General features: G+C 43.0%; 4 protein-coding genes and 2 pseudogenes across 15 annotated transcripts; 3 read left to right on the forward strand and 3 right to left on the reverse strand.

Annotated features, from left to right (window-relative positions):
• Positions 1-9153: 9153 nt before the first annotated feature.
• Positions 9154-62008, reverse strand: usp45 (ubiquitin specific peptidase 45). Of its 9 annotated transcripts, none has more exons than XM_088997949.1 (18): positions 61565-62005; positions 57937-58047; positions 47655-47827; positions 41154-41254; positions 40776-40876; positions 30823-30974; positions 27930-28025; positions 25959-26023; positions 19511-19598; positions 17727-17808; positions 17332-17423; positions 17025-17081; positions 16803-16922; positions 16072-16705; positions 14704-14801; positions 13735-13821; positions 13385-13529; positions 9154-11006 (listed from the first exon to the last, which is right to left on the reverse strand). In XM_088997949.1, the coding sequence occupies exons 2-18, from the start codon at positions 58037-58039 to the stop codon at positions 10876-10878; spliced, it is 2325 nt and encodes a 774-aa protein (XP_088854075.1). In that variant the 5' UTR covers positions 58040-58047; positions 61565-62005; the 3' UTR covers positions 9154-10875. The 9 variants fall into 9 exon arrangements, 7 of the variants coding, with proteins under 7 accessions (XP_088854075.1, XP_088854073.1, XP_088854074.1 ...); XM_088997947.1 differs by having other exon boundaries at positions 13385-13526; positions 25959-26089; XM_088997948.1 differs by having other exon boundaries at positions 13385-13526; positions 25959-26089; positions 47655-47824; positions 61565-62003.
• Positions 42073-44657, reverse strand: LOC148896188 (uncharacterized; annotated as a pseudogene).
• Positions 54268-55468, forward strand: LOC148896189 (uncharacterized). Its single transcript, XM_088998361.1, is given in 3 exon segments — positions 54268-54551; positions 54553-55238; positions 55407-55468. Coding segments are annotated over 3 exon segments (1008 nt in total). The 5' UTR covers positions 54268-54291.
• Positions 62009-62232: 224 nt separating the features above from the next.
• Positions 62233-74658, forward strand: tstd3 (thiosulfate sulfurtransferase like domain containing 3). Of its 4 annotated transcripts, XM_088997955.1 has the most exons (5): positions 62236-62469; positions 65991-66164; positions 68401-68560; positions 70258-70348; positions 70449-74658. In XM_088997955.1, the coding sequence occupies exons 1-4, from the start codon at positions 62331-62333 to the stop codon at positions 70328-70330; spliced, it is 546 nt and encodes a 181-aa protein (XP_088854081.1). In that variant the 5' UTR covers positions 62236-62330; the 3' UTR covers positions 70331-70348; positions 70449-74658. The 4 variants fall into 4 exon arrangements, with proteins under 4 accessions (XP_088854082.1, XP_088854081.1, XP_088854080.1 ...); XM_088997956.1 differs by having other exon boundaries at positions 62233-62457; positions 70258-74658; XM_088997954.1 differs by having other exon boundaries at positions 70258-74658.
• Positions 74659-85539: 10881 nt separating this feature from the next.
• Positions 85540-92264, forward strand: prdm13 (PR domain containing 13). The gene is made up of 4 exons (XM_088998748.1): positions 85540-86063; positions 87495-87626; positions 87735-87855; positions 89872-92264. Exons 1-4 carry the CDS (start codon positions 85896-85898, stop codon positions 91353-91355), a joined length of 1905 nt encoding a protein of 634 aa, XP_088854874.1. The 5' UTR covers positions 85540-85895; the 3' UTR covers positions 91356-92264.
• Positions 92265-95010: 2746 nt separating this feature from the next.
• LOC148896192 (uncharacterized) lies at positions 95011-104510 on the reverse strand (annotated as a pseudogene).
• Between the last annotated feature and the right edge of the window lie 35590 nt (positions 104511-140100).

Consider the following 140100-nt stretch of genomic DNA (forward strand, 5'->3'; position numbering starts at 1 on the left):
GAACTCAACCGCCTTTTCAATCGGTTTGACAAGACGCCAGCCGCCCCCGGCCCACCGTCAACTTCACCTGTAGCTGCACCTGCACCAACTCTCACTGTGGCCTTACCCTCCCTGCCCCCTCTCACGACCAGCTTTCCGCAACCAACAACTGCCCTCCCAACCGTTGCCACACCCTCAGCCGCCTCTCTGCCTCCTGGTTCCTGCCTGTCTGTCACAACTGCGCAGGTGAGGAACCAACTGAGGAGGATGCAGGTGAGGAAGGCAGCAGGTCCGGATGACATCAGTTCCCGACTCCTCAAGACCTGCTCCGATCAGCTGTGTGACATTGTCCAGCACTTGTTCAACCTGAGCCTGAAGCTGGGCAGAGTTCCACAGCTGTGGAAAACGTCATGCCTGGTCCCAGTGCCCAAGATTGCCAACCCAAAGGAGCTCAACAGCTACAGACCGGTGGCGCTGACGTCTCACCTGATGAAGTCGCTGGAGAGACTCGTCCTCGCCCACCTGCGACCGCTGGCAAGCTCATCACTGGACCCGCTACAGTTTGCCTACCAGCCCAGCATCGGTGTGGAGGATGCCATCATCTACCTCCTCCATAAGGCATTGCTGCACCTGGAGAATGCTGGGAGCACGGTGAGGATCACGTTCTTCGATTTCTCCAGTGCCTTCAACACCATCCAGCCAAATCTACTGGGGGACAAGCTGCGGCATGCTGGAGTCGACCATCACCTCACATCCTGGATTACAGATTACCTCACAAACAGGCCACAGTACGTGAGGGTAAAGAACTGTGAGTCGGACAGGCTTCTCTGCAGCACCGGAGCGCCGCAGGGAACAGTCCTGGCTCCATTCCTCTTCACCCTCTACACCTCGGACTTCAACTACAACACCCCAACCTGCCACCTTCAGAAGTACTCTGACGACTCAGCTATTGTCGGCCTCATTACAGAGGGAGACGATAGGGAGTACAGGGGACTGACAAAGGACTTTGTGGACTGGTGCCAGCAGAATCACCTCCAGATCAACACCGGGAAAACCAAGGAGCTGGTGGTGGACTTCTGCAGGAAACAATCCTCACCTGCACCATTGAACATCCAGGGTTCGGACATTGAGAGGGTGACCTCCTACAAGGACCTGGGTGTTACTCTCAACAATAAACTGGACTGGACAACAAACACGGATGCCCTAATCAAAAAGGGACAGAGTCGCCTCTTCCTACTCAGGAAACTGAGGTCTTTTGGAGTTCAGGGGTCACTCCTAAAGACTTTCTATGACTCTGTGGTGGCATCAGCCATCCACTATGGCATTGTCTGCTGGTCAGGCAGCATCACCACCCGGGACAGAAAAAGACTGGAGCGCCTTGTCAAGCGGGCCAGTTCTGTCGTGGGCTGCTCGCTGGACTCTCTGGAGGAGGTGGGCAACAGACGGACGCTAGCTAAACTAAAAGCTATGCCCCTCCCACCCCCTCCTGCCCACCCTGACAGCACTGGGTAGCTCCTTTAGCCAGAGACTATTACACCCGCGCTGCAAGAAGGAGAGGTACCGCCGCTCGTTCCTACCGACTGCTGTCAGGCACTGGACACTTGTAAATATGGGTTGTTGCAATATATCAAATGCATTTCTTGATTCTGCACTATGTACAGTTTTTTTTCTCTTATGGAACGGTTTTGCACATTTACATTTGCACAGTATACAGTTGACATTTTTATTTTGTTATGCTTAGAATATCTTGTTTTCTATCCTTTCACCCCACCCCAACCCCATCCCTTTTCAATTGCTGCTGTGGACTGCAAATTTCCCCATTGTGGGACGAATAAAGGTATTCTGATTCTGATCATCAAAAGAGCCATATATGGCTTGCGAGCCATAGGTTCCCGACCCCTGGCCTAAGGAGATGTCAAGTGGACCGGACCATTAAAATTATACCATACTATGCTAAAAAATAGCAAAAATATCATGTATTTCCTTTGTTTTGGTGTAAAGAAGCACAAGAACATTAGGAAAATATTGACATTTAATGAACTATCCTTTTACAAAACATTTCATGAAACACCTCATATTTCCTTAGACAAATGTGCAATTTACTTTTATCATTCACAAATATGCATTGCAACTGATCCCACTGATTGTACAAAGGCACAAAACTTTAATTGGTACTGAATAAATATAGTAATGAACTTTAAGATTAAATGAGACTTTTAAAGAAAGGGAATTTTTAAACCACTTACACATACGCATATAAAATCTAAATGTAATCCCTGCGTACACTTTACAAACTAAGGAGGGGGATTTTAAATGTGTAATGAAGAAAGTGTTCACCTGTCCTGTAAATCTGTAAACTTCGTACATGAAACATACATACACATACAATACATACTGAAAATTAATGGAGTTGTATGAACAGTAGAATTCCATCACAGAACTTTTGTTTTGAAGCTGCTGACTAACATTAAAGTGTGGTATGGCAGGCTGTGGGTAATGTTGCTGTCGCTGAGAAGTTTGTCAAACTGACGATGGTTCAGACCTCTGGAAATTTACAGTTCGAACAACCACATCCATGACGTGGTCCATTTTCAGCGACTTGCAACACAATGCCTCCTGTTGCAAAATACAGTGAAATGTCCAGAAACGATCTCCTCCATTAAGGGCTTGTACTTTGTCTTTGAACTTTGTCGCGACACCTGCTTTCTTTCCGACCATGGATGACGCGCCGTCTGTAGCCAGGCTGACAGCGCGGGACCGGTCCACTCCAACTCTGTCCAATACAGTAACGACAGAGCCAAAAATGTCCTCGGCTGTTGTGGTGTCCATCATTGGCACCAACTCAAGAAACTCTTCAGTAACAGTCAATGTCTCATCAATTCCTCGAATAAATATGGCCAGTTGGGCCACGTCTGTGATGTCAGTGCTCTCGTCAATTGCCACGGAAACTGCAATAAATTCTCTCTGCTATAGTATTCCTCGTCAGGCTAATATTGGCAAAAGCTTGTCGCTTCTCGGAAAATATAAGTTCAGCCGCCTTCATCATGCATCGTTTAACAAAGTCACAGTCGAAATACGGCTTCGATGCTAATGCTATTTCGCTAGCAATTAGGTAGCTGGCTTTTACCGCTGCTTCACTGACTTCTCGGCTCCGGATGAAAGTTGACTGCTGTTTCCTCAGACCCGCCAGCAATTCGTTAATCTTTTCTCTTCTCAGTTGTCCTTGCAACCCGTCATATTTTTACCTGTGATGAGTCTCGTAGCGGCGTCATATATTAAATTCCTTCAATACCGAAACTTGTTGCAAACACACCAAGCACAAACGATTTCCGTGCATCTCTGTAAATAAATAGGACGTGGTCCATTTTTCTTTGAAAATTCTACACTCCTTATCTACTTTTCTCCGTTTGGATAACGACATTTTGGCTAATGAGGGTGTAGCGGAGAGGTAGAGACCAAGGTATTAACAACGTTGCAACAAGCAGCAGATGGCGCATTGACACCGTCTGCTGTTTTCAGTCTGTCTCAGTGATGCAGCGTGTCTTCTACTCTGATGGAACGAGTGCGCCCCTTAGAGGATAATCCATGAATTGCAGCGAATTAAAAATATCAATTCCATGTCTTTTATGCATTTTTCCACTTTCAAATTATCCTGCGGGCCTGATCGAACCTCCTTGGGGGCCGGTTCCGGCCCGCAGGCCGTATGTTTGACACCCCTGACTTAAAGTGTCCAAAATCTGCAAAAAATTGAGCTGCGAATTGGGCATTTTCAGAAAGTCCCGCCCCCAGTTCGTGACGTCACGCCGAGAGGTCTTGCATTGCTTGTGAATCAAAACAATGGCTTCAGATTCGGAGAATATGCTTTCTTGTTACACATCCAGTTATGAATATGATTCAAATAGTTCTGAAGAGGAAAGCATACATGTTTGCAATCGATTAAAGAATTTATTTTTGCCATTATGAGGCAACATTGAGGGGAGATGTCTCAACGAAAAAAGAGGCACAAAATGGCGACCTCCTGTGGCCACCTCCGTTTCCACAGGCTGATAAATTCCTTATATGGAGCTTGGACGCCCTCTTCTGGCCTCCTGGCGGCTTTTGGGTGCAACACGAGGTCCCCAGACCAAACAAGTACAGCAAAATACATTGACGTGATGGAAGGACCGCTACAATGCGTCTTTTTTACGCTCAAGGGCGGTCCTTTAGTGACGTCACGTACGGACTCGTCACCAACTCAAAAACAAGACTTCCTGAATATTCAGCGTGAGTCTTAAAACGTAAAATATAGCTATATGCAGTGGAATCTTTGTAAAATAGACTCAGTAGAAGTCATTTGAAGCCATTTTACAAATTATGGACACAACTTGTCTGGTGACGTCGGTTGTCCTTTAATCTTGGTTTTCTTTTGATACTTTGTATTTTTTCTGTTCAGATGATTTTGATGTTTTAGATTTCGTTCGTGCAGACTTTATTTTAATACAATTTGTCAAACACAACCTCCTGCTCCCTCCTGCCTGCTTTTTGGGATCCGCAACCTCCATCACCACCTTGCAAACCGTGACAGAACCAGACAAAATGAAAAACCTGTTTAGATTGTTGTCACACATTATAAACAGCCTTGACTTGCCAAGGGAAGTTAAAATCCTGGTCATGTCATTGTTGTGCCGTATGATCTTGGCCCCTTGCTGATTGTCTTCACTGGGTTTCATGTCTGCTCTCAGCAGCACATGGCTTGTGCTGTGATATGTGACTTATAGGCTGAGAGTACAGGGGCGGCCCGGAAGTCGAGTGGTTAGCACGCCGGCTTCACAGTGCAGAGGTTGCCGGTTCACGTCACGCTCCGGCCTCTTTGTGTGGAGTTTGCATTTTCTTCCCGGGCCCGCGTGGGGTTTCTCCGGTTTCCTCCCACATTCCAAAAACATTCATGGCAGGCAGATTGAACACTCCAAATTGTCCCCAGGTGTGAGTGTGAGAGTGACTGTTGTATGTCTGTGTGCCCTGCAATTGGCTGGCAACCAATTCAAGGTGTCCCCTGACTTGTGCCCGAAGACAGCTGGGATAGGCTCCAGCAATCCCCACGACCCTAATGAGGAATAACTGGTACTGAAAATGGATGAATGGATTTCGAGTACTGCTTAATTTGTGTTGGGGGTTAATAATGAGTTATGCGAAAAGGTGGCAGGTTCTTTTTTCGTTTTGCATGTGAATTGTAGATGTAATGGTTGCTAATGGGGAGAGAAAATGTCTACATTTAATCTTTTTCACGAAAGGAAATTTTGAACATAGTTAGGTGAGCAGACCTTTTAAGCTGATTTCTCACTTTTTATTGTAAATGATCGTATGTGACTAACCTGGTAATTACTACAAAGTTTAATTGGCACACCTACAGAATATTTCAGTACTGTACATAGATGTATATTTAGTTATTTCCTCAATTTCATGCAACATCTAAGTTGGCGTGATTATGCTTTGTGAGAACAGCCAAAGGCAGCATTTAGAGCTTTACACGAAAAGATGTGTTTATGTTATTAATTTGGACATGTGAGCTGGGGCGTCAAACCGGGCCAGGCTAGCAGTGATGATGGCGTGTCTGGTGAGAGAAGCAAAATTTAACCTGCACTGCTGGTCGACAGTGATGAGCCTACAGCACCAACCCATTTGTTTCTTTCAACTGTCTCAAAGGGAGAGATCGGGGAGGGGGTGTATTTTTCTTAACTGAGATTAACTCATGTCTAATGCATCAGCAGCATGTCTCTGAGCCAAAGGCCATGCCAGCCAACCCCGTATTATAAAAATAGCCAAACACATTTCAGAAAATATTTACTTGTTCATTGGTGGCAGCTTGACAACCTGTCTTACGTTGCAGCGGCGTGACTTATGTGTCACAGCTTGTAGTAACAACAGGATGCACATGGCAATGTTTGTGGACGTTGCCCTTTCTCTGATTCCACACCCACCTCCTCATCACCAGCTCTCGACATGTTGTGGAGCAGTCCTGCTTTGCGCCTGTCAGGGCGTATCAGCAGCCGAGATGGCTCAAATGTGGCACCTTGTGACACAGAGCAACAGTCAGAGCGTTTGTCGCCACAATTTTAGAGAACAGCAAGGGGAAAAAAACAGGATGACATAAACTCCAAGTGCCAAGACAAAACATAATTTTCATCATGCCCTACATTTTATTCAAGCTGTTGTGGCTAAACAACAGGGTTCTGAAGAAAATTTTGTAAATAATGTACATTTGATTGATTACATTTTTAATATTATCTGTTCATAGTTTCAATGTATAAAACAAGTCCATTGTTTAAAGAAGAAATGTGCTACAAAAATACAAAAACAAACAAGAAATTGCCTCAAGGAAAAACCCTGCATACCTCGACATATTGCACAAGTGTATTAGACGATTACAAACTTAAATGGAAATTAATGTCACATACAGTAGCAATTCGGGCATTTAATTCTGAATGTGTTCCTTTCCCCCATGCACGTTTCATAATAAGCACAGTCACTGAATCTGTGGAATCTATTTATATATATATATATATAAATATATATATATATATATATATATATATATATATATATATATATATATATATATATATATATATATATATATTATACAGTAAAGTCTCGTTATATCGATATCGGATATATCGATAGTCCCGGTTATATCGATATTTTTTCGGACTCCCTTGAATATCGATATAACGAGACTTTACTGTATATATATATATATATATATATATATATATATATATATATATATATATATATATATATATATATATACCGTATTTTCACGACCAAAGGGCGCACCGTGTGAAAAGGCGCAGTCTCATTTATGTGTGCCATTTCTGTATTTAATATACACATTGAAGGGCGGCCCGGTAGCCGAGTGGTTAGCACACCAGGTTCACAGTGCAGAGGTCGCCGGTTCGCGTCCCGGTCCGGCCTCCCTGTGTGGAGTTTGCATGTTCTCCCCGGACCCGCGTGGGTTTCCTCCGGTTTCCTCCCACACTCCACAAACATGCATAGCAGCAGATTGACCACTCCAAATTGTCCCTAGGTGTGAGAGTGACTGTTGTATGTCTTTGTGTGCCCTTCGATTGGCTGGCAGACAGCTGAGATAGGCTCCAGCAACCCCCGCGTCCCTAATGAGGAATAAGCGGTACGGAAAATGAGATGAGATGAGATATACACATTGAGCGCACCGGCTGATAGGGCGCAAATTTTATATACCGGTACATATCCTCTACTACTGCCATACGTACGTCCGCCCCACAACAACACACTGGCCGACAAGTGTGTGTATTTTAAAAAACAGATCTGGAGCAAAACTAAGTTTGGTAGTGCTTTATTTATTAATTACAAAGTAATTACATTTTGTAATCATCACTCAATAGGCGTCAGCATTGTAAAAAAAGAGCACATTACCGGTACCGACTTTTCCCCAAAGCTCGAACCACCGTGCTAGCAGACACGTTAGCCCAAGCAACCACAATCCATTGGCAAACTGTGGCGTAACATCCAGCCCTTTTCGTTTGCCTTAAGAATAACGCCTGCTGGAAATGTCTCTTTAGGCAAAGTCTTTCTTTAAAAAAATCACAATCGGCAGGAGTTTCTCTCCGTTAGCATGGCAGGTAAGCACAACAGGAAACGAAGCCTTTTCGCCAGCTTTTCGCCGGCCGTTGCTGCGCTACAGTAGTCCTAGTCCGGATGGAGAAATGGCACAGTTTCATAAAACGCCAGCACCAAGTCGGACCTCCTTGGAAATGTTCAATTTTCATTTCCTCCGATAGCGTTACTGCTCTGAGTGGGATGGTGACAGTCGAAAAGCTCCTTCCGCTCGCTCTTAACTCGCCGATCCATTGCTCGAATCTTTCCTCCAACTCCGCACCTTGCCTTATGTCCGCGTATTATGTCACGGCCGCTCCATTGCCATGCTCCTCGGCGTAGCTGATAGCCTTCAGTTTAAACTGAGCTTCATAACCATGTCTCTTTGCCATTTTCAGGGTTGTTAAAACAGCAATGTTCTACATCAGGGGTGTCAAAGTCATTTTTTTGCCGCGGGCCACATTGTAGTTATGGTTTCCTCTCGAGGGCCGTTATGAATTTGGGGAACCCATTAGAATGTTTAAATCCCTTCAAATATTACATATAGAGCACACAGCAAATTAATGAATAACTCGTTTACAAATCTGAAGTCAAGAATAATGACTTTTATTGTGGTTGACATCCAAAAATGTGAAATTTTGGCTCAGATTTGAGCAATTATCATGGAATTTAACAAGTTTGATTTGCTTTCGCAACCTGTGTTCTACATAAAGCACATACCTGTTCGTTTATACACAAACCAGGCCCACCCCCCCACCCCTCGTTTTCTCTACCACGTCCTCCTCATGGTGGTCTCTGATACGTCCGCACTATAGGGCGCACCGCACATTTTGAAAAAAATCTGAGACGTTTATATGCGCCTATGGTCGTGAAAATACGGTATATATATATATATATATATATATTATGTGATATCATGAGAGGCTAGCTCTCAGCGGGACAGGACAAGAAGTGCAATGGACGACAGGTTTGGATACAAACAAAGGTTTTAATCAAGGGTTTCAGGGGGAATTCACAAGCAAATCGAATAGTGTCTCTTCCAATACTTGTCAAAATAAAGTCTCTTCTGATACTTAAATCCAAATAAAGTCTCTTCTGCTACTTAAATCCAAATAATGTCTCTTCTGAGGGAAAACTGAAGACGGAGTTCTTTACAAGAGTCACTAGGCCTCACCACTCTTGACGTCCTCATCATGTAGCCTAGCCACCTTAGCTAGGTTCAAATCCAGTGTCCAGTCGTGTGGTCCCAACTGGCGATGAGTTCCACGCAGCAATCGAGCTTGTCTTTCCCCAAGCTCCACACTCAGAGGCTCTCTGCCTTAAGAGCCTTGCCTGCCAATCAAGCCCTGATCAGCTGCAGGTGTGTGGTTTTAATTGCTGCCTTCCACCAGATGGGGCCAAGACTCTCTCTGGGTGGAGCCATCTTAGGGGGATGTATTTGCCCTCCAGGACACAGCCTCTCGTGACATCACAATATATATATATATATATATATATATATATATATATATATATATATATATATATATATATATATATATATATGTGTGTGTGTGTGTGTGTGTGTGTGTGTGTGTGTGTGTGTGTGTGTGTGTGTGTGTAAGAACACGCATATTTTGCATATTATACACAGATGTTTTTTCAGTGAGGCGTGAAGTTTCAGCGTTTCATTCCTATGATTTGGTAAAACCTTAGCAATAGTAGCTGGGTAGGCATTTTATGTCTGGATGTTAGCTACAACAACAGAGGCCAAATACTGTGCAAGTAATGCAATGAGATTTACATGATCAACAGTATTCAGTATTTTCCATGCGCCACAAACGATTGCCTTAAATAAACCCCCAAAAATACAGAAAAACACTTTTGATTGTTTTGATTTGTATTTGACTTAATCTTTGGCAAATGTGATGTGCTGAAATATTTTGACGTAAAAGGGAAGAAATGGATTGCGCAACCTTTTACTTTGCTCTGTGTAGCAAGTCAAACAGTATAATGTGAATTTTGACTCATATCATAGTAGGTTATGTGAATAAATGCCTCAAAGTTTCATTTCAAATGATAATATCTGGTCGCCATGCTGACTAAATAAACCTCTGACACCTTGTTGTATTAACAGGGTTGGACTCATCCAACCAGTAAGTACAACACCAGTAAAAAGCAAACGCCATTTGCAGCGTAACCCCATATTCAAATGTTCATCCAGATAATTGTATGATATTGAATGTATGACAGAAAAGAATAGTAAATGTAATTGAAGAAAAGCAGTTCCCATTTTCCAATCCTTAAAGGACAACCGGCACATTTTTTTTTGTTTCCTAACTGACATTAGAAAAACGTTTTATAGCATCTAAAATACCCAAAACACACAGGCTGATATTTTTAGTCAAATGCAAAACACCAATAAAAATGACTTAATTAAAGTGTGCTAAAACTGCAAAAAAATTGAGCTGAAAATTGGGGATTTTCAGAAAGTCCCGCCCCTAGTTGGTGACGTTATGCCAAGACGTCTTGCCTTGCTCAACAATCAAAACAATGGCTTCAGATTCGGAGAATATGCTTTCTTGTTACACATCCAGTTATGAATATGATTCAAATAGTTCTGAAGAGGAAAGCATGAATGTTTGGATTGGATTGGATTTGCCTTTATTAGTCTCGCAGTGGAGACATTTACATTTCACAGCAGCAAAGTTATGAAAGAAATGAAAGTAGAAAAGCAAAACACAGGTAATCGATTAAAAAAGTCCTTCCGGGTCATTTTGAAGCGTCAGGACTGATGTGTAGCGTAGCGTCCCAGAAAATGCAGAAGATGGCACCCAAGCTCCGTTTGAAATGGGCTGATTTGTCTGCTGGGAATTTGTGTCAGCGAATGTCAAGTAGTCTTGGTGCAACACACAACGATTCACCATCGCGTTATTTATGTGTTTTCCCGGGATTTTTCTGTAAAGCACATGTAAAGGGTTATTTGGTTGTGTGCGGCTGTCTGGAAAAAAAAATTAAGCTCCCCTACGATCGTCACACTTTTTCTGTTACAGACTGACACCGGCCCCCCATCACAGAAGAGAAAAGTTATGTGGCCCTCACAGGAAAAAGTTTGGGGACCCCTGCTTTAAGTCATTTTTATTGGTGTTTTGCATTTGACTAAAAATATCATACTGCGTGTTTTGGGTATTTTAGATGCTATAAAACATTTTTCTGATGTCAGTTAGGAAACAAAACAGTGATGTCGGTTGTCCTTTAAGAGATGAAAACACAACACGAGTCGGTTGTATGAAATTTGTCAGATCAGATCATTTCCTCATAGAAGAGCAGATAGGCCTGAGAGAGAAGAACTCTGGACTCTGGTACCATTTGGACTGTAGTATCACTGATGTAGAACCACTGGCCCTGGGAACTGCTGCTATAGTCCTTTGCAACTGAAACACAAACACATTATGTGTACAACAACGAACGGTTTAATGTGATGGAGGCAGTAGTTTACGATACTGACAAACTGTTTAGCTGCTAAATCACAAGAAACATTATTTGCAGCTATGCTACAGTGGAATTTTCTTCGTTTGGCTTGTTTGTACCAGCGTTATTCACAACCTGAGCCACATCATCCCTAAAATGGATTGAAATACAGCAATCCCTCTCTAAAACACAGTGCCCCTTTGATGGATTTTCCCCCAGTCATTTTATTATTTTAAGTGCACACTGTGTGTCACTCGCCTCCTGCCCAAAGACTGCAGGAATAGGCCCCAGCGATGCTTGTGCGGATATGCGGATCAGAAAACGAATGAATGAAAGAATGGTTTTGCATTCATTTGCGTGGACCCGTTACAAACTACAGTAAAGTCTTGTTATATGGATATTCTCGGGAGTCTGAAAAAATATCGCTATAACCGGACTATCGATATATCCAATCCTGCGGCATGTAAATTTTCTCCTTGCATTCATAGAAATAGTATCGTAATAAGCAGTACTATCGATATAACCGATATCGATATAACGAGACTTTACTATATTAGTTGAAATCTTACAAGTTACTGACTGAGGCGACAATGAGTATATGACAACAACAAAGAAAGTTAGACTTTTGCACAAGACTGTACAATTTTTTTTATTCAATTGAAGCTATGCATTAGTATATATTCTGTCATCCCATTCTCAGTCATGATTTCTTAATTGGATCAAAAATATTTAAATTCCAATTACAAGTGGGGTGGCCAACGAGTCAGATGCAGCTCATGGACTGGTTCATTTCGGCTTTCGGGCTTTCACATGACAAGCAGCAAGACTCGTGGAGCAGCACCACTTGCTCCACAGTGGTGCTGATTTTCAAATAACGCTTCCATGGACAGTATGGACAGATAAGTTATGATGTCAGGCTATCATTAAAACTGTTACTTGATTGACGTACAGGGCAGCCAGTCAGATGACGACTGACTGGCTGCATGCGCAAATAAGGGTGGTAAGCACTAAGATTGTCAGCAAATTACCTCAGATTTTAAGGCGGGGGGGCCCAATGCATCTGTCGTGATTGACCACGCCTGAATTAGAAGCACAGTGATACCTCAGCATACGAACGCTTCAGCTCCCAAACGAAAAGCCTGACAAACATTAAATTCGTAAGCATATAGTCTTGGCTGACGAACTAGTTTTCGGCGGACGAACAAAACCGAACAGCGCCACGGTGGCTGGCGGACTGGTTTTTGGCGGTCGAACACCAAACCACACGGTCGAACAGCGCCACAGCTCCCCCTTTCTTTGAGTGCGGATGCGTTTTGCTATCAAGGATACTTTCGCTATTATGGGACCAAAAAAGACCCCACCACAGGCTAGTGTTAAGCCAAAGAGGACACAAAAGGAAAGTTACGGTCGAGCTGAAGAAGGAGATCATCCAAAAACATGAACGAGGTGTGCGTTTGTGTGACATAGCGTCCCAGTACCGGGAGGCTAAGTCGACCAAGGAAGCTATTAAGCGTGCATGTGTCGCTAAGGGTGTTTCTCTGTTGTCTAAGCAACAGTCTCAGGCAATAGAAGAGGCTGAAAAACCTCTGTTAATTTGGATTAACAAAAACCAGCTAGCAAGGGACAGTGTGAGTGAGGGTATTATTGCCAAGAAAGCACGGCAACTTCACTCGGATATCATCAAGAGGCAACTACATCAACGACCATCACAAAGGTAAATAAAAAGACTTATGTACAGTACCGTTTATTTCTTTAATTACAATAAAATAGCACTTTCGTTTTACATAAAATAAGGTATATTTTGTGTAGTTTTAAGGCTTATTTAGTAGAAAATTATGTTTTCTGGGGACCTGGGAATGGATTATTTTCTTTTTAATGGTTTCTTATTGGAAATAAATGTTTGGAAGACAAACTTTTCGCCTTCCAAACAAGCCTTTCTGGGAACCAATTAAGTTCATAAGATGAGGTATCACTGGATCGTATTTTTCAGACTACATCACACTAAACAAAAAAATCCCTCATGAATTAGAAGAAAATTCACTCAAGCGTATGAATCTATTTTGGAGGGGAATTTTACAAATATGTTTCAGCGAAAAGGGATTTGATGCAGACGTGATTGCCAAATATATATCAAATAAAGAAAGGCAAAAAAAATGAATTTAACAAATGAGTATGCCACTGTCGCATTATGCAACTCATTAGCACATCAGTAACAAGCAAAGCTGTCTGTCTCAGCTCGACACAATTCCATGGAACATTTGCTTCATTGAGGACAAGACTTTGAAAATGGGCATTATAACAATTCGAAAGGAGTTAGTAATAGAGACTGCTGAGCCCTGACCTGACAAGTTCCTGTGATGCTCTGTTTTCCTTTGGGGAGCACGGACCTTTACATATGCAGTGTAGTGACCACCACGCATTGAGCCACTATGCTCTACAATCCCATACAGGCTGTAAAGGACGCGGTCGCCATGCAGCAGGTTCTGCTGAAGTTGTACAAATACAAATAGCACAAAGGAAAATAAGAAAAACGGTAATAGTAATCATAATAATACGTTTATTTTTAACGTAACTATTCACCAACTACACTAAAGCCAAAGAACATTCATTAAAAAATAAAGCTAATGTGAAATAGAAAAACAATTTGGCACAGATAATGCGGTTGTACCTATGAGTGAAATACATTTCTACCTTGCATGACGCTGAACAAAATGGGGCCAGATCTAAGATCAACGGAAAGTCGACATGGCGGTTCACCTTTCGTAGATTCACACCTGCCTTTGAAGACAAAACGGCAGCGGTCAGATGTCTGACTCTCAGACATACATTCAGAAATACACATACAGTGATACCTCAGCTCACGAACTTAATTGGCTCCCAGAAAGTGTGTGTAAGGCGAAAAGTTCGTCTTCCGAACATTTATTTCCCATAAGAAACCATTAAAATGAGAATAATGCGTTCCCAGGTTGCCATTAAACATAATTTTCTGCTAAATAAGCCTGAAAACTACACAAAATATACCTTATTTTATGTATAATAAATGTGCTATTGTATTGTAATTAATACCCTCACTCACACTGTCCCCTGTTAGCTGCTTTTCATTAATCCAAATCAACAGAAGTTTTTCAACCTCTTCTATTGCCTGAGACCGTTGCTTCGACAACACAGAAACACACTTAGCCACACACGCATTCTTAATAGCTTCCTTGTTCTTAAGGTTGGTAGCAATGGTCGACTTAGCATACTGGTACTGGGACGCTATGTCACACAAACGCACACCTCGTTCGTGTTTTTTGATGATCTCCTTCTTCTGCTCAACCGTAATTTTCTTTTGTGTCTTCTTCGGCTTGTGGTGGGATCTTTTTGGTCCCATAATAGCAAAAGTATAAACTCAATAACAAACCACGTCCGGACTCAAAGAAAGGGGGTGACGAAAACTACTCGACCGCTGTTCGACCGTGTGGTTTGGTGTTTATCCGCCGAAAACTAGTCCGCCAGCCACCATGGTGCTGTGCGGTTTGGTTCGTCCGCCGAAAACTAGTTCGTCAGCCGAGACTATATGCTCGCAAATGTAATGTTCGTGAGGCGAAAGGTTCGTGAGCTGAAGCATTCATATGCACACAAAAAAAGTCAATTGATTTTTAAAAAAAGATGACAAACCTGGTGGAAGCGTTTCAGATGCAACGTGATCACAGGAGGAAGTGAAGAAATGAGCATTTGTTTCCTTGCACTGGTGTAAATCTTCTCTACCCTTTTCTCTACAAGAGAAATGCAAAATACAAGTGAGAATTCTGAAATACCAGAGGCATTTGCCCATTTGTTTGAATGGAGAGCTGTTGCAAATACATCATTTTAAAACCCTATGCGGGTTAAACATGGACATGAAAGACTAATGTTAAGCAGATTCCTTACTTACAGACAGTGTATTGTCGGTGTTCAAATACCTGACATGTTTCGGCGACTACTTCCGCCTTCGTCAGAGTGTCACGGATGTTGCTGTGACGCGCCATTTTCAGCTGGTGTTGCTATGAGGGCGTGACCTACCTGTCAGAACTGACAGGCAAGCCACGCCCCCCGCTGTCCGCTCGTCCCTCCAGGATGCTGCTCCAGGTAGTAGAGAGCATGTAAGCTCCCTCATCCCTGTTGATGGTCCTTGGTCCTCGCTTTCGGATTTCAATGGCCTCCCTGATCCAGCGCTGATGTTTTTTGTCTTCGGTGCGGATGACTCTGGCCTTCTCCCAGTCCATGATGTGGTTCTCTCTTTTGCAGTGGTCCGTGATGGCTGATTTATGGTGCTCCTGTTGTGCTTGTTCTTTTATTGCTCTTGTTTGGATTGTTGCCGTCTCCTTCTCGCACTCGTTCTTGTGCTCTTTCTTTCTTGTATTGAAACTCCTTCCTGTCTCCCCGATGTATGATTTATTGCATGACTATTGCAATAAATCATACATCGGGGAGACAGGAAGGAGTTTCAATACAAGAAAGAAAGAGCACAAGAACGAGTGCGAGAAGGAGACGGCAACAATCCAAACAAGAGCAATAAAAGAACAAGCACAACAGGAGCACCATAAATCAGCCATCACGGACCACTGCAAAAGAGAGAACCACATCATGGACTGGGAGAAGGCCAGAGTCATCCGCACCGAAGACAAAAAACATCAGCGCTGGATCAGGGAGGCCATTGAAATCCGAAAGCGAGGACCAAGGACCATCAACAGGGATGAGGGAGCTTACATGCTCTCTACTACCTGGAGCAGCATCCTGGAGGGACGAGCGGACAGCGGGGGGCGTGGCTTGCCTGTCAGTTCTGACAGGTAGGTCACGCCCTCATAGCAACACCAGCTGAAAATGGCGCGTCACAGCAACATCCGTGACACTCTGACGAAGGCGGAAGTAGTCGCCGAAACATGTCAGGTATTTGAACACCGACAATACACTGTCTGTAAGTAAGGAATCTGCTTAACATTAGTTATCAAGTAGACAGGATGAATTTAGTACAACGAATGGACATGAAAGGTTTTTTTTGCCCACCAGCTGAGCTGGCCTTGCGCATCTTTTTTTGTCTGCGTTCAGTGCAGCTCTCACAAAGCAATTTGTTGTTGCCCATCAGAAGTTCCAATGAGGTAAACTGGTGTAGGCAGGACTGGATGGAGCACTCCTTGGAGCCAGGATTATAACTTTGGGAGAGTGCCTGGAACGCCCCCAGCTGGTAATGATGATGGAGATTCTCTCTGGATTTTGTTTCCTCTGTTTCTTCAGGAGAACATCGCAAAGAGGAAGTCATGTCCACCGAATTACAGCCAAGGCTGACTTTTGATTGCAAGCGGCTTGCAAGCGGCTCAACAGTATCAACTTGCTTGGAAGAGGAGGATGATGAGGTAGAAAGTGATAGAGTGGATGAATTGACAGTGAGTGTCGGGTGAGATTGGACATGACTGGAGCAGGAAGAGTGAGAGGGCCAATCGCTTTCTGAAGCCTCGCTGTCGGCATCATTACTGCTGTCTTGAGGACCAGAGCCTCTCTCGCTTGCATCTGAGAGGCTTCCACAAGTGCCCATTTCGTGGGCTGATCCACCTGCAATTCCCAATTCTTGAGGTTGTTCCATACTGCAGCCAGCCCCCTTTCCGTCCACAGAACTGGAAGACCTCCTGCCGTGGCTGTGTTTCTGAAGAACAAAAAATAAAAACCATGACAACATTTCGCCATCATAGACATTTGAATGCTGATGTGTAAAATAGCGTCGAATAGGAGCAGTGACCCACCTGTCCACTCGGCTTCCTAGTGTTTTTGGTGGCTGAGTTCGTAGTGGAAAGGACCGCTGTGTTGCTTTCCTGCTCCTGATTTCTCTTCACTGACCTGACACTATAAGATGGTTTTGATATCTGTAGCAAGTAAACAACACCATCAGCACAAAGTAAAAAAAAAGTTCATTTTAAGCAAAATTAAGAATCCATCATTCATAAAACCGTTGTTCAGCGTCTTACACGTTCCTCTATAATGGGTAAAGAGATGTCTATGAAAGCTTCCTTAACTGTCGAGATCTGAAAGAGAAATCAGTGAAGAGAAGTTAAATGTATTTATTGTATACAGCTGTGAATCGCAAAACATCTGAAAGTGCTTCACAACATTCCCTGATCTTAATCTTTTGTGTGTATGTGTTGTAATAAGATGCATCTCAAGAAAGATTCACTCTCAATGCTACTGATTTATTTTGATTGATTCATACATCATGTTTACTTTCTCCATTGTGAGACAAATAAAGGATTTCTCATTTTACCCACCCACACTTACATGTTCACACTCTTCACACATAATGGTGTTGGTCAGCTCTCCAACAAAGATGCGGTCAACGAAGTTCATCTTTACACCTTCCTTCCCATATGCTGGTGGGATGAGACATTGTGAATTTGTTTTAAAAATGTATAAGAATATAACTGTAAGTGACTATTTGGTGAAAATGCCACATTCACCAAGACAATACAGTTCAGTACTCTTAGGGCTATAAACTCGCGCCCCAATTTGAAACCTGAAATGACGAGGCTGTCTTTCATATTATCTGCCTTAGCAGCTCTCAGGTTTTGATTTGTAAATATTGTACAGTATCTTGTTTAGATGTTAGATAATAGCCTTTCATTGAAGGGCCAGTAGATGGCAGTATGGTTCTTAGTCCGTTCAGCATTACAAACCTTTGACTTGACGCCTGGTTTCCTCATTTGCCGTCTTCTCGGTGGGATTATTGAAAGCCCTGAGGATTGCTGCCTTGATCCTCTGGAAAACAAATAAAAGGAAACAACTGTGACTTCACGTGAAATTCCTTGGCGAACTTAAACGTGAACATTGCAATCTATGGTAAATTCCCTTTCTGTTTCTTTGTAGTTGTTTAATTACATCCATGACAAAAATATCAACTTCCCTGCAAATGCTCTGCTTGACAGTTGTATTTATTACAAGCATCATTAGTAAAATAATGATTGTCCTTGTCTGAAACTGTTAAGATGAGCTTCATTTGTGTCTGTGTGTGTGCGCGCGTGTGTATGTGCGTGTGCGCGCGTGTAAACTCTTTAGAGAGAGCATTCCTCTGATTAAAGGTGACACGGTCAGTGAGTTGTTGGTGAGAGAGCTGTGAAGAGGCACAGCCACAGTAAAGCACCAATCAATATATAATTGCCTGTGGTCTGTGTCTGTATTTGAGACCAGTCACCCCCATTGTCACAGGACCCACGCATTGGACTGGCTATTTAGGTCAAAAAACCTTGTTAATCCCAGTCCAGCCAATCTTTCAGACCACTCAGTCAACACAGCACATGGAGATGAGGCTGATGCTCTCCTAATTAATTACCAGTAACCCCCACCCCTTCTCTCAAAAGTAACAGCATGCACACTCCCACATGGGTAAGGAGTGGGCGTGGGCAGGATTGCTGGTAAAAGGGTGTAGGAGTGGAACCAAAAAAGAAGATGAGGTGAAGAAGGACAGTCCATGCCCTGAGAGAGTAATAACTACCGTCTCAGTTAATTGCTGATAATTGACTGGGGCCACATTAGCATATTTAGCTCCCTGATACTAATAGCCAATGAACACAAACATTTAGGGCCTCTGGAAGAGGATAGTCAGCGGCCATCACCTCCTCATGCTCAGCTACACATACAGCAGCATGGATTAACACTCTCCTGCAATGTATGAATAAAACACTCAAAATGTTACAGGAGATGAACAATGAGCACAAACAAATGAAAGATTACTAATTTGGGACAGAAGTGTTTTTAGGGTCTTTTTGGGGTACATTTTTCCCCAGTAAAAATGTACCCCAAAAATGTCAGATTGTTTCCCTTTAACACAGAAGATTAGCTATTATGGTAGTGTATTTTGTGAACACGCCTGGTTGATCAAAAGCATTTGATTACATGAAGACTGAAACTCCTCCTCTACGCGCCCCTGATTAAATTGGATGATGTGTCTGTGTGTGTGTGTGTGTGTGTGTGTGTGTGTGTGTCAGGGAGGGGCTGATGGGTGACCCCCAAGCACAATGGGGCAGCCCGGGAGTTCATTCAGCAGCTGTGGGTTTCCCAAGATCGCACAATGATGCTGGCTATACCACTTGCAAGTCCCTGAAGTGGCACAACTGCATATGTTCACAAGTTTGAATAGGATCTGAGACAGTGGAGCCTGGGGCTGACCACTAAACACACCCGCTAATGTCCCTTGCTAGGTTCACATAGCCACTGGTGGGGCAACTGGGAACATCTCAGCCTTCCAAAAAACGGCTTTGGGCCTGCTAATTACTCTGTGAAGAGTTTGGGGGTGGCAATGCATCGCAGCCTCGCAGCCATACACGTGCACACGGTCACAGGAGTGTATGCGTGTTATGAAACATCAGATCAAAACTCTGATTTGCAAAATTATAACAGGTATAGAAAAAAAATATATCAAACGGGCCGTTCTGTGTTCCCTAAAGAAATGGATATTACTCACTTTAGTTTCTTCTACTCGTATGGAATCCAGCAAATAGTGAAGTAGCTCCTGGCTGTCTTGTTGTTGATACCCCTTAAAGCGTGAAGCCCTAGATTGGGGAAGGAAGAAAAATAAACATGAATAAAATACATGTACATAAAATGCAAATCAAAATTAGCCGCTGCAAATCATTTTATAGATATTCAATATTAACTGACCAAACAGCTCTCCAATATTTAAATATACGGTATCGGATGTAAATTACAGAATCTGTTACACAAACAACTTGTGCATATTGGGTTAGTGTTTCTGCTTCATGACGGTCTGCCTTGTTACCTTGTACATCAATGGAACATGTATCATTTGAAGAGACACACAAATAATCACCAATCCCGTCGACAGTATCAATACAGTCGTCACTTAGAATATACAAGTATTCTCCGTGCTAATCATGTAGGTGGCCCGATGGCGTATTTTGTTATCTATGTGCGAAAAGGAAAGGCTCTTTTTGTATCCGACCCCCGGCTGTCCACAATTAACAGATGTGAGGACAGATGTCAGGGGCATATGGGCAGCAAAGGACAGAGCCACATCAACCTGTTGGACCCAAATAGCCACATAACCACAGGACAGGCTGGTCTCATATGCCTGACACAAAGTGAGAAGCACAACACTTCTGGCGTTGAGAGACCAACAGTCCGAGAGTTGGGCTTGTGTGTTAAAAATGTGTAGCAAACTAGTGACTTTATCACAAAGTCTTTGTGGTATGATACATTATTTGTTGGCAAACAATCTGTGCTTGGCAGGAGGTCTAGTTTTGTCCAAAGTCAACTGCTCCCACTCTAAATACAGTAAAGTCTCGTTATATCGATATCGGATATATCGATAGTCCCGGTTATAGCGATATTATTTCTATGCACGCACGGAGAAAATTACATGCAAACAGGGTCGGATATATCGATAGTCCCGGCCGGTTATATCGATATTTTTTCGGACTCCCTTGAATATCGATATAACGAGACTTTACTGTATTGACATTAAATTGATCAGTATCCGCGCATTCAAAAGAGAAAGGTGGATGCGGGGTGAAATTGTGGAGGGGACATATGCTATTTATTTACCAGGCCTAAAAAGTAACTGCATGCAATGAATTGTCCACTTGTTGTTTCATCATTCTTGATAATGTCGTCAGACCACAGTAAATGAAGAATACAAGAGTCAGGCAGAAGCAAAAAGGGGGTTGGAAGAAGAAACAATTTAAAAAATGAAAAGTTAAAAATTGGTTTGAATTAAGTGGCAAAAATGAGGTCTGGAAGCTCGTCCCTGTGGAGGGAAGCAGAAGGACCCTGTAGCGTTGTTCTCAATCTGCTCAATGCAAACAGCTGCGGTGCTAACACAATTAATAGCCGGATGAGTTAGTACCAGACACAAGGCCACACAAGCTCATACCCTGAACCCACGTAAGAGCAACATGCACCCGTAAACAAAGAAAATCACGAATTATTCCTCCACTTAATCACATGCGGACATAAACATTCAATCACTTACAGTATGGTCACCGAAATATGCAAAAAAGAAAATACAGGGAGAGATATTGAGATATGTTGTAGACAAAATACAGTTACATATATCATATATGCTTTATACTTTGCACTATGTACAGTTCTTTCTATTACAAATGTTTGTGCAGTTGTACTACTACTACTACTACTACTACTGTACTACTACTCTTCTGTATTTTTTTGTACATGCAATACTTTGTTTTTTTTCCTTTCGACCCCTTTTCCCACCCCCAGCAAATTTGCTGCTGTAGATTGCAAGTTTCCACACTGTAGGACTATTAAAGGCTTTCTGTTTCTGATATTAAATAGTGTAAATATATCGGAAATAAAAGCCTTTTTATTTTGCATACAGAGTCAGCAAAAATATTGGATACAAACATAGGTAAAAAGAAAAAAAATGCATACATATTTTTTTTTACCAAATTTATTCTGAACATAATCCACGTAAACCGGATAAACAAGGATGTGGTCATTTGCAGAAATAGAATCAAGGGATTAATAAAAGTAATTGGATAATTGAGTTGAAGAGAGTTTGAGGAGGATTACTTCACGGGTAAATGTAGGACTACGCTGGAAATTTTTTTTTAATGAACTTTGGCTCTGAATGGACAGGTTTTGGCTGGGCGGCAGATTTTCGCTCATAGCTTGTGCATTTGCTTCACAGTCCAGAGACTGTGAATCTTTGCTCAGACCCAACTCTGGCCCCACTCGTCCATTCAAAAAATGCAAAGGTTTGAAAAGATTCTATTTTGCTACAGTGTATTGTGCATTATCATACTGTATGTGCATTTGCAGGTTTTCCTTTTGTTGAAACACAACTGTTTTTTCCAGAAGCGAGAACTCAATTAAAAAATTCTGACCAAGACTCTAAATTTAACAGCAACAAAAAAGGCAAGCCTATATTATTTCAAACAACTGTGAATATCTTTCTGATCAAAGCTGAAAGACGTCTTGCCTACCGTGCAGACAAACATGTCCATCCAGCCTGATGCTGTTTGTAGTGCATGCCCATGTTTTTGTGTACATGTCACAGCAAGAGATAGAATTCATTGTCATCCTTGGCTGTTTCCATCGAGCAAGTAAGTCTTCTCATAAAGGGTTCTAAACAATATTTTTCAAAGATGTGAGTAAGTTGACATTTAGAAGACAAAAATACACACAAAGGAAATAAAATGAAATCTATTTTTTTTTCTCTCCTCCCAACCGGATTACGCTCACATTGGCCATCCTAAAATTTTAATCAGCCCAAGAAAGAAATAAGTGGAGACAATTTTTCTTGGTAACATTTTATTGTCCATACAAGTGGTAAGATAGTCAAACTCACTTCAACAATAATTAGCGACATCTCAAACAAAAGAAAAGTTTTTCTTTTTCATCAGGTGCATTGGAAGAGATATCTGGCACTTGACTCTTTGAACACTTCAAAATTTCCCACAGATGAATTTATCTTTGAAAGAGGCTATGCCTTCAAATTAATTGGCTGATCCTACAGCATTAACTACATCATAGGGTGCAACTGTACTCTTCAGCAACATACAGTATTGTGAAGTTCAGCGATTCGAGTTATAGGACCTGACTGGAGTCAGACGAGAGTTGATGGTTTTAGGACTTGACCTACATGACTTCCCAAGTCATATTGTTTATACCAGTGGTCGGGAACCTAAGGCTCGCGAGCCATATAGGGCTTTTTTGATGATTGCATCTGGCTTGCAGATAAAACGAAATACAGTAAAGTCTCTTTATATCGATATCGTTTATATTGATAATACTGCTTATTACGACACTATTTTCATTTCTAGTCTTTTTATGTATAATTAGTTCCGTTTAGTACGATTCGTGGTTTTTACGATAATCCGGTGCTCTTTTTCATCTCCCGCCAGCCATTTTGCTATGTTTATATCGATACAAAAGATATTTAAGATGAATCGATATTTGCTTAGGGGTTTCTATACAGTACCACCATTACCGAAATCTGTATCGGTCGCTGTATCGGTCGCGTCATTGGTCGACTTGGTCACGTGACTTGGTCACGTGAGTTTGTTACGTGACAAGCTCCCGTGTAGCAGAGCCATTTTCTTTTTCAGACGTCAGCTCGTGTGTAGCAGACGAGATTGAAGTGTTTGTGTTACAAGGTAAAAATGGGAAGCAGAAGAAGATTGATGACTTTTTTAAATTGCATACATAATACAGTAAGATGTAAGCGTTGCAGTTTCCCTGTTTTGTTATATACATGCCCACTGTACTGTATAAGACGTTTCTTGTTTTGTCTGCTGAAGCGTGATGATTTTGAAAATTACTGTACATTCCATACTGTGTATTAAAGGACAACCGATGTCATTTTTTATTCAAATGCAAAACACCAATAAAAATGACTTCACGCCAAGACGTCTTGCATTGCTTGTGAATCCAAACAATGGCTTCAGATTCGGATAATATGCTTTCTTGTTACACATCCAGTTATGAATATGATTCTAATACACTGTAGTTCTGAAGAGGAAAGCATACATGTTTGCAATCGATTAAAGAATTATATGTGCCATTTTGAGGCAACATTGGGGGAACATCTCTCACCCCCCCCAAAAAAAAACAGGCACAAAATGGCGAGCTCATATGGCCAGCTTCGTTTCTTATATGGCGCTTGGATGCCCTCTTTTGGCGGCTTTTGTTAATGCAGTTCGGCGCAGGACGGATATATCGACAGTACGGTTATATCGACATTTTTTCTAACTCCCGAGAATATCGATATAACGAGACTTTACTGTATAGTACATGTTCTTGCTTTTTCGCTGTTCATTTCCTGTTTGGGCTGCAGTTGGCTGAAGATGGAATTTTGATTGGCTGATACTGACCTAGCGGTTGGCAAAAAGCACAATTTTGATTGGATCATACTGACCTAGGTGTCGGTCAGTCGAAACAGGTAAACGCCCCCTTTTGAATCAGCCCGATGAGTAAAAAAAAGATGACGAGTATTGCACACCAGGTTGAATGGACCGAAGCATTCGCCTTTGCAATGAAACAATATCATTGACGAAACAGTCGAATGTCAGAGGCACTTTGACATGCCCCATTCTACGTTAGCATTAGCATCAATTTACTTCTGCGAGAGAAAGCATAAATCAAGTGTGCAAGCTTATGAGCAGTATGCAGGCTAGCTAGCAGTAACTTCACGTATGGACCCGGCAAGTTGACTTTATTTCAGATAGTTTGGCTGGATTTTTACCAATCACAAGGAACAGAAAACCATCCATATTCATGGTGAGTATTATCACAGTTATTTTGAATAATACATTCTGACATTTTTTTTAAATCACACGCACACACATAAATGTGTGCGCGCGTGTAAATATTTTGCTTTTACGGCTTTTTGAGTCAAAAAGTTTCCCAACCCCTGGTTTATACTGTAGGTTGAAATCAGCATTTGAACACAGTTTGTATTTTTAGGAAGGAAACCAAGCAATAAAAAGGGGGTTTTCTTCACACTGCGCTGGCAACTTAATGTGTGAAGTGGTACCCTGAACAACAACAGCTATGGAACAACTCAGAGGATCATTAATTTGAATGAATTGATGATTTTGTCAAATGGGGATGAGAATCGACAGCTATGACAATGTCTGCATCATTGATCATGAATACTAACAAAAATATAAGTAATATTGCAGGTGAGCTAGCGATACGAACAATGGTTCATGACCAATGAATAATATTTGATGCACAGGCTCAAAAATAGCCCCAGTGAAAAAAGGCTGCATCTCTGATAAATAAAAATAAAATAAGTTTTTTTTGGGTGTGTCAGAAATGAGTATTGAGGCTGAACACAATCACTTTCATTTCAAATGCACGAGAGCGGAATGAATGAGCCCAATGTAAAATTAGTTACATTTGATTGCATACAGGTGGTTGAAATGCTTACTGTCTGAATGCACACAGGCCGCACGAGTGCTGTGGGCTGAAATGGTACCAGGTGAGGTTGCAGCACGCACGCACGCACACACACACACACACACACACACACACACGCACACACACACACACAAGAATAAATGCACACGCCTGGTCGCTGAAAGTTAGGTACCAGAATGAATGTCAAAGCCGCACCAGGGATGTACCAAGTCACCCAGCATCAAACATTCTGGTCACCCACCTGCACAATAGTGCAATACCAAACTCCTGCAATGTACCATGTTTAAATAAGAACCCAGCCCAAAGAATATGACCACAATATCTAAATCTCTTTAAGACAAACAAAACCCTTTGCTTAAGATACCAAATCAATCACATGACCCTTTAACATAACCAAACGTTAAAAGCCTTCTTTTCTGTTTAACATTTCTATACTGGTAGATGTGAATACCAGAAACAATATACTTATGTACATTCACAGCCGCCAGCATAAAAAAATAATAATATGCACCATACCATAAACATGAATGTCCTTATTTTTCGATACAATCACACACAGAACTTTACTGCAACAACAGTCTCTTTTCATTTGTTTTAGGAAGTTACACTTTGCAGTCTCCTCTTTCGAATAGCATAAATTCCAGTGTTGTATAACCTATCACATGGCTATCGAGCAATTCAGGCGGAAAATAGTACAGTACTGGTTAGTATAATTTCAGATTTACATCCAAATGATTGTCAAACTCAAAATAAATAAACCAATACATTGTGACATTTTTAGGGCAGGGAGAAATTTAAATTGTCTTGAAAGTAAATGAAAACATGTTGAAATATAAAAGATATTTCAGACCGCACAGCAACCTTTTCTAAATATTCTATCATTTGTGGTGCATCCACATTGTGGGTGATTTATATTGTGATGGTTACATTTTAGAATGAGTTCCAAGGAAGGGAGTACACGAATAATAGGTTGAAAACGAAGAGGAAATATAAGAAGAGTGCCTTACTTCTGGCAGAGCTGATTAAAGAGGATCTTGGGATTAACTGGACCTTTTCCTGGTTCCTTCATGCACTGTAGGAAGAGAAGCATGGCTGCAGTCAGGGGCTCAGGACTCGGCAGCATTGCGACCAATGGTGCCTGTAAATAAATAAACAAACAAACAAACATGTACATACACAATGCACATGTACATACACAATGCACATGTAACATACACAATGCATACACACACACACAAACGCACGCACACACACGCACGCACGCACACGCAGACACACACACACACACACACACACACACACACACACACACTTGAATAATTAAAAGCTATGACACCTTGCATTAAAATAATTATACATTGGTTTTTACTCAGCTCGGTTATTAGGGTGTGCATCAGTCCAATAAAAGATGATTTGATACACACGTCGATCCATCCAGTCAATAAGTTTATTCATCAAGAGGAACGATTCAATTTGGTTAAATTCGGTGAGACTATGATTTAATTCACTATGGTACTGCTCGTTTTGAGTTTGTTGTCATCATTCTATATACAGCGAGACCTCAGTTTACGAAGCCCTTGGCTTACGAACTTTTCAGTTTACGAACGTTAGATCTATGAAAATTTTACCTTGGCAGACGAACTATTTTTCGGGATACACACGGAGCTGCCACAATGAGTGATGTGTCGTTCGCGAATGAGCCCGTTCTCCTAACAAGGAAATGGTGGCCACTGTATGTTTTTCCTCTATTCCCTGCCGCCAGTCTTCGGTTAAAGCCATGTGATTGGTCAAGAACCCAGCAGTGGGGGGAGGGGGGGTTAAACATTAAAGAGACAGGCAGACAGAGAGAGTGAGAAAACACACACACACACACACACACACACACACACACACACACACACACACACACACACACACACACACACACACACACACACACACACGAAAGGGAGATGACAGAGCTTGAAACAAAAAAAAACAGTTAAAATATCTGATATATTTTAACTGTTTTCCATCCATTTTCTCACTATTCTCACACTCTCACACTTTTGTTCAGGCTCCACAAATAACCCGCACAAGTCATCTGTACACTTGATGCAAAAAGCTATCAACCAAGCTAAACAGATCACAATTGATGAAGAACTAGATATAATTATCACAGTGAAAGCACCTACAAGGGATCATTCCTCAAAATGGTGAAAGAAGCCCATGTTCCTCATCAAGTGTTTAATGCTGAGGAAACCGGACAGTCCATTCCATCAAGCCATTAACGACCATCCCAAAGGTAAATAAAATGACTTTATTGTACAGTACAGTTTATTTCTTTAATCATAATAATAAAGAACATTTATTATACATAAAACAATGTATATTTTGTGTCGTTTTAAGGCTTAGAAAATTAGAAAGTAGAAAATTATGTTTTATGGGGACCTGGGAACGGAGTATTCTCATTTTAATGGTTTCCTATGGGAAATTAATTTTCGGGATACACACTTTTCGCCTTACACTCTGGAAACCAATTAAGTTCGTAAGGCAAGGTCCCACTGACATCTGTGTGTCCCTTGCCTGCCTCAGCACAATGGGGGACAGGGCTTTCAGCCGCTCTGCCCCCAAACTCTGGAACTCTCTTCCTCCCAACATCCATAATATTGATTCTCAAAACCCACCTATTTAAAATCAAATTCTCTGGATAGTTTTATCTCTTGTTATTTTTATAATTTTATCTGTGATTATATTTATGTCCTTGTTTTGTGATTGTAAATTGTCATTGAGGGTTTTGAAAGGCACTTATCAATAAAATGTATTATTATTATCTAAATCAACACATTTATCTCAATATCTGCTACACGCTCCTGCAAGCTGTTGTGCAGTAGAAACATCTCCAGTTGCTGCCTGTAATAAATACTGACCCAGTAATTCAACAATTAGTATTTAAAAAGAGAATTCCAGAAATCAAGAAGAGGACATTAGAACTGTACCAGATTGCTCTCAACTGGGGGGCATATCCTTAGTTTATACCCTTTCTCCTTCACTTCCTGGATGAGGTCAATGAGCAAGTGAGTTTGGGACAAATTCTGCAAGAAAAAACAATCTTATCATTTACATTTAAATCATGTGATGATACACAAGACTGGACATTCGCTCAACCATTCATAGGTTGTTGCAATTCCATGTGATAATTTAAAGTACCCTTGTGAAATGGTGTACTGATTTAGAAGACTGATAGTCATTTTCTCATGTGTTGCTTTAAAATGAAGGAAGAGTCTTGGTTAGGAGTAGTGAGTGTCCCATAAGAGAGAGAAGTATATTTTCCGTTGCTATCAAGAGATTTGTTTGGTCACATATTGGCAATGAAGACAGTTGCTATGGAAAAGGCACAATGGAGCAGGCATTGTGAATGCAGACATGGCTCATCCTCTAACAATTACATGTTTTCACCAAAAAGATTGCAGTTTTCAAGGAGAGAATACAACAAGAGAAAGAGTGAGCGAGAGAGGGAATAGCATTCACACTCACTCGAATTTCTGGGGGGGGGGGGGGGGGGGGGGGGGGGGGGGGGGGGGGGGGGGGGGGGGGGGGGGGGGGGGGGGGGGGGGGGGGGGGGGGGGGGGGGGGGGGGGGGGGGGGGGGGGGGGGGGGGGGGGGGGGGGGGGGGGGGGGGGGGGGGGGGGGGGGGGGGGGGGGGGGGGGGGGGGGGGGGGGGGGGGGGGGGGGGGGGGGGGGGGGGGGGGGGGGGGGGGGGGGGGGGGGGGGGGGGGGGGGGGGGGGGGGGGGGGGGGGGGGGGGGGGGGGGGGGGGGGGGGGGGGGGGGGGGGGGGGGGGGGGGGGGGGGGGGGGGGGGGGGGGGGGGGGGGGGGGGGGGGGGGGGGGGGGGGGGGGGGGGGGGGGGGGGGGGGGGGGGGGGGGGGGGGGGGGGGGGGGGGGGGGGGGGGGGGGGGGGGGGGGGGGGGGGGGGGGGGGGGGGGGGGGGGGGGGGGGGGGGGGGGGGGGGGGGGGGGGGGGGGGGGGGGGGGGGGGGGGGGGGGGGGGGGGGGGGGGGGGGGGGGGGGGGGGGGGGGGTGGGGGGGGGGGGGGGGGGGGGGGGGGGGGGGGGGGGGGGGGGGGGGGGGGGGGGGGGGGGGGGGGGGGGGGGGGGGGGGGGGGGGGGGGGGGGGGGGGGGGGGGGGGGGGGGGGGGGGGGGGGGGGGGGGGGGGGGGGGGGGGGGGGGGGGGGGGGGGGGGGGGGGGGGGGGGGGGGGGGGGGGGGGGTGGGGGGGGGGGGGGGTGGGGGGGGGGGGGGGGGGGGGGGGGGGGGGGGGGGGGGGGGGGGGGGGGGGGGGGGGGGGGGGGGGGGGGGGGGGGGGGGGGGGGGGGGGGGGGGGGGGGGGGGGGGGGGGGGGGGGGGGGGGGGGGGGGGGGGGGGGGGGGGGGGGGGGGGGGGGGGGGGGGGGGGGGGGGGGGGGGGGGGGGGGGGGGGGGGGGGGGGGGGGGGGGGGGGGGGGGGGGGGGGGGGGGGGGGGGGGGGGGGGGGGGGGGGGGGGGGGGGGATCAAAGAGGAAGGTCCTAGGGGTGATTAACAAAATGGCAGAAAAAAAAGAGGTTCATTGTTAAAGAGGCATGTCAGTTTGCAGTGACCATGACACAACCAGAGAGAGACGGGGTAGGCTTTATGGTTGGATTGCATTGTGATCGTGCTCTGCACCAACCGAAAGCCACTCATGTGTGGGCAGGTAAACATGTCCAAGTTTGCACTGCTTTTCTCACTGTTTTGAAAATGTATCACAGTGACCGCAAAAGCTGCCCTGTTTACATGTTAAGTCATTGTAAAGAGTTTGTGAGTGTTTCCACATACTGTGCGAACGCAAGAAAAAAAAACAGTTAAGCCGACACAGGATCAAACAAGCATTCATCAAGCAGTGTCTCGATATGACTACAACTAACAAATTCCATCATTCACCTCACTTGATAGTCAAATTAAATTCAATGATGGCTTCATCAAAGTACTGATGGGAACCACTGGGTTGGTCATGTCTAAGACAAGTCACATATACTGTCTGTAAACAGTGCCAGATGACTTTTGTGCTGACCTTTGCAAAGTATGGTCCGTGAGCTCAACCGACCAGACGGATATCCTGCCGGCCTTCACAGTGACATGAAGATAAAAGGAAAACAATACATGCTGTGATTTTTTTTGGTTGTTGCCAATGCACCAAAACAGCAGCTCTGACGACCCAACCTTTTTGTAATCCTTGAAAGGGGAGATGGAGAGCGGTCCCACTCGGGACTCCCTCGTTCTGCTGCGAGACTTCAATGTTCACATAGACAAATACAGTAACAACTGGCAGGGTGTGATTGAGAGGAATGGCCACCCTTTCCTCTGATCAGAACACGTGTTTTTTTTTCCGTTATTAGACTTGTGTGACTTGTTTTAGCAGCTAAAACATAAGAGTGGAAGATTTTAAGTCACTCGGGGTCAAGTTCACGAGTGAGGACAAGAGGGAGCAGGAGATCAACAGGCGGATCACTGCAGCGTCTGCTGTGATGCAGATTTTGTATCGGTCTGTCAGGGTGAAGAATGTGTTGAGTCAAAAGGTAAAGCTTCCAATTTACCAGATCAAAGATCAATCAATGTTCCTACCCTTACCCCATGGTCATGAGCTATGTGTTGAGATCACTGATACAAGCGGCCAAAATAAGTTTTGGCCGCAGGGTGTCAGGGTACTTCTGGAGATATAAGATGAGAAGGCCAGCCATCCGGGAGGAGCCTCTCAAATTAAACCATTCTCAACCCTTTCTACCATTTAAACCATTCTCATCCCGGATTCTAAATTGAGGACATCAAATTATAGAGGACATATATATTTTGCATAAGGAGTTTAGAAATATACCAACCTGCATAACAGCATTAAAGAAGCAGGTGTTGCCAAGGTTATTGATGCCTTTAACAGGAATGGAGGCATTGTTGATGAGTGAGCTTTTGCCTCTCGAGGGCTCAACACAATCAGAAGGTTCCTCCTTCAATTTTGGGATCTTGATGGATGTTGCTAGAACATGAGAAGACATACTAAATGACATGATTCCAGGAAATTGTGCTGTATTGATTCGTTTATCATGTGAATTCCAAACTTCTCACTCTCAGATAACCAAAATGTGTTTATTTTCAACCCAGACGCTGAGTTATCACAGACGCCTCCAAACAGTAATGAACTTGTTCCAGCACAATGGGTTGGTTAATTTAACCTAAAAATGTTTGAAATATTTCACCTACAATTTTGATTATGTCTGTCACTCTGTAATATTTTTGTAATCTATTATTCAATTTGGGCAGCCCAGTAATTAGTGTGTCAACCTCACGATGCAGAGATCTTCAGTTCAATCAGTTGTATGGAGTTTGCATGTTCTCCCCGGGTTTGCGTGGGTTTTCCCCCAGTCCCTCAACTTCCTCCCACATTCCAAAAAAACATGCATATTAGGCTGAGAGAACACTCCAAAGGCGTGTGTGCACGGATGGTTGTTGGTCTGTATGCCCTACTATTGGTTAGCAACCGGTTCAGGGTGTCCCCCACCTACTAACCGAAGACAGCTGAGATAGACTCTAACCCCCCCCCCCCCCCCCCCCCCCCCCCCGCGGTTCAGAAGATCAGAAGATGAATGAATCAATAATATTCTCTTGACAAATTGCAAAAAAAAAGTATGTTGTAAGAAACTACATTGCATTTTCTAATTAGCATGAAAAATATGTGTTCTCTAGAAATTACATGAGCCTCATACATGACTTTGTCTGGAAACAGGTTCCAGAACATTTTAACCAATAACCACTTCATCGCTCCTTAGAACAATACAGGTTACAGTCAGGTTCTTCCTCAAATCCAATTTTTGGTGCTGACTTTGCTCATGTTATTGATCCATTTGATCGGCTACTGTTGCAACGACATTGGAAAAAAGCCATCGTGCAGTGTTCAACACGAGTGGCGTTAGGTGGTGTCGGGAGATGGGTGACAACTGCACCACGTGCAACCATTGAATAATTTTGGTCCCAATACAACCTTCATTGGCATAACGGGTCTTGCATCATATTGATGACGTCATTGATAGTCAAATCAGTATGTTTGGAGCTGTTCAGACTGAGACACATCCTGTCCACAGGGGAGGTTAAATGACCTGCCGGAATTTGGTTTCAATCCACCCTGAAAAAAATCTGATTTCACATGCTTTATTTGTGACTGCTCAGCCTAACAAAACTAAACTCAATCCACCATGTCTGCTCAAAAAATTAACAAATTAACAAAAAAAATAAACAAATAAATAAATAAACACAAATTTTAAACAAATGTGGTGTTTCCATGCGCTTTTTAACTAAGAGAATAGCAGAACTTTCTCCCAGTATTGTGCCTCAATGTGACCTGAAATTGAATATTTGTCAGCACTGACAAGAAAAAAACTCATTTGAGGCCCAACAGATATTTTTTGGATTCTAAAGGTTCAGCTTGTTGAGATGTCAGTCTGTTGCCGCACTCTGTTAAATACTGCTAATTACATCTGCCTCCCTATGCTGGCAACATCTGGAGTTTCCAGCAATTCCACTGAGCCATAAGGGAACTCCCATATGTCAGAACAGACAATGTGGAAGAGGGGAAGTAGATATACATAAAGTGCCTTCTCACAACTGACATTGAAAATATGTAAAAGGTTTCAATGCAAGTGAAAATTGAACAAGAGATAAGAATCAGAACCTATTGTCCCTTCATGGTAAATTAAAGTTCCAATAGGAGCACGTTGAGGACTATTTTAAAAAATACAACCCAAACTATAACCACCACCTCCCCCCACACCAAATAAAATAATAAAAACATCATAAGAAGAAGATTACTCTATCTAAGGTGTGTGTTTGTGAATGAGGGTCATAGAGACAACAGCCCTAATACAGCTTGAGTCAAAGTGATGCGACTGGCACTAGCTGAGAGGAAGGAGAGGGACGAGGAAACTAACTGGGCGGAATGGGGATGCCTATGGACACACTGCATCTGTCACCCAAGGTAAACAATGTTCACGGAGCCATCTGGTTGAGACTGGGTGGGGGATCTGTGGGTCGAGGGTGGGGAGAGCAGTGGAGGACAGTGGAGGGGTGTAGTGGGTGGAGGGAAGGGTTGCAATGAGTACAAGCATATGGAAAAGCAGATTTTTCCTCTCCCTGCAGCAATCAACGATGGCAAATGTCAGCATGCTCAACGTGCACGCTTGACTGTGCTGCACTAAGCACAACCACCTGGCTCTTCTTGCACAGCCAACGAGTACGGGCAACAGTAGCAGTTTGAGTAGAGCCTTTCCCCAGGGTGGAGAAAAGCAGCACGATACTCGCACTCATCCACACGCACGCATGTACATCAACACCTCTTGCACTCCCTTGCTCGTCCTTAAACAGGAGATAACCAAAGAAGCACATGGGGTGTTTACACTTTGAGAATAATACATTGGATTTCTTTATTTTTTTTAAGAAAAGGGGGAACATTCTCCTTTGAGCACTCTAATATAATTCCAGTAAAAAAGGACTCAATTCTCAAAGATATCCTCCAACATTTTTAAGAGTCTTAACAGAGGAGTAAATACAATTTACAGTAAAGTCTCGTTATATCGATATCGGATATATCGATAGTCCCGGTTATATCGATATTTTTTCGGACTCCCTTGAATATCGATATAACGAGACTTTACTGTATTTGCAATGGGAGAGCAACAATATTTTCTTCCATTTTACTCCCACCAAGTTCAGTGATCAAGTGGTCAAACAAAGAGTATGTATGAACAGCACATTTCACAATCACTGCAAACAACAATCAAACTAAGAGCAAAATGGGGGAAAAATTGATATGATTCTTCCTATCTCATCCTTTGGCCAGTCAGATTTATACTTCCACGTTTGCTTACAGTGCAGTAGAGCAAAGCCAGCTTCTTTCATGCAGAGAAAGCAGTCATGAGGAAGGACGAGCAACACCAAATGTCTTATTAATTCACTAATTTGTTGTGACTACAGGGCATAAAAAGCTTGCTTCCTTGCCATCTGAGGCCAGACGAGCTCAGTGACGTTTTTCTTTACATACACATACCAATATATTAAGGGCATCTTGGTGAAATTAATACTCAGTAATGTGATTTTGCTGACACTTGTTCATTCAAAAAGAATTCCCATTAAATTTTGCATGAATATATTTCACTGTCGATTTTTATTCATTGTATATGAAACGACATGGGAGTAATCATATTGACAAACAAAAAAAAAAAAAAGTGCAGACACTGGCCTACTTTCATGTGCATTGGTGGGAATTAAGACATGGTCACCCTTGATTACCTCCATGACACACCACCAGGGAACAAGCGTTTTGTTAGCCAACGACTCGTCTGGACACATTAAGTAAGGACAGTCACCCGTCTGACAGTCAATGCTAACGAACATCTCACCCCTTGGCACACAAATCCAAAATAGAAACATGAAGGACACTACTCGCCACTGAGTCAAATGCGGGAAAAGCAGCAATCATTCCAATGAAATAACAATATATTTTTTTAAATCCACGAGAAGTAGATTTTTTTAACTCAATGAAAAACTCATTGTGTACAAGTCCTGAAGAGTACAATTGACTAAGGGTGGGAAAATAAACAAAGCAAATATAACTATAAAGCACTCTATGAAAATATTTATAATACAGGACATCATTTGGAAGTGAGTGTTTTCAAATCCATAACAGATGTTTCCATAATTAAGACCGACCCAAGTAGACTGTAATTCATAAAGCAACATACACAAAGTTGAGAGGAGAATAATTATTCACAACTATAAATACCCGGAAACAAGACGGAATTAAAGGATTACTGTGGGAAATGTTTTATATCTACTGAGAACCCATTCATTTATTTCACAAAGACAACCCCGGTGCATTGTAGGACAGAGTTGAGTTCCCGGAGGTAAACCGTCCTTTTTGTGGCATTTTGGTGCTTGAGCCAAAGACCTTGAAGGTGAGGGAGCATAGTTAATCGACTTTTAGTCTTCAATGAGCTGTTGGAACAAATCATTGTGGATTCTGAAAAACATCCATGCTAGGGCTCCTTTGTGTTTTGGGGAGCATGGAAGAAGCACAACAACATCTCTGTCTAAAAAATCTGGCCTTCAGACTCAAATGCAATTTTACAAGCTCCTTAACGGACAACAGCAGTCTATTTTGTACAATAATGGCTGGCTCTTTCTATAGCCATTTGGCCAACGGGTGTGGGACAATTGGGTGATAGGAAGGGTTACAGGTAATTGATCGAGTCAAAACCGTTGGTAGGCAAATCCACCTCAGTTAAAACCTATAATTGGGTAAATGCAGAGCCTCTAAAATACCAGTCCACCAAGGTCCTTGAATTTAAGTGCAAGTTCTTTCTAAACGTTGCAATGATACTGTTGTCCAAGAAAAAAAACATCAAATAAATAGGAGAATTAATTTTTAGATGTTTCATGCTATTTTATTCATATTTAGGCTGTATTGAGGCGTTTGTTCTGTCGCCTCAAGGGGACATAAGCCAGTGTCTTTTTGTGCCGGTCCCAAGCCCGGATAAATACAGAGGGTTGTGTCAGGAAGGGCATCCGACGTAAAAGCCAAAACAAAAATCCGAATAAAACCTCAGAAGATGGAGGACATTGATTTGCTCTGGCGACCCCTTGAAGGGAAAAGCCGAAAGGAAAGGAGGCTGTTTCGTTGACAAAATGAAATTAGCCCAATTGCCAAAAAACATCAAAAGAACTTGAAGTGCTTCTTGTCTCCAGTGTCTTGTTCGTCATTTGTTGTGAGTTCCTTGACACCTTAGAAGGAACAGCATACAATATACACGCTTTAATGAAATAATGCACAATATATCATGTTAGTCATGTACATGGCATTTTTTAATCTGTATTTTCAGAAACTACATTGTATTCAGTTCGTGAGTGATTTTTTTTAGTTCAGTTCGGAATGTAAATCAACTGTGTGATGTTGTTCACAATTAGTTAATGGAAAAAAAATCTCCTTGGTAAAATTTAAGTACACAAAAGAGTGTGTGCACTCCAGCTGTGGAGAATGATCCATGCAGTTTCTCTAAGTTGAACAGGACTGTGAATAGTGCTAGTGCTGCACACAGGCCCAGAGGTGGCAGGACGGAAAACAGGACAAGCGATGGGAGTGGGAAAGACAATGGATAACAGAGCGGAGGCCGAAGCCCTCACAGCTGCTCACGTTCTTCAGGGAACCCAGCCGGGAAGGATCACTCAAGCGCTTAATTCCACTAACGTGTGCAGTCATGTGACAAGTAGAGAGATAACGGGAGGCAGTTTTAGCATCAAACCTGCAACTCTTCTGCTATGGTTGAGAGACTGACTCAAGACCAGCCCCAATGTGCATGGCTGCCTAGGCTACGGACACTGGTTAATGGGCACCGTCGTATTTGCATGACAAACTGCAGGCATCGAAAACCACAGAACAGAGGTATTCAAATACAAATCTTAGGGCTGATGCACACTTCGAGATACAGTAAAGTCTCGTTATATCGATATTCAAGGGAGTCCGAAAAAATATCGATATAACCGGGACTATCGGTATATCCGACCCTGTTTGCATGTAATTTTCTCTGTGCGTGCATAGAAATGGTATTGATATAACCGGGACTATCGATATATCCGATATCGATATAACGAGACTTTACTGTACTTCAAACTCGACTTGGGGCGGACCACCAAAAAGGGAAAAAAAATGTTCGCTACTCATGCCATTAACTTGGCTGATTTGATATATGGATGGACTGGATGATATTCAAAATGAACCGTGCAAGCCTGCACGGTTCAGTCATAAAAAATAACACACACACTCAGGCCCTCTGTAAAAAAAGCAATTTCCCCAGTTTGCGAGAAGTGGTGATGAGTCCTTCACATCACACTGGAGGAATTTTATACACAAACAAATGTGTGTGTGTGTGTGTGTGTGTGTATATATATATATGTGTGTGTAGAGACACACAGGCGTGCGCACACTCTTTCAATTGAAGACTACTGACAATTTTAACCACAAGGGGGGGGCAGCTATACAGTCTTATGAGGCTGACTGAATACATTTGTCAAATTTAAACCTTTGTAAAAAATCCTTTAAATAAAGTGATGTATGTGCTAAACAATGCAGCAAATCAAAATATGGCATCAGCAATATTAATTATTGTTTATCTACTCTGGAAATCAGTTCTGCTTCTTGACACTATGCAGTGTCATTTTTATAGAATCAGGGGAAAAAAACCATTTGACAGGGCGGCCCGGTAGTCGGGTGGTTAGCAAACCTGTTTCACAGTGCAGAGGTCGTGAGTTCAAGCTCCGGTCCCATCTCCCTGTGTGGAGTTTTCATGTTCTCTCCAGGCCAGCATGGGTTTTCTCCGGGTCCTCCGGTTTCCTCCCACATTCCAATATCATGCATGCACTTCAAATTGTCCCTTGGTGTGAGTGTGAGAGTGACTGTTGCATGTCTTTGTGTGCCCTGTGATTGGCTGGCAACCAATTCAGGGTGTCCCCCGCCTCGTGCCCAAAGAGCTCGCTTATAATTGGCTGCGTAGAGAATGTTAGCGCGGAGGAAATCCCTCTTCCCAGTTGACGCTTTAGGACAGACATGGGCAAACTACGGCCCGCGGGCCACATACGGCCCGTTAGGCTTTTTAATCCGGCCTGCCGAATTTGTTCAAATTATAGGAAAAACAGTGTCTGAAACTCATGACAAAAAGATAGCGGACAACAGGGCAGACAACTCTGAAAAGTTTCCTGCCCCATTTTTCACAACTTGAAACACAATAAAACGACTAATCACATTAAAAAAAAACATTGTCACAAAGTATAAAGTTTTTTTAATTAAGGATATACCTATCACAAATGCTACCTTGCTTAATTTACGGTAAATGTCCATGGCCGTAGATTTTGCTGCAGTAGTCATTTGTCATCATGGTGCACAATGCAATGTTTGCATTGCTTGCTACAAGCTACTAAGCCCCTTTCATAACTCTCAAGTACACTTTACAGTCACGGTTTAATGTAAATTTACGTTTGTAGCGTCACATATGTTGTTAGCTTCTTTTGAATCTTTCTTCTGGGCTCAGGTTCTGTGCATCTATTTTGGAAAATGATATGCAAATGCACGACCTTAGAACGCTTACGAAAGTCCGGAAGAAAGAAGCAGGCTTCTGATTGGCTGCCGTGCAGAGTATGCAAATTTCAACTGCAGGTAGCCTATGTCTGTGTGCTTGGCGACGGTACACGTGTACTGTTTGCGCGTCAAGGCCAGGGCGTCCGTGGCGAGTTTGTAGAGCGCGCGGTCAGGACAATCCATCCATTATTTTGTGGAATTTAAGTAGGTATTATTGAGCTTGAATATTTCGTTGTGTAATAATATGTTTTCAATGTTGAAAGTGATTTCATTTTTCAATAAATAAAATTTCTTTAACTTTGCACCTTCGATTGAAACTTATTAAAAATACAGTCAAGTCTCGTTATATCGATATCGGATATATCGATAGTCCCGGTTATATCGATACTATTTCTATGCACGCGCGAAGAAAATTACATGCAAACAGGGTCGGATATATCGATAGTCCCGGTTATATCGATATTTTTTCCGACTCCCTTGAATATCGATATAACGAGACTTTACTGCAGATGCAATCTTGATAAATCTTCTTTTCCTTTCGGCTTTTCCCTTGAAGGGGTCGCCACAGCGAATCAGTGTCCTCCATGTTCAGAGGTTTGATTCGCATGTTTGTTTTGGCCAAGTTTTACGTCGGATGCCCTTCCTGACATAACCCTCTGTATTTATCCGGGCTCACAGTGCATATCTACAGTAAAGTCTCATTATATCGATATCGGTTATATCAATAGTACTGCTTATTACGGTACTATTCCTATGGACGCAAGGAGAAAATTTACATGCCGCAGGATCGGATATATCGATAGTCCGGTTATATCGATATTTTTTCCGACTCCCGAGAATATCGATATAACGAGACTTTACTGTATTTCCATTTCCTCCTCCGAGTATCTGCGAAATAGTATGTAAACGCCATATCTTACATATTCCTTGAGACAAATTTATTAACTGATAAGGGATATTTTTCACATTTGAAAGACAGTTAATAAATTGGGTTGTAGTGTTCTTACTGTGCTATGAGGTTTGTACACACTACTTTTAAAGGACAACCGGCACCATTTTTTTGTTTCCTACTGTCCAATGAAAAACACCAATAAAAATGACTTCAAAATGAATCCAGAAATGGCCAGTTTCAGAAGGTCCCGCCCCCTTGTTCTGACGTCACGCCAAGACGTCTGGCCTTGCTTGAGAATCAAACCAATGGCTTCAGATTCGGAGAAGATGCTTTCTTGTTACTCATCCAGTTATGAATATGATTCAAATAGTTCTGAAGAGGAAAACATAAATGTTTGCAATTGATTAAAGGAGTCCTCCCATATTAATTCGAGCCGTCAATGACAGCAATGTAGCACCCAGAAAATGCAGAAGATGACGCCCAAGCTCCGTTGGAAATGGGCTGATTTGTCAGCTAGGAATTTGTGTCAGCGAATATCAAATAGTTGTCTTGTTGCAATACACAACGATTCACCATCGCGTTATTTATGTGTTTTCCTTCTAGTTTCGCCATCAACACGGATCAACACGAAGTTTGCAGACCAAACAAAGTACCACAAAATGCATTGTGTCCTCTCTCAGTCAGGGCGTTCCTGACGTGACATCACGTCAGGAATCGTCACCAACTCGAAAACAAGACTTCATGAATATTCAGTGGGAGTCTTAAAACGTAAAGTATAGCTATATGCTGTGGAATCTTTGTAAAGTATGCTCAGTCGAAGTCATTTGAAGTGATTTTACAAATTATGGACATAACTTGTCCGGGGGCGTTGGTTGTCCTTTAATGCTTTAGGTTTCGTATTTCCGGCCCAAACACTCACTCCAAATGCTCCTGTCAAATTTTAGAACCCATTGTGGCCCGCGAGTCAAAAAGTTTGCCCACCCCTGCTTTAGGAGGACGTGATGCAGAACAAAAAGTAATGGCTTCTGGCAACTAATTCAGTCATGACGTGCCAGAAGCTTCAGTAATGGCTGACTGAAGACCCAAGGATATACGTATGTCGTCATACTACCGTAGGTGTGAACTTATTTTCTGACGGTTAGAGCGTCCGTGTTTTCTACTTCCCCGTTCAGTCATTGACTCAAACATGCATTCCATACAAAATATAGCACTGAAGCTACTTGCAAACAAATTCACCTGACAAACGACCGCTCGGACCGTATCTCGTTCGTAAGGTGGGGAGCGTCTGTATAAAACTGTGGTGAGACCGGCCATGATGTTTGGACTGTGCCACTGAAGAAAAGACAGGAAGCAGAACTGGAGATAGCAGTGATGAAGATGTTGAGGTTTTCTTTGGGAGTGACCAGGTTGGATAGGATCAGGAATGAGTATACCAGAGGGACAACTCATATTAAGGTTTTGGAGAGAAAGTCATAGAGGCCAGACTCAGATGGTTTGGACATGTCCAGTGGAGAGAGGGTGAATATATTGGGAGAAGGATGTTGAACTGCCTGGCAGGAGACCGAAGAGAGGCCTCAGAGGAGGTTTATGATGTTGTCAAAGAGGACATAAAGGTAGCTGGTGTGAGAGAAGAGGATGCACAAAACAGGGTTAGATGGAGGACACTGATTCGCTGTGACGACCCCTTGAATGGAAAAGCCGAAAGGGAAAGAAGAAGATTGGGACTAGTTTAGCATTGTTTGTAATTATGTGCGGTTGTAATGCCTTACTTGATGTCACCTTGACAGAGTGCTTCTGTAGAAAATCCAGAGTCTGGGCCAAGACCTTTTTGTTACAGTGTGTGGTGAGCTCCTCATTACATTCGAAACACCTGTTAAAGGGACAGACAGAAAACCTCTTACTGAGCTAATTCAATATTAAATAACCTCACACATCAGTTTTTTTTTCTAAACCACTGACAAAGAACTACTAAACTAAACCCGGTTGACACAAACCAAAACAATAAATGCAGAGAATTTTCCAAAGAAACTACAAAAACTAAATATGTCATTTTCAAAATCACATTTTGGACAATTGGACATGAAGGTTGAAAAGAAATCATTTGAATTTTGTGTGAGCATTTTGCCGGAATTTGGAAGGTTTCTTACCAGACTTTCCACGTGGTCAAGCTTATGGTGATGCAATGAGACTCAGGATGGAATGCTTGGTGGTGCTTGACAGCATGCTCAGTCCCCGAGTGGCTACAGCTCTGTAAAAATGATAATAATAATAATAATACATTTTATTTTTATGAGCCTTTTAAAGCTCTCAAGGACACTCTACAGTCACAGACAAACAGAAAAAAAACAGATACAATAATAAATAAAATACAATTATAAATAGAAACAAGAGATAAATAAAGCTACACTGAAACTACAACCGGAGAAATAGACGCATTATGTTCCCTCTGTAATTCGTGTATTAGCTGTCATTGCATTTATGCATTATAGCACAAAAACACACAGCCACAACTTTGATATCTTGGCTGTGTGCAGATGGTCACTCTAGTCTTGTCTCTATGAACTGCCAAATTCCTGACTTGGATGAACATGCCAGTGGTGAGCCGTCAGGGCCTGCAAGGCCTTCTCTGCTGGCCTAAAAATATCTGAATCACAGATTAATGTTAATTATATTTTGTTCATGATTTTTTATTTAAAAATTCCAAATTGTCTTTCAGCTTCCTTTCATTGCTTTTCATTTGTTACCAGGGTCAGAAATCTACCTGGACCCCGTCACAATCAGTTCTGCGGGCCCTGGTGCATTACATGCGGTGTCGATAACTCTGTTGCTTTAACCAATCAGAGTTCGAGTTGGAAATCCAATGCCTGCTGGAAGGGGGCTGGAAACGGCAGAGTGTTCATAAATTATGATTGGCTAGTCACATAATTGGCTAGTCACTAGCCAATTATAGTATCACTAGCCGCGATTGATAAGCTCATACTGGCCAGAGCTAGCACACTGCATCTGTAGCGAGCAGCATAAGCAAATCACTTCTTGTTCTTCTACTTTTCCTTTTGGCTTTTCCATTCAGGGGTCGCCACAGCGAATCAGTGTCCTCCATCTAACCCGGTTTTGTGCATCCTCTTCTCGCACACCAGCTACCTTCTTTGACAACATCCATAAACCTCCTCTTCGGTCTTCCTCTGGCAGTTCAAGGCTCAGCATCCTTCTCCTGATACAGTCAGTCTCTGTCCTCTGGACAACGTCTGTGGTGTATTAACCACAAAAGTTATATATAGGTTGTTTGGATGCACAGACTTGCCAGACCTTGCATTTGTCATCTGCTGCACATCTGTGTAAATGCTCCACTCTTCCCCATGTCGGCTGATGCAAAGAAGTCACGGTCAAATATATACTAAGGATAACGCGTGTGTCTATCTCGTCACACAAAACACCACAATGTCCAAACCATCTCAGTCTGGCCTCTCTGACATTCTCTCCAAAGCCTCTAATATGAGTTGTCCCTCTGATATACTCATTCCTGATCATATCCAACCTGGTCACTCCCAAAGAAAACCTCAACATCTTCAGCTCTGTTACCTCTAGCTCTGCTTCCTGTCTTTTCTTCAGTGGCACTGTCTCCAGTCCAAACATCATGGCTGGTCTCACCACCGTTTTTTATACACTTTTCCTTTCATCCTACCTGAACCCCACTCTCCATTGCTCTGGACAGTTGACCCCAAGTACTTAAAATCCTCAACCTTTAATTCTTCTCCCTGTAGCATCACTCTTGCACTTGGATTCCTCTCATTCACACACATATATTCCATCTTGCCGCGACTGATCGTCATTCCTCTCCTTTGCAGGGCATACCTCCACAACTCTAGTTTCTCCGCCACCTTTTCCCTGTTCTCACTACAGATCACAATGTCATCTGCAAACATTATGGTCCAAGGAGATTCTTGTCAAACATCGTCTGTCAGCCTGTCCATCACCATGGCGAATTAGAAGTGTCACGGTTTGCAAGGTAGTGATGGTGGTTGTGCATCCCAACAAGCAGGCAGGAGGGAGCAGCAGGTTGTATTTGAGAAATTGTATTAAAATACAGTCAACAGGAACAAAATCTAAAACATAAACATCATCTGAACAGAAAAATACAAAGTATCAAAGAAAAAGTGTGCCAAGATGAAACAAACACATGAACAGCATACAATGCATACACAATGCACAATGCAATGGCCCGACACCGGATGGTCGTGCCGGGAGTCCTTTTGACTGCCACTGATTGGAACGACCAACACCTGCGCGGCTGCAGGCAGGGCCGACAGCGCTACCCGGTGGTCGTCAATCAGAACGTGGCAGTCTGGCACTGATCGGGATGACCAGCACCTGTGCAGGTGCAGGCGGGGCCGACAGCGCCACCCGTTGGTCGCCAACCAGATCATGACAAGAAGAGGCTCAGAGCTGACCCCTGGTGGAGTCCCACCTCCACGACACCGACAGCACACCTCACAACTGTCTTACAGTCATGGTACATGTCTTGCACCGCTATTACATACTTTTCTGTCACTCCAGACTTCCTCATGCAATATCAAAGCTCTTCTCTGGGCACCGTGTCATTGGCATTCTCCAGATCTACAAAGACACAATGCAATTCCTTCTGGCCTTCTCTGTACTTCTCTGTCAGCATTCTGCAAGCAAACACTGCATATGTCATACTCTTTTTTGGCATGAAGCCATATTGCTGCTCACAAATGTTCACTTCTGCTCTTAGTCTGGCTTTAACTACTCTTTCCCATAGTTTCATTGTATGGCTCATCAACTTTATTCCTCTGTCGTTACGTCGCACGAGTACACTTCGTCTCCATTCTTCAGGCATCTGTTCACCAACTAAGATCTTGTTGAATAACCCAGTCAGAAACACCACTGCCACCTCTCCTAGGCACTTCCATACTTTGATTGATAAACCATCAGGCCTGAGTGCCTTTCCTCCCTTCATCCTCTTCAGCGCCTTCCTCACTTCATCCTTGCTAATGTTTTCTATGTCTTGGTCCACAAAAGTTACATATTCTACTCTTTGTTCATTCTCATTTTCCTCATTCATCAATTCTTTAAAGTACTTTTTCCATCTTGCCATCACACTACTGGCACCAGTTAATACATTGCCATATCTATCATTAATGACCCTAACCTGCTGCAAGTCCTTACCGTCTTTGTCTCTCTGTCTCGCCAGCCTGTATGGATCAGTCTCACCTTCCTTGCTGTCCAGCCGAGCATACAAGTCATCATAGGCCTCTTGTTTGGCCTTTGCCATCTTTACTTTCACCGTGCGTTGCATCTCCTTGTACTGCTGTCTACTCTCATCCGTCCTCTCAGTGTCCCACTTCTTCTTTGCTAACCTCTTTCTCTGTATACACTCTTGCACCTCCCCATTCCACCACCAAGTCTCCTTATCTGCCTTTCTTCCACTCGGTACACCAAGTACTTTCAGACCTGTCTCTCTGATTATATTCGCTGTAGTTTGCCAGTCATTTGGAAGGACCGCTTACCCCACTCAGTGCTTGTATTAACACCTTCCTAAAAGTCATGCAACACTCTTCCTTTTTCAACTTCCACCATTTTGTTCGCACTTCAGCCTTTGGTTTCTTCATCTTCCTCAATACCAGCGTCATCCTACACACCACCAAATTATGCTGTCTGGCTACACTCTCACCAACCACTACTTTACAGTCACTCATTTTCTTCAGATGGTGCCGTTGACACAAAATGTAGTCTACCCATGTACTTCTGCCTCACATAGCTCACTAACAAATAACATTGGTAGGCCATAATAGCAGCCCGAGTTTGGATTGGCCCACACTAATGCAAGAGGGAAGTCATTAAAAAGAAGTCCAATTCCAAGATGGCAGTTATCAGCAAGTGCTCTCACGAGCCTTGCTTTTTTTGTTGTTTTTGAGTTTTCTTTTGTCACTTTGTGTTGTTGTGCGTCATGTGGAAAGGATATGGATGATTTTTCAGCATTTTTGGCCACGGCATTCATCAAGGAGACTGCTGAGCGGCTGCGCCTTTTCGGCGGCACAAATATGCCAGCACTGTTTTTGATTTGGGAGGAATGTCTCTGCCATTTGATTGTCATTGCTAGACAGCTCTGGGGGGTTGTGCTTTTTTACGCCTGTAATGGGCAGCATTTTCACAGCCCTGCTCTGCTCTGTCCTGTGCTGTTGGACAGTCTACAGCTGGATGGATGCATGGCTTGCGGAGCCCGCGATGAGAAGAAAGGAGTGTCAGCGCAGAGCGCTGATGCGTATGTGGAACTGTTGCGGCTTGGACTTGAAGTGGACAGGAGATGTGAGACACTTTTTTTGTCAATGCATGCTACAGCTTCATGTTTGTTTTCAACATTTAGTTTGTAGCAGACGTGCATATTTCACCATGACGTCCCTGATCCAGTGGTGAAAAGGATGCTTTGATCGTCTCGTGTTTCCTCTAAAACTGCTTCATGCAACAAAGAGGGTGCAGAAAGTGCTTAAGATTGAATGACTGTCTGTGGCTTGTGTGTTTTGCAACATTATTCGTTCTTTATTTTTGTTGTTGTTGTTTTTACTTCAAGATAGCGCCGCGAGAGGGGCTGCCTTTACAGTAGGTCCTGTATTTCGTTTCCTCTTTTATTTCTTCCTTTCCTCACCTTGCTGCTGTGAAATGTAAATTTCTCCACTGGGAGACTAATGAAGGCTAATTCAATCCAATCCAATCCGTTGTTCAAAATACAGTAAAGTCTCGTTATATCGATAGTACCGCTTATTACGATACTATTTTCATTTCCCTTGCACATTTCTAGTCTTTTTATGTATAATTAGTACCGTTTAGTACGATACCCGGTTATTACGATAATCCGGTTATTACAGTGCTCCTTTTCATCCCCCGCCGGCCATTTTGCTGTTTATATCGATACATCGGTCGCGCCATTGGTCGACTTGGTCACGTGTCTTGGTCACGTGACACGCCATCGGTCGCGCCATTGGTCGACTTGGTCACGTGACTTGGTTACGTGACACGCCATCGGTTGCACCATTGGTCGACTTGGTCACGTGAGTTTGTTACGTGCCCAGCACCCGTGTAGCACAGCCATTTTCATTTTCAGACGCTAGCTCGTGTGTAGCAGACGAGATTGAAGTGTTTGTGTTAAAAGGTAAAAATGCGAAGCAGAAGAAGATTGATGACTTTTTTAAATTGTATACATAATACAGTAAGATGTAAGCGTTGCAGTTTCCCTGTTGTGTTATGTACATGCTCACTGTACTGTATATGAATGCAATCGTTTTTTGCAACAATGTTTCTTGTTTTGTCTGCTGAAGCGTGATGATTTTGAAAATTATTAACATTCCATACTGTGTATTAAAGGACAACCGATGTCACTTTTTATTCAAATGCAAAACACCAATAAAAATGACTTCACGCCAAGACGTATTGCATTGCTTGTGAATCCAAACAATGGCTTCAGATGAAATGTAAATTTCTCCACTGTGAGACTAATAAAGGCATATCCAATCCAATCCAATCCAGATTCGGATAATATGCTTTCTTGTTACACATCCAGTTATGAATATGATTCAAATACACTGTAGTTCTGAAGATTAAAGCATACATGTTTGCAATCATTAAAGAATTATATGTGCCATTTTGAGGCAACATTGGGGGAACATCTCTCAACCAAAAAAAACCAGGCACAAAATGGGAGCTCATGGCCAGCTCCGTTTCTTATATGGCGCTTGGCTGCCCTCTTTTGGCGGCTTTTGTTAATGCAGTTCGGCGCAGGATCGGATATATCGATAGTCCGGTTATATCGGTATTTTTTCCGACTCCCGAGAATATCGATATAACAAGACTTTACTGTATTGTAGGCAATAAATATGAACTAATTGAGTGAAAACAGTAAGTTTAGTACTAACAGAGTTCCCTGCACACTACTTTCGTCTTAGCAACTAAACAGCATTGCTTTAAAGTTTCAAAAAATAGAGTTCAATCTCCAGTAGTTATGTCTCTAAGGCTAAATTCATACTGCAAGTCAAATCCTCTGTTGTTGCCTATACATGACGTGCATCGATATTTTGTTTGTTAATCGGAAAGGTATTTTTTTCTTTATTTTTCTAATTCCACCCAGCCCCCTTTCCTTGGTGGATATAAAGTAAATCGGATATGCATTCATGTGACTGCAGTATGGATGTAGAGCTCATTCAACCTTCATGTCATCGAAATACAACCAATGGCAAAATTATTCAATAAGATGCGCAAAACGCAATGGAGGACCAAGGAAGTGAAAATGGTTAGTACCAAAAGGAAAATGCTTAAGAACTAGTAACTATATGGGGGGGGGGACCAGTCAGTCCAAGCAACACAGTCTTTCAAATGAACATCAATGAATGCAGGGCCGTATTTACTTTCGTAAACATTTTGGGCCACGATATGATGTGTTCTTGTGTTCAAGTATGTGACTTCAAGGAGGCATTCTATTCACAATACAAGTCCCATTTGTTTTTGTAATATGAGCGACAACAAACCGGCTTAAACAATAAAATCCCAATTTGGGATCACTTTTGTCGTGTGAACATCGTGTACATTTTAGCATCACTGCTGAGGTATCTCCAGTGTGTGTCTGAGGCAAGGCTTACTTGGAAACCACACTTGAGGCAAACTAAGATGTCTTGAAAACCTGTCTGCTCACTCTTGATCATAGTTCTTTCCTTCAGGCAGTCAGAACACACCAACCACAAGCTGGACAAGACAGATTTCTTCACCAAGCTTAAGTCCACTGCCTTCGTCACATGTTGGCAAGTCGGCCCTGCTTAAAAAATGTAGAGTGTTAAAATAAACTTGGCAAAACTGGCAAAAATGAGCATAAAATCAACTGAAATTATCAACTAGTATACTCTTTAATATTATCAGTTTTCTGTGACTTTATGAAGCATCACAGAAGGGTGCTCAATATGATGATAACCATTGAATCAGAAATGGCATTTGTTGCACTGAGTAACCATACTTTGTTGCAGAAAAACAATTTTCGTCATTATAAATTCAAACCACTGCATTGTACAAGGATTCAGAAAAAAAGACAAATATAAATCGCAGACGTTTGCAGCGACCTGGATGCTTATAAAAAATATATTTCATGTCTAAGTGTTGTCAAAGGGTGTGTACTGGTGATAAAAAGTACTTTGTTTTGCCACAAAAAAAAAATTGCAGAGTCTTGCGGATATGTGCATGCTCAGCAAGTCTGCGCACCCCACTCCCGCGAGCTACTCCAATTCCCACTCAGCACTGGTTCATCCGACCAGGACCCCTTGGTAGCAACTCGACACAAGCACCGGACCCTTCACACATATCTCGTCAGCTGGGTTGCCCAGTGCCACCCCATGTGGCGGTGGTCACCCTTCAATAGGTCAGATGTCCTTCTCTGTCCATTTGGGTTGCATTGAAAGTTTCGCTGAACTTGGTGTAAAGGGGAAAAGGCAGTTTTCTGCATAGAGGAGTCCATGTCATTCAATAAGCTCATTTGAATCAGGTATGTAGGAAGAGGGAAACATGCAGTATATTGGCTGTGACAGACCGGAGTTTGACACCTCTTGCTTACACTATATTCTAAGTATAGAGATTGTTCTTACATGTCTATTAAATGCAGTTCTGTGTTTGTCATCTATATTTTCGAAAAGGTTAGTCCATCAATGGGTGTTCAATAACACACTTCACACTTTGTGTATGAATTACTTTGAGTGTATTTTCTTGAGGTTCTCAAAAACATCAAGTTCATAAGTTTGCTAAGAATATACTGGTTGAAAAATAAGTCATTTCACACGCAGAAAAAAGTTCATGAAATTAAAAAGCAGATGTTAACATGATTTCACACCAAAAATATCTCCATCTAGCTGCTGATTTTTTTTCCAAGAATCATAATTAAGAAATGTGAGAAACTGAAATGTAATCAAAGAGCCATAATGGTCCTTTTTCAAACAAAACACAATCCTACGCCAGAGTATCATTTTATCACTAACATTGGACCGAAGAGTGCCAAATTCACAATAACCTAAAGCATAAAAAATGTCACAGCACACGACTAGAAATAACTTCTCCATGTCATTCAATAAGCTCATTTGAATCAGGTATGTAGGAAGAGGGAAACATGCAGTATATTGGCTGTGACAGACCGGAGTTTGACACCTCTTGCTTACACTATATTCTAAGTATAGAGATTGTTCTTACATGTCTATTAAATGCAGTTCTGTGTTTGTCATCTATATTTTCGAAAAGGTTAGTCCATCAATGGGTGTTCAATAACACACTTCACACTTTGTGTATGAATTACTTTGAGTGTATTTTCTTGAGGTTCTCAAAAACATCAAGTTCATAAGTTTGCTAAGAATATACTGGTTGAAAAATAAGTCATTTCACACGCAGAAAAAAGTTCATGAAATTAAAAAGCAGATGTTAACATGATTTCACACCAAAAATATCTCCATCTAGCTGCTGATTTTTTTTCCAAGAATCATAATTAAGAAATGTGAGAAACTGAAATGTAATCAAAGAGCCATAATGGTCCTTTTTCAAACAAAACACAATCCTACGCCAGAGTATCATTTTATCACTAACATTGGACCGAAGAGTGCCAAATTCACAATAACCTAAAGCATAAAAAATGTCACAGCACACGACTAGAAATAACTTCTAAATAATGGTGACATTAAAACAAGGCATCACAACCATTTTTTAATCATGAGTGCAAATATATACAGTAAAGTCTCGTTATATCGATATCGGTTATATCAATAGTACTGCTTATTACGATACTGTTTCTATGGACGCAAGGAGAAAATTTACATGCTGCAGGATCGGATATATCGATAGTCCGGTTATATCGATATTCTTTCCGACTCCCGTGAATATCGATATAACGAGACTTTACTGTATATACATATATACATATTGTGATATCATGAGGGGACAAGCAGTGCAATGGACGACAGGTTTGGATGCAAAGAAAAAGGTTTTAATCAAGGTTTCCAGGGGGAATTCACAAGCAACAAAGGTTTGAATAGTGTCTCTTCCAATACTTATCAAAATAAAGTCTCTTCTGATGCTTAAATCCAAATAAAGTCTCTTCTGAGGTAAAAACTGAAGACGGCGTTCTTTACAAGAGTCTCTAGGCCTCACCCCTCTTGACGTCCTCGTCATGTAGCCTAGCCACCTTAGCTAGGTTCAAATCCAGTATCCAGTCGTGTGGTCCCAACTGGCAATGAGTTCCATGCAGCAATCAACTTCTCCACAGAGCACAGCAATCGAGCTTGTCTTTCCCCAAGCTGCACACTCAAAGGCTCTCTGCCTTAAGAGCCCTGCTTTCCAATCAAGCCCTGATCAGCTGCAGGTGTGTGGGTTTAATTGCTGCCTTCCACCAGATGGGGCCAAAACTCTCTCTGGTTGAAGCCATCTTAGGGGAATGTATTTGCCCTCCAGGACGCAGCCTCTCGTGACATCACAATACATACATACATACATACATACATACATACATACATATATATATATATATATATATATATATATATATATATATATATATGTATGTATATATATACACACATTTATATATACATATATATATATACACACACATACACACACACACACACACACACACACACACACACACACACACACACACACACATACATATATATATATATATATATATATATATATATATATATATATATATATATATATATATATATATATATATATATATATTTATACACATATATATATGTCACTCCGGATTATAGGTCGCACCAGCCAAAAAATGCATAATTAAGAAGAAAAAAACATATACCGTATTTTCACGACCAAAGGGCGCACCGTGTGAAAAGGCGCAGTCTCATTTATGTGTGCCATTTCTGTATTTAACTTACACATTGAGCGCACCGGCTGATAGGGCGCAAGTTTTATATACCGGTACATATCCTCTACTGCCATACGTACGTCCGCCCCACAACAACACGCAGGCATACAAGTGTGCGTATGTAAAAAAACAGATCGGGAGCAAAACTGAGTTTGGTAGTGCTTTATTTATTAATTACAAAGTAATTACATTTTGTAATCATCACTCAATAGGCGTCGGCATGGTAAAGAAGAGCACATTACTGGTACCGACTTTTCCGAAAGCTCGAGCCACCGTGCCAGCAGACACGTTAGCCCAAGCATCCACAATCCATTGTCAAACTGTGGCGTAACATCCAGCCCTTTTCGTTTGTCTTGATAATGACGCCTGCTGGAAATGTCTCTTTAGGCAAAGTCTTTATTTTAAAAAATTACAATCGGCAGGAGTTTCTCTCCGTTAGCATGGCAGGTAAGCACAACGGGAAACGAAGGCTTTTCGCTAGCTTTTCAGAATAATTCGCCGGCCGTTCCTCCACCTCCGGACCTTGCCTTATGTCCGCGTATTATGTCACGGCAGCTCGATTCCCATGTTCCTCGGCGTAGCTGATAGCTTCAGTTTAAACTGAGCTTCATAACCATGTCTCTTTGCCATTTTCAAGGTTGTTAAAACAGCAATGTTCTACATAAAGCACATACCTGTTCGTTTATACACAAACCACGCCCACACACACCCCTCGTTTTCTTTACCGCGTCCTACTCATGGTGGTCTCTAATACGTCCGCACTACAGGGCGCACCGCACATTTTGAGAAAAATCTGAGACGTTTATATGCGCCTTATGGTCGTGAAAATACGGTAATCCAACACCAAACAACATACATGTCATCTTGAAAAGCAATTTAAAATAAATTAATTAAATTAAAATAAAATTCACTTCTTTTTTTTCCAACACAGCAGCTCTCGCTCTACACAACTCCGATGGACACACCTCCTTTTTGGTAACCCAGAACAGTCTTTTACAAGAGTTATTCAGAAAACTCTAGCACAAAGAACATGCTAACAATCACCAAATCCAAGGAAATCTTCATCCTCGGTGTCACTTTTAAATAACTCCCCCAACTCGGCAGGTAGACAAGGCACCACTTCCTCTTCTCTGCGCTCTTGCGGTTTAATGTGAAAATATAACGTGAAATGATATACAGTAATAAAAAAAGCATATATAAGTCGCTCCGATAAGTCGCACCCCCGACAAAACTATGAAAAAAAACTGTGATTTATAATCCGAAAAATACGGTATGTTATAATCCGAAAAATATGGTATGTGTGTGTGTGTGTGTGTGTGTATATATATATATATACACATATATACACACACACAGTGATACCTCGGTTCTCGACCATAATTCGTTCCAGGACCCTGTTCGAAAAGTGATTTGTTCGAACACCGAAACCATCTCTTTGCTCCTGTCACATGCGAGTTGACAGCGGGGAGGGGCGAGGCTGCCTCTCCCGGCCGTTCTCCACCTGCTGTCAATTCTCTAATCACGGACACGGGGCATTTATACGATTCGCGATCACCTCGCCAATGCCGGATGATTGATTCAACTCGCCACTGTACCTGGAGTCTTCTTTTGATGCGCGAGTGTATCTGGTCCGAGGTATTTTCCCTGTGTCCCGTAAATTTATGTCATCTTCCGGGATTGCGTAATTTTGCACCCTCGTGTGCCATTTCCTTTTTTGCCGTAGTAAGCGGGTCGGATCACGCCCTGCCTTCTTACTTGCTGTGTTTTCTTTTACAGTAAAGTCTCGTTATATCGATATTCAAGGGAGTCCGAAAAAATATCGATATATCCGACCTTGTTTGCATGTAATTTTCATCGTGCGTGCATAGAAATAGTATCGATATAACCGGGACTATCGATATATCCGATATCGATATAACGAGACTTTACTGTATTTGTGAATAAACATCCTGCTTGGGTAGTACGTTTCTGCCGCCTACTTTGGGATCCCAAACATTCCACTACGTTCCGACGAGTCAGCTGCCGTCACTCTCGCTGGGAACGTGACAGCTACGGATGACTCGGCTACAGGATGTTCTTTTCTCTTAAAATATCTATCCAATGACACTTGCTCTCACTCCCACAGCCACATCACTAGATTTCACAGGCTCATTATTCTTTAATATCGTACTGATCGTAGATTTCGCCATGTTGTATTCCCAAGCCAGATCAGACACTCGCACACCTCCTTCATATTTTGTGATTATTTATTTCTTAAATGCAATAGTTGTACGCACTACTTTTCTTTTGTCACTTTTAGCAGCACTTACTTTCTTTGGAGGCATGATTAGGGGCTAAAATTCTTCGTACACCTATATTAAATGCTAGAGCAAAACGCAGCACGTCCGCAAGCGACAACAGTTGGTCACGGAGAGAGCGATACACCCGTACACCGCTCAGCACCCCACCCTCGCGTACGCACTCACACGTCGTATTGTCATATTGGTGTTCGAACTACGAAGCAAGAATATCTCGAATATTTTGTTCGAACACTTCGATTTGTTCGAGAACCGAGGTACCACTGTGTGTGTGTGTGTGTGTATATATATATATATATATGTGTGTGTGTGTATATATGTATATGTATATATGTATATATGTATATATATGTATATACAGTAAAGTCTCGTTATATCGATATTCAAGGGAGTCCGAAAAAATATCGATATAACCGGGACTATCGATATATCCGACCCTGTTTGCATGTAATTTTCTCCGTGCGTGCATAGAAATAGTATCGATATAACCGGGACTATCGATATATCCGATATCGATATAACGAGACTTTACTGTATTATAGCGGCTGGATAGCTCAGTTGATAAAGCATCGGAGACGAGGGTTCGAATCCCGCTTGGGCCAGAGAAAAATGAGCACGCTAATGAGAGACAATAAATCGAATGACATGCCGGCTCAGTCGTCGCCCGACCAAACAAGGTCTGCATCAGGTGCTGGGGAACCAGAGTACCTTGATGAAAAATGGGCTACTGGAACAAAGCGGAGATGGACGAGATGCGATAACATGGTTCTGTTGGAATGCTACTACTCAAGCAACCCTAGTCAGAGGGGTTACATGCGGAGAATGGGGACTGAATGGTTACTTCGAAACCCACAGTCACGGTTGACCACGAAACAACTAGTAGCTCAGTGTTCTGATATCCACAAACGGCAATTGCTATCACAACTTGAGATTGATGAGGTACAACACAAATTCCGAGGTGAGGGGCCCCAGGCTGCCACATCAGAGGAAGAGGTCAGACCAGAGATTGGGAGGCAAGCCCCAATGAATTATGAGATTGGGAAGCCAGCCCCAATAACTTAAATGCTGAGCAAAGCAGCAACTGACCTGAGAGATAAGATCATGGCAAGAATGAAAACTGGTCAACCAAGAAACCGATTACAACGGCTATGTGAAGTACCACCTGAAAGTCTCATTGAAACTGTGAATGCAGCACTGACAACGATCCCGACCGGAACGATCACGGAAACCAATGAGCTGATATACGCTTCAGCATCAGTGATCCTAGAGATGCTTGGCTACAAGAGCAACTGTGAGAGCCACGAGATTCGTTACCCACCATGGAAAAGATGTGAGTCAATTGACGGAGACCCAGAGAGGTGTGAATAAAAGGCCAATACCCAAGAGGTACATGCAGATAACCATACCTGAAGCACTAGAAACTGCCAAACAAAGGCTCCAGGCCTTGTCCGGTTGCCTAAAGAGGTACACGAAAGAGAATGAGGCCAGAAGAATAAACAGGCTGTTCGCAACACAACATGTGAAAGTGTACAGTCAGTGGCAGGGTTCTAACAGCAGAGCAGACACTCCAAGGTTGGAAACTGAAAGATACTGGAAAGGCATTTGGGAGAAGGAGGTCACATATAGCAGCAGTGTACAATGGCTGGTGATTTTGAAAGAGGAGCACAGCAACCTCCCTGACCAGAACTCAGTTACCATACAAGAAAGAGTATCAGGTATGAAAAACTGGACGGCACCAGATATGGTCCACACCTACTGGCTAAAGAAACTCACAGCTCTCCACGAGCGCCTAGCAGCACAAATGAACCAGTTGCTGATGGATGGGACTCACCCAGGATGGCTTACCGAAGGGCAAACAATCCTGACCATGAAAGATTCCACAAAGGGTGCAGTTCCTTCCAACTATCAGCCAATAACCTGTCTCTCCACAACATGGAAGCTCATGTCAGGCATCATTGCGGCTAAGATAAGTGGACACATGGATCAATACATGACCAAAGCACAGAAAGGCATTGGTAGATACTAGAGGTGCCAAACATCAGCTGCTGGTTGACAGAACAGTCGCTCAAGACTGCAGGTCCCGACATACCAACCTGTGCACAGCCTGGATTGATTACAAGAAAGCATATGACTCGATGCCACACACATGGATCACTGAATGCTTGGGGTTGTATAAGGTCAACAGCACCCTGAAAGCCTTCGTTGCAAACTCGATGAGGATGTGAAAAACCACAGTTGAAGCCAATGGCAAGCCACTAACGCAAGTGTCCATCAAATGTGGAATATACCGGCGTGATGCACTCTCACCACTGCTGTTCTGCATAGGACTGAACCCCCTCAGCCAAATAATCGCCAAAACAGGCTATGGATACCGCCTCAGAAATGGAGCTACAATCAGTCACCTCCTCTCCATGGATGACATAAAGCTGTATGCTAAGAGCGAAAGGGACATAGACTCCCAGATCCACACAACCAGGATCTACAGCAGTGACATCGGGATGTCATTCGGGCTGGAGAAATGTAGTCGGATCGTGACTAAGAGGGGCAAGGTAGTCCACACTGAAGGGGTCTCACTCTCTGAAGGAACAATAGCAGACATTGAAAACAGCTACAAGTACCTCAGTATACCACAGGCCAATGGCAACCTCGAACTAGCAACAAGGAAAGCGGCTACGACCAAATACCTCCAGCGGGTGAGGCAAGTCAGCTCAATGGCAAGCCAGCTCAATGGCAAGAACAAGACCCGGGCAATAAACAGCTATGCCCTGCCAGTGATCAGACACCCTGCAGGAATAATACGGTGGCCAAAGGAAGAGATTCAGACCACGGATGTTATAACCCGAAAACTCCTCACCATGCATGGAAGGTCCCATCCCAAATCCAGCACCCTGAGACTGTACACAAGCCGTAATGAAGGAGGCCAGGGACGAGTGCGTATGAGAGCCACTGTCTAGGATGAAACATCCAAGCTCCATGAATACATCAAAGAGAAGGCTCCAACGGAGGTGCTGCAAGAGGGACAATCATGGGAGGAATGCCCCTACACGGGATGTACCACCGAACCATAACTGAAGTGGCCTAAAGGACAGCACAGAGGCACTCATCCTGGCTGCTCAAGAGCAGGCCCTGAACACCAGAGCCATAGAGGCACACATATACCACACCAGGCAAGACCCAAGGTGTAGGTTGTGCAAGTAAGCACCTGAGACAATCCAACACATAACTGCAGGGTGTAAGATGCTGGCAGGGAAAGCCTACATGGAACGCCATAACCAGGTGGCTGGCATAGTCTACCGAAACATCTGTGCGGAGTATGGACTGGAAACCCCAAAATGAGTAACGCCTCCCAAGGTAGTAGAGAATGACCGAGCAAAGATCCTGTGGGACTTCCCGATACGGACTGACAAGATGGTAATGGCCAACCAAACAGATATTGTGGTCCTAGATAAAGGGCAAAGGAAAGCCGTTGTCGTGGATGTAGCGGTCCCGAGTGATGGAAACATCAGAAAGAAGGAACAAGTGAAAAATCGAGAAGTACCAAGGGCTCAGAGAGGAGCTGGAGAGAGCCTGAAAGGTAAAAGTGACAGTCGTGCCTGTGGTGGTCGGAGCACTCGGGGCAGTGATCCCCAAACTCGACGAGTGGTTGCAACAGATCCCGGGAACAACATCGGATATTTTGGTCCAGAAATGCGCAGTGCTGGGAACAGCACGGATACTGCGCAGAACCCTCAACCTTCCAGCCTCTGGTAGAGGGCCTGAGCTATAAAAGGGGGACAGACACCACCCATGGGGGGTGAGACGAGGATTTTTTTTTATTATTTTACATTCGTATATATGTCTGTGTAAGCTCTCAGTCGTACAGGAGTGGTCCATCGATGAGAAGGTTTCTTCAGCCGTCATCTGTACAAATTTGAAGGTTTCGGACGTTTCGCCTCCTATCCAAGAGGCTTCGTCAGCGAACTAAAGTCTGACTGGTCGTATCGGCCCTATTTATATATCCCTAATGTCCAGCCATGGCGGCGACGGACACAGCTATGATAGGTCCCTACTCTCAGGATGGGGGGAGCAGAGGACCACTCCCTGTGGCCCCACTGATTGTTCCTACATTCCTGACTAACGACTGGCCCATTTCCCCCACTCCCACCGGTATCACCTCATCAGCATTACGAATGTTGCCTAACCTGTTTTGCCTAAGCAGGCTATTGTATGAACGATCCAAATTGAACCTCACCCCACCAGACCGGTTTAATGATTTTGTTGTTTTATAAGAATCATTTCTTTTACCGCCCTTTCAAACCATCTATGTTCTTTCGCTAATATTTTAACTTCATTGTCGTCAAATGAGTGGTTGCTAGCTTTTAGGTGCAAATGTACTGCCGATTGAGGCCCACTTGTATTATCCCTGCGATGTTGATAAAGTCTTTTTTTGAGAATTTGTATTCGTATATATATACATACATGTATGTATATACACATACATACATATACATACACATATATAAACAGTACAGATATCAACCAATTGATGATAAAAATTATTCATTAGTTTTTAGAATGTTTTTTTATTGCATATATCAAATATTCATTACATTTTGTATCCAAAAACCATAATCAGTAGAATAAGCATCGCCAATGTTCAGTTGTTTGAAGAAATAAACAAACAACAAACAAAAAAAGGAACATCAAATTTGTAATGAAGTGACTTACCAGTGACTTCATCTGATGATTCATCATCTCGAGATTTTCGGGGTTTATTTGTCCGCTTAGTCATATTAGCGGTTGTCAGGGGCAGGGGCTCCTTAAGACGCATTTGGAACTCTGCAGGTTAAGATATACATAATATAAAATAAGCAAATGGCACTAAATTGCACTAAAATTTATAGAGTATTGCAAGCCAGGATGGTTTTTATGATACATTTTTCCACAGTTCAAAGTGTATTCCCCATGAACATGTGTTGCTGACATCATGGGTGCAAGCAGAGTGGAGCTGATTTTAAAAAGTAGTCAGTGTGAAAGCACTTGTGACTTTGTTGCTATATTTGGTGCCCGCAAATCTGAATAATAATAATCACAATAACAATAATAATAACAATAATCACAATAACAATAATAATAATAATAATAATAAATTACATTTTAAGCGCCTTTCAAAGCTCTCAAGGACACTTTACAGTCACAGACAAGCATAATTACTATAATAAATAAAATACAATCACAAATCTTCTTTTCCTTTCGGCTTTTCCCTTCAAGGGGTCGCCACAGGAAATCAGTGTCCTCCATCTTTAGAGATAGAATCCAATAAATATTTGTCAGGAGGAAAAAGAAAGCAACTAGCAACTTGAATAAGAAGTTAATAAGCATTTGTATAACATCAATGTAATCATTTCAACTACAGGTTCGATATGACAAAAAAAGGATTAGGATATTGGGGAGTGGATTGCGCTTGACAGCGCCAAAGCGCCAAAGCGCCAAAGACAGTGACCATTTATACATAGCAAAAACATCCATCCCTCCTTTTCCGATCCGCTTTAGGTTGCGGCCCCCTTGCAACCGTCTCATACAGTTCAAATCCTTTAAACATACGAACGATGAATCTAAAATATTTCAATGAAATAGAATTAAAGAACATTTATATTAAATCCATGAACACATAAAAATAAAAATAAAAAACACAAACTTAATTTGTTGCATTCACCAAGTGATTCAGAAAAAAAAAACAGCACCGGGTGATCCTAATTAGCAGTTAAAATTAAACTGAACTCGACTGTATTTGCAGTGCGTGTTATAGAATTTATATTTATTATATGAAGATAACAAAAAGCACAAAAACAAGTTAAAAATTAGGTCTTGTTCTGAGTTACATTTCAAATAATCAAAAAATGAGCCTTGTACGAGTTTTAAAAAAAACATATCACCAACATTGTTGCCCTCATCCTCTCCATGAGCCGTCGCCTTACCGCGGAGGAGGGGTTTGTGTGTCCCAATGATCCGAGGAGCTAAATTGTCTGGGGCTTTATGCCCCTGGCAGGTTCACCCAAGGCAAACAGGTCCTTGTTGAAGGACCAGACAAAGTACGACTCAAAAGACCCCATATGAAGAGAAACATAAATGGATTTGGTTCTCCCTTGCCCGGACGCGGGTCACCGGGGCCCCTCTCTGGAGCCAGGCCTGGAGATGGGGCTCGTTGGCGAGCGCCTGGCGGCCGGGCCGACACCCATGGGGCTCGGTCGGGCTATGCCCGAAGAGGAAACGTGGGTCCCCCTTCTCAAGGGCTCACCACCCATGGGAGGGGCCAGAGGGGTCGGGTTCATTGTGAGTTGGGCAGCAGCCAAAGGCGGGGACCCTGGCGGTCCGATCCTTGGCAGCAGAAGCTAGCTCTTGGGACGTGGAATGTAACCACTCGAGCAGGGAAAGAGCCCGAGCTGGTGTACAAGGTTGAAAAGTTCCGACCAGATATAGTTGGGCTTCCTTCCACACACACCCTGGTTTCTGGTACCAGCCCTCTCGAGAGGAGTTGGACTCTCTTCAACTCTGGAGTTGCCCACGGTGAGCGGCGTAGAACAGGTGACGGCATACTTATTGCCCCCCCGGCTCGCCGCCTGTACGTTGGGATTCACCCTGGTAGACGAAAGGATTGCTTCCCTCCGCCTTTGGGTAAGGAATAAGGGATGCCGTCAAGCTGAAGGAGTCCTATCGGGTCTGTAACTGCAGCTGATGCATTTGTTTATGACTGCTATCCCATAGTTGACCAGCAGATGGCTGTGCTTTATTTTCTTAACATTGTGTTGGGCTGTTGTCACTTCCTGTAAAGATTTACTTCTCGTTCTTCGTTATTTAAGTTTCATTTTACTGAGAAGACGGCGAGGATCGACATGCTTTATCGCTTTACTGTTTAGCAAGGAAAAGACAAAAGAACAAAGACCAAAAACTTTTATTTCGGACAGAGAGCGGGCAAAGTGTTTTGTACGATTTTGTTGCATACGTTTTATTTCATTAATGTGGGGTCCAAATGTTTGTGTGTAAATAACAGCTATATTTTTATACTTGCTTGTAGATCGACGGTGGTGGTGAAGGTGAAGGTGGTGTGAGATCACATTAAAGAATTAGCCATCTGTACAAAGAACCGGAGTCCTCTATTTGGAATGGAATTACAGGGTCTATATGGCCTGTGGGACCCCTGAGACAGCTGACAGGTATTGATTAGCCAAGCGGAATGCAGCCTTGGTGGTCCCCGAGGCAAAAACTTGGGCATGGGAACAGTTCGGTGAGGCCATGGAAGCTGACTTCCGGACCGCTTCAAGGAAATTCTTGTCCACCATCCGGTGTCTCAGGACGGGAAAGCAGTGCACCACTAACACTGTGTACAGTGAGGATGGGGTGCTGCTGAGCTCGACTCGGGACGTCGTGAACCAGTGGGCAGAGTACTTCGAAGACCTCCTCAACTCCACCAACATGCTTTCCTTGGAGGAAGCAGTGTCTGGGGACTCTGAGATGAGCTCTCCGATCTCTGTGGTTGAAGTCACCGATGTGGTTAAAAAGCTCCTCGGTGGCAAGGCCCCAGGGGTGGATGAGATGGATGTTGTGGGGCTGTCTTGGCTGACACGCCTCTGCAACATTGCGTGGTCATCGGGGAGAGTGCCTCTGGATTGGCAAACCGGGGTGGTGGTCCCCCTTTTTAAAAAGGGGGACCAGAGGGTGTGTTCCAACTACAGAAGGATCACACTCTTCAGCCTCCCTGGAAAGGTGTATTCAGGGGTTCTCGAGGGGCGGATCTGTCGGGAAGTCGAGCCTCAGATTGAGGAGGAGCAGTGCGGTTTTCATCCCGGCCGTGGAACAGTGGACCAGCTCTACACCCTTAGCAGGGTCCTCGAGGGTGCATGGGAATTCGCCCAACCAGTCTACATGTGCTTTGTGGACTTGGAGAAAGCATTTGAGGGTGCTTCCGGAGTATGGGGTTCAGGAGTGCCGGCAGTAAGTCTGAATCGTTTCCAGTGAGGGTTGGGCTCCGACAAGGTTGCCCTTTGTCACCAATTCTGTTCAGAACCTTTATGGACAGAATTTCTATGTGCAGCCGAAGCATTGAAGGTTTCCGTTTTGGTGGCCTCAGTATAGCATCTCTGGCCTGGGAACGTCTCGGGGTCCGCCAGAACGAGCTCGAAGAAGTGTCTGGGGAGAGGGAAGTTTGGGCTGCCCTATTGAAGCTGCTGCCCCCGCGACCCGACCCCGGATAAGCGGCAGAACATGGATGGATGGATGGATGTTGCCCTCGTTGTACGACGCAACTCTTTGCTTATGAAACTGAAGATTCATGAGAACAAAGTTTTAAGGAACTCACCTGTTTACTTTTTGTGTCCCAAAGATGGATAGTGCGTGCCAAGACCAGTGATGCTCACTGTCGTTGGGTAGCAAATATGCTAGCCAAAAGCTTCCGCCACAAATAATGCAATTAACACAACTGTTTTCTGTCTATATGATCGGAAACAATGCATTGGGAACTAAAGTCGAACGCGTGGGATAAGACGTAAACAAGACACCGCGGTTGAACTCGAATAAATGCCGCCGCTGTTTGTAGCATCAACCAGCAACCCAAACAAACCAGTGACGCAGTCGGAAGCAGTATGGCAATCTGTCGTGTTGCCTTCATTATCGTCGGAAAAGTGACCGAGTCGGTGAAAGTCGTTTGACCGTCTCACAATTTAAAGGTTTGTAGAATGGACACAAAAATAAAGAAAGAATTGACGAGGATCTCATTCAAACGCCAACTCGTCAGATGATTCCTAGTTACGAGTCACGTGTGGAGAAATGCAGCGTCTGTCCCGAGTAACACTATCATTTTATTTGAGTCATTTCCATCTTCAGATATTTTTTTATATAATGTAGCTACTCAAGTGGGTAATAAATTAAAATTGTTGTTGTTTATGGTTTAAACTTTAATTGCATTAGCAATATTGTCAGTCGCGCTCTTCTTTTTCCAACAAAGTCTCTTTGGTCCTCTACGCGATTCGTACTCTGCTCGAATGCGCATGCTCAGCTTGCAGTTAGTCAAGTGGTTACGTTTTGTAAGAGTAATTCCTCTCTTTTATTGACGCTGCTTATTGCATATGGCTCTCCGAGTTTATATGACCTTTTCCAGAGTCGTCCCACGGCTATTGCGGGACAGTAACTTCTACCATCGTGCCTTGGTCCCAAGCAGGAGAATCCCCCTGGGAGGAGTTATCAACACTCAAGGTCTTAACACAAGTGAGTGTCCTGTTATATGTTGTCGACGGAGGACAGTCTAAAAAAGGATGAAAGTGCATGTAAAAAATCTTAAACTCGAGTCAATGTTCGAACACTACGACCAACTGCCGGCTAGATTCATGTGCAGACCTCTACACATTCTCACATTTATATCCAGAAATAGGGACACTGTTGCCTCAATAATTTGGATTATTCATTAGTTTGGCTCCAGTTATTGGAGAAGTGACCTCATAGTGCAGAGGTTCTTTTTTTAATTTCGGCTCTGGCCAACCTGCGTGCATATTCTCCGAGTACTTGTGTGGGTTTTCTCTGGGTATTGAGGTTTCCTTCCACACATGCTACCCAACAGTGACGTGCGGTGAGGTTAATGGCTGGTGAGGCACTGATGTCATCATAGTCAGATTTACAAACATATGAACTCTACTGAGTAGTTTATTCACCATTTGATTGGCAACAGTTAACGTATTTTGTTTAAAATTTCATGTCAGCATTCTTTATATATACAAACTGTAGCATAGAAAAAAATAATTAAAAAAACGTTTTTATCGTGTTACCTTTACTTGTAAATGAAGTCCATGCGCCGCTCCTTCTGAAGAAAGGCATCGATAACTTCTTTGTAGAAGCCTTCCTTATCTTTCTTCAGTTTTAAAAGTCTCTCTGTCTCAACGGAGATCACTGCCAGTGAAGAAAGTCGTCCTTGATCAGTCGTGTTCCGACTGTATGTTTTCAGTGCTGAGAATGACAATCTCGTCTACTTCTACAGCAACAAATGGAGCTCCACCGATCTCCTTTTTAATGTCATTTCTAATGACATCACCAACTGCTTCAATTAAATCGTTCTGTATTCTGTTTCACAGGCTAGAAAATACAGTGGATGTCCCAAAATGACTCGCTAGCCTGTCATCTTTCTCAGCGAAAGCATGTAATAGTTCAACATAGTTGCCACGATTAGCAGAGCCTTTACTTTCATTTCCACGAAATGCCAGCTGTTGTTTGGCAAGGAAGCAGGTGGCATTGATGAGATCTTTTAAAATCTCCCGGTTCTCCTTTACCTTAGCATTGTGAATGCTGATGTTGAGTCTTCGCTCATTTTTGATGAGGCTCCGTTGTAAATTTTTCAGGTCGCAATATCCCATTTGAGTCCAGACATTGTCACAAGTTGAGAACAGAAGGCAGGAAAAGCAGAAAAGGCGCTTTCTTGCTGGACATCCACACAGCCAGCCTTTTCGTGTGTACCAGTCCGCCTGAAAAGAGCGATTATTGTGTCCCGTTGTCTGAAGCAAACCTTTTAGCTCCGGTGTTGGTCTTCCTTTAATTATTACCTCCTGCTTCGATTGAAAGTCCAGTTTAGAAAATTCTTTCAATTTAGATATGTAATCCTCCATTCTAAAAGTGAGGCCAAGCAACACGAAAAATATGACTGCAGAGTTGCACCTTACTTGCTCACTGTTTTCTGTAGCTTTCTGTCTCCAATTCTATTATTCTGCAGACGTGGAGTCGGAAGTATCTCTGGAATCACAAGCGCCCCCTGTCATGAGGCGGGAGAACTGTTTGCCTCACCTACGCACAGCGTTTTGATAAAAATAAAACAAAATGAACACTATAGTACAGTGATTATAATTTACAATGACTCTACATTATATACACCAGCTAAACTGTACAAATTTAGTTCATATACTAAACGTGTTTGAACGCTTTAATAGCGATATGCAGAAGGACAGCAATGCGGTCTCACTGCAGAGCAAGCCAGCATAGTAAGCATAGTGATTGCGCAATCCATGTTGCCAGCTTTCCATGATGACAGGTGAGGCACTGCCTCACCTGCCTCCCCTGACTGCACGTCACTGCTACCCAATCACATATGAGAAGGAAAACAGCATTTTTTGGGAGTAAGTAGGCATTGGCAATACGTCTGTGTAAGCTCTCAGTCGTATAGGAGTGGTCCATCGATGAAAAGGTTTCTTCAGCCGTCATCTGTACTTCTTTGAAGGTGTCGGACATTTCGCTTCTTATCCAAGAAACTTCGTCAGCAAACTAAAGTCTTACTGGTAGTTTAGGTCATATATAGTTGTCAATCTGTTGTCAATCTGCCTGCATGGCAGGCAGATTGACAACTCCAAATTGTCCCTAGGTGTGAATGTGAGAGTGATTGTGGTTCGTCTTTGTGTGCCCTGCGATTGGCTGGCAACCAATTCAGGGTGTCCCCCGCCTCGTGCCCGAAGACAGCTGAGATAGGCTTCAGCACCCCTCGGGACCCTAATGAGGAATAAGCGGTACGGAAAATGTATATACAGTAAAGTCTCGTTATATCGATATCGGATATATCGATAGTCCCGGTTATATCGATACTATTTCTATGCACGCACGGAGAAAATTACATGCAAACAGAGTCGGATATATCGATAGTCCCGGTTATATCGATATTTTTTCGGACTCTCTTGAATATCGATATAACGAGACTTTACTGTATATATAGGGCCTAAACTACCAGTAAGACTTTAGTTTGCTGACAAAATTTATTGGATAAGAAGCGAAACGTCCGACACCTTCAAAACAGTAAAGATGACGGCTGAAGAAACCTTTTCATCGAAGGCATCGGCAATGATACTTTTTGGGGTGAAAACCGATATTGAGCTACCCTGTGGTCCAGTGTTAGGGCATCAACCTCAGAGTGCATAGGTCGTGCATTCAACTCTGGCCTTGCTGTCTGTGGTTTGCATGTTCTCCCCTTGCCTGCATGGGTTTTGTCTTGGTACTCCGGTTTCCTCCCACATCACAAAACATGCATGGCATGGAGATTGGACACTCCAAATTGGACCCTATGTCTGACTGATCGTGCAGGTGTAGGTATTTTCATCTTTTGTGTGTCGTGCAATTGGCTGTTATCCTTTTCAGAGTATCCTCTGCCGACTGCCTGAAGACAGTTGGGATAGGCTCCATACCTTTGTGACCCTTGTGAGGATAAACCAGTGCAGAAAGATGATGGATGAACATGCAGCGTTTTCCTCATTGAGATCGATTGTGCACATGTTGAGAGAAACATGGCTATAAAACTTAAATATTGGTGCGATCGTTTTACTAACTATGCCCGCATCAATGAAAATATTAATGTTTTCATTGATGCGGGCATAGTTAGTAAAGTCCATGTGAATTTTTGTGGCAATTGGTCATAGTTTTCCATCATCAAATCATGTGCAGAATAGGAAAACACTTCATGTCCATAAAATCCAAACTTTTCTGGCGATTGGTTTTATGTTCTCAGAGATTGTTTTGAACACAGATGACCACGTGGTCATTAATTTTGGTTTTGATTGGTTGTCTTTTTATCCTAGCTTTTTTCTCTAGTGTACGTCTATGGGGAGAAATGAGTTACCAGTAAATGCCCATAAGATTCAAATTAATTGTGGCGAATCTTTTTTTTAACATTGTGCTTCTGACTGTCCCTGACATGACAAAAAATAAATAAATAATTTTGTCTCACACATTTCCAATATGTGGCAAGTTGTTTGTTTGTCCTTCAGCTCCAGAGTTGTGGCTGGGTTGCCGCAGATTCAGTTCGGGTCCACCGAGCTCAGATGTCACTTTTGAGCAGTTGAAGAAGCTCTTGGTTGGTGGCAAGTCTGTCATTATCGATGTCAGAGAGCCATGGGAGCTCAGAGAATACGGCTCCATCCCCGGCTCAATTAACATTCCCTGTAAGTGTTCTATTCCCATAATTTAACTTATTTGTAATAGAAGCCTGGACCATGAATGGTCCTATGGATTCAAGCCACAACATGGCGCTCAAGACGAAATTTTATGTGGCGCTCTTTCCCCCTTCCATCGACACTTTTCTGTGCATATGCTTACAAGTGTAGCTAAAATTTGAACATGCCTCTCATTCAAAATATCACATAATTTAACATATACAATGGAACATTTTATTTATTTGATCTTAACATGTAGAGGTTACGAATGGGAAAAGTCGAAAAGAAGAAGAAGAAGCACATATAAAAATGCAATACTTGAGTTAACGTCTGTATGTCAAATGCTTATACAGAGCCAAAACATTTCTAGCCATAGGCTGAGCTGCACCATGTTTGTTACGATGTAAACATGAAGCTCGTCTAGAAAGCTTAAAGGACAACCGACGTCACTTTTTTGTTTCCTAATTGACATCAGAAAAACGTTTTATAGCATCTAAAATACCCAAAACACGCAGTATGATATTTTTAGTCAAATGCAAAACACCACTAAAAATGACTTAAGGTGTCTAAACAGTACTTCAATTTGAAACCGGAAGTGGCCAGTTTCAGAAGGTCCCGCCTCATGTTCGTGGTGTCACGGCAAGACGTCTTGCCTTGCTCGAGAATCAAAACAATGGCTACAGATTCGGAGAAGATGCTTTCTTTTGACTTATCCAGTTATGAATATGATTCTCATATTTCTGAAGAAGAAAGCATAAATGTTTGCAATCGATTAAAGAATTTATTCCGTGTCATTTTGAGGCATCAGGGGTGGGAAATGTCGCACCCAAAAAAGGCAGGAAAATGGCGACAAAGCAGTGTAAGGAATTAATCAGCGCGTTTCCACAGGCTGATTAATTCCTTACATGGAGCTTTGTCGCCCTCTTCTGGCTCTTTTTGGTCCTACATGACGTTTTCAGACCAAAGTACAGCAAAATGCATTGACGTGATGGAAGGACTGCTACAATGTGTCCTTTTTTCGGTCAGGGGCGTTCCTTCAGTGACATAGGGACGGTTGTCTTTTAAAGGACAACCGACGTCTCTGGACAAGTTGTGTCCGTATTTTGTAAAATGGCTTCAAATAACTTCTACTGAGCGTATTTTACAAAGATTCCACCGCATATAGCTATATTCTACGTTTTAAGACTTGCGCTGAATATTCAGGAAGTCTTGTTTTCCAGTTGATGACGATCCACTATGTGACGTCACATTTGGAACGCCCCTGACCGAAAAAGCGACACAATGCATTTTGCGGGACTTTGTTTGGTCTGAAAATTTCGTGTTGATCTGTGTTGATGGCAAAATTAGAAGGAAAACAAATAAATAACGCGATGGTGAATCGTTGTGTGTTGCCCTAAGACTACTTCCAACGGAGCTTGGATTGGATTGGATTTGCCTTTATTAATCTCGCAGTGGAGAAATTTACATGCATTACAATTTACATTATGGGCGCCATCTTTTGCACTTTCTGGGACACTACATTGCTGTCATTGACGGCTCGAATTGCTATGGGAGGACTCCTTTAATCGATTGCAAACATTTCTGCTTTCCTCTTCAGAATTATTTTAATCATATTCATAACTGGATGAGTCACAAGAAAGCATCTTCTCTGAATCTGAGCCCATTATTTTGTTTCTTGAGCAAGGCAAGACGACTTGGCGTGACGTCATGAACTGGGGGTGGGACTTTCTGAAAATCCCCAGTTTCGAGCTGATTTGTAGTAAGATTTTGGACACTTGAAGTCATTTTTATTGGTGGCATTTGACTACAAAATCAGCCTGCGTGTTTTAGGTATTTTAGATGCTGGAAAACGTTTTTCTGATGTCAGTTGGGAAACAAAAAAATGGTGTCGGTTGTCCTTTAAAATATGACCGATTTATTTTAAATACTTGAGTTGCATAAATTCAACCTCAAATAAGAGCATGTTTTCCTTGATCACATGGGCTCTGGATTCTAGATCCAGACGCTGAAGGACCGCTTGTGTTTATATCAGGTGTTATGATGTAGACCGGAAAATAAGTCTAACTAGAGATGTTAACCATTTCACTCTACTGGATTTCGTCAGATTTGTGCACAAGTCAAATCGCAACCATAGTCTATTCCAAACCTATGCCCACTCAAAATTGTTTTACCACCAATTTTTAGGTTGTCATTCCATCAGTTGCCATATGCTGAGAATAACTTTTGTGTATTGTCGTGATCGCAGTGGGCCAGGTGAACACAGCTCTACAGCTCGATCCTGAAGAGTTCAATGAGAAGTATGGTGGTGAGATACCCCAGAAGATAGACAACATTGTGTTCACCTGTCTGGCAGGCATTAGGAGCAAGAATGCACTTGACATGGCCTCCGAACTTGGATACAAAGAGTAAGCCTTCAAAGTTGTGTTGTAGAATTCTCGACAATTTGGATGTTGTTGGAAACTGTGTGTGACTCTTTGGAACCTGAAATCGTTATTGGAACAAGGAGGTTACACGTTATTGATCTTATCTTGCACCATAATCTCAATTGAAACATTGTGATTATTTTAGGAACATGTTAATCTTCTCCATCATGCTTGCTTGGCTATTTACTCATCTATAAAAATATCCAAATCTTATGATTAAAGGTAAGACATTGTAATTCAAATGCATTGCTCAGAAATTGACCTTTTGATTTAAACTGTTACAACAGTCACGTACAACAAACACAATATTTTATTAACGACACAAGGTGACAGGGAGCAATTGTAGGAACGTAATATCCTATGGTCATAATTCCCATTGTCAAGTAGTTGTTCACAAATGCCAACACAGTATGACTACTGTACTATCTAAAGCAGTGGTGTCAAAGTCATTTTTTGCCGAGGGCCACATTGTAGTTATGGTTTGGGGAAGCCATTAGAATGTTTAATCCCCTCCACATATTACATATAGATCGCACTATATATATATATATATATATATATATATATACACACACACACACACACACACACATGTGCGTGTAACCCGTGACACCCCCCACTCACAGTTTCTGTCCCCTATTCCAGTGTTCAGCATTACCCGGGCGGATGGCAAGACTGGGCAAAAAAGGAACACCAAAATTGAACGTTTTGAAGAAAATGCATTTTTTTCTCCATTCTAATCTTTGGCTGACGGTTATCTATAATGCACAGATAGTCTGGAATAATCATGTTCATTAACTTTTTTTCCCTTCTCTTGTATTGTCATGTGGTCACTTTTTTGCCATCTGTGAATCCTCAAAAAGATTTATTAGCTCAATACACATCAGGTTGTCTTCCTAATGATTATTGCCTTAGTAATAAATAAGGCAATCATACTAGAAATTATTGTAAATTGTGTGTAATTTCTAATTATTGGCAATCCATTTACTACCTGTAACATTTAAGACTTATTATTAAATATTGATATATGATATGCACACGATGCCTTTTTTATTACCCTGGACTTTAAATGATGCTGAAGATATTTAAACGGTGCAAAAAGTGGTGGATTGAATATTGTGAAAAAAATCAATGTCAAGTTGATGGATAGAAGAAGTTGTAAATACGTTGTCCTGTAAAATGCTGTGGTTCTCTTATATGTAAAAACCTTTGAAAGATTAGATTAAGATTGATGAAAGATTTTTCTCTTTTTCTTTCTGTCTCACTACTCTGTTTCTGATAGCTTGTTGACCGAATGAAAAAAAACACACTTGGCTCAGATGACACATATCAACATAGATTATGCCAATATAAAATGTCCACATGCATTTGTAAAGAATTTCTTTATTTTAAGCGTTCCTCCTCCCCCTTTTTAATGATTTTTTTTCTCAATTAATAAATGCTCGTATTTCGTCATTATTATTTTTATTTACCTCGAGACAATTCTTGACACTCTGGGACAGATTCACCAAGAACTGCATAGTGCTCACAGATAAAACTTGAACTAACAGAAACCGTGTAAACCAAAAAAAACACCCACAGATGCTGAAATGCATCACAAACTGAGACACCAACGGCGTTGTAGTCACAGGCAGCTTGAGTGACACAAATCAACTTGACACTTCTGTCTTTTTTTTGAGGGGTCATATTACAGATTGCTACATCAGAGCAATGTGCGGTAACGTTCGACGTACAAAGTACAAGACGTCCTAAATTAGAGCGTTTGGGTTGGTAAGTTGTAAGTGCAATATACTTACACTGCCATTTACAAATTTATTCGCGAATGACGTTGAGTGTGATTCATGTTTTGTTTTTTCTTGTTTTGGTGCAGATAAAGCGCTGGCCATGGTCTCTGGCAATGTATTTTCCCTTCCACAAAGGGGACAGCATTTCCCTTTTCTTCCATGTTAGTGCTTTGTTCCAGTTTCAGCTTTTAAAGCGCGATACAAACCAATATGTATATCTTGCATTGTATTTTGGACAGCCACCCTCATTTCAAGGTCATATAACTCGATACCCATAGAATTTAGGAATTAACTTTTTTTATGCTGCATTGAATGTTTATGTAGTCTTACAACTCAATATTCTGTTGGACCTGGAATTCGAGTGACAATGACAAAAACCCTTGCACTGGAGTGGACAAATTTTTGCACGTCTGGCAGTGACTGAGTTAAGATGGAGCAACGTTTAGATCAAGTGTAATGCAAATGAAATGTGACCACAGTTCATTCTATGTGCAATTCGCCCATAAAGCAGAGAAGCTTAAAATCCAATCATAACATATACTGTAGCTATATATAATATTGTCCTGAGCCAGTACACTTTCAACCACCGTTTCATGAGTGTCCAGTAGAGCAACAAAAAAAAAAACATTCAGTAATGTACAAGAAATGGGTTAAAAAAAATGGCAGTCGTTGATTCCAAATTGCAAAGCGCTGAAGAACATACAAATCAATCTGTCTGTAGAAATAACGCCAATGAAGCAAGAGTGAAGGTATATGACAATGTCTTGTTTTCAGACAGATAAACAAAAGTATACCAAGTTTCACCAAGAGATGCTAACCACTCCAAAAAAGGACAAAGAAGGGCCACATTTTTTGGCCAAAGTGTAAAGAGTAGATGAGAGTGATCACTAAAAGCTTTGAGGCTGAAAAGATCTGCGTATCCCAAACACGTCTAGTTGTGTCATAACTGTTGCTTTGTTACGTTGAGTGAACATAATGGATTGGATTGGATTGGATTTGCCTTTATTAGTCTTGCAGTGGAGAAATTTACATTTCACAGCAGCAAAGTGATTAAAGGAATGAAAGTAGAAAAACTAAATACATGAGCTGCTGGAAAGCCAGCCACTCTCGCGGCGCCGTCTTGAAGTCAAAAGAACAAAAAAAAACAAATAATATGACAACACAAAGACACAGAGTCATTCATTCTTTAGCACTTTCTATACTATCTACACTATCTTGTTACATAAAGCAGTTCTAGATGAAAGAGGAGAGGATCAAAGCATCTTTTCACCAGTGGATCAGGGACATCATGGTGGAATGTGCACGTCAACTACAAGCTAAATGTTGAAAGCAAACACGCAGCTGTAGCATCCATTGACAAAAAGAGATTGTCTCACATTTCCTGTCCCATATAAATCTGCTTCAATTCCAAGCCGTGACAATTCCACATCCGCATCGGCGCTCTGTGCTGACGCTCCTTTCTTCTTATCGCGGGCTCCTCAAGCCATGTATCCATCCAGCCGCAGACTGTCCAGCAGCACCGACCTTCCACTGAACAAAGTGGGGCTGTGAAGATGCTGCCCATTACAGCGCAAAAACGCACAATGGCCCCTGTGGTGTCCAGCGATGACAGTCGAATGACACAGACATTCCTCCCATTCAAAAACAGTACTGGCATATTCATGCTGCCGAAAAGGCGCCACCGCTCAGCACAGTCTCCTCCTTGATGAATGTCGTGGCCAAAAATGCTGAAAAACAATCCGTATCCATTCCACACGACGCACAACAGCACAAGGTGATAAAAGAAAACACAAAAACAACAAAGAAAGCAAGGCTCATGAGAGCACTTGCTGACGGCTGCCTACTCGGGCGCCATCTTGGACTTCCTGGAAATGGTCTAATTCAGATATGACCATTTTTGGAGGCAGCTGTCCTTTTCTATTATATTCTGACCATTAATCCTAAAATAACTGATTGTTTTATGATGACTGTGTGCTGTATAATGTATGATCAAGTAATGCTTTAGGTAACAATAGAGAATCCCCGTTAGCAGGCTAGACCACTATTTTCTCCCCTCATATCACTGTGCCATGTCAACTGTACAATTATGACTGCACTAGCCCAGCCCCATCTTCTGCATCCTTATTTTCCCTCTGTAATAGTTAATTCCATGTTCTTTTTCCTGCATTTTTTCAAACTCTTGATTTTATTGTGCCAAAAACAGACCACACTAATAAGTACTTATTTGTGTCAAATCTTGCCAGGGTTCTTTGTCCCTTCACTGCTCTCATCAGGTCACCCTCCAGCTTCTGCTTGGCATTCAATTAAAGTCCCTTGTCCCATTAGAGCAGATCACATCAGTTCTGCATCTATAATCCAGCTCTGATTTTCCGAGGCCTGATCTCCATTTCATTACAATAACAACGAAGTCAGCAGATGTGAAGAAGAATCATTGAAATTCAGCATCGCCAGGTTCAACGGCATCTCTTGAAAACAACAACGCTCTCAGCGTTTTGGTGTCAACAAATTAACAAGTATCCAGTTCTTGGCAAAGAAAGCCCTGGATTTTTTGATACCATTTGTTAAAGCATATCTCTGTGAGCAATCCTTTTCGACGATCCTGGACATAAAATCGAGAAAAAGGAACAGACTTTGCTGTGAAAATGACCTGAGAGTGGCACTTGCCAAGGTGAAGTCACGCATATCTGAACTGCTCTCTCAAAGGCAACAGCAGAAGTCACACTGATTTGCACATATGTCATTTGTTGTGAGTTTATGCATTGTGTTGGTTTTCTTCCTAAAACAAGGCGATGTTCATGCATGGCTTATTTTGTGTAGCAATAAAAACATACGTATCTATGTCTTGAATTTGAAAAAAAAAATCACATTTTATTTTTCACTCGAGGGGTTCGGTGAATGCACATATGAAACTGGTGTCGTTCGTTACCTCCAACGAGGTTAAGAACCACTGGTCTAGGTGTTTTTTGGCCAACAGTTATTCACATTCATATTCACAGCCTCTTCATTGAAGAATTGCAGGATAATTCTATCTGTCAATTTTTTACTTGCTGGGACTTTACTTGCTCGACGATCAAGGCAAAAAAAAAAAAAAAAAGACCGAATGACAACCAACGTCTCAAAAAACTCCTAAACCAAATCTGTGACTGTGACCCTCTCTCTCACCCTTAAACCTTGATCCCTCTTGGTGCTTTGCATAGACCAAATACCATGTCTGGACAGTGACCTTGGACCCTTGAGCAGACAACAATAAATGGTCTTTGCTGTGTCACCACAACTTTAACCATGAGAATTAAATCTGCCTTTGCCTCTAATGGTAACCGCTTTCAAAGTATTTCTGTGACCCACACCTACATTTTTACTGCAAATAATGTCATCAGGAGTCAGATATAGATATAGATATGTGGTTAGGTAGGTAGGTACGTACGTGCTGTAGGTAAGTAGGTCAGTAGGTAGGTAGGGAGCCAAGTAAGTCGGGAGGTTGGTAGGTAGGTAGGTAGGTAAGTCGGAAAGTTGGTAGTTCGGTAGGTAATTGCTGTAGGTATGTATGTACAGTGGGCCCTCAGTTTACGAACACCTTACCTTACAAACTGTTCGCTTTACGAATGTTAAATTTATGAAAATTAAACCTTAGATTAAGACAGCTGAGATAGGATCCAGCACCCCCCGCGACCCTAATGAGGAATAAGCGGTACGGAAAATGGATGGATGGATTAAGCACTAGGGCGGCCCAGTAGCCGAGTGGTTAGCACACCGGCTTCACAGTGCAGAGGTCGCCGGTTCGCGTCCCCGTCCGGCCTCCCTGTGTGGAGTTTGCATGTTCTCCCCGGACCCGCGTGGGTTTTCTCCGGGTCCTCCGGTTTCCTCCCACACTCCAAAAACATGCATGGCAGGCAGATTGACCACTCCAAATTGTCCCTAGGTATGAGTGTGAGAGTGACTGTTGTACGTCTTTGTGTGCCCTGCGATTGGCTGGCAACCAATTCAGGGTGTCCCCTGCCTCGTGCCCGAAGACCACTGAGATAGGCTCCAGCAACCCCCGCGACCCTAATGAGGAATAAGCGGTACGGAAAATGAGATGAGATGAGATTAAGCACTACTTTTTGAGATACACACCCACCACGGCTGGCGCAGTAATCTTCGGCGGAAGAACATCAATGCACACGACCGAACAGCGCCCCAGCCGGCCAACCTTTCCACACCCCCTTTCTCTGAAAGCCCACGTCGGGTAAAGGTAAATAAAACTACAGTAAAGTCTCGTTATATCGATAGTACTGCTTATTACGATACTATTTCTAAGAGCGCCTTCCGAGGGAGTCGGGCCAGTCTTTCCTGTGTTTCTCTCCACAGTGGGTGAAAGGCCGGGCAGTCGCGTCCAATCAGGAGGGGGACAGGGAGAGAGTCAACCACGCCAGCGACAATGCGGATGATTCCCTTGGTTGTGGTCATGGTGAGTTCGGTGGTGTGGTACTCTCTAGCATCTCCGTGGACACAGGAGACTGGAAGGGTTTTCTCTGGAGACAACCTGGTTGGATCCACCAGCATTTGTCGCACCAAGGTGACCAGGCTTCCGGAGTCCAGCAGGGCTTCAACATCCTGTTGATTAACTGTCACTGGACAGGTGGAGGGCCTTGTTAGTGAGCTGTCACTACCCCCCAGGAGGGAGGCATAATGAGCAGGGTGGGCACTGGAAGAGTCAACGCACGGCATGGGCTCTTCCGTTGGTTTTCCACACTGCCATGAGATGTGTCCCGTCTCTCCGCATCTGTAGCATCGTCTCGGCTCAGTGCCCCTGGGTATCCGCCACTGCGTGGGTGGGCTTCTGATGCCGCCTGGAGCCATCTTGGCTGTGTTAGGAAGCTTGGGCACCTTTGTGCGGGCCATTCCAGTCCTGGTTGGAGATGTGTTGCCGGTTCCCTTCCTGGTCGTTCGCAGCATCTCCGCTGTGGCCTGGTCCTGCTCCACTGCTGCCACTGTTTGACAGGCAGTAGTCAGTGACTGCTGACTGATGATCCTTTTTGCCTCATAGGGCAGGGCCCGTAAGTAGCCATCCACGACAATGGCCTTGACCACCTCAGCTGCCGTGCTCCTTTCCGTTTTCAGCCACTTCCGGGCGATGCGGGCCAATTCGTGCATCTGTGCCCGTGGAGGCTGGTCTGGCTGGAACGTCCAGGTGTGGAAGCGCTGTGCCATCCCGAACTTGGTGAACCAATGTCTGCTGAGAATTTCAGCTTTTAGATAATCATAGTCTTCTGCTCTGTCTGCGGCCAAGTCCAGGACAGCATTCAGTGATTCCCCTGTCAAGAAGGGTGCTAGAAATCCCACCCATTGCTGCTTGGGCCACCTTTCTCTAGTGGCTATTGCTTCAAATGTATGCAGGTACGCCTCAATATCATCCGTCACCCCCATCTTGGCTAAAAAATCAGCCGCCTTCACCCGGGGCATGTTCTTGGCGGCCATTTGTTTTTGCAAGAGTCATTCCTCTGCCTTCAGTTCATTTGCTCTCTTTTGCTCCTCTAGGAGAGCCAAATTGGCCTGATATTGGGTTTCCTGACTTGCGAGCAGGGTTTTCAAGATGTCTTCCTTTTTTTTTTTTTTTGTAATTGAAGATATTTTCAATTTGGAAAAAAACAAAACACAAACCATCTATGTCCATGCACTTATTAACGCTTGTCCAGTGCCCACATTCTCCACCATATGTAATGTCATGAGAGGCTAGCTCTCATCAGGACAGGACAAGGAGTGCAATGGGCGACAGATTTGAATGCATACAAAGGTTTTAATAAAGGTTTTCAGGGGGAATTCACAAGCAACAAAGGCAAGAATAGCATCTCTTCCAATACTTAAATCATAATAAAGTCTCTTCTGAGGTGAAACTGAAGACGGAGTTCTTTTCCATGAGTTTCTAGGCCTCACCCCTCTTGATGTCCTCCTCATGTAGCCTAGCCACCTTTAGCAAGGGTCCGAATCCAGTGTGCTGTCGTATGGTCCCAACTGGCAATGAGTTCCACGCAGCAATCAGTTTCTCCAAAGAGCACAGCAACAGAGATTGTCTCCCCTGGCCTCCACACTCAGAGGCTCTCTGCCTTAAGAGCCTTGCTTGCCAATCAAGCCGTGATCAGCCACAGGTGTGGGGTTTGAATTGCTGCCTTTCACCAAATGGGGCCAAAACTCTCTCTGGGTGAAGCCATCTTAGGGGAATGTATTTGCCCTCCAGGACCCAGCCTCTCGTGACATGACAGTGTGCGTGCGTGCGTGCGTGTGTGCGTGCGTGCGTGCGTGCGTGCGTGCCTGTGTGCCTGCCTGCCCGCATGCGTGCGTGTGTATGTATGTATGTACAGGTAGGTAGGTAGGTATTACACACATCTTTAAATTTGGAGCTCAATCTACTTCGAAAATGCAGTACTAATTGCATCAAACTAATTGCATCAAATTATCAATTACTCTAAAAAACACAATTATTTGTTAAGACCACACACATTTTTCAATGTGTCAGATATTAATTTGAAAGTAAATTCTGCTGAAATGTAGTATTTGAGAGGTCAATCTTTCCATATGTAAGTAAATTCAATATGTAAGTAAATGTAAGTAAATTCAATATTCTTTCAATATGTAAGTAAATTCAAACATGTTTGAATTTACTTGCATATTAGAGTTTTGAGTTCACTTTTAAGAGTAAGTGCTACTTATGTTTTTAAAATCTCAGCACACGTTTTTGACATTGGATCTACTTGCAGTTTACATTTGGATTCACGGAAATATCATATTCAGAAAATGAGTTGCAAATAAAAACGAGACACAGTCCATGTTGTCGCAGTTTTCATCCATTTTCGAATCTATTGGTTTTGAAGAGGTGGGCGTGCCATTGTTGCAATTTGAAATTAGTAGAAATTGACATCATTCAAGCTTAATTGTGAGACGTGAACTTGTTACTCTGCTTTCACTCTGAAAGAACAAAAATCAGAAGGACCGTATTAATAAAATGGTCCACCTGAAAATATTTCAAGACTGAAAAACAATCAAATTCCATCATGCGACGGCCGCCATCATGGTAGAGAGGACACCACAAATGTTGGGATAGCGGCTGTACTTCTCGACTCCCTCAAATTACTTCAACGGTGATTCCTAAGAAGTTAATTCCCAATTTGTAGTGTTTTGCGAAAACGAAAATAATGCGCAATGACATTTACCTGTTTAAACCTCAAATGAATGTTGACATTTTTAACTTTCCACGTTAACACCATGCAACATTACAAATGCTGAAGAGTATTTCTTTCATTTTCACTTTGCTCATATCATAGTCAACTGAGAGTTTAGGCAGGCAAAGAAAAGAGTACAACTGAAAAAGTCACCTGAGGGCTGAGTCAGTTGACCTGACACTTTCTGCAGGGCTTTGCGAAACCATCGGTCAAATTTTGTCTTTACAACTGAATGACAGCATACAGCCGTTTCCTGTCCTCATTCCATCCACTTCCACACCTTTTCTTCCTGCTGATGATTGAGAGCGATCGAATTTGGCCAGCAGATGTCAAACACACTTAGTGTCTTACTTCAGGGCCTTGTGGCAGAGAAATGAAGAAAATGGAAGAAATACACCCAATTTATATAATGGTATAAAAAATTGGTCAGCTGTGCCGATGACCATTTTGTGTTTGGGAGCCTTTTACTGAGCGAGTTGCTTGTTGTGGAGCCACAAAGGGACATAAGTCTTCTTGTGCCGGACCCAAGCCCGGATAGATACAGATGGTTGTGCCAGGAAGGGCATCCGACGTAAAAGCTTGGCCAAAACAAACATGCGGATCATAGCTCTGAAGATGGAGGTCACTGATTCACTGTGGTCACCGAAAGGAAAAGAAGATGAAGAATTGTTCCTGCCTGTCAGTGGGTTTTGGAAACTGATTTGGATTTTGATGGGTCAATCCAATCTAAAAAAGGCAAATCCAATCCAATCCATGCACACAAAGGAAAAATTAAGCCAACTGCATTATTATTACAGTACATGTATTCCACACACACACACTTGTTCTGTAGCCACAAAGGGACAGAAGTCTTCTTGTACCGGTCCCAAGCCCGGATAAATACAGGGTTGTGTCAGAAAATAAGGGCATCCGACGTAAAAGCTTGACCAAAACAAACATGCGGATCAAACCTCTGAAGATGGAGGACACTGATTCGCTGTGGCGACCCCTTGAAGGGAAAAGCCGAAAGGAAGATATATATTCCACACGGGGCAAACAGTATATTTTAGTAAAATGAGTATCCGCTTAAGACACAAATACAAGCTGAAATTTAAGGTTATGGCCCTTCTTCTTCTTTTCCTTTCGGCTTTTCCCCTCAGGGGTCGCCACAGTGAATCATTGTCCTCCATCTTTACCGGTTTTGTGCATCCTCTTCTCTCACACCAGCTACCTTCATGTCCTCTTTGACCACATCCATAAACCTCCTCTTCGGTCTTCCTCTCGGTCTCCTGCCTGGCAGTTCAAGATTCAGCATCATTCTCCCTATATAGTCACTCTCTCTCCTCTGGACATGTCCAAACCATCTCTGGCCTCACTGACTTTCTCTCCAAAGCCTTGAATATGAGTTGTCCCTCTAATGTACTCATTCCTGATCCTATCCAACCTGGTCTCTCCCAAAGAAAACCTCAACATCTTCAACTCTGCTACCTCCAGCACTGCTTCCTGTCTTTTCTTCAGTGGCACTGTCTCCAGTTCAAACATCATGGCTGGTCTCACCACTGTTTTATACACTTTTCCTTTCTTCCTACCTGAAACCCTCTTATCACACATCACACCTGACATTTTTCTCCAGCCGCTCCAGCCTGCCTGGACACGCTTCTTCACCTCTTTTCCACTCTCCATTGCTCTGGACAGTTGACCCCAAGCACTTAAAATCCTCCACCTCCTTTATCTCTTCTCCCTGTAGCATCACTCTTGCTCTGGGATCTTGCTCATTCACACACATATATTCCGTCTTGCTGCGACTGATCTTCATTCCTCTCCTTTCCAGGGCACATCTCCACATCTCTAGTTTCTCCGCCACATTCTCCCTGTTCTCACGACAGATCACAATGTCATCTGCAAACATCATGGTCCAAGGAGATTCCTGTCTGACATCGTCTGTCAGCCTGTCCATCACCATAGCAAATAAGAAGGGGCTCAGAGCTGACCCCTGGTGGAGTCCCACCTCCACCTTGAATTCCTCAGTCACAGTGACAGCACACCTCACAACTGTCTTACAGTCATGATACATGTCTTGCACCGCTCTGACATACTTTTCCGTCACTCCAGACTTCCTCATGCAATACCAAAGCTCTTCCCTGGGCACCCTGTCGTACACTTTCTCCAGATTTAGGCCCGAGTGCCTTTCCTCCCTTCATCCTCTTCAGCGCCCTCCTCACTTCATCCTTGCTAATGCTTGCTACGTCTTGGTCCACAACAGTCACGTCTTCTACTCTTTGTTCCTTCTCATTTTCCTCATTCATCAATTCTTCAAAGTACTCTTTCCATCTTGCCATCACCCTACTGGCACCTGTTAATACATTGGCATCTCTATCCTTAATTACCCGCACCTGCTGCAGGTCCTTACCATCTTTGTCTCTCTGTCTCGCCAGCCTGTAAAGATCAGTCTCGCCTTCCTTGCTATCCAGCCGAGCATACAAGCCATCATAGGCCTCTTGTTTGGCCTTTACCACCTTTACTTTAACCGTGCGCTGCATCTCCTTGTACTGCTGTTACTCTCGTCCGTCCTCTCAGTGTCCCACTTCTTCTTTGCTAACCTCTTTCTCTGTATACACTCCTGCACCTCCCCATTCCACCACCAAGTCTCCTTATCGACTTTTCTTCCACTCGATACACCAAGTAGTCCGACCCGTGTCTCTGATTATGTGCGCTGTAGTTTGCCAGTCATCTCGAAGGACCTCTTGCCCACCCAGTGCTTGTCTTACCTCCTTCCTAAATGTCATGCAACACTCTTCCTTTTTCAATTGCCACCATTTTGTCCTCACTTCAGCCTTTGGTTTCTTCATCTTCCTCACTGCCAGCGTCATCCTACACACCACCAACCTATGCTGTCTGGCTACACTCTCACCAACCACTACTTTGTAGTCACTGATTTCCTTTAGATGGCGCTGTTGACACAAAATGTAGTCTACCTGTGTACTTCTGCCTCCACCCTTATAGGTCACCCATATCTTCCTGTCTCTTCTGAAAGAAAGTATTGACAATAGCCATTTCCATTCTCTTAGCGAAGTCCACCACCATCTGTCCTTCAGCGGGAGTCCAAACCTGCCCATCACCTCCTCATCATCTTTGTTTCCTGCGCCAACATGTCCATTGAAGTCTCCACCAATTACAACCCTCTCACTTCTCGGGATGTTCTGTATGACTTCATCAAAGTCCAACCAAAATTTCTCCTTCTCCACCAGCTCACATCCTACTTGTGGGGCATACCCACAAACAACATTGAACATCACACCTTCAATTTCTAGCTTCAGACTCATCATTCTATCTGATACTCTTTTTACTTCTAAGACATTCCTAACAAACTCCTCTTTTAAGATAACCCCAACTCCATTTCTCTTTCTGTCTTCACCATGATAGAACAGCGTAAACACTGACCCTAAGCTTCTCGCCTTGTTTCCTTTCCACCTGGTCTCCTGGACACACAGTATGTCTACCTTCCTTCTCTGCATCATGTCAACCAGCTCTCTACCTTTACCTGTCATTGTTCCTACATTCAAAGTTCCTACTATAAGTTCTATACTCTTGGCGTTCCATTTCTCTCTTTTCCTCAGGGCACACCTCCCTCCTCTCCTTCTTCGACCAACAGTAGTCCATTTTCCACTGGCACCCTGAAGGTCAACAGTACCAATGGCGGACGTTGTTAACCCGGGCCTCGACCGATCCGCTATGGGATTCAGAGGTTTGATTCGCATATTTGTTTTGGCAAAAATGTTTACGTCAGATGCCCTTCCTGACACAACCCTCTTTATTTATCCGGGCTTGCGACCGGCACAATAAGACACTGGCTTCTGCCCCCTTGTGGATACATTAAGGTTATGGCCCTTCCATGAAGCCAAATCATTCACGCTGATTGCAAACTCAATATGTGTAAAGTCTGATATCTAATAAATATTCATATTTTATTATTCATGCACAGCTATCAAGAGATGTGCATCGGCATCATTTATACATATGCACATGCTGAGAGGGGACAATTAGTGCGACCACAAAAATGTCAATCGCCTTTATAATGAGGCGCAGTACGATGTTCATGTCATTAGATCACACTTTGTTATAACGATTTACTAATGTGCATCCACTCTGAAGGGTGCATATATGAACGTATGTGCTTATAGGCTTGACTTGAGGAAATTGGAGACGGTAGCATTAAATGATATCAACGATGTAATTCATCATGAATATAATTAACGGTGTCAGTCTGTGCGCACATTTGTCGTGCGTGTGCTTGAGCGCCGAGAGTGGAGCTCTCCATGGTACCTTACTTCAATGCAGACGCGGCAAGAGATCTGAAAAGTTAAATAAATACATACATACAAACAGACAAAAAAAGGATGTCTAAAAATGAATAAACAAATAACAACAAATCATCGGAAATAGCCTTGAATCATTCAAGTGTATCCTTCTCAAATTACAGTTTGAAATTAAGCCTTGAAAACCATAGGTTTTTAAATTAAAATGGCTAAAAACATGCATACTTTTTCCTTGATAACAGCATTGTTGTTACAATAAACGTACTATCCATTGTGCCATTAAAAAGGTAGAGTGCATATACACGTATACGACTAGAAAATAATATATTTCGAATTTAAATTTAAGACCTTTTTTTCCTGTCAAAAAAAATCTAATCATACAATTTTATGTGATGGTGGTTCAGGTTGATATCAGGAATTGTAGATCGGGCTATTTCTTCGCAAAATCCGCTTCACTCGTGCGGTGGCCACGAGGGGGAAACTGAAATTCGTCAGATAAAAGCCATAAAATATCGGGTACTTTTGAAGTCGATGGGCCATTGGGTTGCATGTTAGAAACATGCTCTTTGCCATTTTGGTGTTTTGCCCAGGTTTTTGCTTTGCCAAAACACCCTGCACATCCAACTGGGTCACTAACCTTCATCCTGCGGCTAAAATGCAGTTTTTACCCCGAAAAGAGGGAAGGAATGGCGTGTATTCATCAAGGAGGGCAACCGTTGCGACTCTCTTAGAAACTGGTGATCTTCAGTCACTTTGTGCATATGCTTTGGTGGCTAAATCCCAATTAGAGTCGGCTGACACGCTGCTCTATTCATGCGCGACCCTGCCTGCATACATTTGCTGAGGAATGAACGGCTTAAATGGATGTGGCGCTAAATGCGTCGGACACCAGAGAGAATCGGTCTGAGTGACACTTTCTTTCTGAGGCGCTCGAGTGAGAAAAGGTATGAATTTATAAGGTACACCGAAACACATCAATTCACGAGACTTCACACGCCTTTGTCCGAATCTGCTCATGCGAAACAAAGTGAGTTTGAACCAAGCAAATGGAACTGAAAAAGTCTCGGCGCGAAAAATCTCCGAAGACTTTAGACTGCCAAAAGCTTGGAATAAAATCACTCATTAACGGCTTTGTGTAAGTAGTTTATTTGCACCTTCGTCCCCAATACGATTTGTAATATTGGTCTTCGTTTAGATGCCGATCGTGTCACCTGGTGGGAGTCCCACACAAGGTCAATTACTATTCACGGGGGTCTCCACTGCCCCACCCGCATTAAAGAGCTGGTCGGTCGTTGATGCAGGCAGCTTGCATGTTTCCCTTGTACTCATAGCAAGGAAACACAACCGGCGTGGCAACGCTGCGCACATCGGAGAAAATTTGCTTGCGTTATTTTTTTTTTGTCTCCGTGCAGGGTTAACCCAAATAAATGATGCAGTCAATGTAGCGTAGTGAACTTCTCTCTATCGTTAAAGAGGCGTGACTGATATATGCGTAGGTGTCCACTTCCATGAAGAGAAATAATTAATTAATTTTTATACATACAAAGCGACTTCTTAAACGTGGGAATCTTTCAGAAATAGGGCACACTGCAAAGTGGGACAATGATTGGGCTCCGCTGAATAGGGCCAAACAAAGTTTTATGGGTCGACATAAAAAATGTGTTTTTTGTGAGCTCACAGGGGTCTTAAATAGTGGGCCATTGAAACCAGTTGAGGAGAGGTGGTGGTGAACCCTTGGCACCGCTCAAGTATGCAGTGATCTTGAATGGAGATCCCTGGTGGGGCATTGCTCTCTATATTTACGCCTTGATTCACAGACAGGTTGTTCCTCTATATTCATGGCTCATCAATGGCCAACCAGTTAAATCAAGGCCCCGCCACTTATAGTAAAACATCCAAAAAGGACTGGCAAGAGCCACTCTGAAGAGCCCATAAAACCTTCTCCTCCCCTTCAAATAATCCATCTCTTCCCAGGTCGTAATTAAATAACTTCACAGTGTTTCTGCATGCACTCTTGAATGATTCCGCAATATTGTCAAAGAAGAAATATCCAACCACGTAATTAACGTTTCTTTTACTCGCGGAAAAAAACAAAAACACAATGCTGCCGATCAAACCATTTGAATTCATTTTATTTGCTCCCTAGCCTGCTTTCACGCTTGACACAGTCAGCCTTAGACGTCTCGTATGTGCACACTGGAGTGACTTTAGTCAGAAAAAAATCCTTCCTTGAACAATATATGAGACTTGATTTTATAGAGGAGACGTGCAGATGCTTTACAACAGCACACGACGCGGATGGGAACTATTGTGAGAAAAAAAGGAGATGCGTTAATAAATGACCCCCCTACACAGCCAGGCGCGTACATTGCGTCTATTGATGAAATTGTGTCTTTGAGTGAAGGAGCGCACAGGAGGAAGGCGCAACTGAGAGGAGGCCTGCACTTTCACCCACGTTTATTTAAGTCACGACCATCTCCACAGTGGCAAAAAAGCATACAATGCATTAAACATGTTCGATTAAAAGATTACTGAGAATGAATGTTAAACTATACGCTTAACTATGAGTAAAGACCCCCCCCCCCTCAAAGCACTATGGCCTTGTCCCAAAATGACTTGTTATGTCCAAGTGGACAGGTCAAATGTCAACATGTTCACGGCCTTAATGGCTCGCCCACTGGTCCTTGTTCTCTTCATCTGTTTGAACTCATCACTGCATTATCGAAGGACCTTTGTTTGTTTAGAAGAAAAAAATGTCCAGAACCACATGCTGCCACCTCCTTTTTCCACCCACCTCCTTTCTTTTTTTAAACCACTGATGGGCACTAACGTAATCTACGGAATGAACGTTATTGTCTGGGAAACAACGACAACATATCCGTTCTTTCATTCACAAAACAAATGTCAAAATGTACTATTTATTTGCGCACAAAACGGTATAAATAATACACCATATGATTTCTGTTTCATTTTATTTGCTACTTCTCCATGTGGTTAAAGCAATGAAAGATACGTATTTACCATAACCTTTATTTTGAACGTATTATTGTCGCACAAAAACGCACGCCATAACCATGAGAAAGCCCAAGCAAATATAGCTGTGAGTAGCAGGGCGAATAAAAAAGACACATTCTATATTAAAACAGATTGTGACGCAAATGGGAAATACAAGTAGTCAATTTCTCTAAGTGAGAATGATGAAGATGCTGCCGATTAGTTTGACGTTTTTTTGCCACTTCTCCTCCTGCTGCTGGTTCTTGCTTTCAGTACCTGTCTGTGCTCAAGCCGGCACACGCCGAGAGTCAATAGAAGTTAACAAGTCTTCTAAACTTTCGCAATCCTTTTGTTTAAACACGGACACAAAAGGAGGGGGAGAATACTCGCTTTGAAGTGTATAAATAGCCGAAAGAATGCCGCCAGAGTAGATTTAAAGGAGTCATTGATTCCTTCAACTTGGGTTGAATGGAAAGAATGGAACGTGCTGAGGATTTATGGTTAAATTATACAGTGGATTTGTCAGTTAAAATATCGGAACTGTCTGGAGGACAAAGCCACATGCTGAGGATTAATGGTTGCTTTGGACCTTTGATGATGCACCCCCTTTTCTCTGCCCTTGACAAATTGGATTTTGGGGATGGGAAGGTCGCCTGGCCCTTTGTGTCTCTTGACCAGTTTAGAGCAATTCATTATGTGGAGGGGTGAGGGAAAGTCTCCATGTGACCACGCAGGCCCTTGCGTTGCACTGTCCTCACAGCTGTTGGATTTGCCCAGCTCTCTCACACTTACACGCGCGCGCACGGCCCCGCAAACTCAGGACCACTCTCCTCCCATCTGAGCCGCACTTGCATGCCGGGCGGATAAAGGTGGGGGGTGGATAGTGGTAGGTGGAGGGGGTTACCTTGCCCGCACCCATCACTAGAAAAGCAGGGTGCATAACGCCACCGCGTCACTTTGAGGGCGGATATTGGCCGGTCATCCTCCTCTAATTTTCCTGCCGGAACCGTCTTCCCCGCACTCTCTCACTTGGCTTCCACCAGTCTTCATGGTTCTGATCTCACCCCACGCAATGCAAGCCACCCGGGCGTCCGCCACTGTCAGTGTGGTTTCAGACTGTGGAATCCCGGCCGGGCTGAGGATAGGTCCGGTTCCTGGCGTCTTTAAATTGGGGAAGTACCTGTCAGACCGCAAAGAAATTGGGCCCAAGAAAAAGGTAACTTCTAAATACTGGGAACTTATTACCCTTGATGATATTTAGATTTTTAGTTTTTTTTTCATTATCACGTTTGCAACTTAAAAGGACGCGCTCCTGTAGTTAAGCGTTTTATTAATTATACCAATATGACATGCATCTCGAAATGTCAGCAGAGAAAGAACAGCATAATTTGCATTTTTTTTCAAGATTTTTAAACGATCTTGTTCTGTCATGCATACGGCAAATATCTACATTATCCCTTTTACTTCAAAAATGACAACAATTGTATTTGGGGATTTTTTAAAGCAACGCTGTCAAGATCAATCTCCTTTATTAATCGCTTTGCTCTGTCAGGCTGGAAATAATTGAGCACATAAGTGGCCAACTTGTCAGTCTGGGCGTCTACTTAACCGTTCTAATGGACGAGCCGGCCTGCTGAGTGCGGCTTTCGTGCCCTCAGCAGCCTCACATTTATCCCTGCCTGGCGGGCCTGTTATCCCGATAAGTTGTTTAATTTTAATGGGTGTAGGCACATCGACTCGGGTGATGAAAACGAGGGAATTAATTATTACCGTATAAGGTCAACAAATTGATTTATAGTTTGATTGGAGAAAGATTTAATTGCAAAACAGCCTCGTTCGTTTTATTTATTTGTTTCAAGATCGCTTTTTAAAAAAACGGCTAATCGTCACAGTTTTGATCATAGAGAACCCATAGTTAACAATTTGGCCCCATAAATGCAACCGCGCTCACCCAGTTATTGTGGATGCTGTCAGTAGTGGTGATTGATGCATCTAACTGCGGCCCCGGGCTGAGGGCGTTCATCAGGTGCGATCTCTGTGTCAAATGTCACGCTTGAATCTTTAATGTCCTTGAATAGTTTAAAAACGCTCTGACACTCCTCAAATTGGTTTCCCATATCAACTCAATTAGGCCTGTATGTCATTCACTTTAGTAAATTATCAACAGAGCGGATAAAGATGCATTAAGCGTGTTTAGGTCATGCGTGAACGAAGCACCCCTCGGTGCCATGTACCCCATGCCAATGATTTATTACATCAGTGAAATCTAAACATATATTTATTAAAAATTGCCATAGACAGAAGAAGATAACGCTTTTGATTCATCATTCATTAATTTTTCGATCGCCTTTATCTTCGCCAAAGGCAGTGGGGTGAGGGTGGGGGGTGCTGGAGCCTTTCCTTACCGTCTTCGAGCTGGAAGCAGGGGACACCCTGAACCGGCACACACCTACAGATAATTTGGAGTGTTCAGTCATGCATGTTTTTGGAATGTGGGAGGAAACCGCGCCGGCCCGGGGAGAACACGTAAACTTCACACGGCGGCGATTCAACCGACGATCTCTGCACCGCGAGTTCGACGCCACCACAGGACCACCCATTTCTTCATTGTATCTATCTTTTAAATATAATTTCTTGTCATTCTCAGATTCGCTTGGTGCAGGAAGAGTGTGTGGATGAGTCCGGCTGTCCCGTGTCAGACTGGATCGGACACATCCGAGCAGCCAGAAACAGTCAAGAACAGAATCTAGAGGCTGTGTCTGACCTACCTGGCGGTCAGGTAAATGTGACTTTTCCATGTGTTTTCATCATTGATCACCGGGGTTAATTTTTTGGCTTTTCGTTTCAATTTCTCCAAAATGAATTCTTTTTTTGAATTACGTTTTAGATATTTTATCGCGTGATGAGAGAAATTCCTGCGGGAGAAGAGCTCACTGTTTGGTACTCTCACGCTTTGGCCCAGTGGTATGACGTGCCCACGACAGCCACCCCCACACACGACGAGAAAGGTAAGAAAAACTCCCGGTCAATTTATTTCTAAATTAGCCACGTGTTATTTATAACAAAAAAAAGACACCTCGCAATTGAGAGAAAAAATCGTCATCACAGTTTATCATATCCACACCAAGTAGGTTAAATGTCAGTTATTGTAAGAAAAAAATCGACATTTGAGGGCCCATCGCGGCACTGTTAAAGTTATTTCGTTTGAGACATGAGCGTGTATTGCATTTACTCAACATTTAGTACATTAATCTACATAACCACCAATATAAAAAATGAGATAACTCTTAAAGCAAAGTGCCCTTGTAAAATGTAATGATTTCAAAACAAAACAGGACGACTGAAGAGATTAAAAGTTTCAAATTAATGAATCGTTTTTGTATTGAAGCATTCTTCTAAATCCCAGTTATCTCAGCAAAACACCGGCTCGTTTCGAGTTAATTCGTTTAAAATAAAGCAAATGGTTATCAAGAATACATGGTTTGTATATAAATGTCCGTAGCAGACAATGGGTTAATATTTAGTTTTTTTATAGCTTAGTACTCAAAAATAGGACGAATAAGACGCTCCGCTTAAAAGATCACGCTAATTGTCGTGTTTAAAATTTTCAAAAAAAAAAACATACGAACAAAATAAACTGGCGAGTCTCTTCAGCAAAAAAAGACACCGTTGATTAAATTGGGCGGTTCTCGAATGTCACGGCGCCATTAATATTAATTTATTCAAAAGCAAATAAATAAAAAAAAACAAGTGCTTCACGGTAAATTAAGTGGGCGCGTTAAGGTATTGTAATCTAATGAATGTCAACTTTTATGTGGGGTGTATATTGCCCGGATTCCCGGACCCAGCACACCGACCGCGTGTATTCGCTCGTGGACATACGCCGGCTCCCATTCTTCGGCGTCAACAGATGGGCCAGCCTCATTGTTTCTACAGACTTGCGATTTCAAGCCACAGCTGCTGTCACTTCCACGGGAAAGAGCCCAGAGAGGAAAAGGAGAACGTTCAATGCATCGCCAGATTGGGCTGGGCGTTTGCTCTTTTGATAGGGGCCATTAACAATGGCCCGGGTGAGGATTACAAAATCATTACATATATATCACCCTCTGAATACTCGCCTGGGAGTCATTAAAAAGATGACTCGCTGTGGCTGTCAACCGTTTTATCTTCCGGGACAGGGTCCAATTGACCAGAGGATTCATTTGTTTAAAAAAACTTCACTAATTATAATATACTAACCACAATTTTTAGTCCCGTTCCTTCTGGATGAAATTAATGTGTCATTATTACAGACAATATCGATCAATAAAGATGACACTATTAGATATTATTCGTTCGTTATGTTTATGAATAAATGTTTTGGTGTTGTTGTAGTTATTTGGAATACATTCGGAGTGGTTTCTTATATTTTGAACAAATAGCTAAATAATGTTATCCAAAAGTCTGAATCATCTCGCGGCAGCAGCGATTAGCAACAACAACAATAAAAACAACGACCTCATACTGTATCAGAATCAGAAAGTAACAAATAATCCCACAATGGGGAAATTTGAAATACGTAATATATATACTATATAGTTTCGTTTATAATAATAATAATAATAATAATAATAATAATAATAATATTATTATTATTATTATTATTATTATTATTATTATTATTATTATTATTATAGTATTAGTAGTAGTAGTAGTAGTAGTAGTAGTAGTAGTAGTAGTAGTAGTATATTGAGGTTGTTGCAATTTAGGGGTGGAATTGTTTTTTTTTAAATACCGTAATACCGCAAATTATGAAAATAATTCAGGAACATTCATATTTGTTTGAATCACGTTTATATGGATTCGATGTAGCTTATCAGACTAATAAAGATTTCGCAAGTGTTTTATATGTACAATTATGTGATGTGAGTGTTTAAGTGACCATTACCGTGAGTGTTTTAATGATTGAATCACCATTGTCCTTTTCGTTTCTTTTTTCGTTTTTTTTTGTCCCTTTTTTGGGGGGGGGGGGTGTCTTTGTGCAGGTGATGAGCGTTACATCTGTTGGTACTGCTGGAGAATCTTTAAGTATCCCAACACACTCAAAGCCCACGTCCACTTCCACTGCGCCCTGAATAACGGGCGCGGGTTCGCGAACAGCGAGCAAATCAGAGGCACGGAGACCTTCAGCACGTCACCAAAGTCTGGAGACATCCCCAACGCGACTTCATCGCCCAGAAGTTCTCAGACCATCTCCTCCATCTCCGACTCCAATAGGAGGTCACTTGCCTCACCTTTTCTGGGGAAGACCGGCCTCCTAAAGAAAAGCAGCTCCGAGGAGCAGGACCGAGCCTTGGACATGAGCGTCACTTCATCCCGAAACCAAGGACACATGCTCGGTCTCGGCGCCGCATCCTCGATGCTAACTTCCCTGGGTTTTCATCCAGGTGTCCGCTCTGCCTTCAAGCCAACTGGCGTCGCCAAGGTCCCGAGCGGTGTCGCGCATCGAGACGACACCAGCTCCAAGTTGGGCGCTTTGGGATTTGGCAAAGCCATGGGGCACATGAAACCAATGCGAAACGTGGTGGGCGAGACGCTGACCGGAAGCGGGAATCCCGGTGCCAAATGCGCCTCGGGGCTGGTCGACTCTACCAGCGTGATACCATGCGCCAACGCCATGAGAGGCTTCCCACTTCTCCCTCACATAGAAGAAACGTCTGCTTTCAAACACGTCGAGGGGCGTGTGCACGCCGGGCTGTCGCCTTCCCGCTACCCTCACATGCACCCGGGACTCCATTTCGAAAGGTTCTCTCTGCCCAACTTTGACGGCGTCAAGTCTTACGGCGGGGACTGTAACATCCCCCTGATGCCCTTCGCCGTTTACAACGGAGAGCTTCTCTACAGCTCGCCCTATTACCCTCTTAAATTCCACTTCAGCAATCTCCTCAAGTACCCCGAGTCCATGCCTTACTTTGGCGCGCCCTCCCTCAACCAAGACATGGGCACAATCACCAACATTGACCGGGAAATAGCCATGCACACGCAGCAGCTCAACGAAATCGCCCATGAGAAGAACCGGACCAGGCTGGACCCCCTGCCGGCGGGAAGCAGCACCAACGCCAACTCGGGCAAACCCAAAAAGGGACACTTGTGTCTGTATTGCGGTAAACTCTACTCCAGGAAATATGGTCTGAAAATCCACATGAGGACTCACACCGGCTACAAGCCGCTTAAGTGCAAAGTGTGCTTCCGGCCCTTTGGGGACCCAAGCAACCTGAACAAGCACATTCGGCTGCACGCGGAGGGAAACACGCCCTACAGGTGCGACTTCTGCGGCAAAGTTCTGGTGCGGCGGAGAGATTTGGAGAGGCACGTTAAATCCCGACATCCCGGCCAGAGCATCAAGAAGCTGGACGACAAGGCGAGCCTGTTCGAGGACGCCGAGCTCAAGAGCGACAATGACAGCGACGTGGACGTCTGCTTCACCGACGACCAAAGTGAGCCCGAGTCCAGCAAGAATAACGACTGAGACACTCAAAACCACAAACAACAAACAAAATAGCTAACAAACAAATGTCCATATTATTAAAGTTGGCTTTGAATTGTGTTGCCCCTCACGCCCCAAAATACGTATTTTATTTAGACACTTCACACTCTGGACTCCACCAGCCAGTTTATTGCCACTTATTGACGCTCTTAATGCTCTTTTCGATAATAGAAAGACTCGCGGTAATAATCACTGGATGAAACTATATTGAATGAAATGAAAAATGAAAGTATCTCAATGCACAATGTCAAGTTTTTTTTTCTTCCCGAACAGTGTTTGACGTACTCTGCCGGCTTTCTAAATTTGACATTTTTTTAATTTAAGTGTCACCACTTCCGTTTGTATTCTTTATTTTGAACTTTTCTCACAAGAAGGTATTTTTCTTAAAGACACATTTTTTTGCTTCGCGAAACCTACAAAAAGAACAGCTCAACACGCATTCCAACAGAAAAATGTCACAATATGTTTATTTTGTGAATGGTAAAATCAGCATACGGTATAGGCCTGCTGTTCCCAATAGTCCCAATAGTTTCCCTGACGGCGATCTTAACTGCACTTTAAGGAAACCATTTAATTGCATAAACGGCTGTATGCCTGGTGATTTTTATGACAATGAAACGTGTATTTCCTTCGCTTCATTTGCGATTCATCTCACTGCGCCTCACTAAATAAATACACTTAATTTTGCACTTTCTTGTCGAGGCAGGCTGTTCTGAAAGAAATAAACACTTGTGTTTATTTATGGAACTATTTCTGAGAGAGAAAAAAATTTATTGATATATGTACAGATGAGTAAAGTATGATATTTCATATTACGGTGTTGTAAAAGCGTGTTTTTACGTCATATTGTCGATGAGGACAATATTTTTCCCTTGTTCTAAATGTGGTTGCTTTTTTAAAAATAAATATGATGACAAAACGTATGTGTTTTTCACTTATCGACTTCATATGAGTGGTGAAGACCTTTTATATTAACACAATGACAATAATAACAATAATTATACCATTTGAATACATATATATCAATACAGTTTGCTCGACGGAATTCCCTCTAAATTCGTATTAGATTTTTTTTTTTCAGATAGTTTCAACTTTCCGATGTTATAGCATGACAACAACAGCAACAACAACAACACTAATAATAATAATAATAATAATAATAATAATAATAATAATAATAATAATAATTGATTGATTCATTGATACCGCCTAATTCTTCTTTTTCTTGGGTCAAATTACTAGTAATTCATTTTCTTTTTATGCCTCTTTTCTTTGATGCTTTAACTTCCTCAATTTGCATAAGACAAGAAGGAAAATGTGCAATTTGCAAATCAAGGCAAAATGTTAATGTTTACTGCTGCTTTCATTTCTGTCATATTATTTTTTTTTTATGAACACCTCCCCCACCAACACACACACCCGCGCGCACCTCCACGTATAGACAAAAACGGCATTTGTCGTAGAGTTGTGCATGTGCAACATTCCGAAATGATGCAGCGGTCTCACTTTAATTTCCAAGGCAATCGACAGGTAGTCTTTGAATTCTAATACGTACTGTATTGCCATGGTACTTGACAAGCAACAGCACTGCAGCAGATGGCAGGGACAGTGAATTTTAAATATAATATTAGGCATATGTCCAGATTGGACTGATTAGGAATTAAAAACAAAAGCTGGTTAAATTATTTCATTTGCAAAGTTGATCAACCAGTGATACATTTTGATTGACATTAACGTTTCAATTGTCAATTTGTTGCAGGCAATAGACAATCTTAATTTTAGATTTGGGAGTAGGATAAATAGTACAAGTCTAAACTCTTATAAAAACAAGCGACAGTTACCATACCCAAACGTAAAATGTCAGTTTAGCATGAATGTCCATTTGCTTCAACGATAGTGTTCCATTAGAAAACACATTTGCATCTTTTGCAAATGCTATATACAATCATATAGCCCTTTGTGACTTCCATAAAGCATATAAAATAATCCACATTCCACAAGCCATTTCATATTGGGGCAAAGAAGGCATTTCCCCTGCCTTACCTCTACTTTGTGCATGAAGTAATATATGGTGACGTGTTACAAATCTGACAAGGATACAGGCTTCATAACAATCATGAAGGCACTGTGATACTAGCATTAATGTCAGCTTGAGCTTGAGAATGATGTTTTCCATCCACCTACGCTCACACACACACACACACACACACACACACACACACACACACACACACACACACACACACACACACACACACACACACACACACACACACACACACACACACACACACACACACACACATGCACACATGCACACGAGCACACACGCACACACACACAAACGCACATTCGCAAATGATGAAGGTGCATTAAGATATAGACTGAGTGTGTGTGAGCAAGGGGAAAGAAGGATAGACCTGGATAGATGGACTATAAGACAAAGGGTCAACAGTGCGCTTGTTCTACCTAATTACACTGACTGTAGAAAGAGAGCTTCAATGTACTCACGTGTGTTGCCTGCTCACCTTGTTGTCGTTTTCAGAGCAAAATATATCAAATATATCATGGCTATATTAATGGATGGATTTGCCTTTATTAGTCTTGCAGTGAAGAAATTTACATTTCACAACAGCAAAGTTATGAAAGGAATGAAAGTAGAAAAACAAAGGCAACCACTTCGCGGCGCCTTCTTGAAGCAAAAACAACAACAACTAAATAACAAATAACATGACAACACAAATTAATGTGTTTTATCACATTTACACGACCTGACAAAAAATAGAAGTAGTACACTTTGCAAAGCAAGATGTCAATAAGGAAATGGATATTATCCTGGGCACACGCACACACACAAACGCATGCACACACACACACAAACACACACACACACACACACACACACACACACACACACACACACACACACACACGGACGCTCACACACGCACACACGCACGCACGCGCGCACACACACACGCAAATTTCAATTGCAATTCTGTTTGTTAACTCTACTAAAAGAATTGAAATGGAATTTTGAGATACTATATCTCAATTCCTTTTTGCATTTGTGCAGCCCTGATAACAATCCAAGAAAGATACATCACTGGAAACAAAATTATGCAATTACCTCCTCAAATTAAAACTTCCTGTCTGTTGAGGATGTGCTGGAAAACGGAATTTATGTGAAAGTTAAAACGACCTTTGTTAATGCTGGCCTCTGTTTTTTTGACAGCAAAAAAATAAAAAATAAAAAAATCCTTTCGAACACTCCAAGTAGATCAATTCCATATCAGTACTATTGTTGACCAATGTTGTATTTGTTGTGACATAACTTTCCATGCCGACACAAAAACTGTCCATCTGCCTGAAAACAATTCTGTTTATTGAGCCAAGCATTTCCCTTTTTATTTTAAATTTAAGCATCAAAAGTAACATCCATCCATTTATTGTCAGAACCATTGCAAGAGTCGTGGGTGTGCTGGAGCAATACAATTTAAATATTGTCAAAAACAAATGACTTAAATGATCAATTTTAATGCATTTCCAGCGCCTGGGTGTTGTAATATGAAAAGTGTGCTTAGAGTAAAGTAAATGAAAAAAGTTTCATCAAAGTACATTTCAAAGTTGCGCACATCTAGATATGGCACTGCTTGATGAAGTATATCTGACAGTGAGACAGTGGCTGTCTCTCTCTATACTGGGCCATTGATTCTGAGTGACTGCTCTGCTGCAGGTATTTCTGGACATAAACACAGGTAGAGTCAACATGCTCAAGTGGGCAGACAATTTTCGAGAGACATGGAACAAACGACATGACATTCACGCAATATAAGAGCCGCCTGACAGATTAACGAGAATTGATGTTGCCACTGCTGGCATCCTGTTCTCCTGAAGCGGGTAAACCATGCAGGTAGAGTAAACACAGTGCTGGTTTTCCAAAGTTGCACAGGGCGAATGAAATACTTGCACACGTGGGGAAAAAAAAACACAGGACGCACCATGACGACAAAGTGATGAAAGTTGACATGCGTGCACAACGAACTGGATGAAGGCAAAGATAAGGACATAAGTAGACAGGAAAATAGACATCTGTGCACGTGAATCAAAGCATCATTTAACATTTACTTCCTTTGAAACTTCAAGGGTTCAAGAATCCATGTTGCTCTTGGGTTGACCTGAATGTTCTTTTTTTCTGAAGAGGGAGGGCATGAGTCAGGCAGCGACAAGAAGAACCACGTCGACAAGCTAGGCTCAGATTGATAAGTGAGCACAAGCAGTTGATTGATGGACCACAACTTCAGCAGGATGAGTCCCTGATTTGGCCTCAGTGTGTCAGTTGTGATAGCAGCAGGTAGAAGGTTGGGACTGTGACACACCAGCTGTGGCCCACTGGTACCCACTCCTCCTCCATCCCTCCACCACCCCTGCAACACATACACATGCTAAACAGGCCACTGTCTGCAGCCCCCCCACATTCAGCTGCAAATGAGCACGCTCGAGGCCTCAGCCCTGTCTGTTTGATGTCATGAATAATGAGGGATGAATTTTCATCTGCCCAGGTTTGTGTAAACCGTAATACCTATTGTTCAGGTCCGTCATACAAAGCAGTCAGGTCTGAGTGCTCAGCAGCCCATTCATGTACAACTTACAGATAGCTACAATTGAAATTGAAACATTAGCAGAGACATCGGCGAAGGAATAAACCATTTTAACATTGTGGTGATTAGAACGCACGCACATCTACAAAATAAACAGCAGGCATTTGAGTCATAATGTCTCATGTATTCAACATAAGACTCAAGATCACCATTTCGTTATAATTCAAACATTGTGTGTTCTGTATATTGTGGTCAACCATAACAACAATAAATCTACGGTTCAATGCTGAGAGGATCACAAGTAGCATGGGTTTCAAATACTTTCAATGCATCAGGGTAGAACACAAAACATGTCTTCAGCTATTGTGCATTTAAAAAAAAAAAAATAATCCCTCAACATTATTACAATTACGGTTTTCTAGTTACAAACATATCTTCCTCTGTTTTATTGTAATGTACTGCACTGCATTGTACTGTGATCTAATGGACTGCATTGGTTCACATTCTGAAGGCATTGCCCATACCAAATAGGAATAAAATGCAATGTGATTCATAATATGAGGGTTAAAAAGAGGAGTTTTTGGAGGGCTGGGGGTTTAGTATATGGCAGTAAGACAAAAACAACGGCAACGTGTACTACTCAACCACTACCGCTGCAACTACTTCAACTACTACTGAAAATAAAAATGATTGTGTTCCCTCATTCATCTGTGTAAGCTCTCAGTCGTACAGAAGTGGTCCATCGATGAAAAGGTTTCTTCAGCCGTCATCTGTACTTCTTTGAAGGTGTCGGACGTTTCGCTTCTTATCCAAGAAACTTCGTCAGCAAACTAAAGTCTTACTCGTAGTTTAGGCCCGAAATATATCCCTGCTGTCCAAACATGGCGGTGCCGGTCATTTAACAAATATCAGAAAGAAAGAATAGGGAATGAAACCAACAATTCTGAAAATACAAAAAAGAGAGGAGTAGCAGTACCTTACATTGCGGGAGTTTCTGAAAAACAACAAAGAGTCCTTTGGCAACACAAAATTCCTACTTATTTCAAACCGATAAACACGTTAAGGCAAAAATTAGTGCATCCAAAAGATAGGCTACCAAATGAAAAACAAAGTAATGTAGTTTATTCCATACATTGAAAGAATGAAAATTGTAAAGAGCAGTACATTGGGGAGACTCAACAAATTCTCAAAAAAAGACTTTATCAACATCGCAGGGATAATACAAGTGGGGCTCAATCGGCAGTACATATGCACCTAAAAGCTAGCAACCACTCATTTGACGACAATGAGGTTAAAATCTTACCGAAAGAACATAGATGGTTTGAAAGGGGAGTAAAACAAGCGATTTTCATAAAACACCTAAATCCTTCATTAAACCAGTTTGGTGGGGTGAGGTTCAATTTGGATCGTTCATACAATAGCCTGCTTAGGCAACATAGGATTAGGAATACTGGTGAGGCGATACCGTTCGAAGTGGGGCAATCAGGCCAGTCGTTAGTCAGAACGATAGGAAATATCAGTGGAACAGCTGCAGGGAGTAGTCTTCTGCTCCCCCCAACCTGAGAGCAGGGACCTATCACAGCAGAGTCCGGCACCGCCATGTCTGGACAGTAGGGATATATATAGGGGCCTAAACTACCAGTAAGACTTTAGTTTGCTGACGAAGTTTCCTGGATAAGAAGCGAAACGTCCGACACCTTCAAAGAAGTACAGATGACGGCTGTAGAAACCGTTACCTCATTCAGCTATCAGAAACTGGCTCAATATTTGTAAATTCGGTCAATGTGATCCATTTCCAAAGCACCAAATAACTGCAATCACAATTTACACCGGTGTCAAAGTCAAGGCCCGCGGGCCAAATCCGGCCCGCCACATCATTTTTTTCGGCCCGCGAAAGCAAATCAAACTTGTTAAATTCCACGATGATTGCTAAATTCCGATGTCATTTTGGATGTCAACCACAATGATTTGAAAACGAGTTATTCATAAATTTGCTGTGTGCTCTATATGTAATATTTGAAGGGATTTAAACATTCTAATGGGTTCCCCAAATTCATGACGGCCCTCGACAGGAAACCATAACTACAATGTGGCCCGCGGCAAACCTCTGACAATTAAGAATATCTTTGGAAAATGCTGGAACAAATGCCGCTGGCATATGTGTGTGTGCGCGTCAAACAGTTCGAAGAAAATTATCCTTAACCCTAGCATTTAAATGAAGACGATGTGGTCTTTGTGTTACATTACTGTGAAAGTGGAAGGTCTAGTAGCTTCCATTGACTAATTGGCATGCCCCAAGTTCGATTTAATTGAGGCCAACAGGCAGCTAAAAGCTATTATTGAACCCCAAAATGGAGAAACATTTAGCTGGTCAATTTTACACCTTGTTGACCTTGCTAAATAATGAATTTTCTGAGACATTTGGATCCATTCTCCTGCTTATGTTAGGTGACTGGAAATATAATAATGCTCACAAAGCTGTACTTGTGGACAAGATTTTTATCAGTGAGCTGCGACAGTTGCGAAAGTTGTGAATGCTGTGGTCCATTGATTTTTCTTTTCCATTCAGCCTACTAAACAACAAGGCGAATGACGATTAATGCACTTGTCATTATCATTCAGCTTGCTCAATAAAGTCTCTGATGGCCATCCTCATTCAACTATTCCCCAAGGACAAACACTTCTGCACTATTGTATTCAATTTACCTTGGTTAAATAGAAGCATTATGGTACTGTATATGAATTAAAACACGCACACACGTGCGCTCTCTCTGTCATACACACACACACACACACACACACACAGACACACACACACGCACACACACACACACACACGAGCGCACACACACACGCACACACACACACACGTACACATACAAACACAAGCACACTTGGTCTTTATATTAATCTGCTCTGCGACTTCCATGAAGAAAACAAACAGTTGTTGATATGCTACAGAGGTTAATAAACCACTTTTTATGAGATCATGCACTTTTATAACAAGTTAAAGAAGCTCTCGGAATTATGAAGCGTTGTATTGTATGAGCTGGCATATTCTGTATTTTCTCTCTCTCTCTCTCTCTCTCTCTCTCTCTCTCTCTCTCTCTCTCTCTCTCTCTCTCTCTCTCTCTCTCTCTCTCTCTCTCTCTCTCTCTCTCTCTCTCCTTCTTTCTGATGTTTCCATCACTCGGGACCGCTAAATCCACGAAAACGGCTTTCCTCTTCCCTTTATCTATGTGACCACGATATCTGGTTGGTTCGGCAATACCATCTTGTCAGTCTGTATCTGGAAGTCCCACAGTATCTTTGCTCGGTCATTCTCTCCTACCTTGGGAGGTGTTTCTCATTTTGACCTTGGGGTTTCCAGTCCATAGATAGACTATGCCAGCCACATGGTTATGGCGCTCCATGTAGGCTTTCCCTGCCAGCATCTTACACCCTGCAGTTATGTGTTGGATTGTCTCCGGTGCCTCTTTGCACAACGTTGTGATGTGTCAAAATGACCGAGTGACATGGCAAGCGACCGGGAGGATTTTTTCATACAAAGAAAGCATTACTCGTTCTGGACAGCATTAGGGCCCACATTACAGATTGTGTGAAAGCAGCCACCAAGAGGACAAACTCCATTCCAGCTGTGATTCCTGGAGGTACAACCAAATATCTGCAGCCACTTGACATTCATGTGAATTGAGCATTTAAAGTAGCCCTCCAAATTGAATGGGAGGCTTGAATGACCAGCGGCGAGAAATTGTTCACTAAACCTGGCCGTATGCGAAGAGCCACCCTTTCACAAGTCTGCCAGTGCATCCTGACAGCGAGGAGGAATGCAAAACAATCAACAATCACCAACCGGTTTCGAAAAGCCGGTCTGCAGCATGACCGAGAGGACAGCACAAGCTCAGAAGTGACTTTGGGATGAAAGTGATACCGAAAGAGTGAATGAGAGTATCTGTGGTGAGGAATATTTGACACTATTCCAATCCGGCAACGAGGAGGGAGACTTTGATGGTTTCAATGAACAAAAGGAAGATGACGACGGCTTTTAGTGACTTGATATGTTTTTCTACCCAGCCCTATTATTGAGTGCTAACTGCTGTCCGTGGTGTTACTGCTAGTGATGGGAACATGAGGCCTTATCGAAGCAATGAGGCCTTCCATCCAAATGGTTCACTTTTGGCCGATGCATCATCAGGCCTTACTTGCTCTACTGCGCCATCATGTGGATAATAAACGTCATGACAGACAGTGATAAAAGGCAGGGCGTTGTGATGTGAATGACTGTGCATGTGTTACTTGAAATAAAAATTGCCTTACTTTCGACATTGACACAAAAACAAAGAACAAAAGACACATTTCATTCATTTTTGTTGAGGTAAAGGTCTTCTGTTGTTACCCAAGTTCTCTCGAACAAAATTTACACTTCACCTTTTAAAATATCAGCGAGTAGTATACTGAATATTAAAACCAGTGATACACCTTTTGTCACAGTACTTTACATTATACAGTAAAGTCTCGTTATATCGATATTCAAGGGAGTCCGAAAAAATATCGATATAACCGGGACTATCGATATATCCGACCCTGTTTGCATGTAATTTTCTCCGTGCGTGCATAGAAATAGTATCAATATAACCGGGACTATCGATATATCCGATATCGATATAACGAGACTTTACTGTATATTTGCACTGGTTATTGTAATTTGTACCCTTTTTCCAGTGATCTGCTAAAATGATCCCAGACAAGGGATGTTGTCTTCTTTTTCGTTGTGAACGGTGCGTCAAATGCATAACAAATCTGATTCCGCAAAATCCTTCAATACACGCCCCAATAATAGTCTTTCATCACTTTGCTGCTGTGAAATGTAAATTTCTCCACTGTGAGACTAATAAAGGCAAATCCAATCCAATCCAATCCAATCCAATCTCTTTAATGCAGTGCACTTGTCCTGTCCCATGTGCAGAAAAACACACCCAAAGCATGATGCAAACATTCAGATTATACTCTTCATTCTTCTTCCTGCAAACACGCTTAGTGGAATTATGACTAAAAGTTCTATTTTGGTCTCATCTGACAACAAAACCTTCTCCCATGACTAGTCTGTATCATCCAAATAGTCATATGCAAACTTAAGATGGGCCTTGTACTGTGCTTGTTTGTGCAGGGAAACCTTACATGCCCTGCTCGATTTCAAATCATGACGTCTTAGTTTATTACCTACAGTAACCTTGGAAACGGTGGTCCCAGCTCTTTTCAGATCATTGACCAACTCCTGTCATGTTGTTCTGGGCTGATTCCTCACCTTTCTTAGAATCATTGAGACCCCTCGAGGTGATATTATTGAACCCCAAAATGGAGAAACATTTAGCTGGTCAATTTTACACCTTGTTGACCTTGCTAAATAATGAATTTTCTGAGACATTTGGATCCATTCTCCTGCTTATGTTAGGTGACTGGAAATATAATAATGCTCACAAAGCTGTACTTGTGGACAAGATTTTTATCAGTGAGCTGCGACAGTTGCGAAAGTTGTGAATGCTGTGGTCCATTGATTTTTCTTTTCCATTCAGCCTACTAAACAACAAGGCGAATGACGATTAATGCACTTGTCATTATCATTCAGCTTGCTCAATAAAGTCTCTGATGGCCATCCTCATTCAACTATTCCCCAAGGACAAACACTTCTGCACTATTGTATTCAATTTACCTTGGTTAAATAGAAGCATTATGGTACTATTGGTATATGAATTAAAACACGCACACACGTGCGCTCTCTCTGTCATACACACACACACACACACACACACACACACACACACACACACACACACACACACACACACACACACACACACACACGCGCGCGCACACACACACACACACAAACACAAGCACACTTGGTCTTTATATTAATCTGCTCTGCGACTTCCATGAAGAAAACAAACAGTTGTTGATATGCTACAGAGGTTAATAAACCACTTTTTATGAGATCATGCACTTTTATAACAAGTTAAAGAAGCTCTCGGAATTATGAAGCGTTGTATTGTATGAGCTGGCATATTCTGTATTTTCTCTCTCTCTCTCTCTCTCTCTCTCTCTCTCTCTCTCTCTCTCTCTCTCTCTCTCTCTCTCTCTCTCTCTCTCTCTCTCTCTCTCTCTCTCTCTCTCTCTCTCTCTTCTTTCTGATGTTTCCATCACTCGGGACCGCTAAATCCACGAAAACGGCTTTCCTCTTCCCTTTATCTATGTGACCACGATATCTGGTTGGTTCGGCAATACCATCTTGTCAGTCTGTATCTGGAAGTCCCACAGTATCTTTGCTCGGTCATTCTCTCCTACCTTGGGAGGTGTTTCTCATTTTGACCTTGGGGTTTCCAGTCCATAGATAGACTATGCCAGCCACCTGGTTATGGCGCTCCATGTAGGCTTTCCCTGCCAGCGTCTTACACCCTGCAGTTATGTGTTGGATTGTCTCCGGTGCCTCTTTGCACAACGTTGTGATGTGTCAAAATGACCGAGTGACATGGCAAGCGACCGGGATGATTTTTTCATACAAAGAAAGCATTACTCGTTCTGGACAGCATTAGGGCCCACATTACAGATTGTGTGAAAGCAGCCACCAAGAGGACAAACTCCATTCCAGCTGTGATTCCTGGAGGTACAACCAAATATCTGCAGCCACTTGACATTCGTGTGAATTGAGCATTTAAAGTAGCCCTCCAAATTGAATGGGAGGCTTGAATGACCAGCGGCGAGAAATTGTTCACTAAACCTGGCCGTATGCGAAGAGCCACCCTTTCACAAGTCTGCCAGTGCATCCTGACAGCGAGGAGGAATGCAAAACAATCAACAATCACCAACGGGTTTCGAAAAGCCGCTCTGCAGCATGACCGAGAGGACAGCACAAGCTCAGAAGTGACTTTGGGATGAAAGTGATACCGAAAGAGTGAATGAGAGTGTCTGTGGTGAGGAATATTTGACACTATTCCAATCCGGCAACGAGGAGGGAGACTTTGATGGTTTCAATGAACAAAAGGAAGATGACGACGGCTTTTAGTGACTTGATATGTTTTTCTACCCAGCCCTATTATTGAGTGCTAACTGCTGTCCGTGGTGTGACTGCTAGTGATGGGAATATGAGGCCTTATCGAAGCAATGAGGCCTTCCATCCAAATGGTTCACTTTTGGCCGATGCATCATCAGGCCTTACTTGCTCTACTGGGCCATCATGTGGATAATAAACGTCATGACAGACAGTGATAAAAGGCAGGGCGTTGTGATGTGAATGACTGTGCATGTGTTACTTGAAATAAAAATTGCCTTACTTTCGACATTGACACAAAAACAAAGAACAAAAGACACATTTCATTCATTTTTGTTGAGGAAAAGGTCTTCTGTTGTTACCCAAGTTCTCTCGAACAAAATTTACACTTCACCTTTTAAAATATCAGCGAGTAGTATACTGAATATTAAAACCAGTGATACACCTTTTGTCACAGTACTTTACATTATACAGTAAAGTCTCGTTATATCGATATTCAAGGGAGTCCGAAAAAATATCGATATAACCGGGACTATCGATATATCCGACCCTGTTTGCATGTAATTTTCTCCGTGCGTGCATAGAAATAGTGTCAATATAACCGGGACTATCGATATATCCGATATCGATATAACGAGACTTTACTGTATATTTGCACTGGTTATTGTAATTTGTACCCTTTTTCCAGTGATCTGCTAAAATGATCCCAGACAAGGGATGTTGTCTTCTTTTTCGTTGTGAACGGTGCGTCCAATGCATAACAAATCTGATTCCGCAAAATCCTTCAATACACGCCCCAATAATACTCTTTCATTACTTTGCTGCTGTGAAATGTAAATTTCTCCACTGTGAGACTAATAAAGGCAAATCCAATCCAATCCAATCCAATCTCTTTAATGCAGTGCACTTGTCCTGTCCCATGTGCAGAAAAACACACGCAAAGCATGATGCAAACATTCAGATTATACTCTTCATTCTTCTTCCTGCAAACACGCTTAGTGGAATTATGACTAAAAGTTCTATTTTGGTCTCATCTGACCACAACACCTTCTCCCATGACTACTCTGTATCATCCAATTGGTCATATGCAAACTTAAGATGGGCCTTGTAATGTGCTTGTTTGTGCAGAGAAACCTTACATGCCCTGCTCGATTTCAAATCATGACGTCTTAGTTTATTACCTACAGTAACCTTGGAAACGGTGGTCCCAGCTCTTTTCAGATCATTGACCAACTCCTGTCGTGTTGTTCTGGGCTGATTCCTCACCTTTCTTAGAATCATTGAGACCCCTCGAGGTGATATCTAACATGGCCCTCCATTCCGATTGAGATTGACCGTCACGTTTCGTTTCTTCCACTTTCTAATGATTGCTCCAACAGTGGAACATTTCTCACCAGGCTGCTTGGGAATTGCTCCGTAAAACTTTCCAGCCTTGTGGAGGTGTGCGATTTTGTCTCTTGTGTCTTGGGATAGCTCATTGGTCTTCGCCATGTTACAAGTTAAAGTCTTACTGATTGTATGGGATGGACATGTGTCTTTATGCAGCTAACGACCTCAAATAGGTGCATCTGATTCAAGATGATACATGGGGTGCAGGTGGACTTCTCATGGGTGGACCAACAGTTCTTTCAGATTGACACACACACTTTTGGCCCGAGCCATTGCGGAAGTCAGCCAAATTACCACCATGCTGGCTCAACGCTTCGAGGCGGCTGAGACATGCATTGCCGCCCTCACAGCCCAGTCTTTCCCGCCCGTGAGTAGGCACGCTCTACAGCTACCTCTTCCCTCACGCTACGCAGGCGAAACCGGGCGCTGCGCTCAGTTTCTAATGCAGTGCACGCTTGTGTTCGAACAACATCCATACACCTACGTTAGCGATGAGGCGAAGGTAGCCTTCATTACCAGCCTGCTCACGGGAGAAGCCAAGACCTGGGTGCTGGCCATCCGGGAGTCCCGACCGGAGCTGCGCGCCTCGTACCCAGACTTCGTCGCCGAGATACGCCGGGTCTTCTATCACCCGGTGACGGAGGTCGAAGCTGAGGGGAGACTACTCGACTGCGTCCAAGGGTCCCGTTCGGCCGCGGAATACTCAGTCGCCTTCCGCATCCAGGCCGGTGGCAGCGGCTACAGCGACCGAGCCTTGAGGGGGGTGTTTCGTCGCGGATTGAGCGCCGATCTCAAGGACGAGTTGTCTACCCGCGACGCTGACACCACCTTCGACAACCTGGTCGCCATAGTCATCGGCCTGGATCACCGTCTTCGGGAGCGGCAGAGGGGCGGCTCAATGAGCCCAGAAGCCGGTCCAGGAATACCACACCTGGCAGCAAGGGCGTGCGGCGCCTGGAGGAATCCCCCGAACCCATGCTGATAGGGGGGGGGGGGGGGGGGGGGAACGACTGCACCTACCCCGGGGCTCGTCGCACCCAAGGCCCCAGCCTAAGACCTGCGGCTCCCGCAAGTCCCCGTCGAAACGGCGACCACGGCGACCTCTGGAGGTCAAATCCACGACCCCCGTTACGCGGTTGGAGCTGGACAGCGAATTAATCGGCCCTTCCAGCTCCCAAACCGTGCGGGCACTAGTGGACTCGGGGGCCGACGGGTGCATCATTGACCCCCAGCTGGCTGACTCGTTGGGCTGCCAGCTGATCGATCTCCTTCCCCCTAAGGAGATCGTCGACCTTGACGGCAGACTGTTAGCCCGAGTTACCCACCACATTGGAGCATTGGAGCATTGGATATGCCTTTATTAGTCTCACAGTGGAGAAATTTACATTTCACAGCAGCAAAGTGAACACACACTGCCCCGCTTAAACTCCGGGTAGCGGGGAACCACGTTGAGCACCGCCAATTCTTAGTTATGCCCTCCCGGAACGCGCCGTTGGTATTGGGTCTCCCCTGGCTCAATACCCACGACCCGTCCATTTCCTGGGAGGGCCCCACCATTCAGGGCTGAAGCCCCTACTGCTACGCCAACTGCCTACGGTCGGCAACGGCAGGGCGAGACCCCTCCCGCGGTGGCCCGCCCGAGGCCAACTGCCTCAAAGGGGTGCCATCGTGCTACCACGACCTGCGGGAGGTGTTCAGCAAGGACACCGCCCAATCCCTGCCACCTCACCGACCGTACGACTGTGCGATTGAACTGCAGCCAAGCCTCCCCTACCGGATTCCAGACTATTTCATATCTCTCAACCTGAACGAAAAGCCCTGAGCACATATATAGACTCCTCCCTTGCGGCGGGACTCATCCGGCCATCACGGTCTCCGCTGGGCGCAGGGTTCTTCTTTATCGACAAGAAGGACGGTACCCTGCGTCCGTGTGTCGACGACCGGAGTCTGAACGACATCACCATCCGTAACAAATACCCCCTCCCCCTCATGGACTCAGCCTTCACGCCCCTTCAGTCAGCAACCATTTTTTCTAAATTAGACCTCCGTAGTGCGTACCATTTGGTCCGCAGCCGGGAGGGGGATGAATGGAAAACTGCATTTAAAACACCTTTGGGGCATTTTGAGTATCTGGTGATGCCGTTCGGACTAACCAACGCTCCCGCCATATTTCAAAGCCTTATCAATGATGTGCTCAGGGACTTCCTCAACGTTTTTGTTTTCGTTTACTTGGATGACATTCTTATTTTTTCTCGTTCGGCAGAGGAGTGCCGGCAACACGTCCGACGGGTCCTGGGGAGGCTCCTACAAAACCGGCTCTACGTGAAGGCAGAGAAGTGCGAGTTCCATGTCCGCTCTCTGTCTTTTCTAGGGTTCGTCGTGGAGCAGGGGCAGCTCAGGGCCGACCCCGCCAAGACCAAAGCAGTGGTAGAATGGCCTACCCCGAAGACGCGCAAGCAGCTCCAGTGGTTTCTGGGGTTTGCCAACTTCTACCGCCGCTTCATTCGCGGGTATAGTCAGAAGGCACTCCCCCTCACTAACCTCACGTCCACCAAGGTTCCCTTCAGGTGGACGCCCGACGCTGAGGGGGCATTCAACCGCCTCCGTCTAGCCTTCACCAATCCCCCTGTCCTGCGTCATCCCGACCCGGACCTCCCGTTCACGGCGAGGTTGACGCGCTCCGAGTCCGGAGTAGGGGCCGTCCTTTCCCAGCGCTTTCGCACTGATCCGAAGCTACGCCCATGCGCCTTCTTCTCCGGCCAGCTCAGCCCCGCCGAGGCTAACTATGACATCGGCAACCGGGAACTGCTGGCGGTCGTACTGGCTCTGCAGGAATGGAGACACTGGCTTGAGGGAGCTAAACACCCCTTCACCGTCTACACGGATCACAAGAACCTTGCGGCCATACGGTCTGCCAAGAGACTTAACTCACGACAGGCCCGATGATCACTCTTCCTCACCCGATTTAACTTTTCTCTCACCTACTGCCCAGGGTCGCAGAACACCAAGCCCGATGCCCTATCCCGCATTCATGAGCCGGCAGAAAGGGAGGAGATCACCGCCAACATCCTGCCGGCCCAGCGCATCCTGGGCGCCCTGAGGTGAGAGGTTGAGAGGAAAGTTCAGCAAGCCCAGGGGACGGCCACCATCCCCAGGGGCTGTCCCGCGGCTCGCCTGTTCGTCCCCCCCCCCCCCCCTCTACGCACGGAGGTGCTCATCTGGGGGCATACCTCCAAGATAGCCTGCCACCAGGGGGTCAACAGGGTGATCCAACTCATCGCCCAACGCTTCTGGTGGCCGGGGTTCAGGAGGGACATCACCCTCTTCGTGAAGGCCTGCCCGACCTGCGCCTGTGGGAAAGCATCCCACCAGCCCCCGGCAGGACTCCTCCAGCCTCTAACGGTGCCGTCCAGACCCTGGTCCCACATCTCCGTCGACTTCGTGACAGGCCTCCCCCCCTCCCGTGGCAAGACGGTCATCCTCACCGTAGTGTACCGATTCTCCAAGTCGGCCCACTTCGTCCCGTTAACCAGGTTGCCGTCCGCCATCGAGACGGCTCAACTCCTGGTTAACCACGTCGTCCGCCTCCACGGGATTCCGACGAACATCGTGTCGGACCGGGGACTGCAGTTCGTGTCCAAGGTATGGAAACGTTTCTGTCGGTCACTAGGGGCGTCGCCGAGCCTGTCGTCGGGATACCACCCCCAGACCAACGGACAGACGGAGAGGAAGACCCAGGACCTCGAGGCGGCCCTCCGGTGCGTGTGCCTCCACAACCCGGCGTCGTGGGCCCTACACCTACCATGGGTGGAGTACGCCCACAACTCCCTGGTCTCCGCAGCCACAGGTCGGTCCCCATTCATGTCCGCCTGTGGCTATCAGCCGTCCATCACATCAGACGGGCCCACCGAGTCTGGAAGGAGACCAGGGACGCCCTGACACGCACCGCGTCCCGGAACCAGCGGGTGGTGGACCGTCATCGGCGACAGGCACCCAGCTACCAGGTCGGGCAGGAGGTTTGGCTGTCGACGAGGGACCTTCGGCTAGCAGGGTCTTCAGCCAAACTGGGCCAACACTTCACGGGTCCCTTCCCCATCGAGGCCATCCTCAGCCCGGTCTTGGTGAGGCTCCGGCTGCCACCCACCATGCGGATCCACCCCGTATTCCACGTTTCCCTCCTCAAGCCAGTGGAAACCAGCTCCTTAGCCCCAACGCCCACCTCCCCCACCTCTCCCCCGGATGTTGGCCGACGGACCGGTCTACACCGTGCGGGAGATACTGGACTCCAGGTGCATGGGCAGAGGAGTGTAGTACCTGGTCGACTGGGAGGGCTATGGACCGGAGGAACGACAGTGGGTCCCACGTGCCTGGATCCTCGACCCGTCTCTCATCCGGGCGCTCACCCATCCAAACCTGGTGGGCCGCCAAGAGGCGTCCGTTGAGGGGGGGGGGGGGCACTTTCACATCTCGTCGCCGTCCTGGGCGCGCACCGCCCCTCCTGTATCTCCTCCACTGCTCCCTGGAGACGGCCCCTCCCATCATCACGCACCTGGGTTCCCACAGCTGTTTGTCATTCCCTTGATTGTGCCTTCTGACTATATTTGCCGATCGCACACTACCGTCTCCTTCGGAGTATTCTGAAAGCCACCCTTGCTACTACCGTGCCGTCAGGTCTGCCGTTATCGATCATTATCACTTACCTCATCCTGCTGTCATCTTTGCATGCGTGTCTCAGTAAAGACTTTTGTTCATGAGTATCTGTCTCGCCGTGTATTTTGGATCATACCTCCCCGCTTTCCTTTCGTCACTCGAGCCCTGCCCTTGAGCCTCAAGTGACGTGACATACGTATATATATACAGTAAAGTCTCGTTATATCGATATTCTCGGGAGTTAGAAAAAAATGTTGATATAACCGAACTGTCGATATATCCGTCCTGCGCCGAACTGCATTAACAAAAGAGGGCATCCAAGTGCCATATAAGAAACGGAGCTGGCCAGATGAGCTCGCATTTTTGTGCCTCTTTTTTTGGGGGGTGGGGGGGTGGGGGGGTGAGAGATGTTCCCCCAATGTTGCCTCAAAATGGCACATCTAATTATTTAATCGATTGCAAACATGTATGCTTTCCTCTTCAGAACTACAGTGTATTTGAATCATATTCATAACTGGATGTGTAACAAGAAAGCATATTATCCGAATCTGAAGCCATTGTTTGGATTCACAAGCAATGCAAGATATCTTGGCGTGAAGTCATTTTTATTGGTGTTTTGCATTTGAATGAAAAGTTGTCCTTTAATACACAGTATGGAATGTACAGGAATTTTCAAAATCATAACTCTTCAGAAGACAGAACAAGAAACATTGTTGCAAAAAACGATTTCATTCATATACAGTACAGTGGGCATGTACATAACACAACAGGGAAACTGCAACACTTACATCTTACTGTATTATGTATGCAATTTAAAAAAGTCGTCTATCTTCTTCTGCTTCCCATTTTTACCGTTTAATACAAACACTTCAATCTCGTCTGCTACACACGAGCTGGCGTCTGAAAATGAAAATGGCTTCTGCTACACGGGAGCTGGTCACGTAACAAACTCACATGTCAACAAAGTCACGTGACAAAGTCGACCAATGGCGCGACCGATGGCGCGACCGATGGCGCGACCGATGGCGCGACCGATACAGATCCAGTCCATACTCCGCATCTATATATCTATATATAGATAGAGATATCTATCTATCTATCTATCTATCTATCTATCTATCTATCTATCTATCTATCTATCTATCTATCTATCTATCTATCTATCTATCTATCTATCTATCTATCTATCTATATATATATATATATATATATATATATATATATATATTTATTTATTTATATGCAGTGCTGATAAAAGGCATCTCAAGGAAAAACAACTTGAATATATAATTCATGCTTTTATGCTCAGGGGACAATCATTACCAAACACGACAAAGGATGACTATTTAAACCCTTGCTCATATTGAAGGTTGATTGATATTGACTGAAGAGGAAAAGTAAAAAAAGAAAGAAAGGCAAGAGTATAATAGCAAACAAACCCCACGATAGACGCTGGGAGAAAAACGTGGAGAAGAATAAGAGGACAGATAGACAGAAAGAACAAGACGTGTATTGAGAAAGATGGAGAAGAGGAGGTTCTTTTGGGGTGCACTGGGCTGTGAGACAGGCCCATTCACTCTGATCTAAACACTGCGTCCCACTGCGCATCGGCGTTCTCACCCAGGCAGCCAACTCTGGTCACAGACTCAAAAGTTAACCAGTCAGCTCCATTACAGTGCAGGGGGCGTGTACAGACCTGCCACACCAAAGCGAGCATGCCAGCCAGCCAAGAATATTAATTGCTTTTAAATGAAGTGGAAGTCTCTTTATTGCGTGTCTGGTGTTGGTTTGTTATCTGTGGGGTTGCAAAGGTCCCATTGTGCTTTGGTCCTGCCGCCTTTGAAAGTGAGTCTGACTCTTGATGAGGTCATTGATCAGCAGGGGCTGTATACTCCCAGTGGGTTTTTGTGAGTCCAACCCCTTGAACGACCCCTTTTGTATTCTGTCCATTGAATCGTCAATGTGCTCTGGTCGATAAACATATTTGTTCATGATGTTTCCTCCCAATGGCCTATTTACTTCAAAGCATGCTTTTGCATGGGGCTTGATAATATGTAAGTAACTTAGAAGAGTTGACACAAATTTGATGCTCCAGAGGGATTTTAAGTAAAATCCTAAGTGCACAAGAGCTGTCCAATGCTCTAACCTGTTGGAAAAGATACAAATATTGCTTTTCTGATGCTCAAGGCGACTGCAAATTACAAGTCCACCTTGCCTTTATATGCGACGTCTCTCTTCACCTGTGCACTCTTTTGCTTAGTTTGCAACTCTGTTGGCTTCAGACGCAGTTTATCATGGGCATGGTATCTGCATACAACAAAACTCCCAAATGTCTGTGTTGCAGAATTTGATCAGAAATGGGAAAAAAAGAAAATGTCTTTGTGCATTTTATATCTAACTTCATCTTCATGAAAATATGTTGGTTTTGCAACTGACAATAAAAAATGGTGTCAACGTTTGCAGCCTCCACTGAGCTCCGCATGTGTCTGGGCCCTTGCAGAGTGCTCCGAGTCATTCTCCGAGCTGCGCCACTGTCAGGAATGGGTCTGGGTACTGAACAAAGCCAAAGCCTGCAGCATCTTTGGAGATGGAGACTGAGATTTCACATCCCTGTGAATAAGGTTAGATATTAATCCAGCAAAGAGGAGAAAAAACATTCTACAGGTTGCTTTCTAAGCTTCTTTTGTGGGAGTATTTCTTTGTGTTGCGGTCTCTCTTGCGAGTGAATAGAGTCGTCTACCCCCTTTCCACTGTGGCCATTGAAAAAAATGGCTTCTAAATACAAGCTATTAGAATATTTGTGCAGATGAGTAATAAGTTATTAGTTGCAATTACTGGTCATCTATTAGCCTGGTATAATAGACTGATTGAGCAGTGGGCTTTTTAACTTCTGAAGAAGTAATTTGAAAGACGGCTTACCTTTGACAAGGCAAAGAAAGGCCGCCTTTATTCAGAACATATCTGGCTATTGTACTAAGAGACGTGTTGTAATGGGATTACTGCCGACTGCAGCGGACTGATAAAATAAATGGCACGCATCATTTTGTGTAATTCACAGGTACTGGAGATGAGAAGAATTCATCGCTAGTGAGAGGACACTTCAAACTGAATGAATACGAGTCATATATGCATTAGACTACCTACATTTATCATATATGGAACATGGTGGGGAGCCTCCCTCGGTTGTTGTGCAGTCGTTTTTCATTATTTGACATATTGGAAATAATCAGAGGATGAAATGTGACGTGACATATTGTCCTATTTGGATGAGACATGTAGACATTGGCAATTTTGCAAAAACTGTCCTCTCAGTAAAGGTAGGTTGTCCGATGTGATGCTGTAAAACCTTGAATAACCTGTCTGGTGTGTTTCAGTGAACCCCTATTGTCAGTGAATGAATCTTGTCTCCGTTCTTTGTTTAAAGAAGGAGAGACATTTATGAAGGCAATAAATGGGCTTTCACTGATATACCACTTTTGCATCCTCATCGTACTCAAAGCATTTTATATCGTCTCCTCATCCCCCTCCTGTTGACACACTATACAGCTGAATTCTGTTTGCAGTAACTTACTAAAAGCTCTTGTGTCAACCATCAACCCTTGGGTTGTAGTCAATCACTTGACCACCAGAGCCGTGCTGACAAAGTGATTGTATTTATGGTTCAGAGAGTGCTGTATTTGGTTCACTTTGGCATCTGACCTACCTAGACTCAATCTAAATATGAGCGCAGGCCTACAACTGTTTCCCCCCAAAGGAAGTAATGTGTGCATATACCGGCCATGAGCTCGAACTTAATGTAATACAGTTATAAATGGTGATTTTCTCGAATGTGTCCAAGTACTCCCACACCATAAGGAGTTCATCATAACCTTTCCGGCTTCACTTATTGGCTCAAGTTGTCCTCTTTCGCTTTGGCAACAGACATGAGAGGTGTATCGCTTTCTTCTCTAGCCACTCGTCTCCCCTCTTAGTATTCCTGTTCCTACCTAGCATGTTGTTTATTTTAATGCGGTCGTGTTGGAGCAGCTGGTAGTGACATGGGGTTGATTATGCTGTCCCCACTGTGACATATTGAAAAGAGGCCAAGGAAGGCGCCTTTGTCCTTTCAGTCTGTGGATGTCAGCCCTGCCTGTTGCACCAGCTCCACACTGGCGAGCTCCTGTTGAGAAGAGAGAAGGGCAAGCGTGCGAGACACCTAGTCTTGATAAACATTGGACAAAATTGTTGGTGTGCTTCTTTGAAATGTAAATTAAATGCAAGTGATTCGAATTCACAGATGAAAATCAGACATGACTTTTGAATTGCGTTTCAACATAAATATTTGAAAAAAACAAACGGAAAGAGGAGAGAACATGAATACAAATGATGGAACCAATAACTTGATATTGTGTTGAACATCCTTCAAAGGCAATCAGTGCAATCAAACAATCCTTGTAACTTTCACCAAGGCTTCGCCGTCTCTCAGCACTTATTTGTGTAGTTGAAGGTGTCTTTGAGTAAAAAGCTGAACGAGGAGAAAATTTTCTAGAATTGAACACAGAGCAAACAACAATCCTGAACTCTATTTTTGTGTTCTTTCTCATTTTTTTTCTGCAAGACCTCACTTCAACCCTTTCTTGTCGTTTGTTTTTGCAATTACGACATTACGTCACTTTATGTACGTCACTTCCTCACTTTACATATGTCACTACCTCACTTTACATGCGTCACTGCCTCACTTTCCAGGCGACACTACCTCACTTTACATACAGAAATTACAAGTATTGTCTGTTGTCAATTGTATGTCTTTTAGCCACGTTTTAAGTGCCTTGCATGTCTTGCACGCTGGGTCCGAGAGGACATTAATTTCATTTGTGCTGTATGTCATGCATATTAGCACGTTTGACAATAAAGCTGACTTTGACTTTGACTTTGACTTTGACAATGCTATGAGCCTTTTATTCTAACGGAGCCTTGACATGACTTTTAAAATACAACAGAAAAAAAGAGCAGCATTCAACTGAACAAAGGAATAAATATTTGCAAAACAGATGCCTTAATATTAACTTTACCTCGGAATTCAACGACTGAACATCACACGGCATCACACACCTTCATTTTTACACAAGATTGTACGCTGCTGTCGGTGAGGAGTGATTGGTGTTTCTTTTTGACATTGCTCATGATGGAGAATAGATGCCCACATGCAAAAATAATCAACAAAAATAATATAACATATAAAACATGATCACAGGTTAATGGAACACTCAAAATTACTCCTTCTTTCTTTTGGCTGTAATTGTAAATGACAGTATTAAATATAATTAATAATAATAATATTAATTTAGGTTCTGATTTCATACATCTTGAGGCTCAAATACATACAGTATTATTAGCTGCCAGCCTTTCTGTTCATAGAATACTGGGTACACAATGAAAGAAGAATAGAGGAGCTATAGTCACTCAGTCAGTCCAGCTCCCTCATCATAAGGCTCAGTTTGGATCATTTGGTCTGTAATTGCTTCCCACAAGTGAGCCACTCCACATGAATGGAATTGGAGTAAAGTGTCAGCGGCCATGTTCAATGTCAGTCCTCAGGTAATAGTGCCCTCCTCCTCCCCGTTCCCAATTTTATCCATGCTTCCCTCCCGTTGAATGAAGGGATAAAAGTAGACAGCGAGATGCAGCAGAAAGGGGAGGGTGGGCTCATGTCAGTGGTCCATAATTACATGTAATGAGACTTTTGTCTTGGAGTATTGTGAAGATGTTCTTGAAGTCACGCTGGAGGTGGTTTTCAGATGGACGAAGAGCCACGCACACCCCAAATCCTCTTATAGGCAATCTCATCCATATGTGCAGTAATAAGTAATTACTGAAGTCTCATTGAAGTCCATGTAGAGTATTCTGCTTTGCTCTCTCAGGCCAGATGAATACCCGCCACTCATCTATTACACAAAGTGACACTCCCAGTGAGCCAACGTGTCATCTCAATCTTCCTCTTCACTCCACCTCCCTTACAAGCCCTTATTTCCTCCGATTGAGAAAACAGCTGGCACTCTTTGATGTGTGACTGGCTTGCATTGGGTCACCTCCATTGCATCTGAAAAAGTATCTATTCATGTTATTCTCTCAGCGTTGAATTCTTCTATATGGCACCATGCTCCAAAATACAACAACAACAAAAAGGTCTTCTGGCACATAGAAATAGAAATGAGAGTGACAGCAACCCTTTAGTTGGGTGACATGCAGAATATACATGCAGAATATATTTATGATGTCTTCTAAATAAAAGTATTGATAACATGTCCATAAAAAAAGTTAAATAAGGCTAAAATCATGAACTATAAAGCCGACCTTCCAGCTGAATGTACTGTCAGTTTGTTAAAAAAGGTATGTCCTCAAGCATACCCAACTCGCCCAGGGGGGTGAGCGAGCCAGGTTGGGGCCCGGAAGGGCCCCGACACTCGCCTCCCCACTGGATCGAGCCACGAAGGTGCGGGTGACAAGGACCTCAACAGGTCCAGGCCGTGCACCCCTGCTTGACACTCTCTCCAGCGATGGGGAGTTACGAGTGGGGGTTGACGGCATCCGCACCACATGGGGTGAAGACCGGTAGGTCCTCATCCCTTGACGGTGCGTATACATCGTCCCCAAACACAAACAGTAGCTCACTATAGTCAGACAAACTCTTAGTTCAATTAACAGTAAACTCATTAATGTCTATTTAATGTGGGGACTAACACATAACAATATTGTGGTGGGAATTGCAACATACTTGACCACGGCATTAGCTAGTGAGCGCCATAAACAGTTACTGTAACTTTTTTTTCACCCTTTCAGGAACTGTGGGTACCACAGTGGACACGTGACAGGTTATCATTATTGGTACGTGAAAGAGTTATATGTCAAGACTGTGGAGTTTTGAAAGGACGCAATTGGTTCAAGTCTGGAGACTGGCTGGGCCATGCTAGAACCTTGATATGCTTCTTATGGAGCCACTCCTTGGTTTTTCTGGCTGTGTGCTTCAGGTTGTTGTCGTGTTGGAAGACCCAGCCATGACCCATCTTCAATTCTCTGACTGCGGGAAGCAGGTTGTTCCCCAAAATCACACAATACATGGCCCCAGTCACCCTCTCTATAATGCAGTGCACTCGTCCTGTGCAATGTGCAGAAAAACACCCCCAAAGCATGATGCTTCACAGTAGGGATGGTGTTCTTCGGATTGTACTCTTCATTCTCCTCCAAACACGCTCAGTGCAATTATGACCAAAAAGTATTATTTTTTTCTCATCTAACCACAAAACTTTCTTCCATGACTCCTCTGTATCATCCAAATGGTCATGTGCAAACTTAAGATGGGCCTTGACATCTGCTGATTTAAGCGGGGGAACCTTTTGTGCCATGCATGATTTCAAATCATGATGTTTACGTGTATTACCTACAGTAACCTTGGAAACGGTGGTCCCGGCTCTTTTCAGGTCATTGACCAACTCCTGTCATGTGTTTCCGGGCCTGATTTCTCACCTTTCTTAGAATCATTGAGACCCCACGAGGTGATATCTTGCATGGGGCTCCACTGCAATTGAGTTTGACAGTCATGTTTAGCTTCTGCCACTTTCTAATGATTGCTCCAACAGTGGAACTTTTTTTCACCAAGCTGCTTGGCAATTGCTCCGTAGCACTTTCCAGCCTTGTGGAGATGATTTGTTCAAATACTTATTTGCAGCTGTATCACACAAATTAATTGTTAAAAAAACATGCATTGTGATTTCTAGATATTTCGTTTTAGTTTATCTCTCTCACAGTGGACATGTACCTACGATGAAAATTTCTGACCCCTCCGTGATTTAAATTTTTTTAATTTTTTAATTTTTTATTTTTTTAAAATCACTCTCCTTAGTTTGTAAGGTGTATGCAGGGATTACATTTAGATTTTATATGCGTATGTGTAAGTGGTTTAAAAATTCCCTTTCTTTAAAATCTTAAAGTGCATTACTATATTTTTCAGTACCAATTAAAATTGTGTGCCTTTGTACAATCAGTGGGATCAGTTGCAATGCATATTTGTGAATGATAAAAGTAAATTGCACATTTGTCTAAGGAAATATGAGGTGTTTGATGATTTTTTTTTGTAAAAGGATAGTTCATTAAATGTCAATATTTTGCTAATGTTTTTGTGCTTTTTTTTACACCAAAACAAAGGAAATACATACATTATATTTTTGCTATTTTTTAGCAGAGTATGGTATAATTTTAATGGTCCGGCCAACTTGACATCTCCCTAGGCCGTATGTGGCCCGCGATGTGAAATGAGTTTGACACCCCTGCACTAGATAATAGTTTACCTTCAGAGAACTTCACCAGCACCGCCCTACCATCCAATTTACATATTAGTAGTAAACACAGAATAAATATATTGACTTCAACAGTGCTATGTTCACGGTGCAGGTCTGAATGCAATTCAGATTTTTTTTGGTGGGATCAATTTATTTTGTAAGGGTTCACATTACATGAAGAAATGCTTATCTATTTACTACGGAGAAAACATGATTTTAAAGATTCCATTCCGATTTCTATACACCCTCGACGTTAACTTGAAGTTGTTCAATACTAAACATCCCGTAGAATGTTATGAGGAGGAAGAGATATAGAGCATTTTTTGCAGGATAACAATAGATTATGGTAATCAAAAACAAAAATAATGTATCATATTTCCCCTACCCATACAGTATATAGACCCCTACCACTGCTGCTTGTCAGATGATAACTCAGTCACGAACCAAGAGAAAACAGTTTACCTTTTGTTTGCTGTGGTGGAACAGGCACCTTCTTGACGAGCAGCATCTTCCCATCTGACCTACCTGCACAAAAAACAGGTCTCTTGTTTCTATTTATAATTGTATTTTATTCATTGCATTCTATTTGAGATTGTATTTTATTTATTATATTACCTATGCTTGTCTGTGACTGTAAAGTGTCCTTGAGAGCTTTGAAAGGCGCTTAAAATGTAATGTATTATTATTATTATTAATAATAATAATAATATTGTCTCATCTCATCTCATCTCATCTCATTTTCCGTACCGCTTATTCCTCATTAGGGTCGCGGGGGTTGCTGGAGCCTATCTCAGCTGTCTTCAGGCACGAGGCGGGGGACACCCTGAATTGGTTGCCAGACAATCGCAGGGCACACAAAGACATACAACAGTCCCTCTCACACTCACACCTAAGGACAATTTGGAGTGGTCCATCTGCCTGCCATGCATGTTTTTGGAGTGTGGGAGGAAACCGGAGTACCCGGAGAAAACCCACGCGGGTCCGGGAAGAACATGCAAACTCCACACAGGGAGGCCGGACCGGGACACGAACCGGCGACCTCTGCACTGTGAAGCCGGTGTGCTAACCACTCGACTACCGGGCCGCCCTATAATAATATTGTAAAAAACAAATTAAACACAACATATGTTTACCGTCTGTAATATACCCGACAGCAAACACATAACTGGATTTCGGGTACGTTGCTGTCTCAGCATCAGTGACTGCTTGTCACTCCTCACACGCTCCTTGTGCAAGATTAGATTAGATAACATTACATTACATTAGCCTTTATTAGACTCACAGTGGAGAAATTCACAAGTATTGTTCTGAATTTACAATTATTTTCTGTGTCAATATGAATATATACTGACATGTATGACACCAATGGTCTACATTTTCGGGAAGGCATTGAACAAAACATATTTTGACCTTAAAATTTTAAAGTCATAAACATACCAGATGATTGTGGCGATGATGTTGATGTAGGAGTACATTTTGTCATATCTTTATCATCCTCATCATCAGTCCCTGACATATCAGTGTCAATACATTTTTCCTGTGGAACAGAGGAAACAGATAAAACTTCAGCTGGCAGAGAAAAAAATGGGTGCAATTATTTCCTAAAATATGCAGCTGTGTTCTTACCATGGGGATCAATGTTGATTTCATCCAAATTCTTGCCCTTAAAATGGGACAAACTTCCGGTTTCCAGAGCGATGAGTACCTTGCTCATTTTTGCAAGCTGCAATGTCCCCTCCGGCAGCCGATAATATTGACGGTGCACTCTGATATCATGGCCTAGGAAGTCTGCCAGCTCGTCCATTTCATTGTCTTTTAAATTGAGAACTTTGGACATTGTGGCCATGTGCTTTCTCAATTTTGTGGACGACAATGCTTCCGGATTTTTTGCCCCGCAGTTTAGGGATATCTGACGAATTACATCAGATCCTCTGAAGTGACTGGGAGCTTGTGGTCTTGCAAAAAAGAATGGGTTTTCATCCAGTATCCCACATTCATGACGAGTATTGGCAAGTAACATCATGGATGTCTGCACTTCAGGTGTAAGGAGATTGGGAACCTTTCGCCCTCATTTACCTTGTATTTCAATTCTTTGGAAGTTCCGACACAGTTTCCGTTCAAGGTCAGACAAAGCTAGCTCCACATCCGGATGTGTTGACGATGTATCTCTTAAAATAAAGACAGTAATTGGCATCTTAGAAACTTCCCCTTCTCTTCTCCGGTTGAAAATGATAATTTCGCAAAGTGTAACTTTTGAAAGTTCTCCCCAAAGTTTGATACTTGTGTCTTCTTTGAGTTTTGTTTGGTACACCTGTCTTTGGACCTCATTATACTCATGCATCTTTTGCACATCTTCGGTTAAAGGCAAAAGTTGTGGAACATACCATTTTGCCTCACACAGGTTTCTGAGGGCCTTTGAGGACACGCATTCACTCCATCTGGTGTCACAGATTTGTTTGAACACCCGTGCATTATTAATGGCATCGTCATCACCGGACATTAATCCTTCACATTCAATAATATTTGCAATTCTCCTGAGGTTGTGGCCTAACTTAAGTGCTAAGGATGGTATTTCGAATGCATTTATTTGTTCATTTAAGCCAGCCACCTTCCTCACAGCTTCGATCACATGAGGGAAATTTACTGGGATGAAGAAATCCACCATGTCTTTAAGCTTTCCATTTTTCTTCCCCTGTAGAAGCAGTCGAACTGGCGAAGCATATTCACACAAGGCCTGAACCCTAGTCTTTCCTGGTTTCAAATTTTGCACATGCATGTTTAAGTGACACCTCTGCATGCGCCTCCACATTGCTCTCCTCATTAAGTAGCCCTGACAATTCACACAATGCATGTAATCTTTGGCTTCCACGTTTTTTTTGGATTGCTGAGGAGGTATCAACATTCCTTGACCTTCACGAAGAACGTCATTGTTATGGGCATGATTCCCTTTATTTCTGAGAAGATACAGCTGTATTCTTCTCTCTTTGGAAATTGAAGCACATTTGCCACACAGGGGTATCTTTGTGTTGTGTTATCAAATGGCGTGCAATTTTTCTGTAAGGCTTGGAGCAAAACACAAAGAAGCGAGATTTGTTTGTTGTTTTCCTTTTAAAAGTCATGACCTTCATATCAGAACAACTGTATGAAGCTGTTTGCTGGTGTTCTGAGTCAGATGAGTTGGCACAAGTCACGTGTCTTTGTGTCTGTGGCTTAGAGGAAGTGGCGAGGTGTAAACTTTTTGATTCATGAGGTTTCCAGTGTCCAGGATTGAAGAAGGTGTCATATATATATATATATATATATATATACAATAAACTATTTCTATTTTCTCAAGTTACTACACGATAAATGCTGTGCTATTTTGATATGCTACGATACAGAGATGACAAAGAGAACAGACTTAGCACAATATTTCTCCTTAGTGTCTACTTAAATTTCTTTGATTGGAAGATTTCCAATGTGCTGCAACAGCTCTGAAATAATGTCACTTATCCGCTAAATTCGAATCGTTAACAGCAGTTTGCTGAAATGAATTGTCACTCTGTTGCTTCTTAAAAAAAATCAAAATATGTTTGTGTTTAATATCTTTTAGGGTTTTACTCCTGTTCTCTCGCTCCATAATGTAAGCATTTATGTCGATGTCGTTGGATGTAAATACTGCAATGTATCATGGGTAAATGATTATTCGATTATATTATCTCAGCAGTTTCCAGCGAATCACAACAAAAGTCAAAACCTCTCAAGCAAAACGAACAGTTTTCAATTCCTGTTTAACTAAATTTGTTTCTTTAGCTATTTTAAAAGAAGTATGTCATATGAGGCGCAGATCACGTAGCAATATGGGCCAATCGTGATAGACGCGCGCGAGTGCTGGCGCAGTGGAGTTACAAATTTGCTCCAGCGGCTGTCAAAATGCGTAAATGGGGCGGCCCAAATGCATCGCTGCACATGTGTTTTTGCGTTTACAATAGAATTGGGGCTGCAGTATTAGCTGTATGTATCAATTTAATTCGATTTTATAAAAATCATCGAGTAATACTGGCTGCACTGGGCCATGAACCCTGGTGAAGGTGGTGACAAAAGTCTCGAAAATACGATTTATGAGACCAATCTTTGTTACCATAGTTTCATCATTATCTGAATGAAATATGCTGGATGCTCTCGCCACGTTGTTGGCATAAGGCCGTGACATCGAACGCTACATGCAACGCACCAATTGTAGGCCTCGTGTTACTTATATGTATTTTCACATATATATATATATATATATATATATATATATATATATATATATATATATATATATATATATATATATATATATATATATATATATATATATATATATAAAAAAAATCCTCGTCTCACCCACCATGGGTGGTGTCTGTCCCCATTTCAGCTCGGGTCCTCTACCAGAGGCCAGGAAGCTTGAGGGTTCTGCGCAGTATCCGTGCTGTTCCCAGCACTGCGCTTTTCTGGACCGAGATATCCGATGTTGTTCCCGGGATCTGTTGCAACCACTCGTCGAGTTTGGGGGTCACTGCCCCAAGTGCTCCGACCACCACAGGCACGACTGTCACCTTTACCTTCCAGGCTCTCTCCAGCTCCTCTCTGAGCCCTTGGTATTTCTCGATTTTCTCATATATATATATATATATATATATATATATATATATATATATATGTTGTGGCGGGCATGCTCATTCCTCTACTGCTACAATGTCTTGCTTAAGGTTGACTGTATTGCTTAAGGTGACTGTATAACCTATTCCGTGATCCACACTGCTTGCCACAGGCAGAGCAGGTGAAGGCATTGACTGGGGTTGTGGGTATGGCATTGGTATGATGTCTCCTTTGACGTTTCCTGGTCCGTCGGTCAGCTCGGTCTTCGTCAAGTTTCTATATGCCTTGTTGGAGGAGCTGCCTCCAGATGGAGCGTTGAGCTGCAATGTCCTCCAGCTGGGTCGGTCGGGTTCAGGCCGCATGTTTTCATGGCAGTCTTCACCTGGTCTTTATAGCGTTTTTTGGGGCCTCCTGCCAGGCGACGGCCAAGATGGAGCTGGCCATAAAGCACCTTATGTGGCAAGCGCTCTTCTGGCATCCTAATCACATGGCCTAGCCAGCGAAGTTGGTGCTGGGTGTCTGCAGCTTCCACACTGGTGCAGTTGGTTTTGCAGAATATTTCAGTGTGGGGGACTCCGTCTCTCCAGGATAGCCCAAGGATGCATTGTAGGCACCTGATGTGTGCATCCTCAAGCATCCTAAGGTGGCGACTGTAGAGGGTCCATGCTTCGCAGCTGTAGAGGAGGGTTGACACAACAACAGCCCGATAAAGTGCAGTCTTGGTGTGGAGTTTGGGATATTTGTTTTGAAAGACTCTCCTAAGTCTGCCAAAAGATGCTGATGCCTGTTTGATCCGTTTTTGTATCTCTCTGTTGATGCTGCAGTCGTCAGAGAGAAAGCTGTTCAGGTATTTGAAAGAGTCCACTATTGCTAGTGGCTTATTGGAGATGGTGAATGTTGGTGGATGAACTGGAGGAATGGATGCCCACTGACAGATTACCTCAGTCTTTTCCACATTGACAGAGGCCCAGTCTAACATAGGCATCTGCAGCAGCTGAGAGACTAGCTTGTAGTGCTTCTGGAGTGTGGGCCACAACTGCACAGTCATCTGCATATTGGAGTTCGATACTTGCTCTGATCTTACTTTCATGACTGCCTGGAGCGTCCTGATGTTGAATTGATGTCCATCAAGCCGGAAATCTATGGTAACCCCACTGTTCTTCTCGATCCTCTCATGGAGCAACAGTGTCACACACAGGAGGAAGATGTTGAACAGGACTGGTGCGAGGATCCCTGGCGTATACCAGTCTGCAACATTAGGGTTGCATACACTCACACAGTTTTTTGGTCTGGAATGCCCCCGTGGGGACACTTTAGGAAATGTCATGAAACGTCTTTAAAACATGGTTTGAAGTCTCTCAGAGCAATTTGCCCGTGGGGACCTCATTTTGCAGTCTCTCAGAGCAATTTGCCTGTGGGGGCCTCATTTTAGGTCCCCACGGGTACATGAGTCCCCACCGGGCTGCGTGCAGTCAGGTTGATGTCCCCACCGGGGCGCGCAAACGAGAAAACACACCCACACGCACCCACACACACTAAACAGCTGTGCGGGTGGGGCACATCATTAGTGGGTATTGTTTTTCTTTTGATTGAAGGAAGTTGCATTGCTGTGCAACTCTCAATGTACGTTTCAGGGTGAATGTGTGCCATGTGGATCTGTTCTCAGTGTCCACTCGGCCTAGAGACTAATTTGCATTCCTTTGTGCATGCATAATAGACACCTATTCGGAGGACAGCTTTTACCAGCTGCCATCCAGGACTAGTCCTTATTAGAGCCCTGCTGTTCCTCTGAGAACGCCAGCACATGTTCAACACGTGCTGCGGCTCACACACAGACACACACGCACATACTCAAGAGCACGTGCTACCCCATAGTCATGCCACAGTCATCTTTTCATACACAAATGAAAACACACTAACGCCACACACAAAAAGAACTTTGCATGGAAACACTTCCAGCGGGTCCAAACAGTGATTACCAGCTCTCGTGGTGATAAAGTACAAGTGTCAATACAAGTGCCCCTGCAAAGCAGCCACCTCATGCATTAAACATGTGGTTGAGTTTGTTTCCATATTGAGCAGAATAGTATCAACAAACACAAATAAATTAATGTTTTTTAAAGTATAAACAAGAGTTTCCACGATCAAATGACAAATTTCAAGAAGTTTCATGTCTGAAAATTGCTGTCCTTGCATTATAGAAGTTTGGAAATGCACTAGCATGTCATGTTGTGGAGATTGATGTGCTCAACGATGAGATGAGGAAACAAGGACAAGTCATGTGTCATTTATTCTCTGCATAAAACTGATATTTTATACAGCAAGAAGCAAGCTACTGTCTTTCAATCTTTTCATGTCTTTCCTCTCCTCTGAACCCAATAACATGTCAAGACCCTCTGTGTCATGAAAAGTGCAGGCTTCCTGGTTTTGGGCTCAGTGTCGACCACAGAAATGTGCGACGGCTATGTTTACATGCAGTCAATATTTGGGTTAAGGACAAAGTGATGGTTGGACTGTGTTTAGCGTTCGTCTTAGATAAACACATTTATTTTATTGGTCATTACAAATAACATCAATGTGATATGCAGTGCAAAATAACTTTCACACAACCATAATCAATTGAAAATTAATTTGAGTAATTTCTTCAAGACTGTTAAAGGATGGTACTGTATTTTTAATAAATGGGATTTTTGGCATATTCAAACATTGTTACTCTTCTGAATCTGTGAAAATGAATGAGCCTTTATGAATTAACCCATTCACCAATAATGCTAACCTGTTAGCCGATAAAATAATAAGGTGTCCCCTACCCTGACTGCTGTCCAGAAAGGGTCAGTAAAATAAGCTAAAACAAGACAAGACAAGATCAGGGGTTAAAAATGTTAAAAAAAAAACTCAATTGCTCACAATGGAAAAATTCACAATCTCCGGCAGCAAAATTTGGAGGGAAGAAATTAGAAAAACAAATTGTTTACTTTTGGTGGAAACATCTCTTGCTGGTTGAGTCTTTGTTCAACAGTCAGATTGAAACCTCCTATAAGTTAATGAGATACGATAACATGAGAAAAAAAACTATTGTTTCACAAAGGAGAAATTCACTTACTTTAAAATTACCGGATCTAAATGACTGTTAGATTATGAGGATGTTTTTTTGTTTTTAATTAATTAATTAAATAATTTTACTTCAATATAGAAACTAAATGTTTGTTTTGGGAAAATCTACAAAGAAAGCACGGACATTGACCATTGTGGCCTTGGCATGAATACCTAATTAATTCACGGTGAAGTGATTTAGCTCCATCCACAATTACAGAGAGCTGAAGACAGAACTCCCTACCTCATTTGCTTTTGACAGAATATGCATTTGCATATTTTATGTTGATGATTTCAAACATTCTAATCCTGTGGCCATGCTTCTGAAGAGGATATTCAGGGTTATCTAATGTGTTTTTCTTCCAATAACACTTCACTATTGTTCCCGTTTTCTTTACCTTGCTTTTCACCAGTTCTCTCTTATCTTTCTACCATGCACAGCTCTTAATTGTTTATGTGTGAAATAGAGAGTTATCCTGGTGCTCAACAAGTGGGCCGTGACAAAGATACTTAAAAACTGTTGTGCATTATAATTTACACTCAAGTCCACTCCAGAAGGGCCACATAATTTAGATTTTAGAGCTTAATTAAAACATATGAATGAGAATAAAATGCTTATTCTGCTTGCTTCACACTCAACTGTTGATTTGCACAATTTATTGATTAAGCGATAGACTGAGCCTTTCTGAGCAAAAGCCACAAAGAAGGCAGAAAAACCAGAGAATTGACACAGACAGTTTTAACAGATTGACGTGCGTCATAATTTGTGTGTTTTTTTGCTCTGTTTTTTTCATTCAGCTGGAGTTTATTGGTCCCGTATGCTCGGTATGTGTTTTGATTCACCTTATCAGGCCGTCTTCCTCTGTGTCTAACAATAATCTCCTACTAACTCATGTGACATATCCAGGTGGGCCAAGTTGTCTCACATTACTTGGTTTACAGACTTTTTTTATTATTTAGTATTGATTCTGATCATCAAGTAGTATTTATGCCAAGACTACGGTTCCTTGACAATAGAGCAGCGGTTCTTAAGCTTGTTGGAGGTACCGAACCTCACCAGTTTCATATGTGCATTCACCGAACCCCTCTTAAGTGAAAAACAAAATGTGATTTTTTTTTTTCAAATTCAAGCCATAGATATGTTTTTATTGCTACACAAAATGAGCCATGCATGAACATCACCTTGTTGTAAGAACAAAACCAACACAATGCATAAACTCACAACAAATGAATGACATATCTGCAAATCAGTGTGACTTCTGCTCTTGCCTTTGAGAGAGCAGTTCAGATATGCGTGGCTTCACCTTGGCAAGTGCCACTCTCAGGTCATTTTCACAGCAAAGTCTGTTCCTTTTCTTCGATTTTATGTCCAGCATTGTCGAAAAGGATTGTTCATCAGAGATATGTTGTAACAAATGGTATCAAAAATCCAGGGCTTTCTTGGCAACAACTGGATACTTGTTCATTTGTTGACATCAAAACGTTGAGAGTGTTGTTATTTTGAAGAGTTGCTGATGAACCTGGCTATGCTATGCTGGATTTCAATGATCCTTTTTCACATCTGATGCCTTCGTTGTTGTTGTAACAGGCTTACAAAATAAAAACTCTTCTTTTATCATATCGTCTTTCACGTAGCACACAAAAACAGCAAACTGGCTTCTATCAGCAACGTCTGTGGTTTCATTGAGTTGAAGGCTGAATTTTGCCGGGCATAAAATCAGATCCGAGACTACTTGAGCCAAGATGTTTTTAGTCATGTTTTCTATTCTGTCACTGACGGTGTCATTTGAAAGGAGAATTTGGGACAATTTACCTTCAGCCGCAGTTCCGAGTATCAGATTCGCCATCTTTAACGCAGCTGGTTTCACCAGTGTTTCACCAATGGTGTGTGGCTTGCCCTGCTTTGCGATCAGATAAGCAACTTTGTACGATGCTGTGAGGATGGCTTTGCTAACAGGTACAAATCCAAGAACAGGCAGAGTGGCCCTTTCATCAAATCTTGCTCTCTTCACCTTAAATTCAGCAAGTGTTGTGTTCTTGTATTCCCTGTCTTCATGCAGCTTGATGAAGTGTTCCTTTAGTTTTGCTGGTGCGAGGCTGGAGTTGCTCAACTTGGCATTGCAAATCATGCAAATAGGACGCTCACTCCCATCACGTTCCGTGATACATCAGATTGATGTACATATTCATCCGACCACATTTTTGCTTTTGCCCGACATAGTATCGATAAAATATAAAAACGATGTACTATGACAACAGTCACACGTTGATTACTGCAAGGTACTGGCTGTGTTGCTTTGTGTAAGCGGGTTCGGTAAATGATACAACTTCTGGATAGAGTTGAGGTTCTTTATTAGGACGGCTGTGTTGGTTGGAGGGAGAAGGCAATTGACATGTGTCGCTCTCGTAGGCTCTCATCAGACTGACTTGCAGCAGCGCGCATGCTCCTTTGATCTAAAGCCAGGCATCACTAGTAGAACATGCAAATACGATTTGCTCATATCATTACACTGGCTAGCCTGTTCGGTCGTTGTGAATGGGGGAAGCAGTAGCAGTCTACCTGGCATCTCTTCTTCTCTCTCTGTATTCATTTTTCCGTTTTGGTACACTTCTGACTCTATACTGCCCACACGATTTCCTGTGGTATTTCTCCGTTTTGCCCGGAGCTCTACTGATTGCGAAACGGGCATAACAACGGACAATATGACCTCTGGGGCCGAACGAAATGTTCCGTTTCCATAATTAATAGTTGTGTAAAGTGTGTCAGCGGAGGCTCTGCCGAACCCCTGAGATCTTCTCACCGAACCCCAAGGGTTCGATCGAACCCAGGTTAAAAAACCAGTGCAATAGAGCTTTCACAGTACGTACGCAAACGAGCGATCCTTTCAAACGGGGGGATTCCAACAAACGTTTTTATGACCAAATATTTGGAGGAAGGAGAAAAATCGAGGTTTTAATTTTTTGGACAATCCATCCATCCATTTTCCGTACCGCTTATTCCTCATTAGGGTCGCGGGGGTTGCTGGAGCCTATCCTAGCTGTCTTCGGGCACGAGGCGGGGAACACCCTGAATTGGTTGCTAGCCAATCGCAGGGCACACAAAGACGGACAACAGTCACTCTCACACTCACACCTCGGGACAATTTGAAGTGTTCAATCTGTCTGCCATGATTTTGGAACGTGGAAGGAAACCGGAGGACCGGGAGAAAACCCACGCGGTCCCGGGGCGAGCATGCAAACTCCACACAGGGAAGCCGGAGCGGGATGCGAACCGGCGAACTCTGCACTGTGAAGCCGGTGCATGTGCTAACCACTCGACTACCCAATCCTTCAACATGAAATAACACCGCCACCGAGCTCAGGGATCAAACTCTGACCTCTAATTGCTGAGTTAAACCGCTGATCCAACATTCAACTCAAAACCTGATTAGAAGTCACTGGACATGAGTTTTTAACCCTCATATTATGTTGAGAAAAAAAAATCATGTTGATTATGTCGTGGGTCATTTTTACCCAGATGTAAAAATCCACACAAAACAGTCAAATAATAGGTGGCATCAGCAACAACTGTTTCTGAGATGTTATAAACAACAAAGAGAGACAACATATATTCTATCCCATTGGGATATCGATGAGAAGGTTTCTTCAGCTGTCATCTGTACTTCTTGTCGGACATTTCGCTTCTTATCCAAGATGCTTCTTCAGCAAACTAAAGCCTTACTGGTAGTTTGGGCCCTATATATATCCCTACTGTCCAGGCGTGGCGGTGCCGGACTCTGCTATGATAGGTCCCTGCTCTCAGGTTGGGGGGAGCAGAGGACTACTCACTGCGCCTCCACTGATTGCTCCTATTGTCTGACTAACGACTGGCCTGATTGCCCTCTCTGACCTGGTATCACCATTACTAATCCTATTGCCTAAGCAGGCTGTTGTACGAACGATCCAAATTGAACCTCACACCACCATATTGGTTTAGTGAAGGTGAAAATCGCTTCTTTTACTCCCCTTTCAAACCATCTATGTTCATTCGCTAAGATTTTAACATCATTGTCGTCAAATGAGTGGTTGCTAGCCTTTAGGTGCATATGTACTGCTGATTGAGGCCCACTAGTATTATCCCTGTGATGTTGATCAAGTCTTTTTTTTGAGAATTTGTTTAGTCTCCTCAATGTATTGCTCTTTACAAGTTTCATTCTTACAATGTATTGAATAAACTATATTACTTTGTTCCTAACAGTTCTAAACTATCCCATTGGAAAACTGTTTTGATGAAAGGAAAAAGAAAGGATATCCAGTGCCTTAGTATACACAAAAACGGAAATCGGTCAAATTGACCCCTAACATAATATGAGGCTTAATGCAGTTTAAGATGGCATCTATCGGAATCATGTATGTATGTAGAACGCACGAGTACTTTTCCCCTTTTAGAACACGCTGCACTAGTATCATCCAAAAATGGAGAAACATGGAGGCACTAGACAGTTGTATTTGGGTTACTGTTTCGAGAGTTAATAGCTTGGGGGAAGAAGCTGTTTAAATGTCTGCTGGATTTGGTGCACATGGATTGGTAGCGCCTGCCTTAGGGGAGTAGCTGGAAAAGGTGGTGGACAGGGTGCGGAGGGTCCATCCATCCATCCATCCATCCATCCATCCATCCATCCATCCATCCATCCATCCAACTGTGTGTGTTTGTGTGTGGATTCAACCCCCGTCACCCCCACACACCTAAACCTCCGTTAATGCCTGGGGCTCAGACCTCTGCTCACCCTTGTGAGATTTGGAAGTCAAAACTGACTGCATGACAATCTAGTCTATGTGGATCGAGTGCAATGATGCCCCATCCACAAATTCTTAAGTTGCTATGGAGGCTTCAGAAAGTTTGTTCCCCTTCAATTTCAGACAGATATCCTTTATACATGCTGCTTCATGAATTCAGACAACACAGACATGCTCCAAATTTTCATGAACGAGGTCGGGTGCCTTTGTGACAGGTTGTAAAGTATCGTATTTCGTATTTTGGTTACATTCGCGTAGTTATATTGGTTTACAAATGATATACAGTAAAGTCTCATTATATCGATATCGGATATATCGATAGTCCCGGTTATATCGATACTATTTCTATGCACGCACGGAGGAAATTACATGAAAACAGGGTCGGATATATCGATAGTCCCGGTTATATCGATATTTTTTCGGACTCCCTTGAATATCGATATAACGAGACTTTACTGTATATATCGAAAATGGTTATTTAAATAAGGAACTCCTGCTTCGGTTAGTGTTTCGTGTCGGACCGATTTAGATCGTTGGACAGTAAATTGTTGTGCGCATACGTTTGCGTTACATCTGGGCATTTGAAGTAAACCACTGTTGAGTCAAGACGTATAGCACTGCTTGTCTTGTGGTTTTTTCTGGATCCCACAACACCGTATCTCCCTTACCATAGTGCATAATAGATAAATACAAGGCCATCCAACCTGGGCATGAATATCATTCAAAACTACTCATTGGGAAGACTTTGTGCCACGTCAAAAAACACGCAACATGCGCCGAGTTTGTTTCTCTGTCGGGAAAAATGAAAGCAGATTCGTAAAGATACGGTAGGGTTCAAAACAATGATAGGATCACTGATTTGCACAGATGTTTCCCCTCATATCCACAAGCGTGTGACCACATTGGCCGGTTCGTCCTTCCCTGGCGCCCGCTTATGCAGCTTGCCTCATGGTCCCTGCGCATTACGCGCAGCTCGGTTTGACTGTGATGCCTCTTGAAAGCCAGGAGACATACACGGCAGTAACAACATCAATGCGCTTCACCAGGTTTTCAAGTTAGGGATATGTCTTTTTGAAATTGTTACCTTTGTGTTACTTATTTGTTCCAAAGAAACATGTTCTTGTGGTGATTTATGGAGTTTTGTGCTTTCCTCTTTCTCTCCCCCAGCGCTATCCATTTTGTCCTCTTTTCCAGCGTTTGGAGAAAAGACCGCAGTTTGGGGGAGAAAGGGACATGCCGAGGGTGGGGGAAACGGTGGGGGCAGCAGTGATCTTCAAATCATTTATTTACATTTTGCATCTGCATAATGAGACTGGGATCCAATGGCAGCCCCGGCTGGCTGGAGACAGGGTGGCATGCCTTCAGTTTTAATGGGCACACGGAAGAAACTTCCAATCTTTCTTGACATTTCTCATAGCGAAATAAACGTGCTCTGGGTCAGAGCGTCTATTAGGAAGATAAGAGACGAACAAGTCAATTATACTTCAATGACTATATAGCCAGGGGACCTCATTAACATGATCAGGGAGGTCCTTGATGCAGCGGTCCTCTCTTGTGTGTAACTCCTGATTAAGTTACAGAGGAATGATATGGTTGTTTTTTTTTCGTGATTTATGTAGAAAACGATGACAAAACTAGCAATACAAATATATTCAAAGATAAAAAAGTCATCGCCGCACGTATAGGCACACACAGGAGTATAGCCCGAATGAAGTGTCGGGCCAACGAGCCAGAAATTGTTGACACATTCAAAAAAGTGAGAGGAGCCCTCCATCAGGCGTTGTGGGAAGCTTCTCACTAACTGATAGGGTCACGGAAGTGGATGCTCGGGGAAAACATTTGTGGCAGGGGATGTTGCGAGCTGTCTTGCACAGGCAGGGTGCATGGCCTTGGGTTGCAAGGGTGGCGGCGGCGCACGTGTGTGTTTGTGTGTGTGTGTGTGTGGGGGGGGGGGGGGGTGAGCAGACGGGGCACAGGCAGACGCGGAGGCGTGGGTTAAAAAAAGCAGAGCCTGGGGTTTGGTGGGCTTAGTGGTGCATGTTTTTTCCTCATTTCGTCTCTGCTAACTCGTTTTCTCAGAGAGGATGCCGCGATCTGTTGACGTTGATGGGATGAGTGCAGACAGCGCGCAGGGACTACGGCTTGTCTTTTCTAGTGCCTGCATAGTGTGCATCATATCCAGCCACTGCTTGGCTCTAATTAAATTGTTTGCACGCCTATCTGGATCAATGCCAATTCATCATCGTTCATCTTATCAGTGACAACACTGCGAGCCACTAACTGAAGGGGAATTATTCTTCTAAACCAGCCATGAATGCCCCACGTGTACCTTTTGCAATGAATCAAGAACAAATATAAAACACTTCATGCGAGCCACGGTAAAGTCAATGCAAACACTTGCACTATTGCACCATCCCATTCCTAAAATAATGTATTAAATCATATCTCATGTTTTTGTTTTAACTGAAGCAATAACTGAGCTTTAATCATTCATAATTGATCACTGAAGGATAGAGGCCCATTTGGCGGTGGTCACACCCTTGGGGAGATGATTAAGGCAAAAAAATAAATAACATAAGGTCAAAAAAATCTTGTATTCGTCACACAATGGCGAGATGGGGAAAAATAAAGCAGAAAAAAATGAGTGCATGAGCTGCAATTGTGAAAAACCAAGGCAGCCTCGTATGCCAAAATGCTGGCAACACACCCAAGAATCTACCACAAGGACATCCAGGCTTTTTGCTGAGGATCAACCTCAATATATTCAAGCACTCTTCACGGGGTATTGAAACAACTGCATTTGGAGGACAGAATGCACCAAAAAAATATATACAGTAAAGTCTCGTTATATCGATATTCAAGGGAGTCCGAAAAAATATCGATATAACCGGGACTAACGATATATCCGACCCTGTTTGCATGTAATTTTCTCCTTGCGTGCATCGAAATAGTATCGATATAACCGGGACTATCGATATATCCGATATCGATATAACGAGACTTTACTGTATTTCCACAAAATTAAACACAGAAATGGCTACTTGGTAAAGTCTGACTAAAATACGTTTTTTTTCCGCAAGTATTTTATAATGTGTGAGTTTATTATTAAAATTATCTGCAGGTTTTTGCTACAGTTTTGAGAAATTTACAGGCTTTATTGAAATACAAAGCAATCTTGGCAAAGAATAGACACAGTATATATGTTATGTGATGTATAAGCACACATTTGAATTGAACAGGTCCGATATTTGTGATTATTTTAGTGTTTGTTTTTGGATGCCTTGTGATGACTGATGAAGAGCAGATGCAGTCAAAAGCCTTTGTTTGAAGGCACACCCAGCCCACACAAAGCCTTCTCACTCGGAAGGTTTCCGGGCACGTACCTCTGCTCACATTCCTCCATTATTGCTCCCTGAAACATGAATAATTTGATTATTTGATGACAGCTTATTTCTTATATCTGTTTCGGCACCATATGTGTCTAATATGTGCTTGGCCCGTTCATGAATGCCTTGCCCCGGGGTCCAAGAGAGGCCTCTGCCATTTTCAAACCTAGAGGGAACATTTCGTTGGAAAGGCTTACCACTCGGCCTAAGTGCATCGGACTGGATTCAAGTGCATATTCAAAGAGTAATTCGACTCCACACTCTGCGCTTGTATTTCTCTCTCTCATTGCAAATGTGTCACTCTTCTTCAGGCTGTATGCCGATTTCTTGTGAACATAAAAATAAATGATGGAATATGAATTGACTCTTTTTATTTTCCATGCCCATGCACACATTCTCATGAACGATAGATACTTCAACAATTTACCCACTACACACCTTAGAGGACAAATAATGGTTCGACGTTGAAATGAAGTTCAATGGTGCGACCTGTCCTACGGACTAATATGCACTTTAGTAGTCGTGATTGGGTGACAGTTGATGGCCAGTTGGTCAAACAGAGCAGAATGTCCATAACATCTTGACAAATTAAATGAGCTCATTCCTTACCCTTACAATGTGTATAAATTATACTGAGTGACTGTCACTTTCTTTTCAACGGCCACCAAAAGAGTAAATCAGTTACTCTTGTGTCAAGAATTATTAAGTCGTCATTTTATAATCGTTTCATAATTTTATTATCTCTTACAGAAAATGGAGCAATGAAAAACGGTGACACATTGGTGTAAAACATTCTTTATACCAATCTTGTATTAATACACTACATGGTAAGATGTGTCTTTGTGTTGTTTATTTATTGCCTGGGGCTTCAGGAGATGTGCTTATGATTGCATGTGGGGGAGTCACAAAGGTCACAGCATTGAGGTCCGTATCCCATTCTAATGAGTACAGTACAGGAAGCACCCATCATGCGTCCCTCTTTCCTTCACACCTCATAAAAAACATGGCTTGCCATTGGAAATGAAGCAATTGTGAGGATGACAAGGGTCCTGTTGAAAAAAAATACTACTTGTGAACTGCATGTTGAAAGGTTTGCCCTCAATGAATGACCAGTATGCATCTTCGGGAGCAGCAAGGCTGCATCATGACCATGAACTCTTCGCTTGTTTATTTTGTTTACTTTTTCTGCCGTTGACGTGGATTTGACTGATAACTGTAAATGCTGAGGTGATTCAGAGGTTAAAATGAAGAGCAAGTCAACACTGTGGGCATTCAATAATTCTGGTCCCAGATATTTGAGTTTCACTGTGTTCACCTTGGCTTTGACATACGTATTATCAATGTTAATGGCAATAATTATTTAGTCAGTTTTGATTGGGTGTTTTTTTTTTACTTTGAACGATGAGCAAAAAAAAACTTAAAAAACACACTGAAGTGTAATGCTTGAACCTGTGCTCCACATCCAGAGGAGCCAGATGAGGTGGCTTGGGCATCTGATTAGGATTCCTCCTGGACGCCTCCCTAGTGAAGTGTCCCGGGCATGTCCCACTGACAGGAGACACAGGGGATGACCCAAGACATGCTGGAGAGTCTATCTCACCCAGCTGGCCCGGGAATGCCTCGAGATCCGCCGGGAAGAGCTGCAAGAAGTGGCTGGGGAAAGGGAAGTCTGGGCCCAACTAAAGTTGCTACTCTCACGACCTCACCCTGGATAAGCAGTTGAAAATGGATGGATAGCTGGATGGAGGGAAAGATGGATGATGGATGATAGATGAAAACCACCTTAAAATGTGTCATGTTGATAAATATAATAAATAGCTCGTGGCTTTTGAGAAAGACAGTAACTGAAAGAAGAACAGAAATTTTAAAAAAGAAAAAAAAGGACCAGTCGTCTCATGTTTCTTAGCAGAAGTCCCGACTCTGGTCTCATTAAGAGATAGTGCTGGTCGTGCTGCCATCCGTTGGATTTTAAGAATTCAATAGACAAATAAATGTGCGATGACTGAATTCACCAGCAGAAATTCTGCCTTTTTATTCAGCAGTTTTAGTTGAGTTATTGACCTGTGTACGGTAGCATTGCCTTGCTTATTACTGTGAAGAAGTGAGGCGGAAACATTCCTCCCTTCCGTAACTTCTGAGCCATACGAAAGCTGGTATGTCTGGAAAAGAGTGCGGTACGAGTGCCATAATGCGTTCTCACGGCAGGTTGTTTTGCTCTGCTGCCCAGGCGTAAACTTGCAAACTGCAGTACGGAACTGTGTTGTTTAGTACATTGATGATGGTTTTGATGTGCAATAGATATCTTTGTCATACATACAATTATCATCTTATATACCCATCATAAAATACAGACTATATTTCACAATCAAAGTCAAAGTCAGCTTTATTGTCAAATATGCTAATATGCATGACATACAGCACAGATGAAATTACTGTCCTCTCGGACCCAGCACGCAAGGCACTTATGACTTTAACAAACATAATAAACATGAAAACGCCAATTTGCCGGGAGAGGGGAGCGCTGCGTATTCACGCGCCGCCATCTTGGGAAAGAAAAAAAACAAACAAATATGACAACACAAAGACACAGTCATGTCACAATGATGCAAAATAAGATCATCATTACTTCATAACTATCCGATTTCTGAGTGTACTACTTTGTAAGAGAGAAGGTCCAAGTACAAAAGATGTTGCATGACGCCACCTTAGTATTATTTGATCCCCAGAAGGCAAAAGCAGGTCACAGTGTCAAAATGCTCATTTTGAAGGTAAAGGCCTGCTCCAATTATCACATTTTCTGCAGTCCGGGTTAATTGACCGTAATTGCTACATTAAGCGGCCAATAATTAATTTTTAATTATTCATATTCTTTCTAATACCATGCTGTCACTCGCCTCCATATTGTCTGACATAAAGAGCAGGCCTGTGAGGTAGTCATGTTTAATAAAGCAAGCAGGGGTTGGATCCTAATTATTATGATGAGCTGAACTCTCGAAGAAAAACTGGATAAAAAAAAGACAAATAATGTAACGAGGGCATTTCCTCTGGACGTAATTGAATCTGATTGCATTGGCTTTAATTTGAGAAATGCTGCCTGGAGCTTCAATGTTTGTGTCGACTGTCCTAAATAGGTGATCACATTCTGATATGCTCTTGCGCACACCTGTGAATGGTTGCCATTCAGTCGTGGGATACTTTTTTGGCAACACAACAAAAATAGTTGCGTTAACCTTTACCGCTAAGGATCCACATGCAGAACAAAAAATGTTCTCCTTTTTCGTCTTTCATCATAAATTCTTGCCTCGCAGGGCTAACTATCTTGCAGTGGAAACTTAAAACCGTAGAATGCATAAGTTATGCAACGTATTAATGCCTGAAAAATGTTTTTTAAAAAATCAAGTCATGTTGCTCAGACATATAGCGTTGAACTTTTCAGTGTTTATATGTGGCACCTTTGGAAAAAGACAAAGTTAAAAAATAAAAGCTTAGCTTACTGGTTGATGGACCAGTATGGTGGCCTGTAAGGATGCCTGCATTGTGAGCCTTCAGATTATATCGCTTTTACAGCCTCTTGCAATTGTAACCTTATGATCCTTGAGACCAAACTCTAAGGGACACCAGAGTCACAACCCGCCCCAACCAGTTCTGTGGATTAGCGCTCTTCTGATTCGATTATATTCGGAGCCATCAGGATGGCTCTTCAGACCAACTAACTGCAAATCTGATGCGGCACCTCAGGCCAGAGACCTGCCCGAGTTTATGCATAGCCTGCAGCCGTGCGACTTGGCTGACCAGCCTTGATGCCCTCAAACCTCAAAAAGTACAAGAGCAGCAAGGAGAAGCGAGACTGACCGACCTAAAAAGACCAGCGTGGTCGGACACATGAGGGTCACATGATGATGCCTCCCTCATTCCTGCTGATGGAGATGCCACATAATGAACATCTGGATGCCAGTTCAACACTCAGCAAGTGATGTGTCTTTAGCTGTGTTGGCTTGATTAATGGTCACAGGAATAAACAAAATCTGACAAAAATAAACAAAAATCTGTTAGTATTAACCAAATAAAATCAGACATTGCCTTTGAATTGTGGTCCAGCAAATCAGGAAACACAAAGAAACAAACTAATGAAACAGGCCCACGACAAATATTACTGTACCATTCACTTCATATGTTGTTGCTCAATCGGACTCGTAAAACGCCATTTCAGAATCGTCCAATTTGCTTGTCATTCTTGTGTGTTTTCAGCTGGGTGTCTGGGGTCATTCTCCTGTTGCAAAACCCCTGATTTACAACGGTGAACAAAAGAGCAAACACTGACACAAAGCAGCCTCTGAACAAAACAACCTTATCCATCAATGAAAAGGTTTCTTCAGCCGTCATCTGTACTTCTTTGAAGGTGTCGGACGTTTTGCTTCTTATCCAAGATGCGAACTAAACTCTTGCTGGTAGTTTCGGCCCTATATATATATATATATATATATATATATATATATATATATATATATTTTTTTTTTTTTTTTCTTCAGATTTTCATATATATATACTAAAGTCTGACTGGTCGTATCGGCCAGTCAGACTTTAGTTCGCTGACGAAGCCTCTTGGATAGGAGGCGAAATGTCCGACACCTTCAAAAAGTACAGCTGACGGCTGAAGAAACCTTCTCATCGATGGACCACTCCTGTACGACTGAGAGCTTACACAGACGTATTAATATGAATAGTTTTCCGTTTCTTATGATTTGTAAAAAAATCCAGCCAAACGATCGGATTGAAAGTCAACTTGCCGGGTCCATTGGCGAAGTTACTGCTCGCCAGCCTGCACACTGCTCATTAGCTTGCGCGCTTGTTTTCTGCTGTCTCTCGCTGAGTATATTGATGCTAACGTTAGCATGGGGCTTGTCAAAGTTCCACTAACATTCGAGTGCTTCATCGATGATATTGTTTCATTGCAAATTAGAATCACGGAAGAACCATTTCTCTCCACAAAGGCAAATCCTTCGGTCCATTCAACCTGAAGTGTACGATACTCGTCTTTTTGTACTTGTCCGATTATTCAAAAGGGGGTGTCGAGCTGTTTTGACATCAACGGCACCAAAGTCAGTATCATCCAATCAAATTGCGCTTTCAGCCACCTGCAGCCTAAATAGGAAATGAACAGCGAAAAAGCGAAAATATGTATTTAGTTTTATCTGCGAGCCAGATGCAATCATCAAAAGAGGCATATATGTCTCGCGAGCCATAGGTTCCCGACCCCTGGGTTAGAGCAACAGTGTGATCGACACATTTGATGCGACAGGACCTGCAGAACTGATTGTGAAGGCGTCCAGGTAGATTTCTGACCCTGGTAACAAATGATGGCTGAAATGTGATTGGTTAAATGCTTAAATACAAAAACACACATCTGGAAGCAATGCAACATGAAAATAATGAAAAGAAGCTGAAAGACAATTTAGAATTATTTAATAAGAATTTATGGACAAAATATAACCAACTTCAGTCCGTGATTCAGATATTTGTAGGCCAGGAGAGAAGGCTTTGACGGCCTTGACGGTCCACCACTGGTTCTAACACCAACAACATTAATTTGTTCTTGTTTCATCGAAAATGATTCAAGAAGCGTGTTGGCTTCTCAACAATTTCCAGTCTCACCATTTTTAAAAACAATATATTTTTAACAGTCGTGCTTAGTTATCTCCCACGAAGTTGACTTTAGCTATATACAGTAAAGTCTCGTTATATAGATATTCAAGGGAGTCCGAAAAAACCGGGACTATCGATATATCCGATATCGATATAACGAGACTTTACTGTATATATAAATCAGGGATATATATATATATATATATATATCCCTACTCTCCAGACGTGGCGGTGCCGGACTCTGCTATGATTGGTCTCTGCTCTCAGGTTGGGGGGAGCAGAGGACTACTCCCTGCAGCTCCACTGATTACCTCTATTGCCTGATTGCCCTATTTGCCCTGGTATCACCTCATCAGCATAACTAATCCTATGTTGACTAAGCAGTCTGTTGTACGAACAATCCAAATTGAATCTCACACCACCATGTCGGTTTAGTGAAGGATTTTGCTGTTTTATGAAGATAGCTTCTTTTACTCCCCCCTCAAACCATCTATTTTCTTTGGCTAAGATATTAACCTCATTGTCGTCAAATGAGTGGTTGCTAGCTTTTAGGTGCATACATATGTACTGCCGATTGAGGCCCACTAGTATCATCCCTGCGATGTTATGTTGATAGTCTTTTTGAGAATTTGTTTAGTTTCCCCAATGTATTGCTCTTTACAATTTTCATTCTTACAGTGTATTGCATAAACTACATTACTTTGTTTTTAATTTGGCACCCTATCTTTTAGATGCACTCATTTTTGCCTTAAAGTGTTTAACGGTTTGAAATAAGTAGGAATGTTGTGTTGCCAAAGGACTCTGTAGTTTTCAGAAACTCCTGCAATGTAAGGTACTGCTACTCCACTCCTTTTTGTACCTTCAGAATTTTTGGTTTCATTCTCTATTCTTTCCTTTTGACATTTGTTAAAAGACCACTGAGGGTGCCCACAGTTTGTGAGTGCTCTCCTGATGTTTTTGACTCCTCATCCATGCTTCACAATAAGAACACTGTTTTTATTTTGGTATGCTTCATTTTCGCATCTGTTCTAACAAGTGGCGGGCCATGGATGTCATTGCACGGCCTTCAGTAGTGCTACGTCTGAATCAATCCAGACTGAAAAAAGTCTGGTGTGATTTACTACTAGTCCAGTAGAGGGTACCATTAGCCAGGAAATAACTGACCGACCTTTCTTAATGATGTCCATTTTTTTCTTGAAAAGTCTG

This window comes from Hippocampus bargibanti, linkage group LG06 (assembly GCF_051943395.1).
Source record: "Hippocampus bargibanti isolate YZ-2025 linkage group LG06, ASM5194339v1, whole genome shotgun sequence".
Taxonomy (NCBI): domain Eukaryota; kingdom Metazoa; phylum Chordata; class Actinopteri; order Syngnathiformes; family Syngnathidae; genus Hippocampus; species Hippocampus bargibanti.

Bases quoted from the DNA above. Each gene is read 5' to 3' on its own strand.
- prdm13 (XM_088998748.1), top strand. From the start codon at position 85,896: ATGGTTCTGATCTCACCCCACGCAATGCAAGCCACCCGGGCGTCCGCC. The intron at 86,064-87,494 runs GTAACTTCTAAA...TGTCATTCTCAG, and splicing joins AAATTGGGCCCAAGAAAAAG to ATTCGCTTGGTGCAGGAAGA. The intron at 87,856-89,871 runs GTAAGAAAAACT...GTCTTTGTGCAG, and splicing joins CCCCACACACGACGAGAAAG to GTGATGAGCGTTACATCTGT.
- usp45 (XM_088997945.1), bottom strand. From the start codon at position 58,039: ATGCGTCTTAAGGAGCCCCTGCCCCTGACAACCGCTAATATGACTAAG. The intron at 26,090-27,929 runs GTACAGTTCTAA...ATTTATTTACAG, and splicing joins CCCCAGTTGAGAGCAATCTG to GCACCATTGGTCGCAATGCT. The intron at 16,706-16,802 runs GTGGGTCACTGC...TTTGTTCTTCAG, and splicing joins CTAGGAAGCCGAGTGGACAG to AAACACAGCCACGGCAGGAG.
- tstd3 (XM_088997954.1), top strand. From the start codon at position 62,331: ATGGCTCTCCGAGTTTATATGACCTTTTCCAGAGTCGTCCCACGGCTA. The intron at 62,470-65,990 runs GTGAGTGTCCTG...TTTGTCCTTCAG, and splicing joins CACTCAAGGTCTTAACACAA to CTCCAGAGTTGTGGCTGGGT. The intron at 68,561-70,257 runs GTAAGCCTTCAA...CTTTTTTTTGAG, and splicing joins TCCGAACTTGGATACAAAGA to GGGTCATATTACAGATTGCT.